This window comes from Hyla sarda, chromosome 12 (genome assembly GCF_029499605.1).
Source record: "Hyla sarda isolate aHylSar1 chromosome 12, aHylSar1.hap1, whole genome shotgun sequence".
Classification (NCBI taxonomy): domain Eukaryota; kingdom Metazoa; phylum Chordata; class Amphibia; order Anura; family Hylidae; genus Hyla; species Hyla sarda.
Window position 1 is genome coordinate 28736963 of NC_079200.1, and position 144179 is coordinate 28881141.

The 144179-nt window shown below is 47.2% G+C and overlaps 2 protein-coding genes across 2 annotated transcripts in view; one reads left to right on the top strand and one right to left on the bottom strand.

Moving 5' to 3' along the window:
* The window catches only part of KLHL11 (kelch like family member 11), an 11244-nt gene extending 9056 nt beyond the window's left edge, over positions 1-2188 (bottom strand). Inside the window, exon 1 of the mRNA XM_056548641.1 lies at positions 926-2188. Within this exon, the coding sequence (XP_056404616.1) occupies positions 926-1359 (434 nt within the window). The 5' untranslated portion in view covers positions 1360-2188. The remainder of the gene's footprint in view (positions 1-925) is intronic.
* Positions 2189-22669: 20481 nt separating this feature from the next.
* TOP2A (DNA topoisomerase II alpha) lies at positions 22670-101525 on the top strand. Its single transcript, XM_056547505.1, has 38 exons — positions 22670-22827; positions 34848-35000; positions 36406-36496; positions 36948-37011; positions 37110-37255; positions 46370-46467; positions 47440-47652; positions 47739-47912; positions 48003-48104; positions 55780-55917; positions 61901-62039; positions 62121-62278; positions 62460-62585; positions 62767-62877; positions 62966-63071; positions 63692-63801; positions 70885-70977; positions 71070-71184; positions 71261-71382; positions 71960-72108; positions 72802-73033; positions 73303-73437; positions 73525-73725; positions 73839-74034; positions 74409-74500; positions 75318-75458; positions 82160-82243; positions 82370-82567; positions 82911-83043; positions 83123-83269; positions 84112-84268; positions 84673-84749; positions 85249-85425; positions 97979-98141; positions 98496-98572; positions 99336-99512; positions 100535-100665; positions 100799-101525. Exons 1-38 carry the CDS (start codon positions 22807-22809, stop codon positions 100952-100954), a joined length of 5103 nt encoding a protein of 1700 aa, XP_056403480.1. The 5' UTR covers positions 22670-22806; the 3' UTR covers positions 100955-101525.
* The last annotated feature ends 42654 nt before the right edge of the window (positions 101526-144179 follow it).

Sequence of the window (144179 nt, forward strand, 5' to 3'; positions counted from 1 at the left end):
ACCTCTATGGACCGGGATCACACACCTCTATGGACCGGGATCACACACCTCTATGGACCGGGATCACACACCTCTATGGACCGGGATCACACACCTCTATGGACCGGGATCACACACCTCTATGGACCGGGATCACACACCTCTATGGACCGGGATCACACACCTCTATGGACCGGGATCACACACCTCTATGGACCGGGATCACACACCTCTATGGACCGGGATCACACACCTCTATGGACCGGGATCACACACCTCTATGGACCGGGATCACACACCTCTATGGACCGGGATCACACACCTCTATGGACCGGGATCACACACCTCTATGGACCGGGATCACACACCTCTATGGACCGGGATCACACACCTCTATGGACCGGGATCACACACCTCTATGGACCGGGATCACACACCTCTATGGACCGGGATCACACACCTCTATGGACCGGGATCACACACCTCTATGGACCGGGATCACACACCTCTATGGACCGGGATCACACACCTCTATGGACCGGGATCACACACCTCTATGGACCGGGATCACACACCTCTATGGACCGGGATCACACACCTCTATGGACCGGGATCACACACCTCTATGGACCGGGATCACACACACCTCTATGGACCGGGATCACACACCTCTATGGACCCGGATCACACACCTCTATGGACCCGGATCACACATCTCTATGGACCCGGATCACACACACCTCTATGGACCGGGATCACACACCACTATGGACCGGGATCACACACCACTATGGACCGGGATCATACACCTCTATGGACCGGGATCATACACCTCTATGGACCGGGATCATACACCTCTATGGACCGGGATCACACACCACTATGGACCGGGATCATACACCTCTATGGACCGGGATCACACACCTCTATGGACCGGGGGTCTCACCTGTCTGACAGCTCCAGCACCTCATGCACGTTGCCGGTGCACACTTGGATCTGCCCGGTGTACATGTACTGTATCACGGCTTCCACAGTCTCCAGGTCCGGCCCGGGCTCCGAGCTCCATTTCATGTCCACCCGGCCCGAGCGAGACTCCTCGAACTGTCCGGAGAGAAGCGGCGCGAAGTAATCTGTGGTGGCCGCCAGCACGGAGCGATGTGCGGGGAACTCGCGTCCTCCTCCCCCGAACACCAGCGTCATGTCACAGAACAGGCCCTGCTTCCGCTGCTCGTTCTGTCGCCATGCCAACTCGGAGCAGTGACTCTCAGACATGAACACCTCGGCCTCCCCGTCCTCCAGGGCCCCGTCCCGCTGCTCCGCATCCTCCTGCGGCGGGGGGGGCTGGGGCGGCAGGGACGTCATGGTTATTGCCGCAGCCATCGCCGTCTCCAGGGTGGAGAAGCCGCCGTTTATCCGGTCCGAAAACCAAACCGCTGACGTCACCTCAGCCTGTCACTCTACAGAAGGATGCGTGCGGACGAATAATGCGTACATGACGTCATCACGTAGACAAAACAGTGTAACTGTCACGTGACATTCTCAGATCATGTGACGCGGTTTCATGGGCTCCTTACAGAGAAGGCAGTGTCCCCTGGCAGGATGTGGGGCTGTATATTGGTGACATAAGGGAGAGGAATGATGATATTTACATGGGACTGTATATTGGTGACATAAGGGAGAGGAATGATGATATTTACATGGGACTGTATATTGGTGACATAAGGGAGAGGAATGATGATATCATGGGACTGTATATTGGTGACATAAGTGAGAGGAATGAGGATATTTACATGGGACTGTATGTTGGGGACAGAAAGGGGGGATTATGGTATTTACATGGGACTGTATATTGGTGACATAAGTGAGAGGAATGAGGATATTTACATGGGACTGTATGTTGGGGACATAAAGGAGGGGAAGGATATTATTTACATGGGACTGTATGCTGAGGACAGTGGGGAGGGGGATGATAGTATTTACTTGGGACTGTATGTTCAAGACAGATGGGAGGGTAGTGGTATTATTTACATGGGACTGTATGTTCAAGACAGACGGGAGGGTAGTGGTATTATTTACATGGGACTGTATGTTCAAGACAGACGGGAGGGTAGTGGTGTTATTTACATGGGACTGTATGCTCAAGACAGACGGGAGGGTAGTGGTGTTATTTACATGGGACTGTATGTTCAAGACAGATGGGAGGGTAGTGGTGTTATTTACATGGGACTGTATGTTCAAGACACGGGAGGGTAGTGGTGTTATTTACATGGGACTGTATGTTCAAGACAGATGGGAGGGTGGTGGTGTTATTTACATGGGACTGTATGTTCAAGACAGACGGGAGGGTAGTGGTGTTATTTACATGGGACTGTATGTTCAAGACAGACGGGAGGGTAGTGGTGTTATTTACATGGGACTGTATGTTCAAGACAGAAGGGAGGGTAGTGGTGTTATTTACATGGGGCTGTATGTTGGGGGACATAAAGGGGGGAATTATGGTATTTACATGGGACTGTATGTCGGGTCAGAAGTGATGGGAATGATGATATTTACATGGGACTGTATTTTGGGGGACATAAAGTAGGAGAGTGATGGTGTTTACGTAAGACTGTATGTTGAAGACAGAAGGGAGGGTAGTGATGGTATTTACATAGGACTGTATGTTGGGGACATAAAGGAGGGTAGCCATTTTATTTACATGGGACTGTATGTTAGGCAGGGGTCTAGTCCTGGAAAAAAAAGTGTGGGATCTCACCCAAGATTTTCACTCAAGGGCTGGTACTGCTAATGGGAACAGTGTTCCTGCTGTGGAAAAAGTGCAGGAGTTCCCACACGTTCCTGCAGGACTTGAGCCCTGAATTGTTAGGGGGGGGGGAAATAAGCAATGTTATTTACATGAGATTGTATGTTAAGGGAAAGAGGAGGAGAGTGATGTTTTTATTTTTACATAGTACTGTATGTTGGGGGATAGAAGGGAGGTGATAGGGCTGGGCGGTATACCGGTTCATACCGAATACCGAATTTTTTGGGCTGCACGATATGAATTTTCCCCCATACGGGGCCCCTCCCCCTCGGGAATGTGTTATCAGCCCAGCGCTGTCCCCACATCGGGGAACTAATCCTATGTGATCCGCAAGCACTGTTCTGCTCCCCCCAATTAATGATCAGCCCAGTGGGGTACTACTCACATATGTCAAGCACTGCCCTCCTCCTCTTTGTTGGGGGCCGCCGGGCGCTGAAACTCTATACTGTACACCAGTGGTCTCCAACCTGCGGACCTCCAGATGTTGCAAAACTACAACTCCCAGCATGCCCAGACAGCCAACGGCTGTCCAGGAATGCTGGCAGTTGTAGTTTTGCAACAGCTGGAGGTTCGCAGGTTTGAGACCACTGCTGTATGCTGTATACCTATGCCCAGGCTGCAAAAGATAAAGAAAATAAACTGTAACTCACCTACGTCGGCCACACGCTGGGGACGGGAACGTCAGACAGCCGTCAGCCTATCACCGGCCGCAGCGATGTCCCGCCCCGGCCAGTGATAGACTGAGCCCACTGTCATGTAAGAAGCCGGCCAGAGCGCCTTCCGGTGATAGGCTGACGGCTGTCTGACGTTCTAGTCCCCAGCGTAAGGCAGACGTAGGTAAGTTAAAGTTTATTTCCTGTATCTTTTGCAGCCCGGGCATAGGGATACAGTGTACAGCAGTGGTCTCCAACCTGTGGACCTCCAGCTGTTGCAAAACTAGAACTCCCAGCATGCTGGGAGTTGTAGTTTTACAACAACTGGAGGTCCGCAGGTTGGAGACCACTGGCGCACAGTGAGTTCCATCGCCAGCGGCCCCCAACAAAGAGGAGGAGGGCAGTGCTTGAAGGTGACATATGTGAGTAGTACCCCGCTGGGCTGATCATTAATTGGGGGGAGCAGAACAGCGCTGGCGGGTCACAGTCTTTTTTCCTACTTAGCTGAGTTGCAGAGAGGTCATGTCCAGAGAAAGTGTCTGGTGTCCTAAGGAGGCCTAAAGTCTACCACGCAACCACAGATCTACAAGTCCACTATCTCCCATAAAAGCCTGGAAAGCTACAAATGGGGTGAAGTCTGTCGTAGTAGGTCTCAGTCAAGTCAGTCCAAGTTAAGTCTGTCTCAAGTCCGCGTGGCCCTTCATCAAATTGTCCAAGTCCACTATAAGTTCCAGCAAGCCCTGTGGTCTCTGAAGTCACTGGCCACCTCCTTGGGCCTAGCCCAGCTGTATAGACTGTTACCTGTCTGACTCAGTAAAGCTGCAGTTGTTCTGTAACTTGGCGTCGGAGTCATTATTTGCCTCCATGCCTAGCCCAGAATCCAGCGGTATACCTTCAGGAGGTGTAGAGGTAAAACTACACCTTGGCATCACGAACATATGGGGTTAATGCCATCTGCCCCTAGGGTAACAACAATTGCCCTCATCACACCCTCACCACAACTTTTGGCGTCCTACGAACAGGACACGGGTGTGCACCTTATGCAAAAAGTACCCCCGCCAGTCTGAACTGTGTCCAGTATTGCCGAAAATTTGCACTCAGATGCGAACAAAAATTGCACCAGAAAGTGTACCGGACTTTGTGAGTGAAAATTGTTTATTCCGAGGCGCTTGTGAAATAGAGGGGAGGTGAAGAAAAGTCTGTAATTTGCCATTGTGAACTGTCCAAGAATTGTGCCGACCATGTGTAAAATTCGGTCCGAAGTTATGCTGAGAAACAAAGTGCTGGCTGTACCTGAAAGGGTTAAAGGTGTGGCAGAGAAGCGCGCAAAATTGTCCCACGCTGGTCAGCGTCCCGCCCCTGGGCATGGAAACCATGTTGCTGTATCGAATCCCAAGTGGAAACTGAAAGATCTGTCCCTTGTTGGGGAGCGGAAGTCAGCGCTGCACCGCTGACGCACTTCTGGCCTGCGGACATTTTCACGAAGTCCTGTATAAAGGACACAGCGCCACTGGACCTCTACAGTTTGCCGGAAATCTGTGAGGTGAGCAACATGGCAGAGCAAGCAAGCACAAGGTCGGAGAGCCCCAAGATGGCGCCAAAGGCCTGGAAAGTTGCTGCGGGGCACAAGTTTCAGGAGCTGGCGGATCGTTTGCAGAGGATCTCCATGGGGCGGAAGAAGCCTATCTCAAAGTCCCGCTGCCCGAGGATGATGGAGCATGGCCAGAAACTCCAGCAGAAGGAACATCGGCATCTTCCAGAGGATCATCGCTGGTGAGGCTGTCCCCTCATCACTGGACCTGGGGATCCTGGGCGGAGATCCATACATAGGAGTCAGAAGTGAATACCTCGGCTGAGACTGCTTTCTCTACCCCTCCTTCGACCCCCAGCCCAGAGCAAACACCCCAGGTCCAGAAGTCTACAGCACCCCCCTTGTCACCACCGCTGCCCTGGTGGCTATTTGGCGATTAGCCCAGTCTGATCCAGTATATGAGAGAGCATCTTCTACCCCTGCCAGGGAAGCCCTATCCACCGTTTCCAACGGCCCAGTCCGAGAGGGCTAAGAGAGAAGCCCAAGTGGCCGAAATAGTGGAGTAGATGAGGGCACAAAGAAGAAAAGAGTATGGGACAAAACCATTACCTTATGAAGTACACCAAGCGCGGCAACAGGACACAAAAACCCTAGAGGCCCTGTACATTAGGATGCTGCACCACCCCCGAGAGGGAGAGCCACCCCTGGAAAGGCGCAGAGCTACAGTTATAACGTTTGACAAAGTGCGGGGGTTGGGCACACTCATGGACTGTCATCATGGTGGAACCATCCTTTTGAATAGACGTGCAGTTAAAAGGGACCATCTCCCAATCCAAATGCATTCTCTGGAAAGCGAGGAGATTGTGGAATACACTCCAGTTCAAGCGTTAGAGGAGAGTGGGTGGCAGCAGTGACCCGTCCGTAGAATTCCACGCAGATTTCTTTTGCATATTTTCCATCGGATGACTGGGACGCTGATCCCTTTGGTTTATTGCCCCCATAACCAAGGAGCCTTGTCAAGAAGAAGAGGAAACTTATTTGTCCGGGGTGCCTGTCATGGCACTGAAGTACCTACACAAGTCGTCTGCGGATGTGCCCAGGCATACTCCTGTTGCTGAGGAGGTTTGGCCTAACCACCCGGCACCAACTAAAGTGCCTCAGCCTACTCCTGCTAAGGAGGAGGTTTGGCCAGCCCAACAGGCACCAAGATCTATTCCCCCAGTGGCGCAAGATGCTGCTGTGCAAATGGTGGTTACCATTAGTCCCACCATCACTGAGTCTACCCTGTCCAGGATAAATTGGAACACACGTGTTAGTCCTTTGGAGGGGGCACAGTCCCTTGGTCCTGTTTATATGTCCCAGCCTAGGAAGATCTTTGACAGGCGAGGTTGGGATGGAAAATTCCCAGGCTGAAGAATTTATGTGTGATATCTTTGCTATACAGTTGAGAGACTAACTTTGTTTTGTGGAAGTCCCTCTGTTTTTCAGGTTATGCAACGTTTAATCAAAGTGCCTGGTGGACTCACCAAGAACTCCTGTAACCATTTGCATAAGTGCGTGTGCCCTGCTTATTGCCGAGATCATTTACTTAGAAATCTAATGTACCAGAACTGTGGAGTGGTACGCCAGAATTATTTTCAGAGTAATATATTGTTTATTCTTTTTGCACAAGTGAATGCAATTATTGTCACTGTTGTCAGATTGTATTGTTAAGTGTCTAATGTCCTTTTTACTCATGGCAATTGTATAGGAGGTATCCTGACCTTGTCAGGAGAAGCGTATCCACTTACCTTACTGCCATGACAGTTACCAGCTAGGTACAGAGAATAATAGTACCTTTATACAAAAGTTATTTGTCCATAGTATATTCAGTATACTCTAGTCAGTATAGAATACATAATTCTAATGTCATTTCATGTACAAATAGTCAGTGTTGTACATAGCATTGTGTGCATCTGAACTAGTCAAATGTGATGTCTAGTCAGGACTGTAGGTAACCAATGTATATTATCCTGTCCATAATAGTCAGTAATGTCTTATGTCTAACCCTTTTCCTGTCCATCGTGTACAGGGTGCTCTTCTGGCCAGAGAGTTCTCCTGGAAGCCTAGGTAAACACGTACAGTGACAGAGCTACTATTTTTACAGGTGATATTGTCATATTTTGTCAGAAAATGTTGTATTTGCTATTTGTATAATGTTCTGGGGAGAAGTAGCTATAGCCGAAGGGCCCCAGCAGCAAAGCAGGCTGGCAGCTCTGAGTGTTTAGGACTCCAGCATGAGTCAGAAATGCTTGCTGACAGGACTGATCGGGAAAAATACAATAGAAAGAAGCATATTTTTCATTAACATACTATTGGAAAGTTATTCAACATTCATTAATCTAAAATATATCAAAAGTTTATTTGATGAGAGGTACCCTTTAATCCCAGTTATTCACAACTTCATGAATTGAGCATGTAAGGACATTACCATCAATGCCACATGGACTTTTCCCAAGTTGTTTATTCACCAGCCCTGAGAAGGACATTTTTAAAAATGCCCCAGGAACTGTTCGTTGCTATCATCAGGCCTCAGTGGCCACATCATGTCGTCCACCCTCCAGGACTGGGCGCCAAGGACGGCTGTTGTTAAGAGGGGGAGTTTGTGGTGGCCCAGTACAGGAATTGCACCCCTGTACCATAGCTGACCTGTCAAGCAGACTCCATTCCGTGACCCTTGGACCTCCCCTTCACCTATGTGCCCTGAATAGTTAAGCAATGTATAGGTTATTCAATGCAATGCAATGTACATAACAATGTATATGTTATTCAATTCAATGCAATGTACATAATTTGTTCTATACCTGTTGTTATGTGATTGTAACCCAGGAAGGTACCAGTGATCATGTGACCTACAGGGTGACCTATGGGACCCCTCCAGAGTCTCCCCCCTATAAGCCCTGGGTGGAGCTAGCTCAGTCTCTTTTCCTGCTTAGCTGAGTTACAGTGAGGTCAAGTCCGGAGAGAGTGTCTGGTGTCCTAAGGAGGCCTAAAGTCTACCACGTAGCCACAAGTCCACTACCTCCCAGATCCAAGTCAAAGCTTGGTAAGCTACAAACGGGATGAAGTCTGTCGTCAGTCTCAGTCAAGTCAGTCCAAGTCAAGTCTGTCTCAAGTTCTCGTGGCCCTGCATCAAATTGTCCAATTCCACTATAAGTCCCAGCAAGCCCTGTGGTCTCTGAAGTCACTGGTCACCTCCTTGGGCCTTGCCAATAGACTGTTACGCCTGTCTGGCTTAGTAAAGCTGCCGTTGTTCCATAACTTGGCGTTGGAGTCATTATTTGCCCCTGTGTCTAACCCAGGATCCAGCAGTATAGATTCGAGTAGAGGTAAAACCACACCCTGGCATCATAAACACAAGGGGTTAATGCCATCTGCCTCTGGGGTAACAACATCTGCCCTTATCACACCCTCACCACAAATGTACCCTAAAAGCACTACACTACACTTACCTAAACTGAGCCTCCAGTTGTTGCAAAACAACTCCCAACATTGCCGAACACCCATTGACTGTCCAGGCATGCAGGGAGTTTTGCAACAGCTGGAGGCACCCTGTTTTGGAAACTCTGCTGTAGGGTATTTTAAGTGGTGGAGGCAAGTGTAATGCTTGCATCCAGGTCCGACTATGCAAAGCCCTATTTAGGCCTTAAATGTGCAATGCTCTCTCTCACTTCAGGGCCCTGTTTATTTCAAGGCAACAGTTTAGTGCCACATATGGGGTATTAGTATACTCGGGAGAAAATTGTGCTACCAATTTTATTTTTTATTTTTTCTTCTTTTACCCCTTATGAAAAAGAAAAGTTGAGAATTACACCAACAGGTTAGTGTAAAAAAAAAAATTTTTACACTAACATGCTGGTGTTGCCCCATACTTTTCATTTTCACAAGAGATAAAAGAAGAAAAAGACCCCCCAAATTTGTAACACATATTCTCCCGAGTACGGAAATACACCATATCTGGACGTAAAGTGCTCTTCAGGCGCACAACTGGGCTCAGGAGTGAGAGCGCACCATATACATTTGAGGCCTAAACTGGTGATTTGCATTGGAATGTCCGATAGTTACAGTGGTTCTGACATAAATGCAAATAAACAACCCCCAGATGTGACCCCATTTTAAAAACTACACCCCTCAAGTATGTAACAAGGGGTGCAATGAGCATTTACACCCCACAGATGACAGATTTTTGGAACAGTGGTCCGAGAAAATAAACATTTTTATTTTTCATATGCACAGCCCACTGTTCCAAAAATCTGTCAATCACCTGTGGGGTGTAAATGCTCACTGCACCCCCTGTTACTTTCCTTGAGGAGTGTAGTTTCCAAAATAGTGTGCCATGTGTTTATTTATTTTTATTTTTGCTGTTCTGGCACTATGAGGGCTTCCTAAAGGCAACATGCCCCCCCAAAACCATTTCAGCAAAATTCACTCTCCAAAAGCTAAATTTTGTTCCTTATCTTCTGAGCCCTGTAGTGCACTCGCAGGGCACTTTTTGTCCACATATGGGGTATTTCCAAATGGTGTTACAAATTTTGGAGAGCTTTTTCCCCTATTACCACTTGTTAAAATGAAAAATTTGGGATAAAACCAGCATTTCATGTCCCACTTTAATAAAAGTTCGCCAATCACCCTCCAATAGCCCATTGTCGCTACTTCCCTTCTGAACCCTCTATTGCACCACAGAGAATTTTACAGTCACATGAGGGTTACAGATTTTAGGGGGCTTTTTCTCCTTATACCCCTTGTAAAAATGAAAAAACTGGGTCTACAAAAACATGTTAGTGTAAAAAATTGAGATTTTGACTTTTTTCCTCCACTTTGCTGCTATTCCTGTGAAACACCCAAAGGGTTAACAAACTTTCTGAATGTCATTTTGAATTCTTTGAGGGGTGCAGTTTTCCTAATGGGGTAAATTATGGGGGATTTCTAAAATAAAGACCCTCAAATTCGCTTCAAAATGTAACTGTTCCCTGAAAAATTCAGATTTTGCAATTTTAGTGGAAATTTTTTAAAATTACTGCTAAACTTTGAAGCCCTCTGATGTCTTCAAAAAGTAAAAACATGTCAACTTTATGATGTGAGCATAAAGTAGTATGAATCAAAATATAATTTATTTGCCAGGTTCATTTTCCTTAAAAGCTGAGAGTTTAAATGTAGAAAAATAAAAAAAAAAATCAAGAAATTTTGGAAATTTTCACAAAGTTTCGACGAAAATTACCACTATCATAAAGTAGAATATGTCACAAAAAGAAAAAACTCTCAGAATCAGAATGATAAGTAAAAGCATCCCAGAGTTGTTAATGCATAAAGTGACAGTGGTCAGATGTGCAAAAAAAATAATACTCTGGTCCTTAACCCCTTAAGGACCAGGCCATTTTACACCTCAGGACCAGAGCATTTTTTGCACATCTGACCACTGTCACTTTAAACATTAATAACTCTGGAATGCTTTTAGTTATCATTCTGATTCCGAGATTGTTTTTTCGTGACATATTCTACTTTAACATAGTGCTAAAATTTTATGGTAACTTGCATCCTTTCTTGGTGAAAAATCCCAAAATTTGATGAAAAAATTGAAAATTTTGTATTTTTCTAACTTTGAAGCTCTCTGCTTGTAAGGTAAATGGATATTCCAAATAAAAAAAATTTGTATTCACATTTCCAATATGTCTACTTTATGTTTGCATCATAAAATTGGCGTGTTTTTACTTTTGGAAGACACCAGAGGGCTTCAAAGTTCAGCAGCAATTTTTCAATTTTTCACAAAATTTTAAAACTCACTATTTTTCAGGGACCAGTTCAGGTTTGAAGTGGATTTGAAGGGTCTTCATATTAGAAATACCCCACAAATTACCCCATTATAAAAACTGCACCCCCCAAAGTATTTAAAATGACATTCAGTCAGCGTTTTAACCCTTTAGGTGTTTCACAGGAATAGCAGCAAAGTGAAGGAGAAAATTCACAATCTTCATTTTTTACACTCGCATGTTCTTGTAGACCCAATTTTTTAATTTTTACAAGGGGTAAAAGGAGAAAATGTATACTTATATTTGTAGCCCAATTTCTCTCGAGTAAGCACATACCTCATATGTCTATGTAAAGTGTTCGGCGGGCGCAGTAGAGGGCTCAGAAGCGAAGGAGCGACAAGGGGATTTTGGAGAGAACGTTTTTCTGAAATGGTTTTTGGGGAGCATGTCGCATTTAGGAAGCCCCTATGGGGCCAGAACAGCAAAAAAAAAAACACATGGCATACCATTTTGGAAACTAGACCCCTTGAGGAACGTAACAAGGAATAAAGTGAGCCTTAATACCCCACAGGGGTTTCACGACTTTTGCATATGTAAAAAAAAAAAAATTTCACTAAAATGTGTTTCCCCCCAAATTTCACATTTTTGCAAGGGTTAATAGCAGAAAATACCCCCAAAAATTTGTAACCCCATCTCTTATGAGTATGGAGGTACCCCATAGGTTGACCTGAAGTGCACTATGGGCGAACTACAGTGCTCAGAAGAGAAGGAGTCATATTTGGCTTTTTGAGAGCAAATTTTGCTCGGGGGGCATGTCGCATTTAGGGAGCCCCTATGGTGCCAGAAAACACATGGCATACCATTTTGGAAACTAGACCCCTTGAGGAACGTAACAAGGAATAAAGTGAGCCTTAATACCCCACAGGGGTTTCACGACTTTTGCATATGTAAAGAGAAAAAAGAATTTTTCACTAAAATGTGTGTTTCCCCCCCAAATTTCACATTTTTGCAAGGGTTAATAGCAGAAAATACCCCCCAAAATTTGCAACCCTATCTCTTCTGAATATGGAAGTACCCCATAAGTGGACGTCAAATGCACTACGGGAGCGCTACAATGCTCAGAAGAGAAGGAGTCACATTTGCAAATATTGCTGAAATGGGGGGGGGGACATGTCGCATTTAGGAAGCCCCTATGGTGCCAGGACAGCAAAAAATAAACACATGGCATACTATTTTGGAAACTGCACCCCTCAAGGAATATAACAAGGGGTACAGAGAGCCTTAACACCCCACAGGTGTTTGATAAATATTCATGAAGTGGCATGTGAAAATGAAAAATTTGATTTTTTTTACACTAAAATGCTAGGGTTACCCCAAATTTTTCATTTTCACAAGTGGTAAAAGGAGAAAATGTCATTGTAAATGTGTAAATACATTTCTTTGGAGTAAGTACATACCTCAAGTCTGGGCGTAAACAGCGTGCACACCGGTCTCAGAGGTGCCGGAGATCAGTCAGGGTCCTTGAGCTTTGGCTTTCTCCTATGGAGCCAGAACAGTGGGGGGCATTACATGGGGTAAATAACTGGGGTACACTAAGTAACTAAAATGGGGTACAGTGGGACATAAAATTATAAAACAGATTATGTTCCCAGAATGATGACCCAGAGCACAGCCAAAACAAAAAAATATGCCCGCCCCAAACCCTATACTCTGAATCATCATTCTGGAATGTGATATGTCTGGCTGTCCCTAACTTGTTGCCTCAAATGCGCACCCCGCTCTGGTGGAGAGAGCGCTGCGCATTTGAGGCAACATAAAAAGTCCCCGATGATAGTGACTCAGTGACCCATGAAAAAATACCCCCAGAGGTCCTATCAGTTTTTTTTTTTTTTTGGATTAAATATTTTTTTAGGCAATTTAGTGGTTTTATGGGGTTAAAACTTGGAATGTACTCTAGACTTGGTACATTTGGGTCAAATTGTGGAAAATTAAAATGAAGAGGGAAAATTTAGAACTCCATGGAAGTGTGATACTCCCTGAAGCAATCCTTAATGCAGAGGCCCGGATTATCTGGGCAAGTGTCACATTGAGTGGTGGTGTCCTTCCGAATCCCCCTCTTGTAACACACTCTGCATCTTTTCTGGGCTCGTCCCTTCTTTCCAGTGTGGGGGACCTCACTTGGAAAGTGTTGGCCTGGGACGATCCTGGCACCTATTACTTCAGTTCCTTGGGAAGTCCGGCCTGCTCTTTCCCGGTCGCCAAAGATCAGGACCTTTAGGACTTCTTCTTGGAACTGGAGGAATGTCCCTGTGTTGCCAGCGTACTGGGACAGTACAAAAGAGTTGTACATGGCAACCTGTACCATGTAGACCGCAACTTTCTTGTACCATACCCGTGTTTTCCGCATGGCGTTATATGGCTTGAGGACTTGATCAGAAAGATCAACTCCCCCCATATACCGATTGTAGTCCAGAATACAATCGGGCTTGAGGACCGGTGTTGTATCTCGCACAGGGACAGGTGAGCTGCCGTTGCCATGAATAGTGGTCAGCATAAGGACATCCCTCTTATCCTTATACTTGACCAGCAACAGGTTTTCATGGGCTAGGGCACGGGACTCACCCTTGGGAATAGGTGTCTTAACAAAATTTAGAGGGAGGCCTCTCTGGTTTTTCCGCACGGTCCCACAAGCGGACGTGGATCTGGCGGCAAGGGATGTGAAGAGAGGGATGCTGGTATAAAAGTTGTCCACGTACACGTGGTAACCCTTATCCAGCAATGGGTGCACAAGCTCCCAAACAATTTTCCTGCTAACACCCAGAGTGGGGGGAAAATCTGGGGTTCAATACGGGAATCTCGTCCCTCATACACTCTAAACTTAAGAGTGTACCCGGAGGTACTCTCACAAAGTTTATAGAGCTTCACGCCATACCGCGCCCGCTTCGAGGGAATATACTGGCGGAAGATGAGTCTCCCCTTAAAACTGATAAGAGACTCATCAACCGAGAGCTCCCTGAGGGGTACATAGGCCTCCAAAAATTTGGCCCCTAAGTGATCGATGACCGGCCTCAGGGTAGTGCGTGTGTGTGTGGGGGGGGGTTTATGTACTGTGTGTGTGCTTGGTGTATACTATATATAACAGTGTGTGATTAGAAATCACACACAGTTATATGGGGGGGAAAAAATGCTGCAGCCCAAAAAAAAATGGGGGGGGGGGGGCTAATGCAGCGCCCTGAACCCCTAATAGGGCCCGGGTCACACTGAAAAACTGCAGAAGACCCTTGGGGACCTATTAGGGGGTCAGGGGGGGGGAAATTTTTTTTTTACTTTATTTTTTTTACTATTTACCCTACCTTTCCCTGGGCTGTATGCTTTCCCTGATCTATGGGGGGCTTCTTTTCTTCTCTGGGGGCTCCGATCTTGGCAGAGGGGGGGGGGTCCCGGTCTTCCTCCAGCAGCTCTGACCGCTGACTGAACTCAGCCAGCGGCGGGAGCTGCGGGAAGATGCTGTTAACCCCTCCCCTGCCGGCTGCTATTGGCTGGACGATCATCCAGCCAATAGCAGCGATCCTGGGGGGGTGGCAAAATCGCCACCTCCCCATAGATACAGTGGGTGATAGGGGGTGTATCATACACCTCCGATCACCTTGTATCTCCGGGTCAGCGGGTCGCACGTGACCCGGATCGCCGGAATAGCCGCAAATCGCATGTGTGAATTCACATGCGATTTGCGGCGATCACCGACATGGGGGGGGGGGGGGTCTAATGACCCCCCTGGGCATTTGCACGGGATGCCTGCTGAATGATTGCAGCAGGCATCCCGGTCCGATCCCCGCACGGCGGGGACCAGAACTGCCCATGATGTAAATGTACGTCCTTGGTCCTTAAGACCCAGGGTGTCGGGACGTACCGTTACGTCATGGGTCCTGTAGGGGTTAAAGGAGTACTCTGCCCCCTAGACATCTCACCTAGACACGTCAAAAGGATAGGTGATAAGATATCTGATCGCAAGGGTCCTGTCGCTGGGACTCCCGCTATCTCCCTGCAGCACCAGTAGAACATGACGTCACAACCACGTCCCCCTTGTGAAGTCAATGCAAGTCCCATAGAGTTGCATTTGAGGGGGTGTGGCATGACGTCACAAGGGGGGGCATGTCCATGACATCAGGAGCCTCCGGCACCACACTCAGCGTTCTTAACGAACGGCAGGTGCTACAGGTGCTAACATCTTATCCCCAATCCTTTGGATAGGGGATAAAATGTCTATGGGCGGATTACCCCTTTAAGGTCGGGTGTCTCCGCCCCTGTGAGCTAATTAGGACCGGGGATTTTTTTATGAAAACAAATAAATCATAGGTACCTCCTCTACAATGGCTATAAAACGCCCTTCTCACATCAGGACAGTGATTTTTTTTTCTGTCCTTATGTGAGCATGGACGCTCCTGAGCTCCCCTGCTAACCTTAATTATCCTTTTTTTTTTCTTTCAGGGTCTTTCGCCAGATTCCAGTGTGAGCCGCCATTTTGTTGTAGTCCAGAAGCCGCTGGCCGGAGCTCTGAGGCCTGCGCCCACTTCTGGCAAGGCACCATCTTGCCGGAGTCCAAGGGCCCGAATAGCGGCGGCCACGTCACTTCCGGCGGTGCTGGAAGCTCTTTTTCTTGCGGTCGCGGTGGTGAAAATGACAGGGATTTCTGCAGATAGTTTCAATAAGATCATGCATTCAGAAGTTTATGTTATATTATTTGTTTATCCTGGAGGGGTTTTTTTTGTAATAAAAAATGTGTTTAGGTCCGTGACACGGAAGTGGGCGGAACAGATTTCTGGCGCGAATCGGTGACTATTTAAACCCCTCCTGTGGTTAGGCTCAGTCTCTTGGAGCCATACTGATTGGTATTCTGTATTTTCCCAGTATACTGCTTTATTGCTTAGGAGCTTATTATTCTCTATAATTGTAGTTTTTTTTTTTTCCAGGGGGGTTGACTCTGTCTTATTGTGCTTGATATTGATTTTTTTTTTCTTTATATAGATATATTTATATATTCTTAGATGTCCTCTTTGGAATCTGGAGGATTGGGAGGCCGCAGAGAGCCTCTTGGCAAGTCTTCCCATAAGCGCAGACATCTGGAATGCAATTCCTGTAAGGTCCCTCTTCCTGATTGATATGATTACCCAATCTGTGCTTCCTGTCATCCCAGGCTACCACCAAACCAGGACCCATCCATGCAGGACATGTTTGTGTGGGTCAAATAATTTGTTTTGGCTCCATCAAGGAGTTAAAAGACTCCTTAGTGGTGGCCCCTCCTCCAAGCAAGAAGCCTAGATGAGTTGATACTCCCATCATTGTGCATTCTGATGAGGAATTCAGAATTGTGGATGAGACAAAATCATCCAGCTCAGAAGATGAGGAGGTGCGAGGAAAGACGCATTTCCCTGCTGAGAAATTCCCTAGATTCATCAGGGCTGTGCAAACGGAGGGTACATCAGCAGACCAAGGAGAGGTTCCTTCTACTTCTAAGGGACCCAGGGTCTTTTCAGTGGACGACACAATTTCAGAGCTCATGAAGTCCGAATGGGTTAATCCAGAGAAGGTGCCAATTCTCAATAGGCGCTGCAAGACCCTCTATCCACTGGACCAGTCTAAATCCAAGGAATGGATTAATCCTCCGAAGGTTGATTATGTTATCGCAAAACTTTCAAAGTGAACTATCATCCCGTCAGACGACTGATCAAGTTTAAAAGGACCCTATTGACCAACGCATGGAGGTAACCCTCAGACGGTCCTACACTGCATCCTCTAGTCAGTGTGCTGTTGGCAGTGCCTTCTTTGAGGTACTCAGGGCCATGAAGTCTTGGCTTTCCAAGGTCCAGGACGACATAGATTCTGGAGTCAGTAGAGAAGACATACTTAGGGCTTTCAAGTATATCAATTTGGGAATGGATTATTTGTATTATGCCAACTGTCAGCAGGTGAAGTTGTCAGCACGTAACATGGCCTTATCATCTGCTCCCAGAAGAGCTCTCTGGTTAAGACCCTGGCCTGGAGAAATTCAAAATATATCCTCTGTAACTTGGATTTTAATCCAGCCAAGCTATTTGGTCCTGAATTAGATAACATTATGGAGGAGCTCTCCAATAAGAAGAGTAAATATCTGCAGTTATCTGCCAGGTCCTTTCGTGTTTGCTACAACCAGTCAAGATGCGACCGTTCTCCACAGAGAGCCAGACAAAATGGAAACCCTGGATGTGGCAGAGGATCCAGTTCAGCTAGAAGAGGTTCTTCTAGAGCCAGAATCTCCAAAAAGCCAGAATTCTGACTCAGACAGCATGCTAGTAGGCGGCTTTCTCCATTTTTTTCTACAATCCTGCAATATCTAATAAAAGATATGCCACTCCACAGAAGAAAAACAGAGAAAAATCCGGCACTGTTATAATTCCTTCCATAGATACATAATATTAACCCAATGTGTGCTGTTAGCTGAACACTGAAAGTCCATAGATCAATACGGGTGGTGCTTCACGCTGAGAAAAGACAGGCAAATATTGCGGAGCAGCTCACCAGTTCCAAGGGATCAGGTCTGTGACATCGCAGTCAGGCGACAGAAGGACGGGGAGGCTGAGATGTTACGGGGGGGGGGGGGGGGGGGGAAATCGGACATCAGGGCCACAGCCATATCGCACCCTTGGTGCTTCGTCAGGGCCTGACGAAGCACCAAAGGGTGCGATACGGCTGTGGCCCTGACGTCTGATTCCCCCCGTAACATCTCAGCCTCCCGGTCCTTCTGTCGCCTGACCGCTCCCAAGATCTCTCTTCAGGACCGCAGCCCTCCCAGTTGACCAGAAATAATTTTCTTCCTCTAACCACTTTGGAAGCCACAGGAGTGGGAGTGGTGATTTTAGGGGAGAAGCGGTTAAAGATGGCAGGCTTAACGAGGGAGACGTGGAACGAATTAGGGATCCTAAGGCAGGAAGGGAGATGGAGCTGATAAGCCACAGGATTTATCCTCTTCCTAATCTTGTAGGGTCCTAAGTAGCGAGGACCCAGTTTGTGGCTTGGGACCCTAAAACGAACGTACTTGGCTGAAAGCCACACTCTGTCTCCAGGGGGAAAAAAAAACGGAGGAGCTCTGCGTTTTTTATCCGCTTGGGACTTCATGCGGGCAGAGGCTTGTAGAAGGGCAGTACGAGTCTCACACCAATTAGTGGAGAAGTCCTGGATGAGCTCATCAACTGCGGGAACTGCTGTGGAGGCAGACAAGGGCAGAGGAGGTAGAGGATGAAGTCCGTAGACCACAAAGAATGGAGATTTATTGGAAGCGCTGGAATTCTTGTAATTGTAAGAGAACGCTCCCCACGGGAGGAGATCTGCCCAGTTGTCTTGGCGAGAAGAAACAAAGTGTCGGAGATAATCTCCCAGGACTTGATTCACTCGTTCTACTTGACCGTTTTGTTTGGGGGTGGTGAGAGGAAGAGAAATCTAATTTCACTTTGAGCTGACCGCAAAGAGCCCTCCAGAATTTTGATACAAACTGCACACCTAGATCAGAAACAATATGCGTGGGTAAACCATGCAGACAAAAAATGTGCTTGAAGAACTGCTTAGCCAGTAGTGGCGCAGAGGGCAGCCCAGGTAGTGGTACGAAGTGCGCCATCTTGGAAAAACGGTCCACTACCACCCAAATGCCAAGGGAAGGAGGAAGGTCGGTCACGAAATCCATGGTGATGTGGGACCATGGGGTCACAGGAAGAGGTAAGAGCAATCCAGCTGATTTCTGGCGAGGCGACTTGTCCCGTGCGCAGACCGCACAAGCTTGGACGTAGTCCGAGACATCCCTCTCCACGGAAGGCCACCAAGATCTTTGGGTGATTAGCTGGAGTGTCTTCAGGACTCCTGGGTGACCTGCAAACAAGGAAGCGTGACCCCACTTGAGGATTTGAAGGCGCTGACGAGGAGGCACATAGGACTTGCCAGGAGGAAGAGAGCGCAGGTCCACAGGAGCAACGGCAATCAGGCGCTCGGGCGGAATAATATGCTGGGGAGTAGTCTCGTCACCCATTACATCTGAAGAGCGGGAGAGGGCATCTGCCCTTATGTTCTTGCTTGCCGGACGGAAATGGATCACAAAATTGAAGCGAGCAAAGAACAGGGACCAACGAGCCTGGCGTGGATTGAACCCTCTGTGCGGACTGAAGATAGGCAAGATTTTTGTGGTCCGTGTAAATGGACACCGGATGGATCCCTCAAGAAGATGTCTCCACTCCTCAAGAGACAATTTGATGGCCAGCAACTCCCTGTCACCAATCGAGTAGTTTCTCTCGGCTGGGGTGAAGGTCTTGGAGAAAAAGCCGCAAATTAGGGTCCTGCCTCTAGATGACATCTGGGTGAGCACGGCTCCGGCACCCACGGAGGAGGCATCCACTTCCAGAGAAAAAGGCTTAGTGGGGTCCGGTCTGGAAATTACAGGTACGGTGGCAAAAGCGTCTTTCAAGGACTGGAAGGCTTCTTCTGCTTGAGGAGGCCACGATTTGGGATTAGCACCTTTTTTGGTCAAGGCCACTATGGGAGAGACCAGGGTGGAGAAATGAGGGATGAATTGCCTATAATAGTTGGCGAAACCCAAAAACCTTTGGATGGCACGAAGTCCAGAGGGGCATGGCCAGTCCAGAACTGCGGAGAGCTTAGCCGAGTCCATCTGTAAACCTTGGGCGGAAATTATGTACCCCAAAAAGTGCAGACTGGGCCGCTCCAACAGGCACTTCCCGATTTTTGCGTAGAGGCGGTTTCTTCGAAGACGTGAAAGGACTTGGCATACATGTTCCCGGTGTTGCTCAAGGTTTGAGGAGAAAATGAGAATGTCATCAAGGTAAACGACCACGCAGGTGTAAAGCAGATCTCTGAAAATGTCTGACAAATTCTCGAAACACGGCAGGCGCGTTGCAGAGGCCAAAGGGCATCACCAGGTATTCAAAATGGCCATCCCGTGTGTTAAATGCGGTCTTCCACTCGTCCCCCTCTCTAATTCGGATCAAGTTGTAAGCTCCACGGAGATCCAGCTTGGTAAAAATTCTGGCCCCACGCAGATGGTCAAAGAGCTCAGAGATCAAGGGGAGAGGGTAACGGTTCTTAACTGTGATCTTGTTAAGACCTCTATAATCTATGCATGGGCGGAGGGAGCCGTCCATTTTAGTAGCAAAGAAAAAAACCGGCTCCAGCTAGAGAAGAGGACTTCCTTATTGAACCCCTCTGCAGGTTTTCTCGGATGTACTCCGACATGGCAAGAGTATCTGGTGGAGAGAGTGGATAGATACGACCCCGAGGAGGAGTAGTCCCTGGCATCAGATCGATCGGACAATCATAGGGTCTATGAGGTGGAAGAACTTCAGCTTGCTTCTTACAAAAGACGTCAGCAAAACTGTGGTAGGGTACTGGAAGGCCTAGTGGCGGAGAAGCAACAGGGTCTTGCTTGACGGATACAGTTTTGAGATGCGGCCGAAGCAAGAGGACCCCCAACTCTGGATTTCTCCGGTGGTACAATCCCGGACAGGACAATGGCGCTGAAGCCAGGGCAAACCAAGGAGGAGTTCAGAGGAGCAAAAGGGTAGGACAAAGAACTCCAAACTTTTAGTATGCAGAAAGCCAATGTCCATCTGTAGAGGTGGAGTGCGGTACTGGACAGTAGTAGTAAGTCTCTTTCCATTGACTGTAGAGATGAAGAAAGGCTTGGACAAACGGACCACAGGAATTTGATGCTTGTCTATCAAGGAGGCATGGATGAAATTGCCGGCAGATCCAGAATCCAAGAAGGCTGTGGCAGTGAAGGAAGACTTGGCAGGCACGGAAAGCTGCACAGATACCGTCAGGCATGGAGAGGAAGAATCCACACCTAGCAACGACTCTACTACGTTTACTAGGTGCGTGCGTTTCCCAGAACGTGGAGGACGGAGAGGACAGTCTCTGAGGAAATGCTCGGTACTAGCGCAGTACAGAAATTTTCGAGTCTGCAACGACTCCGTTCTTGTGAGGTCAGACGAGACCGGTCCACTTGCATGGCTTCCACGGCGGGAGGACCAGAGAAGAGGTGCAGTGGACGCTGAAAAACCGGAGACAAGCGAGGATAGAGTCCTGTACAAGCCTTCTCTCTTTCTTGAAGGAGTTCCTCTTGTCTCTCTGAGAAACGCTTGTCAATCCTTGTGGCCAGGAGAATGAGGTCACCAAGGTTAGCAGGTATCTCACGTGCAGCTAGAATGTCCTTAATCTCACTGCTTAGTCCCTTCTTGAATGTAGCACATAGGGCTTCATTGTTCCAATTCAACTCTGAGGCGAGAGTACGGAATTGGATAGCGTAATCACCCACAGAACCGCCTCCTTGGGTCAAATTTAGCAAAGCTGTCTCTGCAGAGGATATACGGGCGGGTTCCTTGAATACACTCCGAAACTCCCGACAGAAACGCTGGACGTAGGTTGTGGCAGGATCAGAGCGGTCCCATAATGGTGTAGCCCAGGCCAGGGCCTTCCCGGTGAGCAGATAGAGTATGAATGCCACCTTAGCACGCTCAGAAGGAAATAAGTCGGCCGACATCTCGAGGTGCAGAGAACACTGGGTAAGGAAACCACGGCACTGTTTCGGATCTCCAGCATACTTCTCAGGCAGGGACAGGAGTACTCTGGAAACAGTTGCTGGCAGAGGAGCAGGAACAGGCGGTGGAGTAGGCTGCTGCTGGGTAGAGATGATCTGCTGCAACATGGCGGACATCTGCTGGAGCGGGGATAAGGATAGGGGATAAGATGCCTGATCGCAGGGGTCCCGCTGCTGGGGACCCCCGTGATCTTGCACGCCACACCCAGTTTATAATCAGTCCCCGGAGCATGTTCGCTCCGGGTCTGATTACCGGCGACCACGGGGCCGGCAGCATGTGACGTCACGCCTCAGCCCCTGTGTGACATCATGCTCCGCCCCTCAATGCAAGCTTATGGGAGGGGGCGTGACAGCTGTCACGCCCCCTCCCATAGGCTTGCATTAAGGTGGGCGGAGCATAACGTCACACAGGGCGGGGCCTTGACGTCACAACACTCCGGCCCCGTGATTGACAGAAATCAGACACGGAGCGAACACGCTCCAGGGACTGATTATAAACGGGGTGCAGCATACTAGATCACTGGGGTCCCCAGCAGTGGGACCCCCGTGATCAGGCATCTTATCCCCTATCCTTTGGATAGGGGATAAGATATCTAAGCGCCGGAGTGCCCCCTTTAACTTTCTGGTACCAGTTGAAAAGTTTTCCACTGGAGTACCCCTTTACGTGAATGGAGCAAAGTTGTAATACCTTACCACACATAATCTCAGGACAGGTGTGGTGCTGTATCTGGAAGGAATCGGCTCCGTTTTTTTATTCCCTTGATAACAATGGTCAGGTTCCTACTGAAAATTGGCCAGGGGTCGAGTCTTGGAAAAAAAAAAGTGAGGGAACTTATCCAATATTTCCACTTAAGGGCTGGTCCTGCAGGAGGACTCCTAATGGGAATGGTGTTCCTGCAGGAAAAAAAACTCAGTTCCTGAAGGACTTGAGCCCTGGATTGAGCTAAATTACCTTGAAAGAGATAAACACTTTGCTAATTCTGGACCTGACCACTAGAGGGCAGTAACTGTTCCTACAAGATAATAGTAAATCAGCGGCTACTAACACGTGCCCCCTCGCCACTGCAAACATTCATTTGATACCAGGGCAAACATTCCATTGGTCCCTTCCTACTTCAATCATATCAAAAGACCCGCCCACTACCCCGAGCACTCTTCTAATTGGCCATCTTTCCTGAGAGGATTTTTTTTTACCTGAGGAAACAAGTAGCCGTTGGTACGCTAATTGGCGCGTTCGTATAGGCCACGCCCCTTAGCACTGTGATTGGATGATTCAATCTCCAGCTGGCCGCGGATTGGTTGAGGCTTTTCGGCGGGTTAAAGTTGGTTCAGTAACGGCCAAATCTCAGTACCGGGCGGGGAAGCGACAGGTCCAGTGCCGGAATTGCTTAGCGGTCGTCGGTTTTGTGTAACGCGTCAAGATGGAGACCGAACCCCTTCATGTGAGTATCTCCTCACTAGTGTGAGTGGGAATTAGTGACGCTTCTGTCAACTTCCGGCCGCTAGTTACGACGCTGTGGAACTACAAGTCCCAGCGGATTCACTCCGCCTCAGCAGGTGGCTGTGGGACGCAATACGTGCACAGTGCAGACATGTGTTTGTTGTAGTACTACACCCCCCCAACATGTTCATTTATGGGCAGTGGGGCTACTACAACTCCCAGCATGTTTTCTCTTAGACATGAAGTTGCTTATAACCAGGTAGTTGGGGGTACTACAGATCCTATCATGTTTATTACAAGATGTAAATAGTCGGGGTGGTACTACAGCTCCCAGCATAACTTTGCATACAAGCTGCCAGTGGGTGGTACTACAACTCCCAGCATGTTCTGCCCTTGACTTGAGATTGAATATGAAGTTAGTTTTGGTGCAGCAGCTCCCTCTATATTTTATGCATGTGACTGTATATAACAGTAGTTCCCAACCTGGGTGCCTCCAGCTGTTGCAAAACTACAACTCCCAGCATGCCCAGACATCCAAAGGCTGTCTGGGCATGCTGGGAGTTGTAGTTTAGCAACAGCTGGATGCACCCTGGTTGGGAAACACTGATATATACCAGTGGTCTCTAACCAGTGGACCTGCCAGATGATGCAAAACTACAACTCCCAGCATGCTGGGAGTTGTAGTTTTCTCTGTCACTGAACAAACACAATTGGCTAACAGGCAATTGCGTAAACTGGATCCTATCATAACCTATCTACACCAAAAAAAGAGATACCAGTATACTGATTGAATACGAACATAGTGAGTAAACTTTATTAAAGTGCATTATAAAATCATACATAAAATACAGGGCACTATACAGATGAAAGCTACAGAAAAAAGGTAGTGATACTGAATCCACAATGGTAAACAATACGGACAGCAGGGATACAGTACACAGATATCAAATTGCAATTGTTGCATTGTTGCAATTTGATATCTGTGTACTGTATCCCTGCTGTCCTTATTGTTTACCATTGTGAATTCAGTATCACTACCTTTTTTCTGTAGCTTTCATCTGTATAGTGCCCTGTATTTTATGTATGATTTTATAATGCACTTTAATAAAGTTTACTCACTATTTTCGTAATCAATCAGTATACTGGTATCTCTTTTTTTGGTGTAGTTGAGTTGTAGTTTTGCAACATCTGGAGGTCTGCAGGTTGAAGACCACTGGTATATAAGTCAGGGTGGTACTACAGCTTCCAGCGTAACATTGCATACAAGCTGCCAGTGGGTGGCACTACTACTCCCAGCATGTTCTGCCCTTGGCTTGAGATTGAATATGAAGTTAGTTTTGGTGCTGCAGCTCCCTATATATATATTTTATGCATGTGACTGTATATAAAAGTAGTTCCCAACCAGGGTGCCTCCAGCTGTTGCAAAACTATAACTCCCAGCATGCCCAGACAGCCAAGGACTGTCTGGGCATGCTGGGAGGTCTAGTTTTGCAACAGCTGGTGGCACTCTGGTTGGGAAACAATGGTATATAAAAGTCGGGGTGGTACTACAGCTTCCAGCGTAACTTTGCACACAAGCTGCCAGTGGGTGGTACAACTCCCAGCATGTTCTGTCCTTGTATATATCTGTATATATCTTTTATGCCTGAGACTGTGTATGAGATAGTAGGGGTGGTACTACAGCTCTCAGCATAAAGTTACTTATATGTCAACAACAAACATAGGATAGGTAATTTAACCCTTACTCACCCCCATTTGCCAGGGGCGGGGTTTTTGTTTAAAGTCCCATACAAGTCTATGGGAAATATGTGACTGCATAACTTCTAAATGGCTTGAGATATTTCGATAATCAATCACGTTTCTTATATGTCCACTTAAAATATTGGATAGTTAATTTAACCCTTAACTCCCCCATTTGTGAGGGTCGCGGTTTTTGTTTAAAGTCCCATGCAAATCAATGGGAAATGTGTTCCCACAACTTCCATACGGCTGGAGATATTTCAATAATACCTGGTGCACATATTACTTATGTGAAATAAAATATGATAGTTAAATTAACCCTTACCTACACCTTTATATAAAAGATGGGTTTATGTTTCAAGTCCCATGCAAGTATATAGGACTTCCAGTACCTTACTCCACAAACTCAGTTCTGCATCTCCTGGTGAATGTGTCAGTCAGACTTCCAAACCACACCCCATCTCACAGACACATTTTAAGCCCCACCCTATTATCTACCCTTTTTGTGTATTGGTCTGGCTTGCAAATCACCCCAGTCCCCATTGCCCAGTCCCACAAAGCCACGTCCCCTTCTGTTTTCAGCTTACAATATCTTCATCACAAATCAGTCCCACCTGAGGTTGGGATAGGACAACAATATATGAGGACGGGATATGAAGTGAAAAGCTTCCTCCTTTGTTGATTTTCCTCACCAACAAGGATTAGGAAGGAAAAACAGGGCAACGCCGTGTTCTCAGCTAGTTATGAATAAAGTTTCACTTGTTTGATTGAAAGTTCAATAAAAAAAACTGGTCCAATGGAACTGCATGCACATACGGTTCTGTACAGTTCCCATTGACTCCCATGTTTAAAAAAAAAAAAAGTATACAATTCAATACGGTTTTTCCGAGACAGCACCAATCACCCTTTACCAGTAGTAAATTGTGTGATTGGTCGGCCGTGAAGGGCCGACCAATCACAGGGCTTTCCGGGCGGGGGATGTACTTCCCGTGACGATTGGAGGCGGCAGGTCCTGAGGAGGGCAGCATCCAAGCAGCAGGAAATGAGGCCTGTGTGCCTCCTGCTGTTGCATTAGTACAACTCCCAGCATGCACGGACAGCAAAAGGGCATGCTGGGAGTTGTAGTAGGGTGCCACCAGCTGTTGCATAGCTACAACTCCCAGCATGCCCTTCGGCAGTCAGTGCATGCTGGAAGTTGTAGTTATGCAACAGAAGGATGCACACTACTCCAATCCCAGTATGCCCTTTGGCTGGCCATGCGTGCTGGGAGTTGTAATTGTGCAACAGCTGGAGGCACAATGGTGTGAAAACACTGAGCTAGTCTGTTACCTAACTGTGTTTGCCAACAAGTGTGCCTCCAGCTGTTGCAAAACTCCCAGCATTGCTGGACAGCCACTGACTGTCCAGGCATGCTGGGAGTTTTACAACAGCTGGAGGTACCCTGTTTGGGAAACACTTCAGCAGGGTATTTTTGGGGGAGTAGGGTCTGCCCCAATGCAAAGCCTCAAATGCGCATGGCGCTCTCTCACTCTGGAGCCCTGTCGTATTTCAAGGCAACAGTTTAGTGTCAAAATATGGGGTATTACCAAATTCAGGAGAATTTGTTACAAACTTTTGGGGGCTTTTTCTCCTTTAACAACTCATGAAAAGGTAAAGTTGGGGTCTACACCAGCATGACACTAACATGCTGATGTTGCCCCGTACTTTGGTGTTGCCCCATACTTTTCATTGTCTTTTCAGTATGGAAATACCCCATATGTGGATGTAAAGTGCTCTGCGTGCACACAAAAGGGCTCAGGAGTGAGAGTGCACCATGTACATTTGAGGCCAAAATTGGTGGTTTGCACAGGGGTGGCAGGTTGCAGCGGTTCTGACATAAACACAGAAAAGTTACCCCATTTTGGAAACTACACCCCTTAAGCAACATAATAGACTACTTTTGTTGAAGTTGGACGTGAAAAATTTGATGTTTGTCACTAAAATGCTGGTGTTACCCAAATTTTTCATTTTCACAAGGGGTAATAGGAAAAAAGCCTCCCAAAATGTGCAACGCCAATTCTTCTGAGTAAGGGAATACCTCATATGTAAATATAAAGTGCTTTGCGGGCGAGCTACAGGGCTCAGAAGAGAAGTAGCAAAAGTTTTTTTTTTTTTGGGGAGAGAATTTTGCTGGAATTGAAGGCCATGTGTGTTCTGACAAAGCCCCCATGCCACCAAGAAATGATACAAGTTTAGACAAAAATTTACCACTAACATAAAGTAGAATGTCACAAAAAAAAACTGTCTCTAAATCAAATTCGTAAGTAAAAGCATCCCAGAATTATTAATGTGTAAAGTGACATTGGTCAGATTTGCAAAAAAAATGCTCTGGTCCTTAATCCACAACAATGGACGTAAATGTATGTCATGATGCCGTGGTACTTAATGCACTATGACGTACGGTTACGCTCCGCCGTGACTGCGAGCACCGGACTGGTGCTCTCTATCAGCAGCCAGGGACCCGCCAGTAATGGCAGACATCCGCGATCGCGCGGATGTCATCCATTAACCTCTCAGATGCCGTGATCAATACAGATCGCTGCAGTGCGGTACTTTAAATGGAAGATCGGGTTGCCTGCAGTGCTGCTGCAGGGATCCTATCACCCATAATGGACGGGGGTCCCTTCACCTGCCTCCATCCATCTCCAGGAGTCTTCTGCTCTTGTCTGAGATCGAGCAGGCCACTAAATCATAGACTACCAAAAAGGCAGCCCCAAAAAAAACCTTTTTTTCCATATATCAAAAAAGTGAGATTAAAAGTGCAATCTTTATTGTATTAGGTTCGCACTTAGTAGTGTTTTAAAATGTAGAGTGCCATGTCGTCCTACTTCTTGAAATAGACCATCCAGTCTGATGAATTGAATACACACTGAAGCGAAGACGAGGTGCCTGCAGAACACCTACATTCAACGCTATTATAGGACAATGGAGCTCATAGTTAAAAGCTTAACATGGCCCCCCTCGACATGTTTCACTGCCTCAGCAGCGTTATCAAGAGGTAGATGGGCACTAAGTTAAAAAACGCCATGCAGGGGTTTTTAATACCTCCCATCATGATGTCACAGGATGTCAGGGATCACACATTATCAATTCTCCACTAATGCCTCTCCTGCATTGAGGATTGGCACTCAGATCAACCAATCCACGTCTCTGCATTTAATCAGCCAATCTCCTGTTTTAGTTCCCTGCGCCCAATCACAGGTAGGTAACCCTGACTGGCATGTGTATCGGCGAATCCCTGTAGGATCGGTTGCCGATGACGTCCTGCGCTAAGTTCACATGCGTGAAGTAATAGAACGGTGGAGCCGGAGTCCGCCTCATCTGCGCGTGCTCCGTTCTCCGACGTCTTTGGTAAACTTCCGATTGCGCACCTCAACCTGCGCTAAAACTTAGAAATCCTTCGTATGCGCCGGGAGAGATGCGCGAAAACATAGACAAATTAGTGAGGACTCATGTCAATTGAAGTCAAGAGCCACTATTCCGACCCTGTGGGGGAAACGTGGCTGAGGTCTACTATTATTGGTTCCTATCCATGTGGAAATTGTTCTGTCAGTCCCCAAAACAAAGGATTTTATTAATCCTATTGATGGACGAAGATATGTGATTAGGGAATTCATCAATTGTCAAACTACCGGTATTGTCTATATAGCACAATGTGGATGTCCTATGATTTACGTAGGAAAAACTATCTAGCAGTTCAGAAGAAGGATTTCCCAGCATATAAGCACGATACAGACTAGAGCAGATACACCTCTAGCAAGACATTTTTGGTCTCAACATGGGGGAGATTGGTCCTGTTTGAGATTTTTTGGCTTGGCCAGACCACGCTTGGGACCAAGACGTGGTAATCTCGATAAGAAGCTTCTACAGGAAGAAGCGAAGTGGATTTATAGACTGAAATCTGTCTCCTTTGGGCTTGAATGAAGGGTTTACTTTCAGCCCATTTATTTAATTAAGTATACCTGCCTTGAAATATTCTTCATATGTTTCATATCCTTTACAATTTGAAATTATGGTACTTTATGTATCAATCACATTAGTGTCGTACTTAAGCCTTATATGGGTGTCACAGAGATTAAGGGCAGTTCAGGACACACAATTCTAATTATCAATCTCTCCTCTCCTAGCCTTTATGATTAGTTTGATGACTTATTTTCTAAACATTGACTCAGTCTTATTGTGTTTTTCCTCCTTCCCTTCCCCTTCTTTCTCCTTCCCCTTTCCCCCACTCCCCTACTTTCACTCCCCCCCTTTTTTCTTTTCCCCTGTCCCCCTTCCAGTTTGGGCCATTAGATTCCCATTGGTATGAATTTATTTTCATCCATATAGATGAGATAAGGAAAAGTCTTTCTATTTCATTCCTCAAATAAATAAATAATTAATTTTTTCATTATTTTCTTTAATGTTTCAAGTAGATTCATAAGAATGAGACTACAATTGATATTTTCTCTTTTATTTTTATTATGCACAACCATATATACACTATAATATAGCTCAATGCAATTGAGTCTGTAGAATTACCTTACATACTAAGTCCTTACCATTCAATTGACATGAGTCCTCACTAATTTGTCTATGTTTTCGCGCATCTCTCCCGGCGCATACAAAGGATTTCTAAGTTTTAGCGCAGGTTGAGGTGCGCAATCGGAAGTTTACCAAAGACGTCGGAGAACGGAGCACGCGCAGATGAGGCGGACTCCGGCTCCACCGTTCTATTACTTCGCGCATGTGAACTTAGCGCAGCACGTCATCGGCAACCGATCCTACAGGGATTCGCCGATACACATGCCAGTCAGGGTTACCTACCTGTGATTGGGCGCAGGGAACTAAAACAGGAGATTGGCTGATTAAATGCAGAGACGTCGATTGGTTGATCTGAGTGCCAATCCTCAATGCAGGAGAGGAATTAGTGGAGAATTGATAATGTGTGATCCCTGACATCCTGTGACATCATGATGGGAGGTATTAAAAACCCCTGCATGGCGTTTTTTAACTTAGTGCCCATCTACCTCTTGATAACACTGCTGAGGCAGTGAAACATGTCGAGGGGGGCCATGTTAAGCTTTTAACTTTGAGCTCCATTGTCCTATAATAGCGTTGAATGTAGGTGTTCTGCAGGCACCTCGTCTTCGCTTCAGTGTGTATTCAATTCATCAGACTGGATGGTCTATTTATATATATATATATATATATATATATATATATATATATATATATATATATATAATTTCAAGAAGTAGGACGACATGGCACTCTACATTTTAAAACACTACTAAGTGCGAACCTAATACAATAAAGATTGCACATTTAATCTCACTTTTTTGATATATGGAAAAAAAGTTTTTTTTTTTGGGCTGCCTTTTTGGTAGTCTATGATTTAGTGGTCAAATTCCACCCTCCATATAATGGTCTCAACTAGATATGTTCGATCGAGCAGACCAGAGCAGATGATTACCGATAACAATGATCAGTGCAGTGTCCTATGCATAGCACTGAACAGTATTAGCAATCAAAGCATTGCTATAAATAGTCCCCTATGGGGACTATTAAAGTTTTAAAAAAAAATATTAAAAAAGTAAAAGAAATGTGAAATAATGTGAAAAATCCCCATCCCCAATAAAAATGTAAATTACCTGTTTTTCCCATTTTCAGGGGTGTGGAAATTTTATTAAAAAAAACTACTTGTCCACGGGACTAAAATGGAGCAAAATCTACTTGTCCCTCATGACGATCCACATGTCCGGGCCAATTTTCGCTTTTACGCTCTCATTTTTTCCTCCTTGCCCTATAATAGTCATAACTACCTACTATAAGGATATCTTTTAATTTTTCAATAACATATTCTCCGAACCAAAAAAAAAATAAAAAAAAAAAAATATATCAAGGGAAGTGAAATTGAAATAGTAAAAGATAATTTAGCAGATTTGGTGGTTTTCTTTTTTGCGCCATTTACCTTGTGGTTGAGGTAACATGTTAGTTTTATACTTTAGGCGCCTTATTACAGCAATACCAGATTTGTATAGTTTACGTCATGTTTTACTAATTCTGAACTTTTTCAAATTTTTTTAATTGCCATTTTTTAACCTCTGTAGCTTTATTTTTTTTCTGCATACCAGGCTGTATGAGGGCTCATTTTTTGCGCCATAAATCTGTTTTTTTTATCGGTACCATTTTGGTATTGATCTGACTTTTTAATAGCTTTTAAACTTTTTTTTTTTTCTGGGATATAATAAAAATTGCAATTCTGTGGCTTGATATTTTTTTTACATTTACCGTACAGGATACATAATGTTATATTTTAATAGGTTGTACAATTACGCATGAAGCGATACCAAATATGTTTATTTTTATTATGTTTACATGTTTTTATATAGGAAAAGGGGGTGATTTGAACTTTTAACATGGAAAGGGTTAATGCAGCGGTCTTCAAACTGTGGCCCTCCAGATGTTGCAAAACTACAACTCCCAGCATGCCCGGACAGCCACCAGCTGTCCTGGCATGCTGGGAATTGTAGTTTTGTAACATCTGGAGGGCCACAGTTTGGAGACCACTGGGTTAATGTGTGTCTTTCAAACTTATATTAAAACTTATTTTTTTTTTTTTTTTTTTACATTATGAGGAATCATTAGATTCCTCAGACAGATGAATAGATTCTATTGAACTCTATTAATCTGTGTGCTCTGTGATCTATTGATAGAGCCTAGTCCAGCCAGGCTCTATCAATGATAGAGCCGGGACAGGAGGAAGCAGTGGTAAGCCCTCCGGCTACCTCTATGGTGGATATCCTCCCGCGATAGCGCTGCGGGGGGGGGGGGGGGGGGGGCGATCCACCCCACAAGGGAGCATTCACATGTCCCTTTTAGACGCCGCTGTCCGGGCATGCTGGGAGTAGTAGTTTCACAACAGCTGGAGGCACCCTGCTAGAAAAACACTGAGCTAAGGCCGCAGGGAGAAAAATAAAATAAAAACCTTCTGCTCACCTAGTCCCGGTCCCTGCAGATTCGTCTCCATGCGCTCCGGAGTTTCCTCTCTTAATACAGTAGGACCTTTCCCTTTTCAGCCAATCACTGGCCGCAGTGGTGTCACGTGTCAAGCCAGTGATTGGCTGATGGGGAAAGGTCTTGTACTGCAGCAATACACTAGGTTTCCCGGGTCCTGCGGAAGATTTTAAATCTGCCCGGAAAACCCAGTGTATTGCTGCAGTACAAGAATAGAAGAATGTGACAGAAGGGGAGAGGGGGGGGGGGGGGATGTGACAGAAGGGGAGAGGGGGGGGGGATGTGACAGAAGGGGAGAGGGGGGGGGGATGTGACAGAAGGGGAGAGGGGGGGGGGATGTGACAGAAGGGGAGAGGGGGGGGGGATGTGACAGAAGGGGAGAGGGGGGGGGGGGATGTGACAGAAGGGGAGAGGGGGGGGGGATGTGACAGGAAGGGGAGAGGGGGGGGGGGATGTGACAGGAAGGGGAGGGGGGGGGGATGTGACAGGAGGGGGAGGGGGGGGGGATGTGACAGGAGGGAGAGGGGGGGGATGTGACAGGAGGGAGAGGGGGGGGGATGTGACAGGAGGGAGAGGGGGGGGGATGTGACAGGAGGGAGAGGGGGGGGGATGTGACAGGAGGGAGAGGGGGGGGGGATGTGACAGGAGGGAGAGGGGGGGGGATGTGACAGGAGGGAGAGGGGGGGGGGGATGTGACAGGAGGGAGAGGGGGGGGGGGATGTGACAGGAGGGAGAGGGGGGGGGATGTGACAGGAGGGAGAGGGGGGGGGATGTGACAGGAGGGAGAGGGGGGGGGATGTGACAGGAGGGAGAGGGGGGGGGATGTGACAGGAGGGAGAGGGGGGGGATGTGACAGGAGGGAGAGGGGGGGGATGTGACAGGAGGGAGAGGGGGGGGGATGTGACAGGAGGGAGAGGGGGGGGATGTGACAGGAGGGAGAGGGGGGGGATGTGACAGGAGGGAGAGGGGGGGGGATGTGACAGGAGGGAGAGGGGGGGGGATGTGACAGGAGGGAGAGGGGGGGGGATGTGACAGGAGGGAGAGGGGGGGGGATGTGACAGGAGGGAGAGGGGGGGGATGTGACAGGAGGGAGAGGGGGGGGATGTGACAGGAGGGAGAGGGGGGGGATGTGACAGGAGGGAGAGGGGGGGGGATGTGACAGGAGGGAGAGGGGGGGGGATGTGACAGGAGGGAGAGGGGGGGGGATGTGACAGGAGGGAGAGGGGGGGGGATGTGACAGGAGGGAGAGGGGGGGGATGTGACAGGAGGGAGAGGGGGGGGGAGAGGAATGTGACAGGAGGGAGAGGGGGGGGGAGAGGAATGTGACAGGAGGGAGAGGAATGTGACAGGAGGGAGAGGGGGGGGGGAGAGGAATGTGACAGGAGGGAGAGGGGGGGGAGAGGAATGTGACAGGAGGGAGAGGGGGGGGGAGAGGAATGTGACAGGAGGGAGAGGGGGGGGGAGAGGAATGTGACAGGAGGGAGAGGGGGGGGGAGAGGAATGTGACAGGAGGGAGAGGGGGGGGGGAGAGGAATGTGACAGGAGGGAGAGGGGGGGGGGAGAGGAATGTGACAGGAGGGAGAGGGGGGGGGGGAGAGGAATGTGACAGGAGGGAGAGGGGGGGGGGAGAGGAATGTGACAGGAGGGAGAGGGGGGGAGAGGAATGTGACAGGAGGGAGAGGGGGGGAGAGGAATGTGACAGGAGGGAGAGGGGGGGAGAGGAATGTGACAGGAGGGAGAGGGGGGGGGGGAGAGGAATGTGACAGGAGGGAGAGGGGGGGGAGAGGAATGTGACAGGAGGGAGAGGGGGGGGAGAGGAATGTGACAGGAGGGAGAGGGGGGGGAGAGGAATGTGACAGGAGGGAGAGGGGGGGGGAGAGGAATGTGACAGGAGGGAGAGGGGGGGGGGAGAGGAATGTGACAGGAGGGAGAGGGGGGGGGGAGAGGAATGTGACAGGAGGGGGAGGGGGGGGGAGAGGAATGTGACAGGAGGGGGAGGGGGGGGGAGAGGAATGTGACAGGAGGGAGAGGGGGGGGGGAGAGGAATGTGACAGGAGGGAGAGGGGGGGAGGAATGTGACAGGAGGGAGAGGGGGGGGGAATGGGGCGGGGGTGTGACAAGGGGGGAATGTGACGGTGGAGATGTGAAATAGGCGGTGGGCATAAAATGGGTGGATAGATGTGAAATGGAGGCGATTGGACATGAAATGGGGGGGTTTCACCTTTTTTTTTTTTTTTTTTTTTTTTTTAATTATATCGCATTGCAAATCGCAATATTTAGGGCCAAAATCGCAATTGCACATTTTCCCCCATATCGTGCAGCCCTAATCTGTACTCATTAATTTCACATATTCCTGTGCTCGGGCTGCAAAAAACTTTGACTCCCCTTCCTACGTTCCCCCGTTGCTTCGGTATCGGCCTCACTGTTCTCTGCTGCGATCTTCATGCTGCTTCCTGGGGACGAGAACGTCACAGAGCCGTCAGCAGCGATGTCCCACCTCGGCCGATGATAGGCTGAACGCACTTTCATGTAAGGAGCATATATCAACATCATATTTAATCGTATTGACCCATAGAATAAAGAAAAAACATAAACATTTTTTTTACCATAAAGTGTACAATGTGAAAACAAAACAAATGTTTTTTACTGGAATACCCCTTTAAAGGTTTGAGCTGTTTCAAACTTTTACTGGGGAATGGGTTAATTCACTGATTTATTTTTACTTTTTTCACTATGCAATCTGTAGATTGAATACACTTATCAATGCTAAGCCATAGCATCGATCATTGTTATGGCACTTCTTAACTACTGCCTGCCATGGCTGGCTGCAGTTTAGAAGCAATGATCGGATGGCACGGAGCACGTTATGGGGCCTCCGGACGTCCTCTCTGCTGATCGGGACACCGCGGTGATTCTGATCAGCATACCTGAGCCAATCGGCAGTTAATTACAAGACTTTAAGACACCGCGATCAGCTTTGATTGAGAGGGAAGAGGTCTCGTGTTTCAGGTAGCATAAGTGATGACAGGTTTCCTTTTAAATGGGGGTTCTCTATAGACAACTCCTTTAAAAGTGGAATCATAGAAAAGTTTAATATAGAGCCCTAAAGTGGTTGTCCCTCAATTAAATGTTTAGATATTGCTGTTGCTTGTTATGGTTCATGTCAGAAGGTAAGATTTGGGGTGTTGGCTTCCTTTACCTGTGTCCTCTGCTTCTGATGCTCAATGCTCTGTTCTCTTTCAGCCTCTCTTTGAGAACAAGTCCGCAGTGGATAAAGTCAAGAAAGCTGATAACAAGCGCCTTTCTGTTGAGAGGATTTACCAAAAGAAAACTCAGTTGGAGCATATCTTGCTCCGTCCTGATACCTACATTGGCTCTGTAGAGCCTGTAACACAGGTGAGGATGAAATGTACTGTGACTGTCAGCATAAATGGATCGAGGTTTGACATGTGTTTAAAGGGGTACTCCACTACTAAACATCATTCCCTGTCCAAAGGATAGGGGATAAGATGTAAGATTGCAAGGGTCATGCTGCTTGGACCCCGTGCGATCTCTGGGCTTGCAGCGGTGGCGTCCAAAACGAGGACGCTTGCAGCTTCCGTATGTGAAGTCACGTCACGTGCCCTCCATTAATGTCTATGTCCTCCCATAGATGTGAATGGATACCTGATGTATTGAAGTGCGTATTTGCAGTATCTGTTATTCTACTTACTGGTGGCCATATAGATTGCACTTGACACTTTAATGTATCTATCCTCATTGATTTCTGTTCCTCGCAGCAGTCAGATTTTTCTCATTATTGTTGTCCTTATAAATGTTAACAGTCTTCAATAAAGATTAAAGGGGTATTCTGGTCAAAAACATCTTCACCCCTATCGAAAGGATAGGGGATAAGATGTCTGATTGCGGGGGGCCCGCCACAGAGACCCCCTACGATCTTCCTGCAGCAGCCCGCATTCTATGCGTCTGCAGTTTCGGAAACTTCTGAGTTTCCGAGACGGGGACATGACGTTATGCCCCCTCCATTCATTTCTATGGGAGATGGCGTAACGGCCACAACGTCCCCTCCCATAGACATGAATGGAGAGGGGCATGGCGTGATGTCACGTCCCCGTCTCGAAAGCCCAGCGGTGAGATGCTGCTGCAGGGAGATCGGGGGGGGGGGTTGAGGGTTCTAATTATGTTCTACAACTGCCACACTGTGCCCCTATTATGATACTGCCGCACACTGTGCCCCTGGTATAAGGGTATGTTCACACTATGGATTTGTAGCTGAATCTCCTCTGGCGGAAGATGCAGCCGGCGGCGGCAGTAGGACCGCGCGGTGCCTTCAGGTATTGCAAAACTACAACTCCCAGCATGCCTGTACAACCAAAGGCTGTCCAAGCATGCTGAGAGTTATAGGTTTGCAACATGTGGAGGCACCCTGGTTGGGAAACACTGTACTAGACCTTTTAAGGGGATCGACCGCTGGGTACCCCTCAATCTCTGTGCTGAGACACCGGCATTCTGAACACTGTATTCAGAAGGCTATGGTCGGGCGATCGTGGTTACGCCCCCTCCCATACAAAAAAGAGGGGGACGTGGTGTGACGTCATGACCATGGCTGTCCGAACCCAGCTTTCTGAACACTTTGTTCAGAACGCCAGGGTTCCAGCACGGAGATGGCAGGTGGTCACTGTGGCCAGACCCCCCATAATCAGACATCCTATCCTTTTGGATAGAGGATAAGATGTCTAAAGGCGAAGTAACCCTTTAAGAAACCAATTCTGTTGTGTAAAAATTTTTTTTTTTCTTGTAGCTAATGTGGGTGTATGATACAGAGGAAGGACTAAACTGCAGAGAAGTGACATTTGTCCCTGGCCTGTATAAGATTTTTGATGAAATCTTAGGTAAGTGTTTTTTTTTTTTTTTTTTTAAACATTACACATATTCTCCTATTATCTCCACTTGATTGTAGTCTGTTCTGCTGCCCAAATCACACATTCTTATGTGGAGGAGTTTGTCTGTGTTTAAATCCTAGTCATGATTTCTGTTTGTAACACAAACCACCAGGCATTGCCAGATCTGTTGCACAAAGCATGTCAGCAGTGTTTGATGAGCTCCATTGACTTATAATGGGGTTTTATTGTATCATGGCAGGAAAAAATAACACTGCATGCTTTGCTATCTTATTCCTGTTTAATGTGAAATCCGCAAATATAAATTGATGTGAGCAAAGTTTTAGATGGATTTAATTGCGTTTATGCAGAGCCTGACAAATCTACTATATTTCATAGCAGCACTTATTCTAGCTGAGCTCCACAGCTCCTTCTTTGGCTTTAATTTTTTTTTTCTTTGCAGTAAATGCGGCTGATAACAAACAGAGGGATCAAAAAATGTCATGCATTAAGGTCACAATTGACCCGTAAGTAGCTCTTAATTTGTGGCCTTTATGAGCAGTAGAAAGTATATTATGCAGAAAAAGAAACAAAATTTGTTTTGTGCAATTTTTTTCCATTGCAGAGAGAACAACATAGTCAGTGTGTGGAATAACGGGAAGGGTATCCCTGTTGTTGAGCACAAAGTGGAGAAAGTTTTTGTCCCTGCTCTTATCTTTGGACAACTGTTGACTTCCAGTAACTATGATGACGAGGAGAAAAAAGTTACAGGTCAGTGTAGCTTTATCCCCTTGATCATTGTTTGTTGTCTAAAAGTGTGGTGTATTTTAAAAGTTTACAATCTTCTACTGTGTGAATTAACTTATACACTCCTCAACATTGAAATTGCAATATTGATAAGGGAAAGTCATGGAATTATGAAAATTGTAAGATTGATAGACATGTTAATGATATGCATATGATAAAAATGGAAACAAAATATTAACCCCACCAGGACACATGGCGTACCTGGGACTTAAGGTACGCCCTGAACGTTTCCGTTCACCGTCTGGGGAGTCTGAGACTGGCAATTCTGGTTCAAACGGATCTCCAGTGACCGGGAAAAAAAGGGGTGAGTGGTGTTGTCTAAGACAGCACCAACCACCCTTTACCAGCAGGAGTGAGATGGCACTGGTGCCACCTCACGATTATCTTGATTCGTCAGCCAGATAGATTTTTTTGAACAGTGCTGTGTAGTTTCCGAAATTGAAGGGGGGTCCACTGTTCTGGCAGCACGGGGGCTTTGTAAACACACATGGCCCCTGACTTCCATTCCAACCAAATTCTCTTAAAACGCCCAATGGCACTCCTTCTCTTCTGAGCCCTGTAGTGCGCCCGCAGAGCACTTTACATCCACCTATGAGGTAGTTCCATACTTAGAAGTATTGGGGTTACAAATTTTGGGGGGTCTTTCTCCTATTACCCCTTGTGAAAATGAAACATTTTGGGTAACACCAGCATTTTAGTGAAGAACAAAATCTCATTTTTCATTTTCACATCCCACTTTAACGAAAGTTCATCAATTACCTGTAGGGTGTTAAGGCTCGCTGTACCGTTGTTACGTTCCTTGAGGGGTGTAGTTTCCCAAATAGTGTGCCATGTTGTGGTTTATATATATTTTTTTCTCTATTGCCTCCATTGGGGGGCACAGGCTAAGGGTGTATGCTGCTGTCTCTAGGAGGTGTGACACTATGGCAACCAGAAAAGTCAGCTCCTCCCAGCAGGATATACCTGCCTCCAGGCCACTGAGGTAGTCAGTTTAAGCTTAGTGTCTAAGGAGGTAGACACGGTCTGGAGTTCTCTCCAGACCAGGCCTTATGTTTTATTATTTTCCTAGTTATGGAATGTTAGTGTTTTTTTATTCCATTTTCTTTCCTGTTTTCAGGTGGGGACTCAGGAACTGCGGCTCACTGTTTCCCCATTGCGAGTGAGGGGGCACAGACATTGCGTATATGCGCTGTTCACCCCCTCTCACCAACGGTCAGCACCTGGGGTGGAACCTCATGGGTCCGGGTCCCCCTATTTCCTGTTCGCACATGGTAGCCTGGCATGATGCAGGTGACAAAGCTGGCTGAAGACTTCATGAGGTAAGTTCTTCAGGCTGAAGGTGAGTATTTTTCTCCCTTTTCTTGCATGTTCTAGGATTCTGCATCCTCTGGAGGCCCCCTACTTCAGCCCACTCCTCTTTATTATTTCCCTGACATGTGGGGAACCCATTCAGGAGGGAGGTAATGGGGATTTTTACTCAGTGGGGGACTGCACAAAAATCAGTGGTGTAGGACTGAGTTTAAGAGGGATGTTGTAGTCCCGGCGCCTTTTCACAGACGCAGTCACTGCTCGGGCATTTACTTTCGTTTCGGCAAGAACACTCAGTGAGTGCGGCCCCTATCTCCGGCCATATCGCGCCGGAACTCAGCCCTGCTCTCCTGTCGGCAGCTGCGGGCTGCCGGCAGTGTTTTTACTTTGTGTAGCGAAGACGCCATTATAGCCCGGCCATTTTCTTATCTTTGGCTGCGGGCTCTGGTCGGGTTTTAGCCCTGCCCACTCACAGCCGCGGGAATCTCTATTCTATTATGCAGCCAGTCTTTTTCTCTATCAGCGCTATGCGTGCGCAGAGGATGTTTTTTAAAGGCCAATGAGAAGCTTGATCAGAACAGCCGGGGCCCAGGTCCGGCCCCTCTCTTCTCATTGGCTAAGTGTTCTGTCTCCCTCTGTTTTTCTGTCTCTCGATGTGCAGTTCCTTTTGGATATGGCCGAGCCCGGAATTGTCTTTCCTTCTACGCAAATAGCAAGGGCCATGTCTTCTGGTAGGCACGGTCGCTCCCCTCATACGGCTAGCCGCTACTCCAACTTGTCCAAGGCGTCTCTTCTCCGGAGGACGCTTCCGTGGTCGCCGCTCTGGCTCCTCAGACCGCGTACCAGGTCAGTTGACCTCTTCCACGACAACCTCTCACGTTCTTCACCTGGAGAACTTGGGGTAAAGTTTCCGATTCGGCCTCTGATTCAGAGGACTGCACGGATATGTCAGACATGGAGCACTCATTGGTTTCGGCCATAAGAGACGCCTTCCATCTAGAGGACCCAGGCACTTTGGACATGGCTCCTTTTTATCGTGCCCAACCTCCAGGGCTACCTCACCTCGTTCCCAATCACCTGGAGAACTTGTGGATGAGGTTCTGATTCGGCCTCCGATTCAGAGGACCGCACGCATGTGCCTAATGTGGTGTACTCATTGGTTTCGGCCATAAGAGACACTTTCCATCTAAAGGACCCAGGAACTTTGGATGTGGCTCTAGAAGTCTCCTTTATTCGTGCCCGACCAGCACCCAAGACTTTCAGCTCTCGCGCTGAATTTTACGCCCTGCTGGCAACCTGACAAGAAGTTTCAGGACACAAAGAAGGTTCAAGCGCGGTATCCCTTTTCCAAGGACCTCATTGCTCGGTGGACCTACTCTCCAACTGTTGATCCGCCGGTCTCCCGCCTCTCTAAGGCGACTACCCGGCTGTTGGATGATGCGGCTGCCTTCAAGGATCCAGCGGACATGAAGGTGGAGACTTTGGCAAACTTTGCTTTTGAGATAGCAGGTTCTTCCTGCTTTTGCTTCTGCCTGGGTGTCAAAAGCCCTTTCAGTATGGTCTCCCAACCTTCTGGAGGATTTATTTAATCAAGCTCTCCGATGCTTCTCAGCTGGAGATTTTCTGTGTTCTGCTTCCATGCGCAGCCGCTGTGCTGCCTTTGCCACAAGCTACCTGGTAGCAACCATGTGGCTTAAAGCATGGAATTCCGACACCGCCGTCAGGAAGTGAGGCGACGGGTGGAAAAGAGTTCCTTATTACCTCTGGATAAGGCTCACAGAACCGCTTTCTGTCGGAAATCCTCCGCCTTCCGGTTCTGCGGACCTTTGGTACCACCAAAGGGTCCAGCCAGGTGCCTTCACAGGAAGAGGGCTTCCTCCTTCTGGACTTGTCCCTCCCGGAGGTCGGCTGTCCGTTCCGGCCGTTTGGCGGCCCCACCAGGCAACCGTAGGCCTTCCTCGGCCAGGAGGGTCGCCCCGACCCGCCGACCTTTCTCGGGTGGTTGGTCGCCTCTTACTCTTCCAGGTTGCCTGGACCACGCGCATTCAGGATCCCTGGGTCAGGGATGTGGTAGTCAATGGATACAGGATCAAATTTGCCTCCCTTCCTTGGGATTGCCTTTTTTCTTTCCTGGACTCTCCGGTTCCCATCTCTTGCGAAGGCAGTCCAGAGCACGCTATCCCGAATGGAGTCTCTGTTCGGTGCTGGTGTCCGTGGTTCTAGGGAAGTTTTCTTCGGTGGACATCAAGGATGCCTGCGTCCATACCTCATTGTTTCCCGGTCTTCACTGCCTTGCAGTTCCGGACGGTCATTTTTCATTGTGGCTCTCCATTTTGGTCTGGCCACCTCTCCGCGGACCCTTACCAAAGTCCTGGCGCCTCTGATCACCCTATTTACAGATAACAGTTGTTTCCGTAATTCCTTACTTGGACGACCTCCTGATCACAGCTTCAGCCAGGGCCCAGATCCTGGAGAGTCTTAGTTCAACCTTCAGACCTTATCTCGCTTCGGTTGGATGGTCAATCGGGACAAGTTCAACCCTCTCCTGGGGCTCCAGCCTCTGCCCGCTTTCGACTCTGCCGAGCAATTGGCTGACTCTTATCTAGAGTCCGACGGCTTCGACACCCTGCTCCAGTTTCCATTCGCTTTTGCATGGATGTTCCTGCCGTTCCTGGGCTGTGGTCTTCTCTGCTGGTCCTCAGTTGTCCAAGCCGAGTGGTCCCCACATCCGGGGGTGTTTACAGTGATCTGCAACCCCTGGGGTGCTCCTGGCGTGGACCACTGCTTGTCCTGCCACGACCGAAGCGTTCCTCTCTCCTATTCGGGCTTTGCCCTTCCTTATCTGTTTCCTCCCCTTCCTCTCTCTTTGGGGCCCTGTGGAAACTCACAGTAGGGCGTTTCCTCCTTTTTCATGACCCAGCCTGGCTCCGGCGGGCGTGGCATGTCGTCGTGGTCAGGTTCCTGCACGACTCCAGATTGCGCCTTCCTTATTTACCGTCTCTGCCTTGGATGGCGTGGCAGTTGAGACAGCGGTTCTGAGGACCCGCGGCTTCTCTTCCCAAGTGGTTTGCACCATGCTGAGGGCTCGCAGGCCTTCCTCTGCAATATTTGCCTCCATACCTGGCAGTCGTCTTTTCGTTGATGTGAAACTAAGCCCAGGTTTCTCCAGTCGTAGTTTTCCCTTCCGACCCCTTTCCAGTCGGGGCTGGCTCAAGGGTTGGCTTTTCAGCTCCCTAAAGGGTCAAAGGTTCGGCTCTTTTCCATTCTTTTTTTCAACGTTCCCTTGCATTCAATTATCATGTCCGAACCTGGTTCAGGGAGTTGCACAACTTGCCCTCCTTCTCAGTCCCCTTCTTTCCCTTGGGACTTACTCTTGGTCTTAGGTGCTCTAAAGGCGCTCCCTTTTGTACTTCTCAGGGACATTTCTCTTCGCCTCCTTCCCCGGAAGGTGGCGTTTCTTATTGCTCTTACCTCTCTTTGGAGGGCGTCAGAGCTGGCAGATCTCCTGCCGTTCTCCCTTCCTGGTTGTATACCAGGACGAGTTGTTTTCCGTCCAGGTCTGTCCTTTTTACCCAAGATAGTTTTGACTTTTTCAGCTCAATGAGGAGACAGTCTTACCGTCCTTTTGTCCGGTCCCTTTTCATCCCTGGAAGCATTTTTTTTTTTTTTTTTTTTTTCCACAACCTGGTTGTAGTGGGGGCTGTTCAGAATTATCTGTCTCTTTCCTTTCGTCAGTTTGACTCCGTTTTTGTTTCTCCGGAAGAGATTTTTTTAAGCTTACCGTAAAATCTTTCTCAAAGGATCCATTGGGGGACACAGCTCCCACCCTTTTTTTCTGGTGTTCCTATTTCCGTTATCTGTCAGGTGTGTTCAGTTGCTTTTTTTTGATTGCTCGCACAGTTTGTGGTTTTCTCTTGACCTGTCTGTCTTCTATTGCTCTGGGACTAAAACATTACCTCAGTGGCCTGGAGGCGGGTATATCCTGCTGGGAGGAGCCGACTTTTCTGGTTGCCATAGTGTCACACCTAGAGACAGCAGCATACACCCTTGGTCGGTGTCCCCCAATGGATCCTTCGAGTGAGAGAGAGATTTTACGGTAAGCATAAAACCTTTTTATTTTTTTTTATTTTTTTATTTTTTTTTTTTTTTTTTTTTGCTGTTCTGACACCATGGGGGCTTCCTAAAAGCAACATGCCCCTCAAAAACCATTTCAGCAAAATTCGCTCTCCAAAATCCCATTGTCGCTCCTCCCCTTTTGAGCCCTGTAGTGCGCTCGCAGAGCTCTTCACATCCACATATGAGGTATTTCCTTACTCGAGATATTAGGTTGCAAATTTTGGTGGGCTTTTTCTCCTTTTTTAATGGGTCTACAAGAACATGTTAGTGTAAAAAATTATTATTTTGAATTTTCTCCTCCATTTTGCTGCTATTCCTGTGAAACGCCAAAAGGAGTTAAAGGAGTACTCTAGTGCAGAGTATTCCTGCCCGGGCTGCAAAATAAATGAAAATGAACCATCACTCACCTCCCTGGGTTCCCGCGGAGCGCCACTACAGCTGATCGGTCCTCCGGTCCATCTCCTTCATACTTCCGGGTGTAACGAAGCATCACATGGCGCTCAGCCTATCGCCGGCCGCCGCGATATTCAGCCTCGGCCGGCGATAGGCTGAGCGCCATGTGATGCTTCGTTACACCCGGAAGTATGAAGGAGATTAACCGGAGGACCAATTAGCTGTAGTGACGCTCCGCGGGAACCCAGGGAGGTGAGTGATGGTTCATTTTCATTTATTTTGCTGCCCGGGCAGGACGGAGCAGGTATACTCTGCACTAGAGTACTCCTTTAACAAACTTGCTGAATGTCATTTTGAATACTTTGAGGGGTGCAGTTTTCTTAATAGGGTCCATTATGGGGTATTCGAACAGACCCTTAAATTCACTTGAAAACTGAACTGGTCCCTGAAAAATAGTTTTTGAAATTTTCTAGTAAAATTGTTCTGACAGGTACACTTTAAAGGGCTACTCCGTTGCAGAACATCTTATCCCCTAATCACAGGATAGGGCATAAGTGTCTGATCGTTGGGGGTCTGACCACTGGTACCCCCAGCGATCTCCTGCCAGACTCCCATAGAGCTAGATGGATGGCCGCATCGGCCACTGCTTAGTGCGGTGGTCGACAGTTATCAGTGCACGGAGAGAGAGACTGTGTACCGGGCAGAAGATTGTGGGGGCATCCCAGTGGTTGGACCTCCTGCAATCAGACTCTTATACCCTATCTCCTGGATCGGGTGTTAGATGTTCTGCAATGGAGTACTCTTTAACCCCTTAACGACGCAGGACGTATATTTACGTCCTGCGCCGGCTCCCGCGATATGAAGCGGGATCGTGCCGCGATCCCGCATCATATCGCGTCGGTCCCGGCGCTAATCAACGGTCGGGACCCGCGGCTAATACCACACATCGCCGCGATGTGCGGTATTAACCCTTTCTAAAGTGAAACTGAAAGTATCCCGGCTGCTCAGTCGGGCTGTTCGGAACCGCCGCAGTGAAATCGCGGCGTCCCGAACAGCTGATCGGACACCGGGAGGGCTCTTACCTGCCTCCTCGGTGTCCGATCGACGAATGACTGCTCCGTGCCTGAGATCCAGGCAGGAGCAGTCAAGCGCCGATAATGCTGATCACAGGCGTGTTAATACACGCCTGTGATCAGGATGAGAGATCAGTGTGTGCAGTGTTATAGGTCCCTATGGGACCTATAACACTGCAAAAAAAAGTGTTAATGAAGGTCATTTAACCCCTTCCCTAATAAAAGTTTGAATCACCCCCCTTTTCCCATAAAAAAAAAATAAAACAGTGTAAAAAAATAAATAAACATATGTGGTATCGCCGCGTGCGTAAATGTCCGAACTATAAAAATATATCATTAATTAAGCCGTACGGTCAATGGCGTACGCGCAAAAAAATTCCAAAGTCCAAAAAAGCGTATTTTGGTCACTTTTTATAACATTAAAAAATGAATAAAAAGTGATCAAAAAGTCTGATCAAAACAAAAATCATACCGATAAAAACTTCAGATCACGGCGCAAAAAATGACATTTTTAAACGTATAAATTTTCCTGCATGTAGTTATGATTTTTTCCAGAAGTGCGACACAATCAAACCTATATAAGTAGGGTATCATTTTAACCGTATGGACCTACAGAATAATGTGTAATTTTTACCGAAATTTGCATTGCGTAGAAACGGAAGCCCCCAAAAGTTACAAAATCGCGTTTTTTCTTTCGATTTTGTCGCACAATGATTTTTTTTTTCCGTTTCGCCGTGCATTTTTGGGTAAAATGACTAATGTCACTGCAAAGTAGAATTGGTGATGCAAAAAATAAGCCATAATATGGATTTTTAGGTGGAAAATTGAAAGGGTTATGATTTTTAAAAGGTAAGGAGGAAAAAATGAAAGTGCAAAAACGGAAAAACCCTGAGTCCTTAAGGGGTTAAATCTGTAAGGAAAAAAAACTATTCCTTTTTAAGGTGTCATTCCTTGCAGCTATGTAAGTGTCTTAGTTTAGAACATATGGTTTAAGGACAGGTACTCCCTAACTACTCCTAACACCCCTCCTGCCCTTAAAAAAAAAAAAAAAAATTCAGTGCTTTAAAAAGCTCTCTCATACCTTTCCCATTGCTCACATTGTGGGCGGAACAGAACAGACACCTAGTGGCTTTTTATTTTTTTATCACATTAAAAACATGTAAAGGATGAGAATTTTAGCAGCAAGTAAATAGCAAAGTGTCATATAATTACATAAGGATATATATATATATATATATATATATATATATATATATATATAATATATTTATTGAGTGAGTTAGGTGACAGGTACTCTTTATGCTGAAATAAGTAGTCAAGTAGGCCATCCTACTTAGGCTCTATTCACACTTTGTTTTTACACTACGGGTGCCTGATCCGGCTGGGAGAGGGGCAAACCGGGCTCTCCCGTACCCGGCTGGACCGGCGCTGAACTCAATTTACTTTAATGAGATGATCGGAGTCACAGTGACTCCGGTCGGCTCATATTTGACCTGTATGCGGTTTCCTGACCGGACCTAAAAGCGTAGTAAACTACGGTTTTAGGTCCGGTCAGGAAACCGCATACGGGTCAAAAATGAGCCAAATAGTCACCGTTTGACTCCGGCCGGCTCATTAAAGTAAATGGAGTTCAGCGCTGGTCCGGCAGGGGTACAGCAGAGCCCGGTTTGCCCCTCCTCCAGCCGGATCCCGTACCCGTAATGTAAAAACGAAGTGTGAATGCAGCCTTAGTGATTCACAGCTTTGTTTAAATTTGCATATCGAATGCTGCCAATAACTTAGTTGGACCACCCCCAAATCTATGATAAGAGATTTACCTGAATAATTGACAAGTTATCCTTGAATTTTCCCCATAAAACTATATATCAATCTTCCTTCCTTCCTCCTCGATAACATGATGCCTGCAGATTGGACTGCGTTTTTAATGTGACAGGTTCCCTTTAATTGAGCATGTTACTACTTATCTGTAATTTCATCTCACTCGGATACTATATTAAAGGGGTTGTCCAGAATTTTACTTCTTCTGAGGGTCTGACTGCTGTGATCCTCTAACGATGCATGGGGGAGGGGAGATGTTAGCCATCTTTGCATTCATACCTCCTTTCTCTCATCTATGCCATTGGTATTGTGTGCTCTTATCCTTCATTTGGAACTGATTGTTTTTTGACTAATTGTCCTTTATTTACAGGTGGTCGAAATGGATATGGTGCGAAATTATGTAACATCTTCAGTACAAAGTTTACTGTGGAAACTGCATGTAGGGAATACAAGAAAATTTTTAAACAGGTATGTGTTGAAAACACAAATGTAGCATTTAAAAAAAACTTGCATACCTCCATATGTTACACATTGATCTGTTGCTTCTATGCAAAGTTTACAAAAAGAAGCTTTATATAATCAATTTGGTCAGTGTATAAACCCACTTGTTGCTTCACAGCAACCTCTTTCAGGTGGTTCCCAACCCTAGCATGTGTAGCACTGACATCCACTACTTCTTTACATTGCACCACAGTTGCCACATGGGGAACAAACCAGCAGCCCTGCTGCCACACAAGGCCTCCGGGCCACCCACAGCAAAGTTATTTTATCCAGCCTTGTCAACCTGTACAAGTCTCTAAACTGTTCACCCGCACAAAACCCAAATCAATATACTGAGGGAGGCAGGTAAGTGCGGCGAGCCGGCTGCCTTGCGCAGAGCTGTGCAAAATAACTAGAAGAATAAAGACCTAAAATGCTGACAAATACTTTAATTAAAGGGACTCTGCATTTTAGTGCGGTTCACCTGCACTAAACACAATATACTGGGTTTGAAGTTCGGTTGAACAGCCTGTCAGGTTCACAATGTCATATTAGACATTGGTTGACTGGACTGTTCAAGCCTTAGGGTGAGTTCACACTACGGAATTCCGCGGTGTGAACTTAACATTAGTGTGAATGGGTCTCTGCGAGACCCGTTCACACTGCGGAATTTCCGCGGCGGACAATTCCGCCGCTGAAATTGTTCCGCACAAAGACAGAACATGTTCATTATTTGCGCTGATTCTGCGAGCACTGCATAGCAGTCAGTGGTGACGGCTCAGTGACCCACGGCCCTAGCGCCGAAGTACTTTCAGCGGCGGCCACCAGGCGAAATCTCTGCTCACGGAATTCAGCGAACGGAGATTCCGTAGTGTGAACGCACCCTTATGATGGTTATCACTGTATTTATTTCAATTTTCAAGTTTGGTAATTACTCATGTCTTTGTTCCCTTTTAACAGACGTGGGGCAATAACATGTCTATTGCTGGGGAGCCTAAAATCAAGCCTTTTGATGGGGAAGACTATACCTGCATCACTTTTCAACCAGATCTCAGCAAATTTAAAATGCAAAATTTGGACAAGGACATTGTGGCACTTATGTCTCGGAGAGCCTATGATGTGGCAGGAGCTGCCAAGGGGGTGAAGGTGTTCCTGAATGGCAAGAGACTGCCTGTAAGTTGTGCATTCACATATGTTCGTTATTCAAAGGCTTTTTTAGGTTGGAGCCACAAATCCTATTTATCACTGTGTTCTTTCAGGTGTCTGGCTTCCGCAGTTATGTGGAAATGTATGTTAAAGAAAAGTTAGATGAGACTGGTAACCCTTTAAAAGTCGTCCATGAATCTGTGAACGATCGATGGGAAGTTTGCTTAACTATGAGTGAAAAGGGCTTCCAGCAAGTCAGCTTTGTCAACAGTATTGCTACCACAAAGGTATGGTTTCCATATCGGAGGTTTAACCTACAAGAAAATTAATGGTTTGGCAATGGCTATAGTGATTTCTCTCTTGATTCTTCTCCTCAGGGTGGTAGACATGTTGACTATGTTGCTGATCAGATTATTGCCAAAATTATTGATGTTGTGAAGAAGAAGAATAAAGGTGGCATTTCAGTGAAGCCATTTCAGGTATGTCATTTGTGTGAGACATTCCCTATAAGGGTAGGGTCACATGTAACGGATCAGCGCATACCCCAGAGAAGCTGTTGCTTTCACAGGGCCAATGGTGTAATGTTGCCCAAGAGAGGTGTGGCATTGCATACCCCACCACATCTCTGACTGTTCATGACTCTGGATAAATGCATTTTTCTCTATCGGCTCCATTGGGGGACACAGACCATGGGTGTATGCTGCTGTCTCTAGGAGGTATGACACTATGGCAACAAAGTCTGCTCCTCCCAGCAGGATATACCCGCCTCCAGGCCCTGAGCTAATCAGTTTTAGCTTAGTGTCTAAAGGAGGTGGACATGGTCTGGAATTCTCCAGACCAGGTCTTCTGTTTTATTATTTTCCTAGTTGGGGAATGTGTTAGCTTTTTATTCCTTTTTCTTTCATCTTTTCAGGTGGGGACTCAGGAACTGCTCACTGTTTCCCCATTGCGATTGAGGGGGCACACACTGCTATAGCTCCGCCAACAGGGCACCCGGAGCTTACTGGAGGCGCGAATCGTCCTACAAAACAGCGCTGTGCGCGTGATGCAGGTGGCAGGGGCCAATCAGACTGTGCCCCTGCTCCATGCACGCCCCTCCGGCTATTGGCTAGTCTGTTCTCCTCTCTGTCTACATAGAGTGGAGTTTCATCACAGCAGCTGCCACAGGGGACATAGAACTGTTCCTCCCTCTAAACAGACAACTGAACTGTTAGTCTCCTATTTTGTATGTATGACATGTAATTCCAAAATGCCTGGTTCTGCTGAACCCACTCGCTCTGCCTGCTCCCCCAGACCCCCTAGCTCCCCTGGATCCTCTTACAATTCGGGTGGATTCGGCCACCCCTCCAGCCTGGGTTTCTTCCTATCCCAGTATATGGCTGACTTGACTAAAGAGAATTGAGAACCACAATTTTGCAAATGGTGGAGGTCAAGGGGTTGTTTACACAGTGCACTTTATGGTAAAACTAAATGTTCTCTTTATTCTTTGACTTTTTGGTCACTTTATTTTTTTATTTTTTATTGACCCAAAAACTTCAATTTTGGACGATGGTAAAATTTTTTCACATTTTACGCTGTTCAAAATACGCAATCATTAACACTATTTTAACCCCTTAACGAAGCAGGATGTATATTTACGTCCTACGCTGGCTCATGCAATATAAAGCGGGGTCACACGGTGACCCCGCATCATATCTGGTCGGTCCTGCCAAGTAAATGATAGCCAGGACCCGTGACTAATACCGAACATCATCGATCACAGTGATGCCTGGTATTAACCCTTCAGACGCGTTTAAAGTGAAAGTAAAACCTTCCCGGCATCTCAGTCGGGACCACCGCGGTGTCCCGATTAGCTGTACGGACACGGAAGGTCCCTAACTGCCTCCTCGCTGTCCGATCCCTGAATGACTTCTCCGTGGTGGAGATCCAGGCAGCAGCAGTCGAGCAGGGTAACACTGATCAATGCTATGCTATGGCTTAGCATTGATCAGTGTAAGAGATCAAAGTATTGCATGTTATAGTCCCCATGTTAACATTGCAAAAAAAAGTGAAAAAGTGTTAATATATGATTTAACCCCTTCCCTAATAAAAGTCTGAATCGCCCCCTTTTCCCATTTAAAAAAATATAAACATGTGGTATTGCCGCTTGCATGAATGTCCAAACTATAAAAGTATATCGTTAATTAAACCGCGGAGTCAATGGTGTGCGTGCTTTTGGCCACTAGGGACGACGGCCGTAGCTTCTGCAGCTGCGCTGCGATCGTGCGGTCGGTGTCTTTCTCTTACTTTTTGTTTTTGCCGGTGTGCGAGAAACCTTATTTAATAGAGACCATGGCTGCAGCCAGGTCTTCCTCTGCTGCATCCGAGAGTGTGGCGGAGCTCCTGCCCGCTCCTGCTACTAGCGAATTATTGCTGTGCGCACGCACCAGGGTGTCAATGATGTACCTATCAGCTCAGTGTGCATGCTTTGGGGGTTATTTTCCTCCAATGGGGTCTGTTCTGGGGCGGTGGCCTCCCCTGGGTCGGGCTGCTAGCTCCTCCGCTTCTTCTTTCTGCTCCGTGGACCAGCTCATTGCAGCTGCTCCTAGTCTTCTCAGCTCCGGCGTCAGGGCTCCTACAGACTGCCTTTTATGCTCCAGCTTGCTTCTCAGATCTAGCAGCGGGACACTGGGTGAGATTGGTCCATTTTATTTTTGCTTACTACGCATGAGAACTAAAAGCCTTGGGAGAGCACCAAAAAAACTTCTGGATCAGGATCCGAAGTTCTTGGGTCCTCCCAATAAAGTGTCCCTGATGGCTGACACCAATCGGTCCACCATTTTAGACACTGCGGAGTGGTCCTCATGATCCGATGTGGATTCTGACCGTCATCCGCTACTTCCCCTGGAGAGTGGGCACCTGCGGTGGTAGCCTGCGACTGAGGTGAGACCTGGAACGATCACCGAGGGAACGACCCCTGAAGAGATGACGCTGCCAGTGAGCTAGGGATGAGGAGCGAGACCAATGGGAAGAATATCCCGAATACGATACTCTGGAGAGGAACCAGATGCCATAATCTTAGAGTGCTTGAGAGCGCGGTGGAATAAGGGGGGGTTAGAAGAAACTGAACGAGACTCCCTGGGGGAAGTATGCAGGGAAGACCGCTCCAAGGCAGAAACTACTGATTTGGAGACCCTAGCCAGTTCAGAAATCGACTTGGTAAGGGAAGAAACCCACTCTGGGGGAGGGGCGGACCCCACGCATTCCAGGGGAACATCTTGAGATAGAGAAACAGACTGAATGGCACGTTTGGAGGAGCATGTGGATTCAGTGGAGCCACCGGGCATTTTGGTCTTGCAGCCCACACAAGCATAGTAGGTGACTAGGGCCGCGGATGCCTGGGAGGAGGGGGTTTGAGTCTGGGGTCGGACACAGAACAAACCTCGCCGCTCCGATCCTCGTCGGAAGGCAGCTTACTTTCAGACCTTTCTGTCCTTCGCATCGGGTCGCCCTCCCAAGCAAGCACAATCCCACTCTCGAAAAGCCCCTTTGTACAAGGCACGTCCTTCCTGGAAGTCATACAACTGGCGGGGTCACGGCCAAGTCTGATACCTGTAATCCTTCTTCCTCCTGAAGGGGCACCCCCACCCATGTAGTCTTCTCGGTTGGGAGGTAGTTTCTCTTTTCCAGGACGTTTTACTAGCGCAGGTTCAGGATTCTTGGGTAAGGGACTAGAAAACGAGAGGGGAGAAAAAAATGCAGGGGGCGCTCCCTGAGAGAATTGTATTCACTGATGTGTACCCTCCACCACACCAACAATGATATACCGACCTTGGAAGGGGCCGCACTAGGACCTGTGCAGCCCTAGTATTGGATGAGCTGCTGCTCTCCCACCGGCATCGAGCTCCTAAATAAGGAGCCGATATGCAATGTGAGGAGAAAGGGTGAAAAGAAGCCGGTACAGTGGAGGCGCTGCTCGATTGGTAAAATTACTGAGAAACTCAGGCGGTGCAGGATAACTATTTTTATTTATATAAATTGGGACAACTCGTTTCGGCATCCACTTATGCCTTCCTCAGGTCCATTTAACAATTCCCATATTTCTGTGTTCAATGTGGGAAAGCTGGAGGATGATCCTGTCTTGGCGTCTGCACCGCTGCTGGTCTGTCAGAGTTTCTCAGTAATTTTACCAATCGAGCAGCGCCACCACTGTACCGGCTTCTTTTCACCCTTTCTCCTCACATTGGGTAAGGGACGTCATTTCAGATGGTTATCAGATAGAATTTGCTTCTTTTCCCAGGGATAGTTTCTTCCGATCCCTTCCTCCTCTATCCCTTCATCTTTGATCCCCTTCCTTGGCGGCGGCCTTTCAGGTCGCTTTAAGTACACTTCTCACTCAGGGTGTGATCGTGCCAGTCCCCCAAGGGGAGCATTTTTCAGGGTTTTGCTCAAACCTCTTCATCGTTCCCAAGAAGGACTGCTCTGTTCGTCTCATTCTGGACCTCAAGTTACTACACTGCCATTTGGCAGGTCTGTCATTTTTACATGGAGTCCCTCTGCTCCATGGTGGCTTCCTTGGACCAGGGGGAGTTTCTTTCGTCTGTGGGCTTCCGGGATGCCTATCTCCACATCCCTGTTTTCTCCTACCATCAACGTTTCCTTCTCTTCGCGTTCCCTGCGGGACACTTTCATTTTGTGACTCTTCCCTTTTGGCCTAGCTAAAAGGGAGCCGGGAAATCTTGGTTCCCCTCTATCTGGACGACTTTCTAATCAAGGCCTTGTACTTGTCCCAAAACTTGGAGAGCCTTCGTCTCATTGTACAGAATCTGTCCGCCTTCGGTTGGGTGATAAACTGGGAAAAGTCCAACCTTTCTCCTTCCCAGTCTTTGGTATTTATGGGTCTTTTTCGACACGGCAGCCGCTCGTGTTAACCTACCTTCGTACCACTCGGAGATCCTCTTAGTGTCGGCTGGTCCGTGTTCAGTCGGACAACGCCACGGCTGTGGTGCATATCAATTGCCAGGGTGGCACGCCCAGTCACTCGGCAGTGGAGGAGGTCTCCAAAATTTTGATCCACATTCTGGGTGTGGATAATTGGGAAGCGGGCTTTCTCAGCTGCTCTTAGGCGGATCCTGCGGAGTGGTCTCCCCATCCGGAGGTGTTTACACAGATCTGTGATCTCTGGGGGACCCCGGACGTGGATATTTTTGCATCTCGCCACAACAGAAGTCGTGAGACGCTGTGGTCATTCCTTGGTCTTCCTTCCATCTCCTTTACCTCTTTCTGCCCCTCCCTCTTCTTCTGCCCGGGGTTCTGCAGAAACTCAAGGCGGAGGGCGTTCCCGCCATTATGGTGGCTCCAGACTGGCCCAGGCACGCTTTGTACGCTGACGTAATTAGGCTGGTTGACGCCGTCCCTCTGCATCTTCCACTTAACCCAGATCTGCTCTTCCAGGGTCCTCTCTGCCACGCCTGTTTACTGTCGCTGCATTTGACGGCGTGGTGGTTGAAACAGCGGTTTTGAGAGCTTGGGTGTTTTCATCTGGGGTAATTTGCGCAATGCTTCAGACGCAGAAGCCTTCCTCTGCTCGGATTTAACACCGCACCTGGAGAGCTTATTTCCGGTGGTGTGGGGCTCAGTCTGTTTCCCCGGTCTCGTGTTCTCCTTTTCGCGCCTTCTTGCCTTTCTGCAATCCAGTCTAGATCGTTTGAATCTCAGCTCTCTTAAAGGTAAAGTGTCTGCTCTTTCTATTCTGTTTCAGCGGCAGTTCGCTTCCCATTCTCATGTCTGCACCTTTCTGCAGGGTGTGGCCCACCTTTCAGGTCCCCCACTCCCCATTGGGACCTCAACTTGGTGCCTTGAGGGAGGCTATGTTCGCACCTCTCCGGGAAGCCTCTCTTCGCATCCTTTCGTGGAAGGTCCCTTTTCTCATTGCAATCACTTCCATTAGGAGGGTCTCTGAGCTAGCGGCTCTCTTCCCCCCCCCCCCCCCCCCCCCCCCCTTTGGTCCTTCATCAGGACAAGGTGGTTTTTCAACCGCCTCCCTCCTTCTAGCCCAAGGTAATTTCCTCCTTTTCACATAACAGGGAGATTGTTCTTCCTTAATTTTGTCCGGCTCCATCCAATGCTAAGGAGCGTTCCCTACATAGCCGGGATGATGATCGGGCTGTCCGGATCTATCTTTCAGTCACCTCTTTTTGGCAGGGTGACTCCTTCTTTGTGATTCTGGAGGGTGGTCATAAAGGTCTTCCGGCTTCAAAGGCAACCATCTCGCGGTGGATCCGTTCTGTCATCATGGAATCCTACTGTCATAAGGCAAAGGTCCCACCTTTTTGGGTGACTGCACATTCCACGCGTTCCATTGGGGCTTCTTGGGCGCTCCTCAATAGGGCTTCAGCCCTACAGGTGGTTGTCCTTGCACACCTGGTTGTCCTTGCACACCTGGTTGTCCTTGCACACTTTCCCCAAATTTTCGCGTCTTTGCACATTCCCGTCTGCCGACGCTAGCTTGGGCCGCAAGGTGTTGCAGGCGGCAGTGGCTCAGTCCCATGCCTGATTCTGTGTTGGGTATTTTTCCCACCTCGGAATTCTTTGGTACGTCCCACTTTCTGTGTCCCCCAATAAAGCCGAAAACCGTAAAATCTTTCATTCTCGGAGGATCCATAGGGGGACAGAGCACCCACCTATTGTTTGTTGCTCTGGTTCGGTTTCATTTTTGTCCAAGGGGTGGGTTTTTGGTTTCCTTTTTTGTCTGTCTGGTTTCCTCGGACTGCTGGTTTCTTTCTGTTGGTCTCCTGCTTTGGGACTAAACTGATTAGCTCAGGGTTTGTAAGCGGGGTATATCCTGCCGACTTTCTTTTGTATGCCTAGTAGCAGAAACCTATACCCACGGTCTCTGGGTCCCCCAATGGGATCCTCCAAGAAAGAGATTTTACGGTAAGCATAACTTTTTTTTTTTTATTTCACCGTAGATTTTTGGGTAAAATGACTGATGTCATTACAAAGTAGAATAGGTGGTGCAAAAAAGCCATCCTATGAGTCTGAAGGTGAAAAATTGAAAGGGTTATGATTTTTAAAAGGTGAGGAGGAAAAAAACAAAAGTGCCAAAACTGAAAAACCCTGAGACCTTAAGGGGTTAATAGTTAAGACATTTCGGCTTTTGGCAATACCAAATATGTATGTGTGTTTATTTGTAAAATGGGAAGAGGGTCATTGAATTTTTGGACGAGGGGCTTATTCACATAAAAAATAAAAATAAGTTAGGGGGACTTTTAATCACTGTACCAGGGCACAACAATGTACAGTGGTCCCTCAAGTTACAATATTAATCGGTTCCAGGGCGACCATTGTATGCTGAGACATAACTCTATGGAAACCTGGTAATTGGTTCTGAAGCCCCCAAAATGTCATAAAAAAAATAGGAAAAAGTGAGGATTAAAAAAATATATAAAAAAAGCTAAAAATTAATAACAAATAGATAAAGCAAGTCCTTACATATAAAAGTAAGAAAGAACTGTCTATGTAGAGGACAGGAGCCTCTTCAGGGGCCTGTACAGTACCTAGTGTCCTAAAAAAAAAAAGTAACATGGAGCTGCCCCCACCTGGTGTGCAGAGGAGCAGCTAACCCTGGGACAGGTAAAGAGTGCAGAACATGTAGTACCTTCCTGTACTGTAGGGAGGCGCTGCCAGAAAGGAATTCAGTGCGTACTCTTCAGTAATACAGGTTTTAAACCAGTATAATGCCCATTCTGATTGGTCAGTACTTACAGCCATTGACATGTTTCACAGATTGACATGTTTCACACGTGGTCGTCACACGGCAGATTCGGAGCTGGCAAAGTGGCGTGCAGCTCCCCTAGGTGGGTGCTGAATGCAAGATTGTGGGAGTCCCCAGTGGCGGGACCCCTGCGTTCTTATCCCCTATCCAAAGGATAAGCTGTCTGATGTCTTAAGGCCGGAGTACCCCTTTAAAGCTATGATTCTCTAAAAAGTTTTTTGTCTTTCAGAGTATATTATAGTGAACTGTAATTACGGAATCTTAGTTGGTTCATGAGGCTGAACCCACAGGCAGCATAAAACAGGCAAAGATGTTTCCTTTTAGGACTACAGAGAAAGTGTAGGGATGGTGATGTAATCTACTTGTACAAATATCAATTGTTGTTTTTTTTTCCCTAGGTAAAAAATCACATGTGGATTTTTGTGAATTCACTGATCGAGAATCCAACTTTTGACTCTCAGACAAAGGAGAACATGACGTTGCAATCGAAAAGCTTTGGATCTAAATGTTCTTTGTCAGAAAAATTCATTAAAGCAGTAAGTATGGGTGGTTGTTCCTGTTTGTTTGTTTTTTTTTCTTCAGAAAAACACAATTCTCATTTCCCATCACCAATAACACCCTACCTCCCCAACACCACCTTGACCGAAAATGAGCGTCCCAAGAATTGCCCAGACAAAAAGATTTATAAGGAGATCATACATAAAGTGGCACATAGCATAATTTCAGAGATTCAGGGCAGAAGCAACCCTAACTGACACCTAACTGATGGGTAAATGCTCTTGCCACTAGGAGTCGCTGACACTAGGAAAAAGTCGTCTCCTCCCTGGCAGGATATACCTGCCCTCCTGCAGTGAGGTTACCAGTTTTGTCACAAAGCAGTAGGAGAAGCCAACGAGGAAATACGTCCGAAGGACCCTAGAAAGCAATCCCGGAGAAACAAAAAAAAAAAATATATGAAAATGGGTGGGTGCGGTGTCCCCCAATGAATGCTACGAGAGAGATTTTATGGTGAGTACAGAAAATCTCCTTTTCTCGGTCGCTCTTCATTGGGGGAAACCTAACTGATGGGATGTACCCAAGCAGTTCCCTAGGGTGGGAAAAAACAACCAACAGCGAAAAAAGGAGACAGTCCCAAGACTGAACTCGCATGTTCGTGAGGCCTACGGATGAGCCCCCAGGTCGGAGACCCACTAGGCCCAGAAAAAGAGCTCTCGGAAAAATCTCCCGTCCAAGGAGATGGACCAGGACCAAAAGGAAAAGTCTGTAGAGACCCAGGCTCCTGGCTGAAAAAAGGGAAACGGATGTCTGTGAAAACCTCTCCAGGCGAAAAACTGCCATAAGGAAGTGAAGGAGTGCAGAACAGAAATACTGCCTGACGAAAGGGAGCGCGGGGGAGTCTGGGCCGGGTTGCTACAAATGTCCAAGACCTGAACCCTCACTAAGGCTCAAAGAACCGGAAAGCCGCCTGAAAAGAAGGCACACTGTAGCATCGTAGGACAGAGCTCCAAATAAGGGGACAAACCGTGATAAACCAGAATGGACCGAAGAGACCGGAGCAGCCTCAATAAACATCCCGTCAGAACGGGAAAGGAGGGAGAACCAACGAGAACCCAACTTGGACTCCCAGGGTCTGGACATAGGAAGGATGACTACGGTGTCAATGAAGTACGACTGGCACAAAGGGTAAGAAGGACACATCCCTTCCGGGAGAGCACTAGGCTGTGAGTGAACTGAAGGCACACAAGCCGAGGCAGTAAAAAACAAAATAGTGGTCGAGACGACAACTCAAGTGCAGACCTACGACAAGCACCCTGATCCCTGCACCCCTTGTGGAAAGGGGATTGGCAAGCGCGCTAGGCGCAGAAGGAGCAGGGAAATGCAATGACTGGGTGGATGAAGCCCCCAGGCCCCAGCGGCAACCTTCGCCGTGTGGAGGAGCCACCTTGCGACCCCAGAGGGACCGGAACCCCGTAAACTTAAGCTGGGCAACAAATACAAGACTTGTTGAGAGCCATTCCAGACAGTGACCAGTAAGCACCTAAGTCACCCTGGACAGGGACCTGGAAAGGAACACCCGGAAGTACAGGGAGAGGCTGAACTGACAGGCACCCCAGCAGGCCCCATGTGAGAACAGAGGTGCTCAACCACCTCGGAACTGCGGGGACATAACCGGGAACCCCTGGGCGCACCCCACTGGCTCAGAGGGCAGAAGGGCTTTACTCCTACAAAGCGGTTGTAGCATATGTAGGAATGCAGACATGGGGACCCCACAATAATGGTGGCGTACCAAAACTGCAGACACCAAAGAAAACGCAGTCATCTAAGGAACTAGCTGGAAAGGAGGAATGCCCCCAGCAGACCAACAGTGCAACCCTAGAAAGGAGAACAGAGCCATGCTGCTGTACCGCAAAAGGAAGAAAAGGTCCTAAGAACCCACATGCACACACTCTGCGGGACTGCATCTGGAAGAGAGACACCGGACTACAGCCGCATGGGGGAGGTGACCAGGTGGATCAGAACATCAAGCACACACAGTCTCGCCATGTGGCAAGGACACGCACATGGAACACACAGCGGAGAGAGATACCAACCTGCAGACAGAGTAGCAGGCATGTAGAGAGGGACCTGGCCAAGCAGGTAACCCTGTAAACCAGTATGTGGTGCATTGTATAAAGCTCATGGGGAAACTCTGAGAGACTCACTTGCAAACTACCATGGCAGTGGTGAACTACCGCCTACAGGGTGACAATGCATGGTAGATAACCCGAAGGTGGAAGGGCGGGGAGGCCAAGAAACCCCACCCCCTGGAGAGCATGCGAGGGAAACAGAGGGACCGTGGAATGCATCCCTGACATCCTGTATAGAGTCCGAGGGACACGCTGGGTCACTTCCAAGTATACCATAAACAGTGGAGTACTGGAACTCCAGCCGCAAAAACATCCTCCGTGTGACAGTCGGCAGAGGAAGATATGCAGACAACTGTCTGGCTTTCTGATATGGGTTCTTAGGTAACAGCGAGTGAGTCCATCGGAACCTCGTACTGTAGTGAGGTACCAGAAGTCCAGGCGCAGATACACAAACTATGTGATGTGTAACAGGTGATGCAGGAACACCTGCAGACCACTACTTGGCGTACAGGACCATGTAAGATGAGTCACGTCATTGGCACCTCACTCAGAAGTGAGGTATCGGGACGCCAGCCGCACTTACAGCAGTCATTTGATGTATGACAGGCGGCATAGGTAACCATACAGACCATTGTCTGGCTTACTGGTATGGGTCCATAGTTGATAATGGAACACTCCGACAGAGGCCTCACAGTAGTGAGGAACTGAACTGCAGAAGCAGATACACCAGCTGTTTGATGTAGGAAAGGCAGTGTAGAGAAACATGCCGACCAATGTCTGGCTTACTAGTAGCCAAAGCAGACAACGATGCATCCCATCAGTACCTCACCCAGGAGTGAGGTACCAGAACTCAAGACGCACATACATCAGCCGCTGGAAGTATGACAGACGGTGTAGGCGACCATGCCTACCACCGTCTGGCTCACAGGCATGGATCCACAGAAGACAACTATGCATACCATCGGCACCTCGCTCAGTAGTGAGGAACCGGAACCCCAGGTGCAGATAAATCAGCCATTTGATATATGACAGGCGGTGTAGGCAACCATGCAGACCACTGTCTGGCCTACTGGCATGGATGAACAGAAGACAACCATTCATCCCATCAGTGCCTTGCCCAGTAATGAGGTACTGGAACTTCAGCCGCAGGCACACCAGCCGTTTGATGTATGACAGGCGGTGTAGGCAACCATGCAGACCACTGTCTGGCTTACTGGCATGGATCCATAGAAGACAACTATTCATAACAGCGGCACTTCACTCAGTAGTGAGGAACCAGAGCTCCAGTTGCAGATACATCAGCCTTGAATTGTGTGACAGGCGATGTAGGAAACCATGCAGACTACTGTCTTGCTTACTGGAATGGGTTCGTAGGAGACAACGAGCCTTAGGGTCCTTAAGGAACAGCAGGGCAGTTCTCCACATACCGCACCCAGCAGTGGGGTATCGGAACTGCAGCCACAGATACATCAGCCGTGAAACAGGTGACAAACTGCAGAGGAAACCATGCAGACCACTGAAGAAACATCGGTCAGTTCTCCATATACTACACCCAGCAGTGAGGTATCGGAACTGCGGCAACCAACACAACCGCCGTGAGTCGTGAGGCTCCGGAGCACCAGATGTTTAGCTTGTGGAGAGGGGAGCATATAGTAAGAAATGCTAAGAACACCACTTTTGAATGGGTGGCAGACATGACGGATAAGGAACCCCCAAAGGCTACTGAAGTGGCTGTCAGGAACGCCAAGAGCGTCTGACAGGTCACCATCTGGGGCGACGGAACAAATAAAGCAGCCCCGAACACATACCCCAAGCATCAAGGACTGCAGATATCAAGTTATTGTCGGCCGGCCGGCCAAGGCTGCAATAGAAATAGCGGGTAATACAAAAATTTGGCCACAAAAAAGCGCCAATCTACATCAACCGGTCAGAGTGACCCGAACCCCCATCTCCAAGGCTGCAATTTCAATGTAATGTATAGAAAGTCATCCTGCAGAATGACTGAAGGAAACAATACAAGCATGGCCAATAAGGCTGCAGTAATTAGAGATGGCCACCAGGGGAAGCCAGAACCCAGGCAAGGGAGGGAGAAAACTTTTTTTTTTTTTTTTTAACTTAAGAGCGTGAGGGGAAAAGTGTCTCAGACACGCCACCATGCGGCAGCCCACGGAGCAGTGACGGCGGAGCAGTGCTCTGAGAAATGCCTGCAAGCCGCTGTGAGGTGAAAAATTCAAATGACACCGCCACACTGTGCAAGGGTTAAACAGGTTAGCGGCCCGAGCAGAGGGAGGGGTTTTCTGCCGGGCGGTGGCCTAGGAAAGCAGACGGGGCTGCTCTGCTACAGGAGCATTGATGACCCGTGCAGGAGAAGGGGCGGAGCTAAACTCCGCTGAAGGGAGAAATGGACGCGGGAAGTGCTCGCTCAGAAGGTATAGGGAGAGAGGGAACCCGGAGGGGTAGCGCTTACAAGGCCCCACTTGCAGCACTAATCAGAGCGTGCGCAGGCATGGGGGGAGGTGAAGGGAGGAGCCATGAGCCACCATGACCCCCGCACCCATTGCGCTTTTACAAGCCCCAGAGACACCTGTGGAAATAATCCCTGCAACACCCGCCGGAGGGAGCCGCTGCAAGGGGCCGGCAGCTGCCCTCAGTGTACCGAAACACAGCCCCAACATATAATCACACAATACAGTCCGCACACATAAGGACCCCAATAAAGGACAGAGTCCCTTAGTAGAGGATAGGAAGGGGGGGGGGGGAAGAGGGAGATACATACTTACCTGAAGACGCCAGTTTCTTATACTCCCCCTCAGGTGTCTTCAACCAGCTTATGGCCACGCTGCATCATACCAGGCTACAGATAGCGGGGCGAGCAGGGGCAGTGGGGAACCCGGACCCAGGGTGCAACCTCCAGGCGCTGGCCGTTGGCGGGAAGGGGTTGATGGTGCATCCATCAATGTCCCGTGCCCCTAAGCCGCATATGGGGAAACAGGCAGCGCCATGCTCTTGTTGCCCCACCTGAAAAAGTAAAATAAAAGGGAGTAAAGAAATCTAACTAAACAGCCCTTACTAGAAAATAATAAAAAAGACCAGGTCTGGAGAGAACCAGACCGTGTCCACCTCCTAGCTGACACTAGAAAAAACTGGTTACCTCACTGCAGGAGGGCAGGTATATGCTGCCAGGGAGGAGCAGACTTTTCTTTTTGCTAGTGTCAGCGCCTCCTAGTGGCAAGAGCATATACCTATCAGTTAGGTGTCCCCCAATGAAGAGCGACCAACAAATGGAAAACATTAGACAAAGTAACACAAAAAGGCATGGAGAAAAACGGGTGAAATGTCCATGAGCCCACAGGCTCCATACAATACAGGAGAAAGGAGGTCCTTAAAGGAGTAAGTAGTGCAGCCTTTGCAGAAAGAATATGCAACAAAACAGGAGTCCACTCTTCTGACAGAGGTTCCAGTTAGCCCTTCTATTTGCCACGGACCTACAAGGAAAATTTCTCATGATATGAGTGTAGAAGTTCTTTTTAGAGTCCGGAGATAACCTCAGCAGATTTAGAATAAGTAACTGATTGCAAAATAGTATTAGAATGGATCTCCAGCTATCTTAACCTACCTTGTGCCTCAAAAATATGACTGACTACCTGTAGAAGATGGAAATCGGCAGCTGGAGCTCAGTCTGGAGATCCACGTAAGCTTTGAATGTACTATTCACACAAAGCTGTTCCACTCGGCTAAATGTGTTCAAAGGAAAAGTTATTGGGTGGGGTCTCACCTCTGAAGCCCCCTTTGGTTCCATAGGTTGGACCCCACCTGATTAGTTATTCCCTATCCTTGAGATAAACAGATCACTACTGCTTAATGATGTCTTGTCATCCATTTTTTTTTCCAGGCAACTGGCTGTGGTATTGTGGAAAGCATTTTAAACTGGGTAAAGTTTAAAGCACAAATTCAGCTGAATAAGAAGTGTTCTGCAGTAAAGCACACAAAGATCAAGGGGATCCCCAAACTAGATGATGCTAATGATGCAGGTACTTTTATTATTTTGTGGTAGTAAATCCCTTTTGGACCTCAGCTCATAGCTCTTAATGTTTTTTTTTCCCCCTTTTCAGGCAGCAAACACTCTGGGGATTGCACACTCATTCTTACTGAAGGAGATTCAGCCAAGACATTGGCTGTTTCTGGCTTGGGTGTTGTTGGAAGAGATCGCTTTGGTGTGTTCCCGTTGAGAGGCAAACTTTTAAATGTCCGAGAAGCTTCACACAAGCAAGTAAGTTATTGAAATGTTTACTGGATGTTACTAGTTGGTGAATAAATGACTTTCAGGCCATGGAATTTGCCACATTCACAAACTATCATCTGCTGTCATCGCTGCTTATCCTTTTTAATAAGTCTGCTAGTGGTTTTCCAGCCTTTTGTACGCTACTAACTGGCACATAAACTTTGTTTAGATTATGGAGAATGCCGAGATAAACAACATTATAAAGATTGTTGGTCTGCAGTATAAGAAAAACTATGAAGATTCAGAGTCCCTGAAAAGTCTTCGCTATGGAAAGATCATGATTATGACAGATCAGGTGAGGCCTCCCTGCTAATAATGCAGTGGAGGGTAACAAGCTGCTAAAAAATATTCAGAAAGATAGATGTGGATTATTTGCATTAGGTAATTGAAAGTGTATCACAGGGTTGTGCATATAGGACTACAATTCATAGTTCTAGTAGTATAAGAACTCTATTTTGATGCCTCAATTATTATAGGATCAAGACGGCTCCCATATAAAAGGCTTGCTGATCAACTTCATACATCACAACTGGCCGTCACTGCTGAAACACCGTTTTCTGGAGGAGTTCATCACTCCTATTATTAAGGTGAAATACTTATTACCATTAGCTGCAATGCATACAGACTTCTGCTGTGTTCTGTGTTCGTCTTATCCCTTTGCCTCTCTCCATGCAGGTCACAAAAAATAAGCAGGAAATGGCTTTCTATAGTATCCCTGAATTTGAGGAGTGGAAGAACACCACTGACAGTCACAAGACCTGGAAAATAAAGTACTACAAAGGTTTGTTCTAAAACCCTGTGTGGTAGTGCTGGCAGGCAAGTAAGAACCATGTTTGTACACTTTTTTTTTTTTTTTTTTTTTTTTTTTGGTGGAAGGGTTCTCACTCTGGTGTTGCCTGGTAATTATATTATGACAGCTTGGGCTAAAGTCCCTTAATGTCCTGGAACTATATGGTAGTTTCTGTAGTTGAGAATAAGATTGTGTTTAAAGCCAGTGTTCCGGGAAAGGGTGAGATCTTTGCTTTAAATAGGGACTGTCATTTAAGTAATTTTTTTACATTATGATACAGCAGATTAAAATAAGATTTGTAATTTACTCCCTATAAAAGTCCTTTCATGTCACTTTTATAGCCTTATAAATCTGGCCACTAGGGGTCTCCCTTCTGGTCCAAAATAGCACTTGCTCTCCCTGTTTTCCTTCACAGCCAGAGAGCGAGTGCTATTCAATGCCTGTCGCCAGACAGCACTTCCTGAGTTTGGTCTCCTGCCAAGAGACAGTCTGTGCTTTTGAGCAGACAGAATGCAGTCTGGACCAGAAGGGAAAACCCCTAGTGGCCAGATTTATAAAGCCATGAAAGTTACATAAAGAATATTGCTTAACCTCTAAAATGTTTTGTATAGGTCTGGGGACCAGCACGTCTAAAGAGGCAAAAGAATATTTTGCGGATATGGAGAAACATCGCATTCCGTTCAAATACAGTGGCCCCATAGATGATGCTGCGATCACCTTGGTAAGATGTCTATCTCTTATAATTATATTTTTAGAATTTTTTTTTATACTGTGATTATAGCTAGATTTGAGACATGCATTTTAAAAAAATTTTTTTTTTTTTTTTTTTTTTTTCCCCATACATACTTTATGGGGCAGTGATCTTTTCTGAACCACTTTTTATAGCATTTAAAGATACTTTACAGCAAACTCATTCACTTGTATTGAAAAGTTTTCTAGACATGTTATGTGCTGCTCAGCTGACAATCACCTATTGTGAATGACCTGATCCATTCTAGCCAAATACTGGTATCACTGTTATCCTGTCTGTAACGAAGAGTTGGAGATTGTTAAAAAGTTTTCTATATTGGACAAGAAGTGTCAGCTTATTAAACTGATAGATTTTAGGATTATTTTATAGTTTAACATAAAAAATTGATTCAAATAAAAGGTTGCTTTCTCTTTTTTTTAAAAGGGAACCTGGCAGGTCATCTAAGCTTTATAAACCCTCCTCAGTGCCTTGTAGATATATGGCACATTGTTCATATGCTGTGCCCATAAACTTCTTGCTGCACTATGGTAACCCTTTCTAGTTACTGACCTCCCACTGCTGAGTAAAAAGACATTGGGGCAGAGCTACAGCATAAGTAGTATCTCTCAAACATCATTCTCTTTAAAAAAAAAAGTCTAGTTCGGTCTTTAACAGTCAAAGAAGGAGATTTTTTCACTTACTGTAAAATCTTTTTCTCAGAAGCTCCATTGGGGGACACAGGAACCGTGGGTATATCTTGCTGACACTAGGCATACAAAAAAGTCGTCCCCTCCCAGCAGGGTATACACCACCTACTGCCATAGAGACACTCAGTTTTAGTCCCAAAGCAATAGGAGGAACCGAAAAAATAGAGAGTCCGGAGGGAGCCCAGTCAAAACAAATGAACCAACAGACTGACAGGCGACCGACTCTCAGACCACAACTAAAAACACTGGGTGGGAGCTGTGTCCCCCAATGGAGCTTCTGAGAAAAAGATTTTACGGGAAGTGTAAAAAAATCTCCTTTTCTCATTCAGCTCCTTTGGGGGACACAGGAACCGTGGGACGTACCAAAGCAGTCCCCGGGGTGGGAAAAACAATGCAACCCGGAATCAAGCGGACGGCAGAGCCACCGCTGCCTGCAAAACCTTACACCCTAAAGAGGCGTCGGCGGATGCAGAAGTGTGCACTTGGTAAAACTTGATGAATGTGTGCACCGAAGACCAAGTAGCCGCTTTACACACCTGTAGGGCCGAAGCCCTGTTAAAGACTGCCCAAGAGGCCCCCACAGAGAGAGTGGAGTGAGCCGTAACCCGGAAGGGAGGATCCTTCCCCTTGGAATGCTATGCTTCAGAAATGGCGGACCGAATCCACCTGGAGATGGTGGCCTTAGTAGCCGGCAAACCTTTGCGTCGGCCCTCCGGCAGGACAAACAGCGACTCCGACCGTCGGAAAGAAGAGGTGGCCTTGAGGTAAACTCGTAAGGCCCGGACCACATCCAGATTGTGGAGAGAACGCTCCCTAGGATGAGACGGAGCAGGGCAGAAGGAAGGAAGAACGATATCCTCGTTCAGATGAAAGGACGAAACCACCTTCGGTTGAAAAGAAGGAACCGGCCGAAGCACCGCCTTGTCTTGATGAAGAATCAGGAAGGGAGGTTGACAAGAGAGAGCTGCCAATTCCGATACCCGTCGGATCGAGGTCACAGCTACCAAAAAGGTGACCTTCCAAGAAAGGAAACAAAGAGAAATGTTGCGGATAGGCTCGAACAGAACGGATTGCAAGGCACTCGGGACCAAATTCAAGTCCCATGGGGGAGTAGGAGGACGAAGAGATGAACACAGAGGTAAGGAAGGTCGTAGTCTCGCTGCCAGAGAAGATGACCGTGGAGTCAAGGTACGGTAACAATTAATTTTAATCACACAACGCATTTCTGGATCGGGTTGCTGTTTCCGATCGAGAAACGCGTTGTGTGATTAAAATTAAGTGTTACCGTACCGTGACTCCACGGTCATCTTCTCTGGCAGCGCGACTACGACCTTCCTTACCTCTATGTGTTAATCTCTTCGTCCTCTTGCTTCACGCCGTGCCTGGCGTGGGAAGGATTGCTGCAGCCACGTTACCTGGATCTTTACATGCTCTAAGTGTTGTGCCTGTAATGCACATCCACTGAGGCTAGCGCATATTGAGCCATTGCCTCCTGTTCCTACTTGTGCGGTATTACACATTGGAGCGCTTGTATTTTTGTTTCTTTTTCCAAGGGGGAGTAGGAGACCTGTAGGGAGGAATCTCATGAGCAACTCCCTGAAGGAAAGTGCGAACCGATGAGTCGGAAGCTAGAGGCCGCTGAAAAAGAATAGACAGCGCCGACACTTGACCCTTGAGAGAGCTAAGAGTCAAACGCGTTTCAAGACCCGACTGCAGAAATGCCAGAAGGTTCGGCAGAGAAAAAGGAACCGGAAAAAGAGAGCGAGCCTCACACCACCGAAAATAAGCCCGCCAAGTCCTATGGTAAATCCTAGCCGAGGACGGCTTACGCGCCCGGAGCATAGTGCGAATAACCCCAGATGAAAAACCGCGAGCCTTCAATACCGCGGTTTCAACCGCCACGCCGTCAAACGCAGCAGCTGTGAATTGGGGTGGCAAAGAGGACCCTGAGAAAGAAGATCGAGGCGATCTGGCAGCCGAAAGGGAACGTCCGCCACGAGCCGAACCACGTCGGCGTGCCAAGATCGGCGGGGCCAATCCGGAGCCACTAGGATGGCCGATACACCTTCCGCCTTGCGTTTCCTGAGCACTCGGGGAAGTGGCGGAAACAGGTACGGGAGAGTGAACCGAGACCGGGGAATGAGGAGGGCGTCTGCAGCCAGAGCCAGAGGATCTCTTGACTTTGCCACGAAGGTTGGAACCTGCCGGTTTAAGCGGGATGCAAAGAGGTCCACGTCCGGAACCACCCAAACGACTGCAAATGGACTCGAACACCTCCGGGTGAAGGGACCACTCCCCGGGATCGGGAGAGTAGCGACTTAGAAAGTATGCTTCCCCGTTGTCCACCCCCGGGATGTGGATCGCTGATATGGAGGGAACCATGCGCTCCACCCAAATCAAGATCTTGGACACCTCGGTCATGGCCGTGCTGCTGCGAGTGCCCCCTTGGCGGTTTACATACGCGACGGCTGTGGGTCCGACTGAATGCGAACTTTGCGACCCCGAAGAAGAGACTCCCAGTGCCGGAGACAAAGGAAGATTGCCCGGATCTCTAGAACATTGAGACCATCGGCCCTGGACCGTCCGGTCCAAGAGAACACCCCCCCCCCCCCCCCCCCCCAACCGAGGAGGCTCGCATGCGTCGTAAGAACCAGCCAGAGGTAGAAACGAGCGGCCACTCTGAAGGAGAGGACAGCGGAGCCACCAAAGAGGCTGGCCATCGGCCACGGCCGTCTGCCCACTGAAGTGGACGGCAACGGAACTGTGCAAACGGAACCGCCGTCATGGCCGCCACCATTTTGCCCAGTACTGCCATGCAGGAACGAATGGACACTGGATGCGGGCGTCTCAAGTGACGAACGTTGGACAGCAGAGTACTCCGCTTGTCTGGAGGGAGGAAAACTCGGGCACTCCCGGTATCGAACCGGAGGCCCAGAAAGACCAAAGACCGGGAGGGAGAAAGGTTGGATTTCTCCTCGTTGATCAGCCACCCAAAGCTGGTTAGGGTCAGCAGTGTGATGTGGAGACTCTCCTCATTCTGGATCCGGGACGGGGCCTTGATAAGCAGGTCGTCCAAGTAAGGAAGGACAGACACCCCCCGGGACCTGAGAATGGCCATGACAGCTGCCAGGATCTTAAACCCTGGGGGCTGTGGCCAGACCGAAGGGCAGAGCCACAAATTGAAAGTGACCCTGCGGAATGGCAAAACATAAAAAACGTTGATGAGGAGGAAAAATCGGGATGTGGAGATACGCATCCCGAATGTCCACTGAAGACAGGAATTCGCCCTGATCCATGGATGCAACGATAGACCGTAGCGACTCCATTCGGAAGTGGCGAAGTCGAAGATGTCGATTTGTGGAGTTAGATCCAAAATCGGACGGACCGAACCCTCCTTTTTGGGGACAGCGTAGAGGTTTGAATAGAAACCCTTGAAATGGTCCTGAGATGGAATGGGCACAATGACACCCTGTTGCAGCAGAGTGCGAATGGCAGAATGAAAACCTGCAGCCAGAGCAGGTGAACGATGAGGCCGGGACTGAAAAAAAAAAAACGATCCCAGGGAAAAGAAGCGAACTCGATTCGGTAACCGTCGGAGATGACGTCCCGAACCCAAGAGTCCTGGACTTGTGCCAACCAGATGTTCCGAAAAAGAAGTAAGCGACAACCCACCAGAGACGAAGTCCCGGGTGGGGGCGCCCCTTCAGGTCGAAGGTTTGCGGGTTCCCGATTTAGCGGGACATCGGTTGGAACGGCTAGCCTGCTTCCATGAGGGGCGAAGTTTGAAGGACGGGCCCTGCCTACCCTGCGAGGAGCTTGATTTCTCCTGGTGCCCAGGGAAGCAAAGAACTTTTACCACCCGTAGCCTCGGAAATGATGTAGTCTAGCCGTTTCCCTAAAAGGCGACCGCCAGTAAAGGCCATTTCCGTCAGATTTCGTGGAAGCCGAATCGGCGTTCCAAGCTTTGAGCCACATAGAGCGACGAATGGCAACCAGATTGCCAGACGCGACAGCCGCACAGCGAGCAGACTCCAATGAAACCTGGCATAAATATTCACCTGCGTTTGAAACCTGAAGAGCAATCTCAGCCAGATCACCTGGGGAGGCCCCGGACAACAGCCCTTGACAGAGCTGTGAAGCCCACACCGATAAGGCCTTCGCGACCCAGGTTGAAGAGAAGGCTGGGAGCAGGGAGGATCTCACTGCCTCAAACGCGTACTTGGCCAAATTCTCGACCCGCTTGTCCGCGGGACCCTTAAAGGAAGCGGCATCCGCCAACGGTAGAGTGGTGGATTTGGATAAACAGGGGACTGGGGGGTCCACAGGTAGTGGAACGTTCCATTTAGAGATAAGATCCTGAGGGAATGGACACAGTCTTAAACAGTTTAGCGCCTTGGAAGCGCTTCTCCGGAAGCTTCCAGGCGGTCTCCAGAAGGTCATCAAACTCCTTATGAGGATGGAAAACCTTGGGAGAGCGATGAGTACGTGTAAAGGAAACTTCAGGAGCAGGGTCTGAAGGTCCAGTGTCCTGTAGATGGAAGGTGTCCCAGACTGCAGACACCAAGCTGTCCACTAAGTCAGACATGGATGCGGAATTCAGAATCTGAATGCGGAGCCGGGTCTGAGTCCGCTAGTTCACCCAGAGATCGGGAACTGTTAGTGGAGGCTCCCGATCTAGTTTACCCTAGAAGAGCGGCCGCGTGACCGGGAAAGCTGTCTAGGAGCGGGAGACCTGGAGCGCGAGCGGCACCTGTTTTCAGGAGATGAGTCAGGATAAATGACCCATGGACGTCTGTGGGAGCGTCGACGTCAGAAGACTCCGAACTTGTCTCCCGAGGGGGATGCAAGGAAGACTGCTTTAAGGCCGTAGCTACCTCCTTGGAAACCTGTGTCAAGTCTGAGATAGTTTGGGAGAGGGAAGACACCCAAATCGGGGCAGGGTCAGGGGCCACATGCACCGAAGGGCCATCTTGGGTAGGGGGGAGTAGGGCACAAGGAAGAGCAGGCAGAACAAGTGGGTTCAGCCGAACCCCCCGAAAATGGAACCTTACACCCTTTACAAGCATAGTAAGTGACCGAAGCAGGGGCCGCCTGTCTGAAAGAAGGTTCAAAGGGGCGGACATTGCCAAGCATAGCTAACTAGTGACAGAAGAAAAATGGAACAAGCTCACCCAGGTTCCTGACTGACGTCCCTGCAGCCTCAGGAATACAGGACAGCCGGCTGGTTTAAGCAGAAATGCAGCAGCCGAAGAAGGAAAGACCCACAGGAGCAGAGTGCAGCAGCGTCTGAAGAGAGCAGTGCTGGACCCGGAGCATTGTCACATGATCCCGTAGGGGAGGAGTTCCCACGCGCGCTAGCACGGGAGAGGCTGAGAAAAGCCTGACGTGCCCACGCTGCCGCCGGATAGGCTGAACTTGCCCTCACCGTGCGAGCGCTGCGGTCATTGGACGCGCAGAGAGTGAGAAATAAGGGGGCGGAGCTACTCGCGTCCAGGACCAGGCTAAAGTAGTGGCCTGGCTCCTGGCCGAACATGCCGCCCTGATGCCTGTGAAGCCAGCAGCTGTCTCCCAATGCGGGGGTGGCTGCCGGAGATGAAGAAGCAGGTAGGTCCTGGACCGGACGGCCGCAGTCGCGGCCAGTTCCTGAAAAACAGCCGCAGGCCCCCAAAAGTGCCCCTTCCTCAGAACAAAAGGCCCCTCCAACCCTGATAATAAAGATTATCCTTATAATTAACCCCTGAAGGGCCCTAGGTTAGGTGAAGTGGGGTGGGTGAGAGGGGTGCTGGGAAACATACTCACCTGACTATGGAGGTATACTTACCTCCCTAGAAGTCCTCTCCCCAGAAGTCTTAACCAGATTAAGCCTTCTGCATCATGCAAGGCTTCTTTAAGGGGGGCGAGCAGAGGCAATAGGCGACCCGGACCCAAGGTACAAACCTGATGCTGGTCGGTGGCGAGGAAGGGTTAACGGACCATACTCTATGGAACCGTGCCCTTCAGTCACATGTGGGGAAACAGGCAGCGCCATGCTCCTGTCGCCCCTACCTAGAAAAACAAAAAAAGAGAAAATCTAAACACGAACTCTAAAAAATAACAAAATAGACCAGGCCTGGAGCAATCCAGACCCGTGTTGCCTCCTAGGACACTAAGCTAAAGCTGAGTGTCTCTAATGCAGTAGGTGGGGTATACCCTGCTGGGAGGGTCCGACTTATTTTTTTTGTATGCCTAGTGTCAGCCTCCTAGTGGCAGCAAGATATACCCATGGTTCCTGTGTGCCCCAATGGAGCTGAATGAGAAAAGACTGTTTTAGTAAATCTGGACATTTTTGTTCTCTCGAATACATTTTTTGTTCTCTAATACATTTTAGGCCTTTAGCAAAAAAAAAGTTGATGACCGTAAGGAATGGCTGACAAACTTCATGGAAGACAGGAGGCAGAGAAGGCTTCATGGTTTACCAGAGGTAAGTCCTCCACCACTACATATTATGAGATCTCTATAGCAATGCTCTAATTTGAATCAAAATGTAATTGCTGTTTAACAATTTATATTTAGGATTACCTATATGGAAAAGCCACAAACTACTTGACCTACAATGACTTTATTAACAAGGAGCTGATTCTGTTCTCCAACTCTGACAATGAACGTTCCATCCCATCCTTGGTCGATGGTGAGTAATTTTTCTAGTTATTGGGTTTTTGCTTGACATATTTTAAAGATTCTAACCAATCTTTGTTTCACAATAGGTTTGAAGCCAGGTCAGAGAAAAGTCCTGTTCACTTGCTTCAAGAGAAATGATAAGCGAGAAGTGAAGGTTGCCCAGTTGGCTGGTTCTGTAGCTGAAATGTCTGCATATCATCATGGTGAGGTAAGATCTTTGTCTAGATTATATCTCTCTTCTAAATCAGCAGAGGTCTGAATACTGGGATCTCTGCCTCATCTTTAGGTAGGGTAATCTTTGTGCTGCTTTCCCTACTTTATGGCTTTCTTTGCGCCTTTTTGTTTACATATTACTGCTGATTTTGAGTTGCAATTCACTGATTTTTGCCAATACACATGATATGGTAGGAACTGCGCCTTTTTGTAAAAAGGTGCAAAGCCACTGAAAAGTCTCTAAAACACCAGCTCAGACTTAGCTTTTTGGTGTATGTGAAGAGAGAAATTTCAGAAAATGTGACCTGCACAAAATGTATCAAATGCTCTTTGACTATTTAATAGATTTGGTGCTCCTAAAAAAAAATGCTTCACTTACACCTACAATGATAAATGCCGGCCTATATTTTTAAGTTATTAGACTTGATAGAATGTTTGAAAATAAATGTGATGCAAATTATCCTTTAGTACTGTTAATAATCTAATAATTAATATAATTAGTAGTTTGTCTTTGTCAGGAGCGCTGTAGTATTAATACCTTTGTGTTTTTATTAAAATGTCTTCCTCTATAGACTTCCCTGATGATGACTATAATAAACTTGGCCCAGAACTTTATGGGCAGCAACAATATCAACCTCTTGCAACCTATAGGTCAGTTTGGTACTAGATTGCATGGTGGTAAAGATGCTGCCAGCCCTCGATACATCTTCACAATGCTAAGGTAATAATGACCAACATTATATAAGTAAATGTTTATTTACATTTTTTGGGGGGGATTTTTATTTTATTTAATACTAGCTGAGTACCCGGCGTTGCCCGGTTTTTCCTTCCTAATCCTTCTTGGGGAGGAAAATAAACAAAGGAGGAAACTTTTACTTCATATCCTGTCCTCCTATCCCGTCCCTCCTATCCCAACCTGTAATATGTGTACCAGTTATTGAACTATCTCCAGCCGTACGGAAGTTATGTGGGAACATACATTTCCCATTGATTTGCATGGGACTTAAAACAAAAACCCCGACCCTCACAAATGGGGATAGTTAAGGGTTAAATTAGCAATCCTATATTTTAAGTGGCATATAAGTAACATGTGACCAAGTATTATCAAAATATCTTCAGTCGTTTGGAAGTTATGCAGTAACATATATTTCCCATTGACTTGTATGGGACTTTAAACATAAACCCTGCCCCTGGCAAATGGGGGTGAGTAAGGGTTAAATCACCTATCCTGTTTGTTGTTGACATATAAGTAACGTGTGCCAAGTTTCATGTTAATATCTTTAGCCGTTTGGACGTGATGCTGGAACATACACACTTACATACACAGATACATACATACATACATACATACACACACACACACGTTGAGTTTTTTTTTTTATATATATAGATGCCTACTTTATTTCTATTACAGCACACTTGCCCGTCTTCTCTTTCCCGTCATGGATGACAGTGTCCTTAAGTTCATATATGACGATAACCAGAAGGTTGAACCTGAGTGGTATATTCCCATTATACCCATGGTACTGGTAAATGGTGCGGAGGGGATTGGCACTGGTTGGTCTTGCAAAATCCCTAATTATGATGTTCGTGAGATAGTAAACAATATCCAGAAAATGTTGGCTGGTGAGGAGCCTCAACCTATGGTAAGCATAATTCTTAAATGCTCATGGGCCCAGATTTATCAAACTGTGTTTGAGAAAAAATTAAGATATTTTCCCACAGCGACCTATCACAGCTCAGCTAACGAGCTGTGGTGAAGTGAAAGCTGAGCTGTGATTGGTTGCTGTGGGAAAATCACTCCACTTTTTCTCTCACTCAGTTTGATAAATCTGGGCCATGGTGTCTGAGCGCATTTTATCTTTTAAACAACTTTCACCTGTAAATTTTTACATTAGTAACATTTTGTACACAGCTCCCAAGCTACAAGAACTTCAAAGGCGTCATCCAAGAGCTTGGTCCAAACCAGTACATAATCAATGGTGAGATTTCAGTGTTAGATTCAACCACTATTGAAATCTCTGAGCTCCCAGTCAGGACATGGACACAGGTATCTGTAATTTACATTCTTTTGAGTGAATCCTTCATAACCTGCCTTCATTTTTTTATTCTAAACTTTTTTTTTTTTTTTAAACAGAATTACAAAGAGCAAGTGCTGGAACCTATGTTGAATGGGACAGAAAAGACTCCTGCACTGATCACTGACTACAAAGAATATCACACAGACACCACAGTCAAGTTCATTATTAAGATGACAGAGGAGAAGTTGACTCAGGCCGAAGCTGCTGGCTTGCACAAAGTCTTTAAGCTTCACACCCCCCTTACCTGTAACTCTATGGTGAGTATACTGTAATCTGCGTAGTTCACAAGGCAGCAATTTTTGGGCCATTTTGTTCAACCTGTGTTGAGATAATAGTTTTGCACTTATCAGGGTCTCATTTTTTTTTTCAGGTTCTCTTTGACCACACAGGATGTCTGAAGAAATATGAAACTACTCTTGATATTTTGCGCGAGTTTTATGAACTGCGACTTCGCTTTTACGGTCTAAGGAAGGAGTGGTTGCTGGGAATGCTCACTGCTGAAGCCTCTAAGCTGACCAATCAGGCTCGCTTTATCCTGGAAAAGATCGAGGGCAAAATTGTCATTGGTATGGTGAACAAAGCCTTTGAGTATTAAGTGTGTATTTACATGATCTTCTCTCCCACCCACCCTACCCCCCTTTCATAAACCAACACCGTACTTCACTGTTTAAATGCTACTGTTAAACTTGACAAACATTTGAACTGTTAAATAGCTGGCAAATGAGATCACTCTCTGGCTATTAGCAGGGCTATCTGCTGCAGAATACAGCTGCCATGTTTGGAGCACACTTGGCTCCTGAGCCTACTCCATACATCCTTGGTGCCACCACAATGTCACGATATGTCATGGTGTGTTGAGGGAAAATCTTGAAATACTCTCCCTTGCTGTCCCTTGTATGTGGTTGTACACTCTGCTTATTTTGTGTTTAATTTTATATAGAAAACAAGCCAAAGAAAGAACTTATCCAGATGTTGCAGCAGAGGGGTTATGACTCTGATCCAGTCAAAACATGGAAACAAACTCAAGAAAAGGTACAAACTTTCACCCCCCCTTAATCAAAACATAGTGGGGGATTTAGCAAAAGCTGGCCAGAGGATAAGTTGCTGAATTGCCTATAGCAACCAATCAGATCGCTTCTTTCATTTTTGAAAAAGCCTCCATAAAATGAAAGTAATCTGATTGGTTGCTATGGACAACTCAGCAACTTTTCCTCTGGACAGATTTTGATATATCTCCCCCATTGACTTCTTGAAATAACATGCAATTATCTTGTCTGGGGTTTCCTTTTACCCAAACCACAGGCATGACAGACAAGCTCCCTTGACCTACCAGGCTTCAGTTCACCTGGGTGATACCCTCAGCTTCATTCTACCCTGATATTTTTTACATATTTTTTCTCCTTGTTTAGTGCGTTTTCTATCTTAATATTCAGGCTAGTGCAGGTGATGCTACACCCATTTTTACAATTTCTTAATACGACCTCCCGCTCCTGAGATTTGAGGGTTTAGAGTTTGACAATTGAGGAAATCGGCAAACTGTTAACCTATTTTTAAAAATGTGAGTGAATATCAGGTGATGGGTGGGATTATAGTCGGGGACTATGTATCAGGAATGCAAGCTTCTCAAAGTAAAACATTCTCGCACCCTGATTTTATAATCCCTCCTATGATTCCCATTATTACAATTACGTTCACACCCATATGACAATTATCAAGTGGAGATTTATTAAGCTGTTTTAAGATTGACTTTGGTACCCATGTAAATATTAGTTTTGAGGGTTTTATGGTCATTTACCAGTCATTTAAAACTTTTAATTTCCTTATTTGTGTTTTTTTTTTTTCTTTTCAGGAAGAAGCTGGAGAGTTGATTGAAGAAGAAGAAGCTGAAGCTACGGGCACTGGGCCAGATTACAACTATCTCCTGAATATGCCTATGTGGTATTTGACCAAAGAAAAGAAAGATGAGCTGTGCAAGCAGAGAGATACTAAGGTTGGCCTCCTAGAGATATTAAAGTTGGCCTCCTAGAGGACCTGTAGCCAACCCTCCAAAAGAATGAAATTTTACAATCATCACAGCATCCTCTTCACTAACCTGAATATACAGGTTAATAGTGTTGTATGATGCGGATTCAAATGCACAATCTGTATTTCTCTACCGGCTCCATTGGGGGACACAGACCATGGGTGTATGCTGCTGTCTCTAGGAGGTATGACACTGTGGCAACAAGAAAGGTCAGCTCCTCCCAGCAAGGATATACCCGCCTACTGGCCACTGAGCTAATCAGTTTTAGCTTAGTGTCTTAAGGAGGTCGACATGGTCTGGAGTTCTCCCCAGACCAGGTCTTATGTTTTATTATTTTCCAAGGTATAGGGATGTGTTAGATTTTTTTATTCCATTTCTTTCCTGTTTTCAGGTGAGGACTCAGGAACTGCAGCTCACTGTTTCCCCATTGCGATTGAGGGGGCACAGACATTGCGTATATGCGCTGTTCACCCCCTCTCGCCAACGGTCAGCGCCTGGGGTTGTACCTCATGGGTCCAGGTCCCTCTATTGCCTGCTCGCTCGTACATGGTAGCCCGGCATGATGCAGGGACAAAAAGCTGACTGAAGACTTAATAGGAAGACTTCATGAGGTAGGTTTCTGACTAAGGTGAGTATTTTCCCCTTTTTTCTTTGGGGAAGATTTTCAACAGCTGGAGACCCCCACTCTTTGGCCCACTCTTTTACATGGGGACTGTTGGGGCTGGCCAGGAGGGATTTTCCCTCCTTTCCTTTATGGGGGGTTCTTTATTATACTGGGGCTGAGCAGACATGTATGTGTGGTATTTTTTTCACAGTATTTCCGCAGCTGCATGAGGCAGCCGCGGTGCATATCTCTCCTTGCGGGCGCCCATTCTTACTTTCTTACTTACCGTTCTTACCTCGGCGCCCGTTCTTACTTTCATTTTGGCAGCGCGGCTGCCGACAGTATCTCGACCGGGCTACATTTTTTTACTGCGGGTGCTCGGCGCCCGTTCCTACTTTCGTTTCGGCAGTGCGGCTGCCGACAGTATCTTCCGCCCCCTCCCTCCCTTTCCCTGCAGGCGCATATGCGCTCGGGGCTGGGAGCGGGCGCCATTATGGACAGGGCTTTATTTTTATTCATTCGACAGTGCGGCTGCCAACGGTATGTTCCGCTCCCTTTCCGCGCAGGCGCATATACTCTCGCATATGCGCTCGGGAGCGGGCGCCATTAAGGTCCGGCCTGTATTTACTTCGGCGGCCCGGTGCGCGTTGACTCCGCCCACCCAGAGCCGCCGAAGCATGCATAAGGGCGCGAACTAAGCCCCAATCAGCGATGTGCACGCGCATGGTTTTTTTTTGTTGCAGGGCCAATCACAGAGCCCTTGTGTGTAGCACAGCCCCCTCTGGCTATTGGTTCAGAGGTTTTCTCATGTCAGCTGCAGTTCTCATGGGCATTGCAAAATGCTACTCACAGCTGCCTTAGGGTCTAAGGTTGTAACTTAAAAAAAAAAAAAGTCCGGTTCTGCCAAACCACTTGTTCGGCCTGCACACTGCTCCCCCAGACCCCCCTGCTATTCTACCCCGGTTGTTCTTCCAGACCCGGTGGGTTCGGCCGCCCCTCCAGCCTGGGTTCCCTCCCTCTGCCAGTCCATATCCGACTTGGCTCAGGTCTTCCCGTATGTGGTGGTTGCCTTGGAGAGGTCACTCCCTACACGGGCCCTCCGGTGGGTCCCGCTTTCCCCTATACTGCCGCTCTCGTAGCGTCATAGGGGTGTTCATCTGACTCATTCTCCGAGTCTTTGGGCAGGCACGGGCGCTCCCCTCACAGGCATTACCCCGTTGCTTCCACTTGTAGTACGAGTCGCTCCCCTAGTGGACGCTTCCATGGTCGCCGCTCTGGCTCTCCAGACCCGCTTATCAGGTCTGTCTCTCCCTCTTCCAGGGCCGCCTCACACATTCACATTCACCTGGAGAACTTGTGGATGAAGTTTCCGAGTTGCCTCTGACTCAGAGGACCGCACCGGTATGTCGTACATGGTGCACTCATTGGTTTTGGCCATAAGAGACCCCTTCCATCTAGAGGTCCCAGGAACTTCGTACGTGGCTCCAGATGTTCCCTTTCATCGTGCTCGACCCCTTCCAGGGCTGCCTCACCTCGTTCCCCTTCTCCTGAGGAACTTGGGGATGAGGTTTCCGATTTGGCCTCCGACTCTGAGGACTGCACGGATATGCCTCATGTGGTGTACTCATTGGTTTCGGCCATAAGAGACACCTCTCATCTAAAGGACCCAGGAACTTCGGACGTGGCTCCAGAAGTCTCCTTTCTTTGTGCGCCGTCCGGCACTCATGCTGAATTTGACGCCCTGCTGGCATCCGCCTGGATGCACCCTGAAAGAAGTTTCAGGAAACGAAGAAGGCAAAGGCGCAGTATCCCTTCGCCAAGGACCTCATTGCTCGGTGGGCCTCCTCTCCAACTGTGGATGCATCGGTCTCCTGCCTCTCTAAGGCGTCTACCCTGCCGTTGCGGCTGCCTTCAAGGATCCAGCGGACAAGAAGGTGGAAAACTTGGCTAAATTGGCTTTTGAGACAGCAGGTTTCTCACTAGCTCTCCATTGCTCCTTAGCTGGAGATTTTCTGTGTTCTGCTGCCACTGGCTACCTGGTAGCACTCCGTCGCTCCATGTGGCTTATTGCCTGGAAAGCGGTCTCTGCCTTCAGGAAATGAGGCAATGGACGAAAAGAGCTCCTTTTTGCCTCTGGATAAGGCGCGCAGAACCGCCTTCGGAGGTCCTTCTCCTTCCGGTCCTGTGGACCCTTGATACCAACAAGGGTCCAGCCAGGCGTCTTCATGGGCAGAGGGCTCCCTCTTTCCTAACCTGTCCCTCCTGGAGGTCGACTAACTGTACCGGCCGTTTTGCGGCCCCATCAGGCACCTGTAGGCCTACCTCGGCCTGAAGGGTCTCCCCCACCCGCCATCTTTTCCCGAGTGGTTGGTCGTCTCTTACTCTTGCGGGATGCCTGGACCACGCACATTCAGTATCTAATTTGCCTCCCTTCATGGGATTGCCTTTTCCTTCCCGGTCCTACTCTCTAGCAAAGGCAGTTCGGGGCACGCTCCAGTTCCCTTTCATCCAGGGAATAATTGTCCTGGTTCCTTCAGAGGAATGTTTTTGAGGTTTTCCTTTCCTGTGGTACCCAAGAAAGGCGTTTCTGTTCGCCCAATCTTGGTTCTCGAGCATCTCACCCAGCACATTCTGAGTGGAGTCTCTCCGTTCGGTGCTGGCGTCCATGGGTCAAGGGAGTTTTCTTCCTTGGTGGACATCAAGGATGTCGGTCATCAGCGGTACCTCCGCTTTGCAGTTCCGGACAGTCATTTTCTATTGTGGCTCTCCACTTCGGTCTGGCCACCTCTCCGCGGGCCCTTACCAAGGTTCTGGCATCTGTGATGGCCCTTTTACGGACAAGAGTGGTTTCAGTGATTCCTTACTTGGACGACCTGATCAGAGCTCCAACCAGGGCCCAGAATCTGGAGTGTCTTAATCTCCACGTCCGGACCTTGTCTCACTTCGGTTGGATGGTCAATCAGGACAAGTCCAACACCTCTCCTGGGGCTCCAATTCGACACGGCCTCTACACGCTTCGACTCCGCCGAACAATCGGCTGACTCTCTTGCAGGAGTCCGATGACTTAGGCTCCCTGCTCCAGTTTCCATTCGCTTTTGCATGGATCTCCTGGGTCGGTTGGTGGTGGCCGTACCATTCGCCCAGCTTCATCACCGACCTCTTCAACTGGTGATTCTCTTCCGGTGGGACAGGTCTCCTTTGTCTCTCGACCGCAAGTTCCTTCTCTCGGCAGTCTTGTTGGTCCCTTCTATGGTGGCTACGTTTCCCCCTGCTTTTTCAGGGGGGCTCCTTCCTACCAGTCTGTCGGACTGGGGAGGTTTTTTCAAGGACCGGCCTGTCTGGGCCTTGGTCCCCCGAGAAGTCCTTCTCCCCATCAACATGTTGGGACTAGGGCAATTCTATCTTTGCTTGCTTCGTTGGGAGGTTCCCTTCTGGGTGGGGCTCAGCTTTCCAGCCATCTCAGTGATCTTCATTCCGGACATAATCAACTGGGAGTGGTTTGTCCCAGCCGGTTCTTAGTCTTCGAGGAGAGTGGTCCCTACATCCGGAGGTGTTTGCGGTGACCTGCAGCCTCTGGGGCGCTCCATGCGTGGACCTCTGCACGTCCCGCCACAACCGAAGCGTTCCTCTCTTGGTCGGGCTTTGCCCTACCTTATGTTTCCTCCCCTTTCTCTCACAGCAGAGGGCGTTCCCGCTCAGACTGGCCCCGGCGGGCGTGGTACGTCATCACGGTCAGGCTCCTAACGACTTGCTGCGCCTTCCCTCTCATCCGGACCTTCTATCTCAGGTCCCCTATTTATTTACCGTCTCTGCTTTTGATGGAGTGCCGGTTGAGACCGCGGTTCTAAGGACCCGCGGTTTTCTCTTCCAAGTGGTTCGCACCATACCGAGGGCTCGCAAGCCTTCCTCTGCGAAGAATTACCACCATACCTGTTTTATTTTCGTTGGCGTGAAACTCAGCCTTTTTCTCCGGTCGTGGTTTTCCCTTCCCCGAACCCTTTTCCCTTCCAATAAGGGCTGGTCCTAGGCTTTGCTCTCAGCTGCCTTAAGGGTCAAAGCTAACCCTTTCTGTTCTTTTTCAACGTCCTCTGGCATTCAATTCTCATGTCCAGACTTGCTTCAGGGAGTGGCACACGCTGCCCCTCCTTATCGGTTCCCTTCTTCTCTAGGGATTTACACTTGGTCTTAGGTGCCCTACAAGGCGCTCCTCTTGAACCTCTCACGGACCGTCCTCTTCGCCTTCTTCCCTGGAAGGTGGCGTTCCTTAACGTGGCATGCTCTTACCTCTGTTAGGAGGGTGTTGGAGCTGGCAGCTCTCCTGCCGTTCTCCCTTCCTGGTTGTCTACCAGGACATGTTGTTTTCCGTCCAGGTCTGACCTTCTTACCGGATATGGTTTCAAGTTTTTCATCTCAATGAGGACATCGTCCTGCCGTCTTTTTGTCCGGCCCCTTCTCATCCCCGGGAGCGTTTGCCCCACAACCTTGTTGTGGTAAGGGCTGTTCGGACTTATCTCTGTCACCTTTTCCTTTTGACAGTGTGACTCCTTTTTTGTTTTTCCAGAAAGTTGTCGTACAGGACAACCTACTTCTACGGCCACCATTTTTAGGTGGATCCGATCTGCTATTTCGGAAGCCTACCGCTGCAAGGGGGAAGATCCCACCCTTCAGGGTTTTGGCTCATTCCAACCATTTTTCGGGGCATCCAGGGGCCTCCACTATGTGGTTTTGGCCTCTCAGTTCTGTAAAGCGACCACACGGTCATCTTTGCACACTTTCACAAGGTTCTACCAGATTCATACCTTTGCATCAGCTGATGCTACTCTGGGCTGTGGGGCGTTGCAGGCGGCGGTGGTCCAGCCGTCCACCTGACTGATCTCTTACCCACCCAAGGGACGGCTTTGGTACGTCCCATGGTCTGTGTCCCCCAATGGAGCCGATAGAGAAAAGGAGATTTTTATGCTTACCGTAAAATCTTTCTCGAAGGATCCATTGGGGGACACAGCTCCCACCCCTTTTTCTGGTATTCCTATTTCAGTTATCTGTCCGAAGGGTGTTCAGTTACCTTTTCTTCTAGTTGCTTGGACAGTTCGTGTTTTTTCTCTTGACCTGTCGGTCTTCTCCTATTGCTCTAGGACTAAAACTGATTAGCTCAGTGGCCAGTAGGCGGGTATATCCTGCTGGGAGGAGCTGACTTTTCTGGTTGCCATAGTGTCAAGCCTCCTAGAGACAGCAGCATACACCCATGGTTTGTGTCCCCCAATGGATCCTTCGAGAGAGATTTTACGGTAAGCATAAAAATCTCCTTTTTATTTTCTTCTTATATGCAAAGTTCATTTTCAGAGCAATGGAGGCATTCTCCAGCCTTTGGAGCAATACTCAAGCATTGCGGAAAAATTTGAGAAGACCGCCTCCATTGCACAGAAAGTAAAGTTTGTATCTAAGGAAAAACACACATTTCTTAGGAACGGCTGATCTTATTTTCTCCAGGTTAAGTGCATTTTATAACCTGTATATTCAGGTTAGTACAGGTGATGCTGCTGTCAGGTTCCCTTTTGAATAGTTATGGGTCTCTCCATTTTTACAATTTCTTAATATGCCCTCCTGCACCTGATATGAGGGTTAAGAGTTTCTGACAATTCAGGAAATCGGCAGACTGATGTGAACCTAGATTTCAAAATGTGAGTGAATATCAGGTGATGGGTGGGAATATAGTCTGAGTATGTATCAGGAATGCAAGCTTCTCAAAGTAAAACATTCACACACCCTGATTTTATAATCCCACCCATCACTCCCATTATTACAATTAAGTTCACACCCATGTGACAGTTCCCTGATTTGTCAAACTATTAACCCACATTGGCGCATCAAGAGACTAAACAAATGTGGAATTAGGGCACCATAAGCTAATTAATGATGATAACATCCCATTTCTTCAGGATGGCTACAGGACTCCTTTAAGCAGTGCCGATTTGTTGATCATGCTGTTGGCTAATAAATTAGCTTGTTTGATATAGAATATAATGTTTAGTATATGTATCTTATATTAAAGTGTTTTGTCTTTTAGATTGCAGAGCTTAAGGATCTCCAAAGGAAGTCTCCTCCTGATTTGTGGAAAGCAGACCTTGCTGCTTTTGCTGAAGAACTGGATGTAAGTCACGTCATCGACTCCTCTTCCTCACACTGCTTTATAGTTTGCTGTCATTAAACAAGTGAAATTGACTGTGTGATGGGTTTGTAAGAGTTTAGTAACTGTAGACTCATTTTTAAATGACAGCGTGTTGAAGAAAAGGATCGACTGGAGGAACAGCTTGGCATTCAAGGCAAGGTGGTGAAGGGCAAAAGTGGAAGACCACAGATGAAAAAGATGCAGTTACAGGAGATCTTGCCATCACCCCATGGGAGACGCATCATTCCTAGGATCACAACAGCTATGAAAGCAGAAGCTACGAAGAAGGTCCGAAAGAGAATTAAGGTTAGTTTGGTTATTGTGCATCTTTAATTTACATAGTAAAGACACCTAGGGAGGATTAAAAAAAAAAAAATAATAATAATTTTAATTTAAATCACATTTTACAAAAAATATAAATTTTGTGTCCATGTGTAAATGTCCAAAGTATTCAAAAAAAAAGTGCCTTAAATTAAAATGCCTGAGGACAGAATTGTATGTTGGTTACTTCACATCCCCCAAAAGAAAACATTGAGAAAAAAGCAAAGTGCCATCTACCCTCAGATCGTAAAAACAAAAACATTGTGCAAAAAAGGATATGGGGTCAATATATTGCAGTATAAAGCATTACACTGTACCACTCCACCAGGATGAAGACGTTGCTAAGAAGATGGACTTTGGAGATGACGAACAGCAGGAGAGCCCTGAGAACAGCCCGCAGAATAGTCCTGAAAGCATGTCTCTTACAGAAAGACTGGGCAAAAAAGTGAAAGCGGAGCCAGGTTTGTGCTTTTATATGGTTAAAGCTTTTGCTATGAAATTATTGATTTCTCATTTAACAGGCATATTTCAATTAAACAGGCACAAAAGCAATCAAAGGCAAGAAGCAGGCAACACTGCCATTTAAACCGGTGAAAAATGAGTCTAAAAGCCGCCTTATGGATTCAGACAGTGACTCTGAGCCAGAGGTGGTGGCTCCACGTGCTGTCCAGCCAAGACGGGCTGCTGGTAAGAACATATGCTTAGTACTTGAGCAGCAGGGAGTCATTGGTTACTGTTGACTTATAAACTATTAAAGGGGTATTCAGGCCAAAGACATCGTATCCCCTATCCAAAGGATAGGGGATAAGATGTCTGATCGTGGGGGGGCCCACCGCTGGGACACCCCATCACCACGATCTCCGTGCAGCACCCGGCATTCTCTGCTGGGCTGCTGCTTCAGGACTGGAGACTTGAGGTCACGCCCCCTTGTGACGTCATGCCATGCCCCTTCCATTCAAGTTTATGGGAGGGGGCGTGACTGTTTCTGAATGCCTGGTGCACAGAGATTGTGGGTGGGTCTTGGGAGAGGAGGAAAAAATATTTAAATGCAAGAATGTTATTTTCCTGGGACCTTAAAGGGATACTCTGGCGCTAAGACATCTAATCCCCTATCCAAAGGATAGGGGATAAGATGCCTGACCGCGGGGGTCTCGCCGCTGGGGACCCCCGTGAGCAGGCCACACCCCGTTAGAATCAGCCCCTGGAGCGTGCTCGCTCCGGGTCTGATTACTAGCGATCACAGGGACGGAGCATAGTGACGTTATGCTCCGCCCCCTCAATGCAAGCCTACAGAGGGGGCCTGACAGCTGTCATGGCTCCGCCCCCTCAATGCAAGCCTATCGCGGGGGCATGACAGCTGTCACGCCCCCTCCGTAGGCTTGCATTGAGGGGGTGGAGCGTGACGTCACTATGCTCCCTCCATGTGATCGCTAGTAATCAGACCAGGGGATAAGATGTCTTAGCGCCGGAGTACCCCTTTAAGGGGTTAACAAGTGTGACTGACATTCTATTTTTTTTTTTTTTTGTAGCAAATGTAAAGTATGTAATGGATTCAGATGATGACAACACGAATAAGCCTCCTGAAGATAGTGATATTGACAGTGATGCTCAGTTTGACCCCTGCGCACTTTCAGATGAGTCTTTTGAAGTTCCCAAACCAGCCAAAAAGACTAAAGTGGTTGCCAAGTATGTATTTATCAAGTCTTGTATTGTTAGTGTTCGGCAGCGTGTTAATTTTTTTTTTTTTTTTTTATTTTTTTTTATATATTACTATTGGAAATCCTAACTAATGTTAAATTCCAGTTATCCCTTATTAAAAAGCATATTGTGCGGAATACATTTTTACTAGATGCTTTTGCATGGAATAACAGTCTGCTGCACTAATTCAATGTAACAAAGTGGCAACCCCAATGTACAGTGGCTAAACCCTATAGATCCGTTTGATGTACAAGCTGGCAGAGTTTCTGGTGCATACAAAAAGCCACTTTAAGTAGTGTGAAAAGAAAAAGGTGCAAAAAATAATTTTAGATTTGTAACTGATTGCTCATTTCTACATGACCATTTACCAGCAAGATTTGTTTCCCACTTAGAAAGACTAAGAAAGATCCAAGTCCAGACAAAGTTAAAGAAGCTGTTCCCGAAAAAGCACCAACATTGTCCAAACCAGGTATTCATGAAACCCTCATGTCTCAATTGACACCTTTTGTTACAGGACCAGGTGTTACTGTGTTGCCAAGTTTTTAAAGTGTACTTGTCATTATCAAAAAAAAATTCACCCTGCAGTTATTGCCTGTGTGTGTCTGAGGAGTCCAAATACAGGAAGTGATGGTGGACAAGCGGGGCCCTGTACACTGGGGACAAGCGGGGCCCTGTACACTGGGGACAAGCGGGGCCCGGAGACACACAGGCAATAGCTGCAGGGGTAGCATTTTATCAGCCAAAAATATACACATTTTTTTTTAACCAATGTGTATTACAAATATACATATAATGGTATTATAGTATATAAAAAAAAAAAAAAAATTATGACAGGTACACTTTAATCGCTTTACCTACAGGATCTAGTGTGGTTTGCAGCTTCTGTTGCACTTACCTGACATTGTTTATGACGGTCACCCGTTACTATGGATCGGGTTCTCAGTCCTTTTTGTAAATTTTTCTTTTAGTGACATCAGTTATTGTCGACAGTGATGATGAGGCTCCAATTAAACCACCAGTAACAGAGGTCACTGCACCAGCAGCCACCAAGAAAAAACTTCATCCTGCACCAAAAAAAGCAGATGGAGAGGAAGCTGCTCCTAAAAAGCGTAGCAAGAAGGCGGCATCCACTGCTACAAAGAAGGGTGTGTACGAATATTCACAGAACCAAACATTGATTCATCCATAGGCCAGTTTCACACAGACATAATACCAGTGTATTTCAATGCTTGTATTACAACTGCAACTCTATGTAGCTGATCTGATGACCTACACCCACAGTTCAGGTTATAGGAAGCAAAGTTGTATTAAGGACATAGTAATGCACTTGTGTTGCACTCTGCCTTAAAGGGGTATTCCAGCTTTAGACATTTTATCCCCTATCAAAAGGATAGGGACTAAGATGTTTGATCGGGGTGGGGGGGCTGTTAGTTTTCTTGACTGGAGACATGATGTAACTCTATGCCCCCTCCATTCAGGTCTTTGGGAGGGGCGTAATGGGCGTGGCGTCATGTTTCAGGGGCGTGGTGTGGCATTATGTCACGTTTCCAGTCACGAAAACTTCAGGTTTCCGAGCCATGAGACGCAGCTCCGCACATAATGTGGGTGCTGCAGGGAGATCACAGGGGTCCCAGTGGCAGGCACCCCGCGATCAGACCTCTTATCCCCTATCCTTTGGATAAAATGTCTAAAGCTGGGATACCCCTTTAATAATCATCTTATATGTCAAAGATATTTACAAGAAACTAGCTTTACAATATAAAATATGACTTTAGGTTGAGGTTGTCCGTGTACTGCACCTTTCTAAAAGGTGTTCTGAGTCTTGCAAAATGTTCTATTATAGTATTAAGGGAGTGTGATGTGTTGTAATCAGATTTGCCATCTTTACTCAAGGTAACCCTTAACTGAGAAGGGTTCTGCCCATACAAGGCCAGCATCTTTTAATGCTTGCAATACATACAATGGGGGAGATTTTTCAAAACCTGTCTAGAGGAAAATTTGCCCATAGCAAACAATCAGATTCTTTCATTTTTAACAAGGCCTCTGCAAAATGAAAGAAGCGATCTGATTGGTTACTATGGGTAACTTTTCCTTTGCACAGTTTTGATAAATTTCCCCCAATATATACAAATTGCTGAAATATCTTTATAATAATCCTCTATCTCTGTCCAGCTCTCAACCATCCATGAATAGACATAATGGGAGAGATTTATTATAACGTGTAAAGGAAGTGTTATGCAGTTGCCCATATCACTAGGTCAACCAGATTGCTGCTTTCAAATGTTTTTTCTCTATCTGCTCCATTGGGGGACACAGACTCTGGGTATATGCTGCTGTCTCTAGGAGGCTTTACACTATGGTAACCAAAAAGTCGGCTCATCCCACCTTAAGGAGGTGGACACTGGTCTGGTGTTCTCCAAACCAGGTCTGATATATTTTTTTTTTTACGTTTAGGGAATGTGTTAGTGCTTTATTCCTTTTTATTTCTGTTTTCAGGTGGGGACTCAGGAATGCAATGTTAACTGTTTCCCCATTGCGAGAGGTGGCAGGCATCTTGGATGTACTGTTAACCCCCTCTCGCCAACGATCAGCGCTTGGGGTTGTACCTCATGGGTCCGGGTCCCCCTACCTCCCTGTTCGCCTCGCTATGAGTTTGGCTTACTGCAGGTGAAAATGCTGACTGAAGACTACATTGTGAAGACTTCTTTAGGTAAGTTCTTCAGCGTAGGTGAGTATTTTTCTCTCCCTAGGTCTTGCAACAGCTGGAGACTCAGTTTTTTTGGCCTATTCTACAGGAGCTGGGGCTGGCCGGGGGATGCTTTATTATTTGGGGAGCAGTGGCGCTATGGGGCAGTATTGTCTGTACGGGCACTTTGTTGAGAGATGTGTTTTACTATTCACGCTGCAGGTTTCCCTGCGGACGCGTGCGCCTTCTCCTCCTTTCGTTTTCGGCAGCTGCGGCTGCTGATGGCACTTCGCCCGCCCGGTCCCCGAGCGTGTTCGCTATAGGCAGCGTGTGCACTCGGGGTTCGGAGGAGGCGCCATTACTATGTCCTGCTGTGTTTCTTCGGCGGCCTGGCGGACGTTAGCTCCGCCCACCGGGCCGCATAAGCGCCTCAGCAGTGCGAAATAGCCGCCAGTCAGCGCAGTGCACGCGTTTGGGGCTGTGCAAGGGCCAATCCCAGTGCCCTTGCCCCTGACCTAGCTTTTTGCTCCTATTGGCCGGCGTCCTTTCTCTCCTCACAGACACGGTGTGGAGTTCTCCTCACAGCAGCTGCCTTGGGACGCAGACTTGGGTGAGACTGTTAATTTTTTGGCTATGTTCATGCCCAGAACTGTTCCTCCCTCTAAGCAGATATCGGGAACGTTAGTTTCACATTACGTTTGTAAAATTTGCTGTGCAAAAATGCTAGGTTCTGCTGAACCTACTTGTTCTGCCTGCTCCACTGCTCCCCCAGACCCCCCTGCTATTTCTAACCCAGGTGCTTCTTCAGACCCGGTGGGTTTGGCCACCCCTCCAGCCTGGGTTTCCTCCCTCTCCCAGTCTATATCAGACTTGGCACAGGTTTCCCATTCTGTGGTGACTGCCTTGGAGAGGTCTACCCTTCACCGGCCCTCAAGAAGGTCCCTTCCCTATGTTTCGTATAAGCGTAATAGGGGTGTCTCCTCTGATTCATCCCCGGAGTCTCCGGGTAGACACAGGCGTTCCTCTCGCAGGTCTCGCCCGACCGCTTCTTCAGGCCTCGCGTGTCACTCTTCCAGAGGATGTTCCCGTGGTCACCGCTCTGGCTCTCCTGAACCACGTACCAGGTCGGAGTCTCCCTCTTCTAGGGCCGCCTCCACTCGTTCACACTCTCCTGGAGATCAGGCGGACGAGGTTTCCATTTCAGCTTCCGATTCAGAGGACCGTTCGGACTCAGTGGACACGGTGAACTCATTGGTTATGGCCATAAAAGACACCTTTAACCTAGAGGACCCAGGAACTTCGGACGCAGCTCCAGAAGTATCCTTTCATCGTGCCCGACCGTCACCCAAAGTGTTCAGCTCTCACGCTTAATTTGATGCCATTCTAGAATCTGCCTGGAAGCACCCTGAAAAGAAGTTTCAGGGACTGAAGAAGGTTCAAGAGCGCTATCCTTTTGCCAAGGACCTTGCCTCCAAAGTGACTTCCTCTCCGTCGGTGGACCCTCCGGTTTCCCGCCTCTCTAAAGCTACCTCTTTACCGCTGGCGGATGCGGCTGCCTTCAATGATCCGGCAGACAAAAAGGTTGAGTCTTTAGCGAAGTATGCCTTTGAAGCAGCGGGTTCCTTCCTGCCTTCGCCTCCACCTGGGTGTCTAAGGCCCTTTCGGTTTGGCATTCCCAACTCCGTCAGGGCATTCTTTCGGGTTCTCCCCCGGAAGAATTGTCTGCTTTGGCTCTCCAATGTTCCAAAGCTGGAGATTTTCTGTGTTCTGCTTCTTTGCACTCAGCTCTTTGCCCTCCGTCGTTCCATTTGGCTTAAAACATGGAATGCGGATGCTGCTTCTAAGAACTCTCTCACTGAGCTTCTCTTTACCGGTTCTCGACTTTTCGGCAAGCGCCTGGATGAGATTATCTCTGAGGCGACAGGTGGCAAGAGCTCTTAATTACCTTAAAACAAGTCAAGAACTTCTTTCCGAAGAAACTCTTCTTCCTTTCGCTCCTTTCGGATGTCTGGCTCCTCTAAATGGTCTGGCCAGGCGCCTTCACGTGACAAGAAGACCCCCCTTTTCAAGGCACGTCCCTCTTGGAATTTGGACACCAACCGTTCTGACCGTTTTGCGGCCAAATCAGGCACCCGCAAACCCACTTCTGCTTGAAGGGACGCCCCCACCCGTAGCTTTTTCTCGGGTGGGAGGTCGCCTCTTGCTCTTTCGAGACGTTTGGACCACGCACATTCAGGACTCCTGGGTCAGGGACGTGGTATCCAACGGGTACCGGATAGAAATTGCCTCCCTTCTGAGGAATCATTTTTTTCAGTCACATGCTCCCCGATCTCCCTCACTTGCGATGGAATTTTGGGAGGCTCTTCAGTCCCTACTCGTCCAGGGTGTCATTATCCCAGTTCCTTCAAGGGAACGCTTTCAGGGTTTCTATTCCAATCTTTTCGTGGTTCCCAAGAAAAATGGTTCTGTGCGGCCAATCCTGGATCTCAAACATTTGTACCAACATCTTCTTAACCGCCATTTCCGAATGGAATCTCTCCGTTCGGTGGTGGCATCTATGGATCAAGGAGAGTTTCTTTCCTCGGTGGACATCAAGGATGCCTACATCCACGTTCCAATTTTTCCCGGTCACAAGCGGTACCTCCGCTTTGCGGTTCTGGAGGGTCATTATCAATTTGTGGCTCTCCCCTTCGGTCTGGCCACAGCGCCACGAGTCTTTACCAAGATTCTGGCGCCTGTGGTAGCTCTGTTACAGTCGAGGGGGGTTTTAGTGATACCCTACTTGGACGACCTCCTCATCAAGGCCTCCACCAGAGCCCAAGCTCTGGAGAATGTGAGCCTCACTCTTCAGTCTCTTCGGGTGGATGGTCAACCGAGACAAGTCAGTTCTCTCCCCCACCCAGTCTCTGATCTTCTTGGGGCGTCAGTTCGACTCTGCCTCGGCTCGGATTCGCCTCCCGCCGGACAAACGTCTGGCCCTCTTGTCGGGAGTCCGCTCCCTCCGGACACCATCCCCGGTCTGCATCCGTACTTGCATGGAAGTCCTGGGTCGGATGGTGGCAGCCATGGAGGCCGTACCCTTTGCCCAGTTTCATTATCGTCCTCTTTAGCTGGCGATTATTGCACGATGGGACAGGTCTCCTCTTTCTCTGGAACGCAAGATTACACTCCCTCCCTGGACCGGTCGGTCTCTGCGCTGGTGGCTCCGCTCCCCCCTTCTTCTTCGCGGGGGGGGGGGGGGGGGGGGGGGGGGGGGGGGGGGAGTAGCCCTTCTTTCCATAAATGTCCTGGAACTGAGGGCGATTTATCTTTGTCTGAAGCATTGGGAGTCCCTGCTTCAGGGCCACCCTGTTCGTGTCCAGTCGGACACCCCCACGGCTGTGGCGTACATCAACCGGCAGGGCGGCACTCGCAGCTCAGCAGCCATGTCCGAGGTGACAAAGATCCTCCTCCTGGGCGGAACAACTAGTTCCAGCCATTTCGGCAATTCACATTCCGGCAGTGCTCAACTCTGAAGCGGATTTCCTCACTCGATCCTCTGCCGACCCTGGAGAGTGGTCCCTTCTTCCGGACTTGTTCGCACAAGGCGGAAGGAGTCTCCGCCGTTCTGATGGCTCCAGACTGGCCTCGAAGGGCATGGTACGCCAACGTGGTCTGGCTTCTGGATGACGCCTTCCTCTTCGTCCAGACCTTCTGTCACAGGGTCCCCTTTGTCACCCCAATTTACAGTCTCATTCGGCGTGGTGGTTGAGACCGCGGTTCTAAGGGCCCGCGGCTTCTCTCCCCAGGTAATTCGCACCATGCTCAGGGCTCGCAAGCCCTCCTCTGCAAAAATTTACTTACTATCTTTGGTGCGAAGCTCAGTCCTTTTCTCCAGTTACCTTTTCCGTTCTCAGTTTCTCCTCCTTTTTACAGTCGGGGTTGGAACAAGGGCTGGCTCTCAGCTCCCTTAAGGGTCAGGTTTCGGCCCTTTCCATTCTCTTTCAGAGTCCTCTGGCTTCCAACTCGCATGTCCGGACCTTCCTTCAGTGCGTGGCACATGCCGTCCCTCCTTATCGGTCCCCTTCTCCCCATTGGGGCTTGAACTTAGTTCTAGGCGCTCTCCAGGGCGCACCTTTTGAGCCTCTTAGGGAGCTTCCCCTTCGCCTCCTGTCCTGGAAGGTGGCTTTTCTTATAGCTATTACCTCCATTAGGAGAGTATCTGAACTGGCAGCTCTGTCCTGCCGTTCTGCTTTCCTGATAATTCATCAGGACAAGGTTGTTTTCCGTCCAGATCAGTCTTTCTTGCCTAAGGTCGTTTCGGCTTTTCATCTCAACGAGGACAACGTCCTTTTGTCCCGCTCCTTCTCATCCCAGGGAGTGCCTGCTCCACAAATTGGATGTGGTGCGAGCTGTTCGGACTTATCTTTCCGTAACCTCTTCCTTTCCTCAGTGCGATTCTTTTTTTCGTCCTCACAGAAGGCCGTCGGAATGGACAGCCTGCTTCTAAGGCCACCATTTCTCGGTGGATCCGATGTGCTATTTCGGAAGCTTACCGCTACAAGGGGAGGACCCCACCCTTCAGGGTTTTGGCTCATTCCACCTGCTCTGTGGGAGCATCCTGGGCTTTCCGAAACAAGGCCTCGGCCTCGCAGATCTGTAAAGCTTCCACCTGGTCGTCTTTGCACCCTTTTTCGAGATTCTACCAGGTTCATACTTTCACATTGGCCGATGCTAGTCTGGGCCATAAGGTGTTGCAGGCGGCGGTGGTACAGCCGACTGCCTGACCTTTTTTCTCTGCCCACCCAAGGAACGGCTTTGGTATGTAAGTCTTTTCTCTAAGGATCCATTGGGGGGACACAGCTCCCGCCCTTCTCTGGGGTTCCTTTTCGGTTATCTGTCCGAGGGAGTGTTCAGTCAGTTTTTCCTCTGGTTCTCGGACAGTTCATGTTTTTTTTCCTTTGACCTGTCGGTCTCCTCCTATTGCTCTGGGACTAAAACTGAATTGTTAGTTTTTTATTCCTTTTTCTTTCCTGTTTTCAGGTGGGGACTCAGGGACTCCGGTTCCCTGTTTCCCGATTACGAGTAAGGGGGCACAGACATTGCGTATATGCGCTGTTCACCCCCCCTCGCCAACGGTCAGCGCCTGGGTTGGTACCTCATGGGTTCGGGTCCCCCTATTTCCCTGCTCGCCTCGCTCGCGCATAGCAGCCAGGCGTGATGCAGGTAACTAAAGCTGACTGAAGACTCCATTAGGTAAGTTCTTCTGACTGAGGTAAGTACTTTTCCCTTTTTTCTCCTAGGTGCGGACTTGCAACCTCTGGAGACCCCCATTTTTTGGCCCACCTTTTCAGGTTATGGGGCTGGCTCATACAGGGGCTGGACTTTTATTCTGGGGGAGCAGTGGCATCTTAGGGGGCATGTACTCTATGCTTTACATAGTGTACTTCACTGTGTGTATATGTGTGGTTACTTTTGACTACGACCGTTACGCCTTATATGCGGCTGACAGCCGCGGCACTGGTACTGGCCGGACACTCTCTGTGCCGGCTAACTTTCACTTTCTCCTGCAGTCTCTGCCGGCGTATTGGCCGCCCGCTCTATTCCCTCGAGCGCATATGCGGCTGACATGTGCGCTCGGGACAAGGAGTGGGCACCATTACAGCTTCTTCTCGGCCTGCCTATAGCTCCACCCACAGGGCTGTCGGAGCTCTTCAGAGGCGCGAAGTAGCCTCCAATCTGCGCCGTGGGTGCGTTTCCAGTTAGAAGGGGCCATTTAGTTAGTGCCTCTGTGTCAGGCACGCCCCCCTCTACTATTGGCTGGCCTGTTTCTCACACTAGCTGCACGGAGCAGAGTTCTCCTCACTGCAGCTGCCAGGGGACACAGACTAGGGTGAGAAAGTTCCTGTCTGTTTTTTTCTCATAATGTCCGTACCCAGAGCTGTTCCTCCCTCTAAACAGAAACCTGTAACGTCAGTGACTTATTTTGTCTGTAAGCGCTGTAGTACCAAGATGCTTGGCTCTACTGAGCCCACTTGCCCTGCCTGCTCCCCCAGACCCCCTGGTACCCCCTGATGCCCTTTTGGTTCCAGTGGATTCAGCTGCTCCACCGGCCTGGGTTTCTTCCCTGACCCAGTATATGGCTGACTTGACCCAAGTCTCCCGTTCGGTGGCTGAGGCCTCCCGTGAAATGGTGTCCGCCTTGAAGGGGTCTTCCCTGCGCAGGGCCTCTGAGAGGGCCCGCTCCTCGTCTCCACATACTTCACGCTCTCACAAGCGTACTAGGGGTGCCTCGTCTGACTTTCATTGAGTCTTCAGATAGACATGAGCGTTCCCCTCATGGGTCCCGCCCCCCCCTGTCATCTGGGCTCAAACGTCGCTCCTCTAGAGGACGTTCTCTGAGTCGCTGCTCTGCCACGCCAGAGCCGCGTACCCCGGTCAGGGTCGCCCCCCCTCCAGGACTGCCTCTACTCGTTCACATTCTCCTGGTGAACTGGTGGACGAGGCTTCCTAGCCGGCATCTGACTCGGAGGACCGCTCGGACTCAGTTGAAATGGTGAACTCATTGGTGACAGCCATAAGAGACACCTTTCACTTAGAAGATCCAGGATCTTCGGATGTCACTCCAGGAGTATCCTTTCATCGTGCTAAGCCAGCACCTCAAAGGTTCAGCTCTCACACTGACTTTGACGACATTCTGGAATCTGCATGGAAACATCGGGACAAGAGGTTCTCGGGAATCAAGATGATTCAAGAACGTTATCCATTTGACAAAGATGTTATCCATTTGTCACTAAGGTGGTTTCCCCTCCCTCAGTGGATCCACGAATCTCCCGGATCTCTAAGGTGACTACACTGCATTTGGCATTTCCCGCTGCCTTCAAGGATTCCACGGACAAGAAGGTAGAATCCTTAGCGAAGTTTGCCTCTGAAGCAGCTGGCTCTTCTCTTCTTCCCATCTTCGCCTCGACATGGGTGTCCAAGGCCCTGTCGGAGTGGTGCCAAAAGCTCCATCAGGGTATCTTAGCGGGATCCCCCCCAGAGGATCTAGCTGCTCTGGCTCTCCAATGCTCTAAAGCTGGGGACTTCCTGTGCGCAGCTTCCATGCAGTCAGCCCATTGTTCTGCCTTTGCTGTGTGTCACCTATCGGCTCTCCGCTGCTCTATGTGGCTTAAAGCTTGGAATGCGGATACCGCTTCCAAAAGGTCTCTAACTGAGCTTCCTTTTACTGGTGGCCATCTTTTCGGCAAGCGCCTTGATGAGATTATCTCTGAGGCGACGGGAGGTAGGAGTTCCTTGTTGCCTCAAAATAAGGCTCGCTCTACTTCCCAAAGGAAGTCCTTTTCCTTTCGGACCTCTGGCTCCAGCAAAGGGTCCGGGCAGGCGCCCTCGCGGGACAAGAAGGCTCCCTCGTTCTGGGCTCGCCCGTCTTGGAAGTCGGACTCCAACCAGTCCGGCCGTTTTGCGCCCAAATCGGGCAACCGCAAACCCACTTCTGCAGGCAGTGAGGCCCCCACCCGCGTTTTTTTTCTCGGGTGGGAGGTCGTCTCTTACTTTTTCGAGACATCTGGACCTCACACATTCAGGACTCTTGGGTCAGGGACGTGGTGTCCAACGGTTACCGAATCGAATTCGCCTCCCTTCCGAGGGATTGCTTTTTTCGATCCCGGGCCCCCCGGTCTCCTTCTCTGGCGAAGCAATTTTGAGAGTCTCTCCAGTCTCTGCTTCTACAGGGGGTTATCGTTGCCGTTCCTCCATGGGAACGGTTTCGGGTTTTCTATTCCAATCTTTTTGAGGTTCCCAAGGAGGACGGTTCTGTGCGACCAATCCTACACCTCAAGTGTCTCAACCGTTCTCTTCTTATCCGCCACTTCCGAATGGAATCTCTCCGTTCGGTGGTGGCGTCCCTGGAACAAGGGGAGTTCCTTTCATCGGTGGACGTCAAGGATGCCTACCTCCCATGTGCCAATATTTCCAGGCAATCATCGGTACCTCCGCTTTGCGGTTCCGGAGGGGCATTTTCAATTCGTAGCCCTCCCCTTTGGTCTGGCCATGGCTCCTCTGGTCTTTACAAAGATCCTTGCGCCAGTGATGGGCCTGTTACGGTCGAGGGGAATCTCGGTGATTCCCTACCTGGACGACCTTCTCATCAAGGCTCCAACCAGAGCCCAGACTCTGGAGAATGTGGACGTCACTCTCCACACTCTGGATCACTTCGGGTGGAAGGTCAACCGGAACAAGTCTGTCCTCCGTCCTACCCAGTCTCTAACCTTCTTGGGACTTGGCTTCAACGCGGCCTCTGCCCGAATTCGCCTCCCGCCATTCGCACTTCTGTCGGGGGTCCGCTCCCTTCGGACCCAGGTCTCAGTCCCCATCCGCACTTGTATGGAAGTCCTGGGTCGGATGGTGGCAACTATGGAGGCCGTACCCTTTGCCCAGTTTCATTACCACCCCCTTCAACTGGCGATTCTCTCTCTCGATGGGACAGGTCTCCTCTGTCCCTCGATCGTTAGATTGTTCTCCCTCGCAGGGTCCGTCAGTCTCTGCTCTGGTGGCTCCGCTCCCCCCTTCTTCTCCAAGGGCGGTCATTTCTTCCGGCAGGTAGTTACAACGGATGCCAGCCTGTTGGGCTGGGGCGGCGTGTTCAGGGATTGGACGGTTCAGGGACTCTGGTCTCCCCGAGAGACCCTTCTTCCGATAAACATATTGGAATTACGGGCGATTCTTCTTTGTCTTCTTCATTGGGAGTCCCGTCTTCAGTCCCGTCCTGTCCGCGTCCAGTCGGATAACGCCACGGCCGTGGCGTACATAAATCGACAAGGCGGCACTCGCAGCTCGGCAGCCATGGCCGAGGTGACCAAGATTCTCACCTGGGCGGAAAGCAAGGTTCCAGGCATTTCAGCGATTCACATTCCGGGAGTGCTCAACTGGGAAGCTGACTTCCTCAGTCGGTCCTTACCCGACGAGTGGTCTGTACATCCAGAGGTCTTCGCGCAACTCTGCGATCTCTGGGGTATTCCAGACGTGGACCTCTTCGCGTCCTGGCACAATCGGAAGATCCTTCCTTTTGTGTCCGTGCCGGGACCCTCAGGCTCTGGCCGTGGATGCCCTAGTGATTCCTTGGGCGGGGTTTGCCCTACCCTATCTGTTCCCTCCCCTTCCGCTCCTTCCCAGGGTTCTGAGGAAGCTCAAAACAGAGGACGTCCCCGCCATTCTGGCAGCTCTAGATTGGCCCCGAAGGTCGTGGTACGCCGACGTAGTCAGGCTCCTGGACGACTCTCCACTGCGCCTTCTGCTCCGTCTAGACCTGCTCTCTCAGGGTCCTCTTTGCCACCCTAATTTACAGTTGCTGCATTTCACGGCGTGGCGGTTGAGACCGCAGTTGTGAGGGCCCGCGGGTTCTCTTCCCAAGTCATTCACACCATGCTCAGGGCTCGTAAGCCCTCCTCCGCAAGAATTTTCCACCGTACTTGGCGGTCTTATTTTTGTTGGTGTGAAGCTCAGGACTTATCCCCTGTAACTTTTTCGGTTCCCCGTCTTCTCTGCTTTTTGCAGTCGGGTCTGGAACTGGGGTTATCTCTCAGTTCCCTTAAAGGTCAGGTTTCGGCCCTTGCTATTCTTTTCCAGCGGCCTCTGGCTTCTAATTCTCATGTGTGGACCTTCCTTCAAGGAGTGGCGCATGCTGTTCCTCATCGGTCACCCTCTCCCCCTTGGGAATCTGGTTCTGAGTGCCCTCCAGGGTGAACCCTTTGAGCCCCTTAGAGCTTTCTTGGAAAGTGGCGTTTCTTGTTGCTATCACCTCCATCCGGAGCGTGTCTGAATTGGCAGCTCTCTCCTGCCGTTTCTGGTGATCCACCAGGACAAGGCTGTTTTCCGGCCAGATCCTTCCTTTTTGCCTAAGGTGGTTTCAGTCTATCATCTCAATGAGGACATTGTCCTCCTGTCTTTTTGTCCTTCTCATCCTAAGGAGCGCTTACTACACAAGCTGTTGTTCGGGCCGTTCGGTATTATCTCTCCATCACTTCTTCGCTTCGTCAGTGTGATTCCTTTTTCGTCCTTACAGAAGGTCGTCGTAAGGGACAGTCTGCTTCCAAGGCCACCATTTCTCGGTGGATTCGATCCGCCATTTCGGAAGCCTATCGCTGTAAGGGGAAGATTCCTCCTTTCAGGGTTGTGGCTCATTCTACCCGTTCTGTTGGGGCATCCTGGGCTCTCCAGGATAGAGCCTTGGCCTCGCAGATTTGCAAGTTGGCTACCTGGTCGTCTTTGCACACTTTCTCGAGGTTCTACCGAGTTCATACCTTCGTATCGGCTGATGCTAGTTTGTTTACTTACCGTTTAATCTTTCTCGGAGGATCCATTGGGGGACACAGCTCCCGCCCTTTTTGGGGTTTCCTTTAGTTCTCTGTCCGAGGGTGTGTTCAGTTATGTTTTTTCTTCTGGTTCTCGGACAGTTTGGGTTTTCTTTGACCTGTTGGTCCTCTCCTATTGCTCTGGAACTTAAACTGATTACCTCTGGGCCTGAAGGCGGGTATATGCTGCTGGGAGGAGCCGACTTTTTTTTATTTTTTATTACCATAGTGTCACACCTCCACAGCAGCATACACCCACGTTTTGTGTCCCCCAATGGATCCTCCGAGAGAGATTTTACGGTAAGTAAACAAAAATCTCATTTTTTTTTAATATAAATCTCAGAAAAGTAAAAACAGCAATCTAGTTGGTTGCTATGGGCAACTGCACCACTCATCCTCTACACAGCTTTTGATAATCTCCCTCATGTGAATTTTAAGGAGTGGCATCAAAAACTTATTTCAAATATTAATTATTGATTTATGTTTAATTTTTACTTTGCATTTTATGGCTGTTACAAAGTAGAATTGGTTCAGCGAAAAAACAAGCAATCGTATGGCTCTGTAGAGGAAACAATTTGTTATGGCTCTTGGGAGAGGAGGAAAAAAATATATAAATGCAAGAATGTTATTTTCCTGGGTCCTTAAGGGGTTAACTAGTGTGACTGACTTTTTTTTTTGTAGCAAATGTAAAGTATCTAATGGATTCAGATGACGACAACACGAATAAGTCTCCTGAAGACAGTGATATTGACAGTGATGCTCAGTTTGACCCCTGCGCGCTTTCAGATGATGATGAGTCTTTTGAAGTTCCCAAACCAGCCAAAAAGACTAAAGTGGTTGCCAAGTATGTATTTATCAAGTCTTGTATTGTTAGTGTTAGTCAGCGTGCATGTTTCTTTTAGTTTTCTTTACAATAAATAGAATTTACTATTTGGAAATCCTAACTTATGTTAAATTCCAGTTATCATCCCTTTTTAAAAAGCATATTGTATAGAATACATTTTTACTGTATGCTTTTGCATGGAATAGCAGTCTGCTGCACCAATTCAATGTAACAAAGCGGCAACCCCAATGTACAGCGGCTAAACCCTATAGATCCATTTGATGTACAAGTTGGCAGAGTTTCTGGTGCATACAAAAAGCCACTTAAAGTTTCTACATGACCACTTACCAGCAAGATGTTTTTTACCCCACTTAGGAAGACTAAGAAAGATCCAAGTCCAGACAAAGTTAAAGAAGCTGTTCCAGAAAAAGCACCAACATTGTCCAAACCAGGTATTCATGAAACCCTCATTTGATACATTTTTTACAGGACCAGGTGTTACTGTGTTGCCCAGTTTTTAAAGTGTACCTTTCATTATCAAAAAATTTGTATTTTTCACCCTGCAGCTATTGCCTGTGTGTCTGAGGAGTCCAAATACAGGAAGTGATGGTGGACGAGCGGGGCTCTGTGCACTGGGGACGAGCGGGGCTCTGTGCACTGGGGACGAGCGGGGCTCTGTGCACTGGGGACGAGCGGGGCTCTGTGCACTGGGGACGAGCGGGGCTCTGTGCACTGGGGACGAGCGGGGCTCTGTGCACTGGGGACGGGCGGGGCTCTGTGCACTGGGGACGGGCGGGGCTCTGTGCACTGGGGACGGGCGGGGCTCTGTGCACTGGGGACGGGCGGGGCTCCCTATTCATATAGGATGATACAGTCCAGGAGCCTGCACAGATCCCTGCTTGTCCTGCCCTCACTTCCTGTATTTGGACTCTTCAGAGACATACAGGCAATAGCTGCAGGGGTAGCATTTTATCAGCCAAAAATATACTTTTTTTTTTTTTTTATCAATGTGTATTAAAGATATGCACATAATGGTATTTAAAATATATTAAAAAAAAATAAAAAAATTGACAGATACACTTTAATAAATCGCTGCTTTAACTACAGGATCTAGTGTGGTTTGCAGCTTCTGTTGCACTTACCTGACATTGTTTATGACGGTCACCCGTTACTATGGATCGGGTTCTCAGTCCTTTTTGTAAATTTTTCTTTTAGTGACATCAGTTATGGTCGACAGTGATGATGAGGCTCCAATTAAACCACCAGTAACCGAGGTCACTGCACCAGCAGCCACCAAGAAAAAACTTCATCCTGCACCAAAAAAAGCAGATGGAGTGGAAGCTGCTCCTAAAAAGCGTAGCAAGAAGGCGGCATCCACTGCTACAAAGAAGGGTGTGTACGAATATTCACAGAACCAAACATTGATTCATCCATAGGCCAGTTTCACACAGACATAATACCAGTGTATTTCAATTCTTGTATTACAACTGCAACTCTATGTAGCTGGTCTGATGACCTACACCCACAGTTACAAAGTTGTACTAAGGACATAGTAATGCACTTGTGGTAGCACTCTGCCTTAAAAGGGGTATTCCGGTTTTAGACATTTTATTCTCTATCCAAAGGATAGGGGATAAGATGTCTGATCGCGGGGGGCCCGCCGCTGGGACCCCCACTATATCGCATTATGTGCGGAACTGCATCTCCAGCTTGGAAACTGTTCATTTTCGTGACTGTCTCTCATGATGTCACGTCACACACCTCCATGTCTTTGGGAGGGGCATAACTGCCGTTACACCCCCTCCCATAGACATGAAAGGAGGGGGATGTGGCGTTGTCACGTCTCCAGTCACGAAAATGAACGGTTTCTGAGCCTGGAGACGCAGCTCCACACATAGTGTGTGCTGCAGGGAGATCCCTTTGGGGATACCCCTTTAATAGTCTTCATTTCACATGTCAAAGATATCTACAGGAAACTAGCTTTACAATATTAAATATAACTTTAGGTTGAGGTTGTCCGTGTACTGCACCTTTCTAAAAGGTGTTCTGAGTCTTGCAGAATGTTCTATTATAGTATAAGGAGAGTGTGATGTGTTGTAATCAGATTTGCCATCTTTACTCAAGGTAACCCTTAACTGAGAAGGGTTCTGCCCATACAAGGCCAGCATCTTTTAATGCTTGCAATACATACAATGGGGGAGATTTATCAAAACCTGTCTAGAGGAAAATTTGCCCATAGCAAACAATCAGATTCCCTCTTTCATTTTTAACAATGCCTCTGCGAAATGAAAGAAGCGATCTGGTTGGTTGCTATGGGCAACTGGGTAACTTTTCCTTTGCACATGTTTTGATAAATTTCCCCCAATATATACAAATTGCTGAAAGATTTATATAATAATCCTCTATCTGTCCAGATCAACCATCCATCTTGGAAGCGCTGACCAAGCCAAAGCCACCTGCCAAGACAACAAAACCACGCAAGAGGAAGAACTCAGATTCTGACTCTGATTCAGATTTTGGTATTAAGAAAACTAAACCATCAAAGGTAAGAATCGGTTGGACAATAACCCAAATTGAATGTAGTTCCCTAGCAGAGTATTGTGTGTTCTATATAGCAGTATTTTTCATGCTTTGTATAGGTCAATGTAAATATTTCCTTTTTTTTTTTCCCCCTTTAGAAATCAAAGGCAGTGGATGACGATGACTTTGAATTGAGCAAAGACCTTTCGGATTCAGAGGCCGGTGCCAGCATTGCACCAGCTCGATCCAGAACTGCTCGTGCAAAGAAGCCTATGACTTATATAGAGGATTCTGATGATGATGACATGTTCTAATCCCTTTCCACACCGCTATGTTTCTTGCTAACAGATGAAGGCAGCTAGTAACTTTTCAATAGCACTGCACAAAGGAAGATCTTATCAGTATCTCACAAGATGTTCTGCTGAAAAGTGACATTTGTTTATTCTAAAATCTAAGAATAGTTTTAAGCTTGTTGGGTTTTAGGCACTGCCAAGTTATTTATTACCACCCGCATATTTATAACGACTCCAAAGTCTCTGTGGGTGTTCGGGCTGTTGGCAGTTTTTGACATTTGTTCTGTTGGTACCCGCTCTTGAGAATTTACATAGATTTTAATCTTCTTTATATTCTCCAGCTGTAGCTCTGTACAGTAGTGAGTCTTTTGAGAATCAGTCTGACTTTTTGACCTACAGGGGGGTATTTTTAGAGTTTAGTCAGCCAGTTGGTATATGTCATGTTTGCTGATAAGTATCTCATTGATACAGATTTTATTCGTCAACTGCACATGGTCTCTTGAGAGGCACTTGCATATATTTTTATGTTGTCTGTACTGTCATTCTATTTGTCCGTTTTTCTTAACACTTTGTAATAAAGACCCAAAAAGAACTTGTGGTAGTCATTCATTTTTTTTTTTTTTTTAAGTCCACTTTTTAATGGCCACTTTTTTTAATACTTTTATAATTAAAAACATTGTCAAGATGGATAGGTCGGCTTAGGCCATGCCCCTTTTTACATGTCACACCCTTTATGTATATGCCACACCATGGTTATTTCTCAATAATTGCTCAGCCCTATTTATCGCCCTCTTATGTTCCACACACACTACCTTATTTTCCCATTTAACATAAATAAACATTTGCTATCGCTGCGTGTGTAAATGTCCAAACTATTAAAATGTTTGATCTCTACGGTGAACAGCTTAACCGTTAAAAAACGAACATCAAAAATACAAATTTTTAGTCACATTAATAAAACGATCAAAAAGTCCCATTAAAACAAACAGATCACAACGCAAATAAATGAGCCCCTCATATGGAAAAATAATTTATAGGGATCAGTAAAGGACAATTTTATAAATTCCAAATTTTGTTAAAAAGTACAGAAGAATAAACATAAGGTATCATTTCTCATTCAGCTCCATTGGGGGACACAGGAACCGTGGGTATATCTTTCTGCCACTAGGAGGCTGACACTAGGCATACAAAAAAGAAGTCTGCCCCTCCCAGCAGGGTATACCCCACCTGCCTTAGAGACACTCAGGTTTTTTTTATCCTGATTCATCTCCTGAAAACAGGTGCTGCTCGCGCTCCAGATCTCCCACTCCTAGGCAGCGTTCCCGGTCACGCGACCGCTCTCCTAGGGACCGTTCCCTGAACCGCCATTCTAGATCCCGGTCACCTAGATCGGGAGCCTCCACTAACCGTTCCCAATCTCCGGGACTCTGGCGGACTCTGACCCTCATTCGGATTCTGAAGAGCTGTCCTCCATGTCTGACTTGGTGGACGGCTTGGTGTCTGCAGTCAGGGGCACTTTCCATCTACAGGACCCTGGACCTTCGGACCCTGCTCCTGAAGTTTCCTTTGCCCGTATTCCCCGTTCGCCAAAGTTTTTCCATCCTCATAAGTAGTTTGATGTACTTCTGGAGACCGCCTGGAAGCTTCCGGAGAAGCGCTTCCAAGGCACTAAAGGGTTAAAGACTTTGTGTCCATTCCCTCAGGACCTTAACTCTAAATGGACTGTTCCACCATCTGTGGACCCCCCAGTCTCCCGTTTATCCAAATCCACCACTCTACCGTTGGCAGATGCCGCTTCCTTTAAAGGGGTAGTCCAGTGGTGAAAAACGTATCCCCTATCCTAAGGATAAGGGGATAAGTTTGAGATCACGGGGGGTCCGACCGCTGGGGCCCCCTGCGATCTCTCTGTACAGGGGCCAGGCTCTCCGGCCAGATAGCGGGTGTCGACCCCCGCACGAAGTGGTGGCCGACACGCCCCCTCAATACATCTCTATGGCAGAGCCGGAGATTGCCGAAGGCAGCGCTTCGGCTCTGCCATAGTTGTATTGAGGGGGCGTGTCGGCCGCCACTTTGTGCGGAGGTCGACACGCCCCCTTCCCGCGGGCTGTCGGGGCTCCGTATAGGAGATTGCAGGGGGCCCCAGCGGTCGGACCCCCCGCGATCTGCAACTTATCCCCTATCCTTAGGATAGGGGATAAGTTGGTCACCACTGGACTACTCCTTTAAGGATCCCGCGGACAAGCGGGTCGAGAATTTGGCCAAATACGCATTTGAAGCAGTGGAATCCTCCCTGCTCCCAGCCTTCTCTTCAACCTGGGTTGCAAAGGCTTTAGCGGTGTGGGCTTCTCAGTTTCGTCAAGGGCTGTTGTCCGGGGCCTCCCCAAATGATCTGGCTGAGATTGCTCGTCAGGTGTCGGACGCAGGCGAATATTTATGCCAGGTTTCGTTGGAGTCTGATAGTTGTGCGGCTGTCGCGTCTGGCAATCTAGTCGCCATTCGTCGTTTTTATGTGGCTAAAAGCTTGGAACGCCGATTCGGCTTGCAAGAAATCTGACGGCAATGGCCTTTACTGGCGGACGCCTTTTTGGGAAATGGCTAGACGACATCATTTCAGAGGCTATGGGCGGTAAAAGTTCTTTGCTTCCCCAGAACAAAGTTCGCCGCACTGGGGGGTTTCGTAAGTCAACCTCCTTTCGTTCCCTGGGTCAATTGTGCCAGGAGAAATCGAGCCCCTCGCAAGGGAAAAGGGCCCGTCCTTCAAACTCCGCTCCTCCTTGATGCAGGATAATCGTTCCAACCGATTTCCTACTAAATCGGGAACCAGCAAAGCGTCCTCGCCCTGAAGGGGCGCCCCCACCTGGGACTCCGTCTCGGGTGGGCGGTCGCTTACTACTTTTTCGGAACGTCTGGTTGGCACAAGCACCGTATCGAGTTTGCTGCTTTTCCCGGGATCGTTTTTTTCGGTTCTGTCCTCCTCGGTCACCTACTCTGGCCGCAGGTTTTCATTCTGCCATTCGCACTCTGCTGTAACAGGGTGTTATTGTGCCCGTTCCACATCAAGACCGTTTCAGGGGTTTCTATTCCAACCTCTTCGTTGTGTCCAAGAAGGAGGATTCAGTCCGTCCGATTTTGGACCTGAAACTCCTCAACCAACATCTTCGGCTTCGCCACTTCCGTATGGAGTTGCTACGGTCGATCGTGGCATCCATGGATCAGGGCGAATTCCTGTCTTCAGTGGACATTCGGGATGCGTATCTACACATTCCGATTTTTCATCCTCATCGTTTCCTTTGCTTTGCCGTTCCTCAGGGTCACTTTCAATTTGTGGCTCTGCCCTTCGGTCTGGCCACAGCCCTCCGGGTTTTTTTTACCAAAGTCCTGGCGGCTGTCATGGCCATTCTCATGTCCCAGGGGTTGTCTGTCCTTCCTTACCTGGACGACCTGCTTATCGAGGCCCCGTCCCGGATCCATAATGAGGAGAGTCTGTCTCCACATCACCCTGCTGACTCTGACCAGCTTCGGGTGGCTGATCGAGGAGAAATCCAACCTTTCTCCCTCCCGGTCTCTAGTCTTTCTGGGCCTCCGGTTCGATACCGGGAGTGCCCGAATCTTCCTCCCTCCGGACAAGCGGAGTGCTCTGCTGTCCGGCGTTCGTCACTTTAGACGCCCACATCCAGTGTCCATTCATACATGCATGGCAGTGCTAGGCAGGATGGTGGCGGCCATAACGGCGGTTAAGTTTGCACAGTTCTGTTGCCGTCCGCTTCAGTGGGCTGTTCTGTCCCTGTGTGACGGATCTCCCCTGTCCTTGGATCACCGGATCAGTTTGCCCACCTCGGCTCGCCAGTCTCTTCTTTGGTGGCTCCACTCTCTCCCCTCCTTCAGAGCGGCCGCTCGTTTCTACTGTTGCACTGGCTGGTTCTTACGACGGATGCGAGCCTCCTCGGTTGGGGGTGGGGGGTTTCTCCTGGACAGGACGGTCCAGGGCCGATGGTCACCTCGGGAAGCCAGGCTTCCTATCAATGTCCTGGAGATCCGGGCGATATTCCTTTGTCTCCGGCATTGGGGGTCTCTTCTTCGGGATCGCCCGGTTCGCATTCAGTCGGACAACGCCACGGCCATGGCGTATATCAACTGCCAAGGGGGCACTTGCAGCAGTGCTGCCATGACCGAGGTGTCAAAAATCTTGACCTGGGCGGAACGCATGGTTCCCTCCATATCCCTCCATCCCGGGGGTGGAAAACTGGGAAGCGGACTTTCTAAGTCACTCCTCTCCTGATCCCGGGGAGTGGTCCCTTCACCCTGAGGTATTTGGGTCCATTTGCCGTCGTTGGGGGGGGGGGGGGTTCCGGACGTGGACCTCTTTGCGTCCCGCTTAAACCGGCAGGTTCCAAGCTTCGTGGCAAAGTCCAGAGAGCCTCTGGCGCTGGCCGCGGACGCCCTCGTCATTCCCTGGTCTCTGTTCACTCTTCCGTACCTGTTTCTACAAATTCCCCTCCTTTCCCGAGTGCTCAGGAAACTCAAGGCGGAAGGCGTATCGGCCATCCTAGTGGCTCTGGATTGGCCCCGCCGATCTTGGTACGCCGACGTGGTTCGGCTCGTGGCGGACGTTCCCTTTCGGCTGCCAGATCACCTCGATCTTCTTTCTCAGGGTCCTCTTTGCCACCCCAATTCACAGCTGCTGCGTTTAACGGCGTGGCGGTTGAAACCGCGGTATTGAAGGCTCGTGGTTTCTCATCTGGGGTTATTCGCACTTTGCTCGGTGCGTAAGCCATCCTCGGCGAGGATCTACCATAGGACTTGGCGGGCTTATTTTCGGTGGTGTGAGGCCCGCTCTCTTTCTCCGGTTCGTTTTTCTCTGCCGAACCTTCTGGCGTTTCTGTAGTCGGGTCTTGAAACGTGCCTGGCTCTTAGTTCTCTCAAGGGTCAAGTGTCGGCGCTGTCTATTCTTTTTCAGTGGCCTCTTGCTTCTGACTCATCGGTTCACACTTTCCTCCAGGGAGTAGCTCACAAGATTCCTCTCTACAGGTCTCCTACTCCCCCTTGGGACTTGAATTTGGTCCTGAGTGCCTTGCAATCTGTTCCGTTCGAGCCTATCCGCGATATTTCTCTTTGTTTCCTTTCTTGGAAGGTCGCCTTTTTTATAGCGGTGACCTCGATCCGTCGGGTATCGGAATTGGCAGCTCTTTCTTGTCAACCTCCCTTCCTGATTCTTCATCAAGACAAGGATGTACTTCGGCCGGTTCCTTCTTTTCAACCAAAGGTGGTTTCGTCCTTTCATCTGAATGAAGATATTGTTCTTCCTTCCGCCCTGCTCCGTCTCATCCTAAGGAGCGTTCTCTCCACAATCTAGATGTGGTCCGAGCCTTACGAGTTTACCTCAAGGCCACCTCTTCTTTCCGGCGGTCGGAGTCGCTGTTTGTCCTTCCGGAGGGCCGACGCAAAGGTTTGCCGGCTTCTAAGGCCACCATCTCCAGGTGGATCCGGTCCGCCATTTCTGAAGCATATCGTTCCAAGGGGAAGGATCCTCCCTTTCGGGTTACGGCTCACTCCACTCGCTCTGTGGGGGCCTCTTGGGCGGTCTCTAACAGGGCTTCGGCCCTACAGGTGTGCAAGGCGGCTACTTGGTCTTCGGTGCACTGTTCACTAAGTTTTACCAAGTGCACACTTCTGCATCTGCCGACTCCTCTTTGGGGCGTAAGGTTTTGCAGGCAGTGGAGGCTCTGCCATCCGCTTGATTCTGGGTTACATGGTTCCCACCCCGGAGACTGTTTTGGTATGTCCTACGGTTCCCCCAATGGAGCTCAATGAGAAAAGGAGATTTTTTACACTTACCGTAAAATCTTTTTCTCAGAGGGTCCATTGGGGGACACAGCTCCCAACCTGTATTGTTAGTTGTGGTCGCCTGTCAGTCTGTTGGTTCGTTGTTTTGACTGGGCTCCCTCAGGACTCTGTATATTTTCGGTTCCTCCTATTGCTTTGGGACTAAAACTGAGTGTCTCTAAGGCAGTGGGTGGGGTATACCCTGCTGGGAGGGGCCAACTTCTTTTTTGTATGCCTAGTGTCAGCCAGATATACCTACGGTTCCTTTGTCCCCAATGGAGCCTCTGAGAAAAAGATTTTACGCTAAGTGTAAAAAAAAAAATCTCCTTTTTTCACCATAAAGTGCACTGTGTAAAAGCCAACCACCATAAACTTTTTGCTCACAAATATATATTTTTTGGTTTTGCTGTACATTTTATGGTAAAATGAAAGGTGTCATTACAAAGTAAGATTGGTTATGCAAAAAAACAAGCCCTCATGGGTCTGTAGGGAGAAAAAAATAAGTTATGGATTTTAGGGAATGACCGATATCGATTTTTGAGGCCGATATACCAATATTCAGGTATAAGTTATCTGCTATTTCTCCACCCCCCGGCCCCGAAGAAGCCACTGCAGATCATTGATTTAAAGCAGGCGCTTTAAATCAATGAACTGCAGCTGCTTTTGCTGGGCCAGAGACCGCCGTCACCACCCGCTTCTCTCCCCCTGCCTGTCCGGGGGTCCTCCCAAACACTGCCGCTGACCACCACCCCGCACGCTGCCCCCATTGCCTCCCCCAACACGGTTTAATAATTACCTGTTCCCGGGGCCTGCGATGCTTCTGGCTCCCATCCTGTGCTGTCACTGTGCGCACTGACTGAGGTCGCGTGAGGACGTCACTCGTTATTGTGCAGCTCACAGCGTAACGCAGGACGCAGCAGGAGCCAGAAGTATCGCAGGCCCCGGGAACAGGTAATTATAAAACCGGGGATGGGGGAGGCAATGGGGCGGCAGCGGGCGATTATCGGCAAGGTAATTGTTGATACCGATAATGTCCAAAATCGTGAATATCGGTCGATTCCTAATAGATTTGAAAAGGAGGAAAAATGTAAAATTTCCTTTAAAGGAGTATTCCAAGAATAACTTTCTGGAGCCAATTGATATATAAAAAAAAAAAAAAGTTAAACAGATATGTAAATTACTTCTATTAAAAAAAATCTTAATCCTTCCAATAATTATCAGCTGCTGAAGTTGAGTTGTTCTTTCCTGTCTGACAACAGTGCTCTCTGCAGACATCTCTGCTTGTCTCGGGAACTGCACAGAGTAGAAGAGGTTTGTTATGGGGATTTGCTTCTAATCTGGACAGTTCCCGAGACAGATGACATCAGAGAGCAATTAGACAGAAAAGAACAACTCATATTAAAAAATCTTTCAGTACTTATAAGTTATCTACAAAATAAGGTCAAAATGGGTCCTTAGGGGGTTAAAGGATATAGCGGCATAATAAAAAAAAAATAATAATTCAATAAATTGTGTGCAGGTAGCAAAATATCAAATAGCAAACTGTAACTAACCTTCCAATGCTCACCTGATTTTATTTAACAAGCCTGAGCCACGCCTTCTCCCTGGTGCCCGGGCCTGTTACATGACCCTGCGCTGAACCTGCCACCGGGAAATTACTGCAGTCGGCAATAAACTAATCGCAGTAGGACTCCTCAGGCCCCAAGATGTGGAGGAAGACCGATATCTGCACATCAGGGGAGTGACGGAAGGGGCGTTTTTTTTTTCCACCTGGGCAATCACCCAGGGATGATTAGCAATCGTCTGCCCCATATAAAACCCCTAGAGCAGCTACCTGTACTTTTAGAGTAGCAGCCTTTAACCCTTTCTCAAAACCTTTAAAAAAAAAAAAAAATCAAGGTTAATGGCCAAAATTGGCTTATCCAATTCTAACTTGATAGAATCTGAAAATGACAAAAATGTCTTCCAAATTCTAAAATATATCACTGGTTTTCTACTGTATTGTAAGGTAGATATGACTGTATCTGAAAGTCCCTTGGACCTCAAAATTATCCTTTCAAGAGCCAAACCGGCATATGAAGGTTGCGGGCATCTGGATGAAGGTTTTCCGGGAGAACCCAGGGGTCTGTTAGAGACCTAGTCCTTAGACAGGAGAACCAGGCTCTCTGTGGCCAGAATTGGGCGATTAAGGTAACTGTTGCTCTGTCCTCTCTGATCTTCCTTATAACTCTGGGAACAAGAGCCAGGGGAATAAAAGTGTAAGCTGAGTCCCATTCCCAAGTCTGGGATAATGCATCCACCGCCAAAGGTCTGTCTGCTGGGTTCAGGGAGAGAAAGTTTCTGACCTGTCTGTTGTGCCTGGTAGCAAACAGATCCACTTGAGGGGTTCCCAATAAGGCTGTAATCTCGTGAAATATTTTTGGATTCAGCCACCATTCCTCCAGATTAATTAATTGGCAGCTTAGAAAGTCTGCCCTGGTATTGAGTTCCCCCTTTATATGCCCTGCAGAGATTGGTCTTAGATGGGATTCTGCAAAGGACAGGACCTGAAAAGAAAAATTCATAAGGGAAGGACTCACTGCCTATTGATGACAGATACAGTAGTGATATTATCTGAGAAGATTTTAACATGAGTACCTGATAAAATCTCTAGCTGATTTAAGAGCTCTGAACACCGCTAACAACGCCTTAAAATTTGTGGACCTATCAATCACCTTTTCCCACAGGCCCTGAAAATTAAGGTTACCCAAATGAGCACTCCATCCCCAATGGCTGGCATCAGTAGTGATGACAAAAAGGTCCTGAAAAACCCAATCTACACCCTTTGAAAGGTTATCACTCACTAACCACCAGTCTAAAGAAGCCAGCGCTTGAGGGGGCAACACAAGAAGTCTATCCAAGTCTAGCTGGGAACCGTCCCAAGGAGTTCTAATTGTAACATTCGAGAGTGGGCCCAGGATATTTTTTGGATGGCTGCTGTGAACAAACCCAAAACTGACATCCCTCTCCGAATAGAATACAGGGATATCTAATAATTTCACTGACTGAAGAGAGAATCTTTTCTATCTTAGCAGGAGGAAGAAAAGATTTTTGCATAGACGAGTCAAACAAGATACCCAAAAAAAACTTTTGTTGTGTACGGGTAACGGAGGATTTATCCCATCAACCACCGCAGTTTATGAAGAATATCAATAGTACGGGTCAAAAATTTTTTTACTTTTACCTCTAAATCTGTGACAAGCAGAAAGTCGTCTATACAGGGAATAAAAATCCCTTCTCCCTCTCGAATATGGGCCGCCATTTCTGCAACTATTTTCGTAAATACCCTTGGAGCAATGGCGATACCAAACGGCAGAGTGCAGAACTGTAGATGGAGTTGAGAATTTACAATCCTTAAATATTTTTGATATTATATGTGAATAGGACATATGAAGGTAGGCATCTTTCAAATCTAAAGACGACATAAAACAATCCTTTTGTTTCCATCTTGCAACTATTATAAACTAAGTAACGATTCAAAGGTTTGAGATTTATGACGACCCTGAAAGCTCAATTTGGTTTTTAAAATAGAATCCTAAACCCTTTTCTTGCGGAGGTACTGGGACCAAAACACCTTTCTCTATAAGGGATAACACTCCCCCCCCCCCACCCCACCCCTGTAAAGAAGAATTAACTGAAGGACCCGAGGGACATTTAGTGATCAGGAAACGAGTAGGTGGCACACTGACAAAATTCAGACGGAGACAATCACGGATGGTTTGAATTATCCAAGAACTACCAGAAATTTTTTCCCATTCTGGAAAAAACTCCTCTGCCACCTACTCGAGGATCCAATCATTGGGAGTCAGGCTTTTTGGTGGAAGTACTAGACTGATTAAACATAAGGCCACTCCCCTTAAGGGAAAACTTCCACTTGTTAGAGTGATACTTATTTTTATTTTGACTACCTGTCTTCCCTTTAAACTGGAAAAGCCTATTTTGTCTAGGAGGTTGGGAAGCTGGGAACCCCTTCTCCCTATCCCCTGCCTTTTCTAATACATCTGAGAGGACCGAACAAAACAAGTCTCTCCCCCCCCCCCCCCCCCACAAAGGATAGCACATAACTTACTATTTGAGCCCCTATCCCCTGACCAATTTTTAAGCCAGAGCACCCTTCTGGCAGAGCAGCAGCAAGGTTTCCCTTTTTGAATCTGCCGCTCCGGAAGGCCCGGACTGCAGCGCCTGACGTCACATCTACCGTCACCTGCGCCCCTCTCCTCCCCAGCCGTCACAGTACGTGACCACATAGCCCCACCTCCAATAAGGCCTAAGTCGCAGAGCTCCCTGCATGACTCCGCAGGAGCTCCGGACCCCATCAGATACTGTCGCAAAAGATTTAAGGTAACTCCGCCACCTGACCCGCAACTACAGGCCGGCCGCGTGGCAGATAGAAGGGGCGGAGGGAGGCGGGTGGCAGCGCCGGAATGCTGTTGCTGGGGGCACAACAAGGAAACCCCCCAACCAAGGGGTGTTGGAGGCCCAGATAACTCTCCCAACTAGGAGAGAAAGACCTCACCACCATCATGACATCCATACCACCAGAGGCATGGACTACTCCAGGATTCCTGCAGGAACTGGAGATTACTGAGGCAGAGAGGGATGTGCATCCTTTTTGTACTCTAGCTTTCCTGTTCCTGGAGGAGGAGTCCATCTCTCTGTTTGTGCTGTCGTGATGGGGTGGAAAAAAGTTAAAGGATATCTGCAGCCTAAATACATTGGGAACCCCCGCAATCTCCTGAACGGGGCCCCGGCATTGCTGCACTGTGCTTTTACTAATGCACATTTTTTAAATTCTAATCGCCCAGTCTTAGTTCAGATCCTTTACATTTGACTTTAAAGCCCAACTGTCATGGATATTGTACTCCCCAGACTAATAACATGATAGTAAAGATGATGATACTTGTAATTTACATTTTATGTGCACCTTTATGATATACAGTGCCCGTACTCCTCTACTTTCTTCTCCTGGTGCCAGAGACGCGCTGCTTCTGCTTTCACTAGAGACACAGAGCTCGCTCCCTGCCTCTAGCTCTGCGCATGCGCACTGAGCTGGTGACAGACAACGGGAGTGAGCGCTTTCCCTCTGCCTCTAGTGAAAGCAGAAGAAGCGCCTCTCCGGCACCAAAAGAAGAAAGGAGTACGGGCACTGTATATCATAAAGGTGCACATAATATGTATAGGCTAAGTGGAGTTACGCCGGACCGCACATGATGGACATCGGGGGTGGGGACCTGTGTGCCAATCACACAGTGATCCCAGCGCTCACTTACAGGGGATAGGCGTGGCGGAGGTGGGACATTGCGAACCCCTGCCATGCCTACCGACAGTTGCTGACCGCACGATAAAACTATTTTCCTGCTGATAAAGAGCAGCCAAAGTTATTGCATTACAAGTGTCATCATCTATACTATCATGGTATTAGTCTGGGGGGTACAATATCCATGACCGTTGTGCTTTAAGATGGTTTACCAACCAGTCTAGTGAACACACTTTTGACCTGAATGAATTTGCTTCTTCATTAAAGGGGTACTCCGGCGCTAAGACATCGTATCCCCTATCCAAAGGATAGGGGATAAGATGCCTGATCGCGGGAGTCCCGCCACTGGGGACCCCCGTGATCTTCCACGCCACACCCCGTTAGAATCAGTCACCGGAGCGTGTTCGCCCCGGGTCTGATTACTGGGGATCACGGGGCCGGAGCATTGTGACGTCACGCTCCGCCCCCTCAATGCAAGCCTATGGGAGGGGGCGTGGCAGCTGCCACGCCCCCTCCCATAGGCTTGCATTGAGGGGGCGGAGCGTGACGTCACAATGCTCCGGCCCCGTGATCGCCAGTAATCAGACCCGGAGCGAACACGCTCCTGGGACTGATTCTAGTGGGGTGCAAGATCACGGGGGTCCCCAGCGGCGGGACCCCCTGCGATCAGGCATCTTATCCCCTATCCTTTGGATAGGGGATACGATGTCTTAGCGCCGGAGTACCCCTTTAAGGTCTGACCAAGTGCATAAAGAATGTCCATCATTGTGTGAGGGTCTCCGAATAGGATTGTGGATTTCAACAAGGCTGATGTATTGTTCTGAAATCAGGTAAATGGTGCCTTTTAAGGGTCTGTTCACACAGCGGAATTTTTGCAATTCTGCAAAAATTCCGTGTCCGCATTCATTGTGCAGAATTTCACGGTTATCCACATTTGCAGAATCCGTGCAGAGTTTTCCTTAGAATTCTGCAGGATTCCTCAGTACACTTATAAAGGTGCAAATTCTGCACTTTCCATAGAAATAGAGACAATTTTTTATATATATATATATATTTTTTTTTGCAGAATTTCCCATGCAGAAAATTTGCTATGTGTACGTGACAGCGCAATTCCCTTAAAGTGGATGGGCAATTCATTTGCTGCAGAATTTTCATGCGGAGTTCCGCATCGAAATTGTGGCATGTGAACATACCCTTAGAGTCTGTGTGGGGTGGGGTAAAAGACTACTGTTGGCTGAAATAGTAGATTGACACTTCTTGAGACTGAGTTCAAATATTGAATTTTTTGCTGCATTTTTAATGTGTGTGCCTTCATTTTCCCCCCCAAAAAGGTGCAAATTATAGTAAAAACTTAGCCTGAGTAATTAAACACCTGATCCTCAGCCACAGGATTCATGGGAAATGTAAGCTGCATTACAGAATCTAGATCATTGTGCATTTGTAAACCTAAATGGAGTCTATTCCATGCCTGCCACATCAGGCAAAAGAGGTAAACACAAGGTATATACACAAACCGCTATAATATTATAAAAAAGAAAAAAAATATGCTTCACTTTGAAATATATTTTTTGAATTACTTTTTAATGTGGTCAATTATGTTTTTTAATTCCTCGGGAAGATAAGGTAATACCAGATGTGTCTGGCTGTAGCTGTTCCTTTTAGAGATGAGCGAATTTACAGTAATTCGATTCGTCACGAACTTCTCGGCTCGGCGGTTGCTGACTTTAGCCTGCATAAATTAGTTCAGCTATTACGTGCTCCGGTGGGCTGGAAAAGGTGGATACAGTCCTAGGAGAGTCTCCTAGGACTGTATCCACCTTTTCCATCCCACCGGAGGACCTGAAAGCTGAACTAATTTATGCAGGATAAGTCATCAACTGCCGAGCCGAGAAGTTCGTGACGAATCGAATCACTGTAAATTAGCTCATCTCTAGTTCCTTTCTTACTTATTGAAATATTTATGGGTTGTGAGAGTGAACTTTTGACTGACAATGTCCCTGTTAACTCTTTAGTACCTGTCTGTCATGACCCGACACAAATCCACCCTTCTCCAGGGAGACTTCTCCACTTTCAGTCTCACTGGAATACTTCACGTTCCATCTGTCCTTATCATTCCTAGAACTTTCTCATTTCCTTTCTGGTTATGTCCTCTGCAAAGATAGATCCCCAGGAACGTGACACTAAGGATTTCACTGTAAATACTTACAATTTTAAGTGCCGATGACTATACACTCTGGATAGAGCAGCAGTAGGCATATTGTGATAAGAAATTGTGTTTTAAAGGGGTACTCCGGCACGAAGACATCTTATCCCCTATCCAAAGGATAGGGGATAAGATGCCTGATCGCGGTGGTCCCGCCGCTGGGAACCCCCGTAATCTTGCATGCAGCACCCGTTAGCATCAGTCCCCGGAGCGTGTTCGCTCCGGGTCTGATTACTGGATATCACGGGGACGGAGCATTGTGACGTCACGGCTCCGCCCCCGTGTGATGTCACACTCCGCCCCTTCAATGCAAGCCTATGAGAGGGGGCATGACAGCTGTCACGCCCCCTCCCATAGGCTTGCATTGAGGGGGCTGTCACGTCCTCTCCCATAGGCTTGCATTGAGGGGGCGGAGCCGTGACATCACAATGCTCCGTCCCCGTGATCGCCAGTAATCAGACCCGGAGCGAACACGCTCCGGGGACTGATTCTATCAGGGAGCTACGTGCAAGATCACGGGGGGTCCCCCCAGTGGCTGGACCCACGCGATCAGGCATCTTATCCCCGATCCTTTGGATAGGAGATAAGATGTCTTAGCGCCAGAGTACCCCTTTAAAGTTACAAAATTTAGTTTTATGTCAAGGATGCATTAAAAGTGCTTACCCAGCATTAGAAAAACTGATTTCTTTAAAAAAATGCATGACATGAAATCAGAATAAACCTTACCCTTTTTTCAGTTAATTAGGATTACCAAAATTATTTATATCTGCCAGATGCCAGAATAATGAGAGAGGGAATTAAGGCATTTTTATTACTTTCTGCAAAGTCTAAAGTTTACATACATTTTGTTAGTATTTGGTAGCATTGCCTTTAAACTATATGACTTGGGTCAGTCGTTTTGGAAATCCTTCCACAAGCTTTCTCACAATAGATGGTAGGAATTTTGGCCCATTCCTCCTGATAGAACTGGTGTAGCTGAGCCATGTTTGTAGGGTGCCTTGCTCGCACCTGCCTTTGCAGCTTTGCCTGTAAATTTTCAATAGGATTGAGATCAGGGCTTTGTGATGGCCAAACATTGACTTTGTTTTCCTTAAGCCACTTTGAAGGCTGGGTTCACATATGTCCGGCATCCGGCATAGGTGAACTCAGCCTAAATCTCGACGCAACTGATGACAACTGGAGTACCCCTTTAAAGCTTTGGCGGAAATGAGTCTTCCAAATGGACAATGACCCGAAGCATACTGCCAAACTGGTTAGGCTGGGTTCACATATATCAGTCGTCCAGCACAGTTTCCTTCCGGCGTGCACCGGAGGGAAACTGATGCTAGAACTGATCCCATTCATTTGAATGGGACAGTTCCCAACCATCCGGCGTCAAAATTGAGATGCTGGATGATTGTGAACTGTCCCATTGAAATGAATGGGATCAGTTCTAGCATCAGTTTCCTTCCGGTGCACGCCGGAAGGAAACTGTGCCGGACGACTGATATATGTGAACCCAGCCTAACCAGTTTGGCAGTATGCTTCGGGTCATTGTCCATTTGGAAGACTCATTTCTGTCCAAGCTTTAAAGGGGTACTCCAGTGGAAAACATTTTTTTTTTTTAAATCAACTGGTGCCAGAAAGTTAAACAGATTTGTAAATGACTTCTATTAAAAAATATTTACCCTTCCAGTACTTTTTAGCAGCTATATTCTACAGAGGAAATTCTTTTCTTTTTGAATTTCTTTTTTTGTCTTGTCCACAGTGCTCTCTGCTGACAGAGCAGCATAGGTTTGCAATGGGGATTTCCTCCTGCTCTGGACAGTTCCTAACATGGACAGAGGTGTCAGCAGAGAGCACTGTGGACAAGACAAAGAAAAAATTAAAAAAGAAAATAATTTCCTCTGTAGCATACAGCTGCTAAAAAGTACTGGAAGGGTAAAGATTTTTTAATAGAAGTAATTTACAAATCTGTTTAACTTTCTGGCTCCTGTTTATTTAAAAAAAAAAAAAAAAGTTTTCCACCGGAGTACCCCTTTAACTTCATGTTGCTTCAGTATTGACACATGCTCTTCTTTTCTCATGATGCCATCTATTTTGTGAAGTGCACCAGTCCCTCCTGCAGCAAAACAACCCCACAACATAATGCTGCCCCCCGTGTTTCACAGTTGGCATGGTTTTCTTAGACTCCCAAGCTTCTCCCTTTTTAGTTTCAAACATAAAGACGGTTATTATGGCCAAACTGTTCAATTTTAGTTTTGTCAGACCACAGGACATGGATGTATGACTTTGTTCCTATGTGAATTTGCAAACATTATTCTTGCTTTTATATGTTTCTTTTGGAGTAATGGCTTCTTCCTGGCAGAGTGGCCTTTCAGCCCATGTTGATTACAGTACTCGTTTTACTAAATAAAACCACTGTACACAGACCAGTATTTTTCACATACAGTGACCATATAAAGGAATATGGGAGCTGTATACAGGATCTGCCGACCATATAAGTGATTATATACAGGACAATACAATACATGCATCAACCCAAGAACAAAAGCAAAAGACCTTGTGAAGATGCTGGCAGAAGCTGGTAAGATTGTGTCATTGTCCACTTATATGGTCGGCAGATCCTGTATACAGCTCGCATATTCCTTTATATGGTCACTGTATGTGAAAAATACTGGTCTGTGTACAGTGGTTTTATTTATTAAAACTATCGTTCACTAGTCAGTCACTATGTGATATATAGTGTGTTCCTGGTACGCCGGTATTATTTGGCCTTGGTATTATTTTTATTCTGCTATTTTTGATATGGTTGACCTGTGTATGATGCTTTTTTATTCAGTGTTATTATTCAGTCTTTATCTAGTGGTATTTGTTCCATGTATACTGGTATTATTGGTCTCAGTATACAGAATTTGGTCAGTAACAGTATGAAGGTAATATGTATGGTGATAATATTCTTCCTTGTATACTTGTATCATTGGTGATATTGGTCTCATATTGGTAATATTGGTCTCAGTATACAGGATTTGGTCAGTAGCAGTATCATGGTAATATGTATGGTTATAATTGGGGAAAATTATTATTACCTGTGTAGAGGAAGAGTGGTGCTGTTGCCTCTAGCAAGAAATCCGATTGCTTCTTTATTTTTTAAAAGGCCTCTAAAAATGAAAGAAGCAATCTGATTGGTTGCGTTGAGAAAGTGTGTCACTCTTCCTCCACACAGGTTTTGATTAATCTCCCCAAATAATCCTCCTTGTAGACTGTTATTATTATTGGTAATATTTGTCTCAGGATTTGGTCAGTAACAATATGATGGTAATATGTATGTTGATGATATTTCTCCTTGTATACTGGTAATAAAGGTCATAGAAAATTCTTACCTTTGCTAAAGTTTGGGGGGAGGGTGAAGGGGTGGAGTGTTGCTTAGGGGGGGGGGGGGGGCTTGCTTTATCTGCTCTGGAGGCCCTGAGTGTTGTAATCCTCTAAAATAATGGATGTTGGGGTATTTTGGTTGGTGTTATCATGGGTGTTGGGAGGGGTCTGGAGGGAGGACAGCATTTCATTCTTGCCTTGGGCTGGCCCTGGCATCAAGGGATGGAAATATGGGTATCTTTTATTCTGGGATGAAATGCCCTTTTTTTTTTTCTTTTTTTATCAGTTTCCACTTTTAGCCTCTAGATGTCACTGTTTCATTTGTCTTATTTTGCCTTTTTAGCACCTGTGTATATCATCCAACCTTATCTTACTCCTGTAGACTTTCCCGGTATTGAAGGACATAACATGAAGAGATGGAGATAAAGGGTCATTTGTGGCCGTTACCTTTACCTCCATCTCTCTTTGCACTTTACTTTTGGATATGCATGTGCTTAGCGACCGCCGCTTCTTTTTCGGGCTCGCGTTTACATTTTGCGACATCCATCTCTGCTTTATAGCAAACCATTGGCACTTTTATGCTCATTAAGCCTGATGTTTATGAACCTAGACATCTGGCCAATATAAGCGTGCCACACGCACAACCTTACTGTGGATTACATTCTTTAAGTCGCACGTTGCCAGAGTCTTTCAAGGCTTTTCATATCCATTAGCATTATACGTCTCATTTTCCTGTAAAGGAAAATATAAATAAAGTTGATCTACAAGGCACTTGATACCATTCAAAATATGAGTAAAAGTTTCCATACGAGACATAAAAAGTAACCTATTTTAAGAAGTGATTAATTTCCCGCAAAGGGACTAAACAATCTTTTATTTTATTTTTTCCAAATATTGAACCCAAGGACCAACCAGAGGGACATCAACAAGGGGATGCCAGGTACATAGTCATATATTAAAACAACGACCTTATCAATGTCATCGAAGACGCTTGTGATTTATGTGATGTCATCATATAGAAATAACAGTTCACCAAAATCTTCCAATATAACAGAAGAGGTAGGTGGTATTATCCAGGCCTACATCATAAATGAGTAAAGATGGGGAAGCAGTTCTATCTGTGCCTACATCATTTACAGAAAGAGACAGGGAGCTGCACTATCTGTGCATAAATTGTTTTTGGTCAAATAGAGACATTACTATTTGCCCTCATCATTTACATTAATGGGGGGGGGGGGATGTCTGTGTTTAAACCATAAACTCATAAGCACAGGCACATAGTACAGTGACACCCCCCCCTGGACCTATGATGGCCCCGACATACAATAATTTCAACATGCGATGCCTTTGTATGTCGGGGCCATCACATAAACGGCTATCCGACATCGCTGACTCCTTCAGTTGCCGCCGGATAACCGTTAACGGTGCCCCGTGTGCTCCGGTGATGGTCTCCTACCTGTCCTCTGGGCTCCGGAGCGTCCTCTTCATGATCCCCTCCATGGCCGGCGCTCTCCTTCGTCATCATCACGTCGCGCGCACGCTGTCCCGTCATCCAATAGGAACGGCGTGCGCGCATAGTGATGTGATGACGGCGATGGAGAGCGGAGAGCAAGGATCCCGGGGAAGCAGAGACGTCCGGAGCGTCAGGGACACCACGGGGACACGGCGACAGTGATGGAGGGCGAAATGCAGGGCAGCGGTGATGGTCCGGAGTGGCGTGGACAGGTGAGTACAGCTTCCTACACTTAACATTGCACGGATCCCTCAACATACGATGGTTTCAACAAATGATGGTTCATTTGGAACGGATTACCATCATATGTTGAGGGATCACTGTACTATGTTCCAACACCATGTCTGCACCATTTACTGCAAAACATGGATACTGTCTGTGGCAGTGCTATCTATGCTTACATCATTTACTGATAGAGAGAGGGCGGCAGTACTTTCTCTGCTTACATCATTTACTGATAGAGAGAGGGCGGCAGTACTATCTGTGCTTACATCATTTACTGATAGAGACAGGGCGGCAGTACTATCTGTGCTTACATCATTTACTGATAGAGACAGGGCGGCAGTACTATCTGTGCTTACATCATTTACAGAAAGTCAATACTATCTGTGCTTGCATCATTTACGGGGCGCATTACTAGCCTTGTATGCAAAAAGTTGAAAAGCCTTGGTATACGCCAAACTAAAACCTGGTTCCTTTTTTTTTTAGTTTATCTATGGAGGTGGTGACAATACTAGACATTGTGCTGACTGTACACATATGTTTCTCCCTACTTTAACACCTTAAGGACCAAGGGCGTACAGGTACGCCTTTTCTCCCTGGTACTTAAGGACCAAGGGCGTACCTGTACGGGTCTATGGTGACCCGGAAAATAAGGGGGATTGCGGTTGTCCAAGACACCCACGATCCCCCTGAAGGCATAGGAATGAGGTGGCAGGGGTGCCACCCCTCGTATCCCTGCTATTGGTGGTCTAGACGCGACCACCAATAGCAGATCGGGGTGGGGGGCTTTACTTTCGGTTTCCCTGTCCTGCCCACCCACAATAGGCGGGGCAGGACGGGGATATGACAGAGGACCGGCGCCAAAGATCCACTTACCCCGCGTGCGACGATCGGTGGAGGAGATTGGAGTCCGGCGTTGTCGTGCGGCAGGCTTCCTGGATCCTACGGAAGCCGATGAGTTGCCTAGCAACATCTGGAGGGCACAGTTCGAGACCACTATACAGTGGTCTCTAAACTGCAACCCTCAAGATGTTTCAAAACTACAACTCCCACCATGCCAAGACAGCTGTTATGGCATGCAGGGATTTGTAGTTTTGCAACAGCTTGAGGGCCACAGTTTGGATATCACTGGCAGTGGTCTCTAACTGTAGCCCTCCAGATGTTGCAAAACTGCAACTCCTAGCATGCCCAAACAGCAGTTTGCTGTCTGGGCATGCTGGGATTTGTAGTTTTGCAACAGCTGGAGGTCCACAGTTTGGAGATTTCTAAATTGTAGCCCTACAGATGTTGCAAAACTGCAACTCCCAGCATGCCCAAACAGCTGTCTCTGCATGCTGGGAGTTGTTGTTGCGTACCTCCAGCTGTTGCATAACTACATCTCCCAGCATGCCCTTCGGCTATCAGTACATGCTGGGAGTACAGCAGGAGGCACACTGGTTGGAAAATACTGAGTTGGGTAACAGAACCTAACTGAAGGTTTTCCAACCAGTGTGCATCCAGCTGTTGCAAAACTACAACTCCCAGCATGCACGGTCTGTCAGTACATGCTGGGAGTTGTAGTTTTGAAACAGCTGGAGGTTTGCCCCCCATGTGAACGTACAGGGTACATTCACACGGGCAGGTTAAATGTTTCGCCGCAGCGCATACTCCTAGCGGTAAGCTCACTGTAAACCTCCGCCAGTGCGAATGTACCCTAAAAACAGTACACCACACTACTCTAACACAAAATGAAGGGTAAAACACAACATATACACCCCCTTACACTGTCCCCCCCAATAAAAATGAAAAATGTATTGTACGGCAGTGTTTCCAAAACGGAGCCTCCAGCTGTTGCAAAACAACAACTCCCAGCATTTCCGGACAGCCACTGACTGTCCAGGCATGCTGGGAGTTTAGCAACAGCTGGAGGCACCCTGTTTGGGAATCACTGGCGTAGAATACCGTTATGTCCACCCCTATGCAATCCCTAATTTAGCCCTCAAATGCACATGGCGCTCTCTTACTTTGGAGCCCTGTAGTATTTCAAGGAAACAGTTTAGTGCCACATGTGGGGTATCTCTACACTCGGGAGAAATTGCACTACAAATTTTGGGGGCTTTTTCTCCTTTTATCCCTTATGAAAAAGAAAAGTTGGGGGCTACACCAGCCTGTTAGTGTAAAAAAATAAATAAAATTACACTGACATGCTGGTGTTGCTCCATACTTTTTATTTTCACAAGAGGTAAAAGGAAAAAAAGACCCCCAAAATTTGTTACGCAATTTCTCCTGAGTACGGATATACCCCATATGTGAGTGTAAAATGCTTGGGGGGCGCACAACAAGGCTCAGGAGTGAGAGTGCACCATGTACATTTGAGGCCTAAATTGGTGATTTGCACAGGGGTGGCTGATTTACAGCGGTTCTGACATAAACGCAAAAAAATAAATACCCACATATGACCCCATTTTGGAAACTACACCCCTCACGGAACGTAACAAGGGGTATAGTGAGCCTTAACACCCCACATGTGTTTGACAAATTTTCATTAAAGTTGGATGGGAAAATGAAAAAAAAAAAAATGTCACTAAAATGCTGGTGTTACCCTAAATTTTTCATTTTCACAAGAGAAAATAGGAAAAAAGCCCCCCAAAATTTGTAGCCCCATTTCTTCTGAGTAAGAACATACCCCATATGTGGATGTAAAGTCCTCTGCCGGCAAACTACAATGCTCAGAAGAGAAGGAGCGCCATTGGGATTTTGAAGAGATTGTCTGGAATTGAAGGCCACATGTGTTTACAAAGCCCCCATGGTACCAGAAGAGTGGACCCCACATGTGACCCCATTTTGGAAACTACACCCCTCACGTAATGTAATAAGGGGTACAGTGAGCATTTACGCCCCACAGGGGTCTGACAGATTTTTGGAACAGTGGTCTGTGAAAATGAAAAATGTTATTTTTCATTTGCTCAGCCCACTGTTCCAAAGATCTGTCAAATGCCAGTGGGGTGTAAATGCTCACTGCACCCCTTATTAAATTCTGTGAGGGGTGTAGTTTCCAAAATGGGGTCACATGTGGGGGGTCCACTGTTCTAGCACCACGGGGGGCTTTGTAAACGCACATGGCCCCTGACTTCCATTCCAAAAAATTCACTCTTCAAAAGCTCAATGGCGCTCCTCCTCTTCTGAGCATTGTAGTTCGACCGCAGAGCACTTGACGTCCACACATGGGGTATGTCCATACTCAGAAGAAATGGGGTTACAAATTTTGGGGGCAATTTTCTCCTATTACTTCTTGTAAAAATGTAAAATTTGGGGAAAAAACAGCATTGTAAAAAGTCGTGAAATACCTGTGTGGTTTTAAGGCTCACTGGACCCCTTGTTACGTTCCTTGAGGGGTGTAGTTTCCAAAATAGTATGCCATGTGGGTATTTTTGCTGTTCTGGCACCATAGGGGCTTCCTAAATGCGACATGCCCCCCCAAAACCATTTTAGCTAAATTTGCTTTCCAAAAGCCAAATGTGACTCCTTCTCTTCTGAGCATTGTAGTTCGCCCGCAGAGCATTTTACGTCCTAACATGGGGTATTTCCATACTCAGAAGAGATGGGGTTACAAATTTTGTTGGGCATTTTCTCACATTACCCTTTATAAAAATGGTAAATTTGGGGAAAAAACTGCACTTTAGTGAAAAAAAATTTCTTTTCTTTTACACATCCGACTTTAATGAAAAGTCGTCAAACACCTGTGGGGTTTAAAGGCTCATTGGAACCCTTGTTACGTGCCTTGAGGGATGTAGTTTCCAAAATGGTATGCCATGTGGGGGGTTTTCTGCTGTTCTAGCACCATAGGGGCTTCCTAAATGTGACATGCCCCCCAAAAACCATTTCAGCAAAATTCACTTTCCAAAATCCCATTGTCGCTCCTTCCCTTCTGAGCCCTCTACTGCGCCCCCCCCCGAACACTTGACATACACATATGAGGTATTTACTTACTCGAGAGAAATTGGGTTACAGATTTTGAGAGGATTTTTCTCCTTTTGGGTCTACAAGAACATGCGAGTGTAAAAAATGAAGATTTTGAATTTTCTCCTTCACTTTGCTGCTATTCCTGTGAAACACCTAAAGGGTTAACACACTTACTGAATGTCATTTTGAATACTTTGAGGGGTGCAGTTTTCATAATGGGGTCATTTGTGGGGTATTTCTAATATGAAGACCCTTCAAATCCACTTCAAACCTGAACTGGTCCATGAAAAATTCAGATTTTGAAAATTTTGTGAAAAATTGGAAAATTGCTGCTGAACTTTGAAGCCCTCTGATGTCTTCCAAAAGTAAAAACACGTCAACTTTATGATGCAAACATAAAGTAGACATATTGTATTTGTGAATCAAAATATAATTTATTTGAAATGTCTATTTTCCTTACGAGCAGAGAGCTTCAAACTTAGAAAAATGCTACATTTTGAATTTTTTCATAAATTTTTTAGAATTTTTCACTAAGAAACGATGCAAGTATCGACAACATTTTACCAATAACATAAAGTAGAATATGTCACGAAAAAACAATCTCGGAATCAGAATGATAGGTAAAAGCATCCCAGAGTTATTAATGCTTAAAGTGAAAGTGAATTAATTTTTACAGTATTGAGTAATGGGTTCTGTATGGACCCCTGCTAAGCAGTCGAAATCACCCAGCATTAAGAGATCAATTTATGAGACAATTTAAATAATATTGTGCTCAGGGTGTGCTAAAATATAACCTTTAATGATAATTATCATAAAAATCACCAAAATTGTAATGTGCCTGTGCACCCCAAAAACAAAAAAAGATCAAACTAATGATACAATTTGCGGCATAAATGCTAGTCCATTAGACAGTCGGGTAATGTAATACCCCTATCGTCACAGGTACTAGTCTTATCAATCAGCAACACCGGCCCATTGTCCCAGCAGGGACAGATTATGGGTCCGTATGCTCAGGATTTAACCACCAACGCGTTTCTGCCTCACTGTATAGCCAGGCGTCATCAGGGGGATTATTCACGTTTTAAACCACAAGTAGATAAATAGCCGTTCAAGGGCAAAACAATATTTGTAAATTAATTAGCTACGACCTGTTGAGAGAAACATGGCAACACTTCATAAATAGTAATCATGTATTTTGGCATAAGGGGATTTCCTTCCCCAACCTGTAAAGAAAATATGCACAAATAACAGACACTAGTGTGTTGTGGCCAGTTCTCTATTTTTCCAGGAGTGCCGTCATTGGACCTGCAAAGACAAAAGCGGGACAGGCACAAGCCCGTTCAGTGCTCGCCCTGTGGATAAAAGAGGAGGATGTATGTATACATTCCCCTATTATTACTCACGGTTCTGTAGCATGGACAGCGGGCGATGCACCAACCTGCATGTAGCGCAGGGAGCCGCTAACTGTGGCTCTTACCGCCTAGTATGGCGGGGTGCCGGTGTCTGACGCAGCTTCCGGTCATGAGCAGAAGTATATGTGCGTAGCTCCACCCACTCTCGCAACGCCGTCACGGAGGTGGGGGCATGTCAGCAACTACGCTACATATTCCTTTTTACTGCCGCTCATTGATTATAACCGGAGCTAGAGTTAATAGGTGGATCATATAGACAAGTAGACTAGTTTACACCACAATAATAGTTTATAGACTGCCAAGTCAAAGCGTTTGATAGTCAGCGAGCCCGAATTGGGACCAGAAGCAGGGGACCACCCAGTAGGGATAGTATAGTGTCCAATTCAGTGAATAACATGTCATAAATAATTTCAGTAGAGGAGGCATATGTGAAAGTGGTCAGATGTGCAAAAAACGCTCTGGTCCTACAGTGAAAATTGGCCTGGTCCTTAAGGGGTTAATATTTTGTATGCAGAAGTTATTTGAAACTGTCATACAACTGCACTTCTGAATGCCACATGTCTCCTATACATTGTATCCTGACTGTAGCTTACTATATTCATGTTAGATAACATATTTGTGCTCCTCGTTGTTACATAGCACCAGCAACAGTTTCAATCATGACACCAGTTTCTTATCATAGAACAGTAAAATAGGGCTCAGAAATAGGAAGATGTAGAATGTTGACCTTTGTGAAACTTTTTTTTTTAGGCTCCAAGGTCACTGATTCTGATATGGACCTTGTGCGGTGAGAGGGAGGAATTTCGGCAAAAATTCACACCTTTGCATTATCCCTCTAACAGTTTAACAGCGAGGCCTTACACGTACTGCGATGACAGCAACACGTTCTTGTCAGGGCTGAGAGGCACTTGGGACTTTGAAGGCCATCTAACTGGGTACTGAGAATCCCATCACAGCCGGAGGCGCAGCCATCGTCATGGGAATCACAACTTCAAGTGTTAAAGGGGTTTTCCAGGAAAAAACTTTTTTTTACATATCAACTGGCTCCAGAAAGTTAAACAGATTTGTAAATGACTTATATTAAAAAATCTTAATCTTTTCAGTACTTATGAGCTGCTGAAGTTGAGTTGTTCTTTTCTGTCTAAGTGCTCTCTGATGACACGTGTCTCAGGAACCGCCCAGTTTAGAAGCAAATCCCCATAGCAAACCTCTTCTACTCTGTGCAGTTCCCGAAACAAGCAGAGATGTCAGCAGAGAGCACTGTTGCCAGACAGAAAAGAACAACTCCACTTCAGCAGCTGATAATTATTGAAAGGATTAAGATTTTTCAATAGAAGTAATTTACAAATCTGTTTAACTTTCTGGAGCCAGTTGATATATAAAAAAAAAAAGGTTTTTCTTGGAATACCCCTTTAGGGTGCGTTCACACACTCTTTGTTTTTGCGGGTTTTCCGCTGCGTGTTTGAAAGAGTGCAGGCTCTTCACGGCTATCCGCAGCAGATTTTCCACGGAGGAATTTACGCTGCGGAAAATCTGCCGCAAGCCCCATTGAAGTCAGTAGGGACTGCGGCGGATTTTCCGCAGCATAAATTCTGCCGCTGACAATCTGCTATGGACAGCCGAGAAGAGCCCGCCCCTTTCAAATTCGCAGCAGAAAACCCACAAAAACAAAGAGCATGTGAACGCACCCTTAAAGTCAATGGGCAGAGAATATGTGCATTAATTTGGAGCGGAGAATTCAAGAGGAATTACTCAGGTAAATTCCTCTTGAATTACTCGGTGTGAATGCACCCTTAAGAAGAAACATTTATTTATACATACACTGATCATCTATAACAGTGGTCTTCAACCTGCAAACCTCCAGATGTTGCAAAACTACAACTCCCAGCCTGCCCGGACAGCCAACGGGCATGTTCTGCCAACGGGCATGAAACTGGGCGGTTCCGCTGGTTGAAGACCACTGATCTATAACATCGATATCATCCACATTCCACAACATTAAAGGGGTATTCCACCCCCAGACATCTTATCCCCTATCCAAAGGGACCCCCGCGATCTCCATGCAGCACCTGCGCCTCAGTCGGCATTCTAAACAGTATGATTAAGGGCTCATCTGCAGCCCGAAACGCGTCGGCGCAATGTTTTTATTCATTATCTAGTTATTTTTGTCCTCATGGATTTTAACCGTCCACAGTAAAGGTTACATTTTATTTTTCTGGTCAGCGAGCTGAACTTCTCACCTTCTTTCAGTATGTATAGAATGCTTGGTTTGGGGGGCCAGAGACATGACGTCATGCTCCGCCCCCTCCATTCATGCATATGGGAGAGCGTGAATGGGGGGCGTGGCGTGGCGTGGCGTGATGTCTCCGGCCGCCCAACATACTGTTTAGAATGCCGGGTGCTGCACGGATATCAAGGAGCTCCCAGCAGCGGGACCCCCACGATCAGACATCTTATTTTTTTGGATAGGGGATAATATGTCTGTGGGTGGAATACCCCTTTAGCCCCTTAAGGCCACAGGGATTTTTTTTTTTTTTTTTTTTGCACTTCCCCGTCTCCTTCTAATAGCCGTGAAGCTTTACATTTTTCACTTCCAGACATATGAGGGCTTGTTTTTTGCGCCACCTATTGTACTTTATCACAGATTTTGCCACTAAGTCTATGGTGAAACAAACATTTTTTAGTTTTTTAAAGGTTTTTATTATTTTAGTTTTTATAGGTAATAAGTTTTATTTTGTTTTATTGCTTTTTAAAAAATAACTTTTTGTAAAAAAAAATAGTATGCTTAAAATATCCCCCTTCTGACCCCTATAACACTTACATTTTTTCCGTATACAGTCAGGGCCGGATTAACGTAGGGGCTGATGGAGCTGCAGCTCCAGGCCCCTACAGTAAAATAGGCCCAGCCAGCCGACAAAAAGGCCGCCGAGGAGCGGCCCCCCTTCCTGCCACTACACTATGCTACATGCAGCAACAGGCAGGGACCTCGGGCGCAGCCCGGGCCCGCCACTGCCAGCACTATTACCTGCAAACGGCGCAGGCTCTTTAAAAATCATTTCAGGGTTGGATTGACAGGCTGCTCTTGTCACTCTCGCATTGCAGGGGTCAGAGGCTGTGACACGTCATACAGAGGCTTGGCGCAGACGTGCGTGCCTACGCGGTGCACGTCTACTCCCATGAGCCCCTGGCCTGTCAATCCAACCCGGAAATTATTTTTAAAGAGCCCGTGCCGTTTGCAGGTAATAGTGCTGGTAGCGGCGGGCCCTTTAAAAATAATTTCCGGGTTGGATTGTCAGGCCAGGGGCACCGCGTAGGCACGCACGTCTGCGCCAAGCCTCTGTCTGACGTGTCACAGCCTCTGACCCCTGCAACGCGAGAGTGACACGAACAGCAGCCTTCCCCGCATCCTCACACTGCAGCACCGCCGACCTCCAGGAATGTAAGGAGATCGAGGATCGGGTGCTGGGGAGATGTAATATTAATGAGCAGGACAATGAGGACAGGGAACGGGAGGGGGGGGGATTGCATTGATGATGAGGTGGAGGGGTGTGCTGGGGGGGCAGTTGCAATGATGAGGAGACTGAGGATGGGGCTTTGGGGCGGTTGCAATGATGAGGAGACTGAGGATGGGGTGGGGAGGGGGGAAATGCGATGATGAGGAGGAGGGGATGCTGGGGGGTGCAATGATGAGGAAGAGGGTGGAATGATGAGGAGACTGAGGATGGTGTGTGTGTGGGGGGTGCAATGATGATCATGAGGTGGAAGAGGAGGGTGGAATGATGAGGAGACTGAGGATGGGGTGTTGGGGGGATGGAATGATAATGAGGAGGAGGAGGGGAAGCTGGGGGGCGTGCAATGATGAGAAGACTGAGGATGGGGTGTGGGGGGGGGGGGTGCAATGATGATGAGGGTGGAATGATGAGGAGACTGAGGATGGGGTGTGTGTGGGGGGGGTGCAATGATGATGAGGAGGGTGGAATGATGAGGAGACTGAGGATGGGGTGTGTGTGGGGGGGTTCAATGATGATCATGAGGAGGAGGAAGAGGGTGGAATGATGAGGAGACTGAGGATGGGGTGTTGGGGGGGGATGGAATGATAATGAGGAGGAGGAGGGGAAGCTAGGGGGTGTGCAATGATGAGGAGACTGAGGATGGGGTGTGTGGGGGGGTGCAAAGATGATGAGGAGGAGGAGGGTGGAATGATGAGGAGACTGAGGATGGGGTGTGGGGGGGTGCAATGATGATGATAATGAGGGTGGAATGATGAGGAGACTGAGGATGGGGTGGGTGGGGTTCAATGATGATGAGGAGGAGTCTGAGGATGAGGTGCGGGGGGGGGGGGTTGCAATGATGAGACTGAGGATGGGGGGGTTTGCAATGATGAGACTGAGGATGGGGGGGAATAATATGGAGTGCGGGAGTGAAGAGCCAAGGGTGGGGTGTATGGAGTTATGAGAATAGCGAGGATGTGGCGGAGTGGAGGGGGCATTGGGGTGATAAGCTAATCAAGCATGGGGTGGGGGTGTTGATAAGACAGAGGATGGGATGAAGGGTATGCAGTGTATGGCAGTATTATATTCGGGGGTAAAGTGTGTGGCAGTATTATATTCAGAGGGTACAGTGTGTGGCAGTATTATATTCAGAGGGTACAATGTGTGGCAGTATTATGTTCAGACGTACAGTGTGTGGTAGTATTATATTCAGGGGTACAGTGTGTGGCAGTATTATATTCAGGGGTACAGTGTGTGGCAGTATTATATTCAGAGGTACAGTGTGTGGCATTAATATATTTAGAGGGTACAGTGTGTGGCAGTATTCTATTCAGGAGGTACAGTGCGTGGCAGTATTATATTCAGGGGGTACAGTGTGTGGCAATAATATATTTAGAGGGTACAGTGTATGGCAGTATTATATTCAGGGGGTACAGTGTGTTGCAATAATATATTTAGAGGGTACAGTGCGTGGCAGTATTATATTCAGGTGGTACAGTATTTGGCAGAATTATAATGTGTTATTATGAATATTGTCTTTATATAGAGGATGAGGATCTGCTGACAATGTGAGGAGCCTATGATGTCCGGGCATCAGACTCTGCAGAGAAGATGGAGCTGGAAGAAGTCCAGTTGATTTAAAAGAAAAAAGGTTTTCACCGGAGTAACCCTTTAAGGGACTTTTTGATCACTTTTTATAATTTTTTTTTTCTGGTACATGAAGTGATCAAAATGGACTTCGGACATTTGTGCATGCGGCGATATCACGTATGTTTGTGTTTATTTTGGTTTACATTATTTTATTTTAAAACAATAGGAAAAGTTCATCAGTGTTATTGGCGCTCCATTAGTGCAGTCTGCTGAGGCCTCTATGAGCAGGATAATGTTCCGGCCACACTGCAAAAAATATTGGTGAACAAAACCAAGAGAACAAGGTGGTGGTTCTTCTTCCTCTAATACGACCGACCATCTGAGGAATGTGCTGGACAAAGTAGTCTGTTCCATTTATACGGCGCCCATTATAGGACATCGTCAGTCGTCAGACGAAACTTCGTCCCGCGTCAGGCGAAACAGCGTCCCGCCTCCTCCCTCGGGCCAATTGCGGTCAGATGTCAGCCGCAACTCCGTGCAGTTAATAAGAAGGATTTCCAGTGTTTCATAGACATCAACTGTGACAAATAAAAAAGTTTCTATATTCTGACAAACATCAAAGTCACTTTCCCCATGGTTAGGGAGTTATTTTTGGAGTGTTTCTGTAGCAGAGAAAAGAAAACTTAATCTGTTGGTGTTATCAGTTCCTCTAGGCCACTTACCAAGGCTCCAGACCTGCACGGCCTGCCTTGTCTATAGATACCCATTCTAGTAGCAGCTCTTCTTCCATACTCCTTACAGATATTGTGTGTTATCCTGCCATGATGGAAAATGTATCAACAAGGAATGGGCCGGAGAAGAGAACTCTTGTGTTAAAGTCAGTGCGAGCGCTCTCATGTTTGTAGGGTTTTCAGTCAGATATGTAATGGTGTTAACCAAATAAACATATCCGAGTATGGACCGAGTCTGATCAGCTGCTTTACTAAAATGGAGAAGAAGAGGGAGGGGGAGAAATATGACTGACACAACAAGGCATAATAATCAATAGCAGCAGCAGAGGGAAACATGGATCGGGAATCCTAATCACTGCACTAATATTTACAATGGCACTATATAGACTCACTATATAGACTTTATTAAGCACACTTTGCGAGTTAGACCCCCTTTGGCCTTCACTCTTTGTGAAATACTTTCTACAAGTTGCTGAACACTTTCCATTACACAGTTACTGCATATTTGTTGGCTGCACATCCATGATGGAAATCTCCTGTTCCACCACATCCCAAAGGTCCTCTATGTGATTAAAGGGGTACCCCGCCCCTAAATATCTTATCCCCTATCCAAAGGATTGGGAAAAGATTTCTGATCGCGGGAGGGGGGGATCTCCGGCACGGCACCTGGCGTTCTGAACAATTATATTCAGAATGCTGGTTTCGGGCGACCGCGGACGTGATGTCACGCCCCCTTCCTAGACATAAATATTGGGGGCATAATGTCACAACCATGGGTGCCCGAAATGGGCATTCTGAACATAAATGTTCAGGGTGCCAGGCTGGAGATCACGCAATCAGACATCTTTTTTCCATATTCTTTGGATAGGTGATAAGATGTTTAGGGTCGGAGTGCCCCTTTAAGATCTACTGACTGGTGGTCTCTCAAGTTACAATTCTAATTGGTTCCAGGACATCATTTGAAAAAGAGTACCTCTCATGATCTTGTTAAATTTTATAATCCTCCCAGTTCACTGCCCCCATCATGATAAACCACCCCCTGCCTTTATTTTTATTATTTTTTTATTTTCTACCCCAATATTGCTCTGTATTTTCTGCTCAGTCTCAGTCAGATTCACAGACTAGGAAGGGGCGTTCCCCAGCAGGCGTGACATCATCTGAAGCCATACAGGGGGGAACTTTCTCCCTCACTCTACACACAGACCAGAGCAGTTCAATGTGTGAGATGAGCCATGATTGGCTAAGGCCGCACCCCCCCCACCCCCCAGAACTCCAGACTGCATTTCCTGATACAGTGGTCCCTCAACATACGATGGTAATCGGTTCCAAATGAACCATCGTTTGTTGAAACCATCGTATGTTGAGGGATCCGTGCGATGTAAAGAATAGGAAGTTGTACTCACCTGTCCCCGCCGCTCCGGACCCGTCAACGCTCGTCACCGCTGCCCTGAATGTCGCCCTCCATCACTGTCGCCGCGTCCCCGGGGTGTCCCCGACGCTCCGGACGTCTCCATCACCGCCATGATGGGACAGCGTGCGAGGCGATGTGATGTCACGCCCCCTCCCATAGACTTGCATTGAGGGGTCGGGGCGTGACATCACACGGGGGCGGAGTTGTGACGTCACGATCTTCCGTTCCCGTGGTCGGGAGCCAGACCCTCCAGTGCTTCCGGAGCAGTAACAGGTGGGTGCTGCGTGCTATATTGCGGGGGTCCCCAGCGGCGGGACCCCCGCGATCCGATATCTTATCCCCTATCCTTTTGATAGGGGATAAGATGTCTAGGGGTGGAGTACCCCTTTAAAGCCTCTAGAAATAAATGCCTGATGAGTCAGTGTAAATATTAGTAAGTTGTTGGGCAGATGGCCAGTCTTTTCATTGGAGAAAATGCTGGGCCCTATCTTTCCACACACGGGCCAGGCTACCAAAAGCTCTTTCCCCCCCCCCCCCCCCCAATACTCTGTTGGAAAAATGGATCGCTATAATTGGATACAGAGAGTAAGAAGAGGGTGAAATATCCAACCTTGGGAAAGTCGCGGCAACTACTTTGAGAGTGGGTGTTATGGTTGGGTGGAGACACGCCTCCGATGGGGTTTGGGCAGATATGTTTATACCCCTTTAAGCCCCTGGGTCGTAGACCACTCAAGAGCAGACAATCAAAGGAGACAGAGCTGCAGGGGGAGGTAAAGAGCAGCATCCTGAACCAATGAGGAGGCAGAAGATGTGTCTCAGACTATTCCAGATTCCCCTCTAGGCTAAACTGTAGTCACAAGCTAAACTGTAGTCACAAATCACAGATCTGTATTAATGCAGTTGAGGCAAAAAACTGTCCAGATGAAAGCACTGAGAAACATAAAGGAAAACAAGCTACTGACCTACATATTACACTCAAGAAAAACATTCTAACAGAAGAGAAGGGATGATTAAAAATGGGCGCAAATCTGAGGTTCACTGGCAGCTTGTATCTTAGCCCTTCCATGTACGCCTGCATCTTTTCCCCGCACATCGAGTGGTCTGTGGATCCTCAACTCTCTGAAACCTGTTTAAACTTTTCTTTTATTATATTATAAATTCTCACGACTGGTGTCATTCATGGCTTTATAGTAATCTGTCATCGTGCGGAAGTCTGGATTGGTGACTTTATCATCTATTTAAGCTAAAACTACAGTCTATTTAGCTAAAAATAAAAGTCTGTTTAAACAGACTGGATACTGTTTTTCATACTGATATTTAACATTTGTCTCTTATTAGCCAGAATGTCCAAAAAGAGAACATAGGGGCAGAGATTGCTTTATCAATTCATTGGTCGATTATATCTTCGGCATGTGTTTTATCTTCACCTCTTTATCAGATTTGAGTATTGGATGATAAGTTTACCGATAAATGATAACCTAGGCAAAAAACCAACAAAACCCAACCAATTCACTAAATTTCCCACGATCAAAATGATGATATCAATTCCAGCACCGACCGAATGCATACAAGGATAAATCCAACGTGCGTGGAATATTGTATCAGCTGATTAAGAAATGCTCCACCAATCTGGAGACGTACAGTGCAATCGGGTCCAGTATGTATGGTAACTAAAGGAAAGATTAGGGGATAGGTATTTAGGGGAGGGAGGGAGAGCCTAGGGGAACAATAGTTGGCCTATGGATGTGTGGCCGCTACCTGCTAGCTATTATCACACTACTCCCTATCTGTACCCCTATGCCTAGGCGGAGTTGAACGTCCTGAAAAGGACGGCCCCGCTCTGGAACCTACCCCTCACTTGTCTATACTCTCCCTTGCTATGTCACAAAGAGGAGACCCTCTATCTCACTAAAGGCTACTATCTGCCTATATTTGGGTAGGAGAAGGAGAGAAAGACCAATGGTCCAATACTGTCAGTTAGTATAGTCTCCTGTGGTGAAGGCTTGAGGAGAGTATTGTGGTCACATCAAACAAAAAGGAGGGGTGTTCAAATGAATTTACATACTGAGCATCTCATTATAGGAGCAAATGTGACAAGAACTATGTGAATATATACATTGCCTTATTGATCCACTGTGCAGGCAATGAAGCTGGTACACACACACACACAAGTCAAATAACAATAGCATATAATCAATAAAAGTAACTGTAAATGCAAGCAATAAAACTGATATATTTATATATGCATAAACATGGATATTTATCAGACAGTAGTTGCCTATATTCAGTGAGGATGATAGATGAAAAATCATCCTTCTAAGTAAACCATAAGTACTTATCTGGACCCAAGACACAGTTAGCAGGTAAGTAAAAAAAACATCCCAGTAAACCATAAGTACTTATCTGGACCCAAGGCACAGTTAGCTGGTATGTAAAAAAAAAAACGTCCCAACGCGTTTCCTGCCCAAAATCATCAGGGGACGATGAAGGGGCAAATGATGGTATGAAGGCATAGATTGCAACACAGATGGCTGGTGAGGATATGGATGATACAGCCAGATGGTGCCGCCGCCATGTCTCAAAAGTGGACTGACCTCCCTTAAATACAAGTCCTAGATTGGTATCAGCCTATCCAACTAGGGAATGCCTGTGGAGTGGCACCGGACTCGACCAATCATGATGAGAGACACTTTCCAGCACCCATATGGCTCACCTGATGCGTCACACATCAGGTGAGCCATATTGGTGCTGGAAAGTGTCTCTCATCATGATTGGTCGAGACCGGTGAGTAATAAGGTCCGAGATCCCCGCCTTATCCACTGGAGCGACCATAATGCGAGCCATGGCTCACATGACCCTTTTTCATCTATCATCCTCACTGAATATAGGCCACTACTGTCTGATAAATATCCATGTTTTATGCATATATATATATCTGCTTGCATTTACAGTTACTTTTATCGATTATATGCCATTATTATTTGACTTGTGTGTGTATGCACAGGGGTTCAGGGTCTGGTGATATTAACCCCGGGGGCAAGATGTTGTTAACCCCTTTATGTTCGTGACGCCAGGATGTGGTTGTTTTGGTATAGGGCACCGCCGACAACCAGCCCAAAAACGGCATGCAATGAATGAATGTCCATAGCAAGGACTTGAAGTAACTGGAACTTTTACTTGTAATATGCAGGAAGCAGTCTTTACAGTTATGCAGTTTCCACCGAGGTAACCGGGACACAGGGAACCTCACAGGCTTGCTTGGACTTGTAGTTATTGTATTAATTATGCAGGCCAATGTACTACTGATATAACTTGAGCTTGACGGTAGGTACTTGATTTGTAGAAGTAGCTTTGAATTACAGTTTAGAAGTGGCTGCTGGTCTTTAGGCTTTGGCCTAGATGAGATGAATTTGGATAGTACAGGACTTTGTGCTTTCTTCAATACCCGAAAGTAAAAGAGAGAACTAAGAGACTACAGCCCCTTATATACTAGGGGGCTGGACTAAATCCCATTGGTGGCTAGTTGCCTGGGGTACCTGTGTCTTGGAACTCTGGGTATGTCATGTGACTGCAGGTCACATGACCAACACCCTATACACTTTGTTCATTTTTATAAAGTTGTACAATCACATTAATTGGACGTAATAAATACACATGGCATTTATACAATACACGTAATATAACATAACCTGGGGGAAAGCCCTGCAGGAGAGCCCTGTGGACCTAAGGGGCTCTTCCTGAGAGGACTTAAAGGGGTTATCCAGGAAAAAAAAAACTTTTTTTTTATATATATATCAACTGGCTCCAGAAAGTTAAACAGATTTGTAAATTACTTCTATTAAAAAATCTTAATCCTTTCAGTACTTATGAGCTTCTGAAGTTGAGTTATTCTTTTCTGTCTAAGTGCTCTCTGATGACACGTGTCTCAGGAAACGCCCAGTTTAGAAGCAAATCCCCATAGCAAACATCTTCTAAACTGCGCAGTTCCTGAGACATGTGTCATCAGAGAGCAGAAAAGAACAACTCAACTTCAGAAGCTCATAAGTACTGAAAGGATTAAGATTTTTTAATAGAAGTGATTTACAAATCTGTTTAACTTTCTGGAGCCAGTTGATATATATATATATATATATAAAAAAAAAAGTTTTTTTCCTTGATAACCCCTTTAACCCCTTAAGGACATAGGGCGTATCCATACGCCCCCGTTTCCAAGTCCTTAAGGACCGAGGGCGTATGGATACGCCCTGAGCATTTCCGGCCCCCACCGCTAGCCGGAGGGGAGCCGGAGCCGGATGCCTGCTGAAATCGTTCAGCAGGCATCCCGGCATATCGCCCAGGGGGGTCATTATGTCCCCCCATGTCGGCGATTGCCGCAGATCGCTGGACAATTCAGTCCAGCGATCTGCGGCAGATTCCGGGTCAATCGGGTCTCCAGTGACCCGATGACCCGGAATTACTGGCTGATCGGGGCCGTCAGAGACGGCCCCGAACAGCCATTGCCAGCAGGGGTGAGGTGGCACTGGTGCCACCTCACGATCGCCCTGATTCGTCGGCCGGATTACCGGCCGACCAATCAGGGCGCCTGCTGCGGGTGTCACTCCCGCAACCCGCTCCGCCCCTCTTCCGGAGGACGTGAGCGGGTGCGGGAAGACGACCCCCGGTGCTGGGGACCCCGATTCCCGGCGTCCCTGTTGGGATCGGGGCCCCAGGAGCATCGGCGGCGGCGGAGACGACGAGGGACTGACCTGTGCGGCGAGGATCGTTGGAGGTGAGTGACAGCCTCCTGCTGTTGCTTAGCAACAGCTCCCAGCATGCAACAAGGGCATGCTGGGAGCTGTAGTTATGCAACAGCAGGAGGCAGACCACCACAACTCCCAGCATGCCCTTATGGGCATGCTGGGACTTGTAGTTTTGCAACAGCTGAAGGCACATTCTTTCTATGTAACAGTGTACCTTCAGCTGTTGTGTAACTACAACTCCCAGCTTGCACAATCAGCTAAAGTGCATGCTGGGAGTTGTAGTGGTGCATCTGGTGGTTGCATAACTACAACTCCCAGCATGCCCGTTGGCTGTCGGTGACTGCTGAGAGTTGTAGTTTTGCAACAGCTGAAGGCACACTGAGTTAAGTAGTAAACCAGTGTGTCTCCAGCTGTTGCATAACTACAATCCCCAGCATCCCCAGCCAATGTAGTATGCCTCCGGCTGTTGCATAACTACAAGACCCAGCATGCCCTTCCGCTGTCCGTACATGCTGGGGTTGTAGCTTTTGCAACAGCTGAAGGCACACTGGTTGCAAATCACTGAGTTTGTTACCAAACTCGGTGTTTCACAACCTGTGTGTCTCCAGCTGTTGCAAAACTACAACTCCCAGCATGCACTGATAGACCGTACATGCTGGGAGTTGTAGTTTTGCAACAGCTGGATGTTTCCCCCCCCAATGTGAATGTACAGGGTACACTCACATGGGCGGAGGATTACAGTAAGTATCCGGCTGCAAGTTTGAGCTGTGGCAAATTTTCTGTCGCAGCTCAAACTGCCAGCGAGAAACTACTGTGAACCCCCGCCTGTGCGACTGTACCCTAAAAACACTACACTACACTAACACAAAATAAAATAAAAAGTAAAAAAACACTACATATATACATACCCCTACACAGCCCCCCTCCCCTCCCCAATAAAAATGAAAAACGTCTGGTAGGCCACTGTTTCCAGAACGGAGCCTCCAGCTGTTGCAAAACAACTACTCCCAGTATTGCCAGATAGCCACTGACTGTCCAGGCATGCTGGGAGTTTTACAACAGCTGGAGGCCCCCTGTTTGGGAATCACTGGTGTAGAATACCCCTATGTCCACCCCTATGCAATCCCTAATTTAGGCCTCAAATGCGCATGGCGCTCTCACTTTGGAGCCCTGTCGTATTTCAAGGCAACAGTTTAGGGCCACATATGGGGTATCGCCGTACTCGGGAGAAATTGGGCTTCAAATTTTGTGGGGTATTTTTTGCTATTACCCTTTTTAAAAATGTAAAATTTTTGGGAAAACAAGCATTTTAGGTAAAAAAAAAAAATTTTTTTTTACATATACAAAAGTCATAAAACACCTGTGGGGTATAAAGGTTCACTTAACCCCTTGTTACGTTCCCCGAGGGGTCTAGTTTCCAAAATGGTATGCCATGTGTTTTTTTTTTTGCTGTCCTGGCACCATAGGGGCTTCCTAAATGCGGCATGCCCCCAGAGCAAAATTTGCTTTCAAAAAGCCAAACGTGACTCCTTCTCTTCTGAGACCTGTAGTGCGCCAGCAGAGCACTTTTCACCCCCATATGGGGTGTTTTCTGAATCGGGAGAAATTGGGCTTCAAATTTTGGGGGGTGTTTTCTGCTATTACCCTTTTTAAAAATGTAAAAATTTTGGGAAACCAAGCATTTTAGGTAAAAAAAAATAAAAAATGTTCACATATGCAAAAGTCGTGAAACACCTGTAGGGTATTAAGGTTCACATTACCCCTTGTTACGTTCCCCGAGGGGTCTAGTTTCCAAAATGGTATGCCATGTGTTTTTTTTTTTGCTGTTCTGGCACCATAGGGGCTTCCTAAATGCGACATGCCCCCAGAGCAAAATTTGCTTTCAAAAAGCCAAATGTGACTCCTTCTCTTCTGAGACCTGTAGTGCGCCAGCAGAGCAATTTTCACCCCCATATGGAGTGTTTTCTGAATCGGGAGAAATTGGGTTTCAAATTTTGGGGGGTATTTTCTGCTATTACACTTTTTAAAAATGTAAAATTTTTGGGAAACCAAGCATTTTAGGTAAAAAAAATATAATTTTTTTTACATATGCTAAAGTCGTGAAACACCTGTGGGGTATTTAGGTTCACTATACCCCTTGTTACGTTCCCTGAGGAGTCTAGTTTCCAAAATGGTATGCCATGTGTGTTTTTTTGCTGTTCTGGCACCATAGGGGCTTCCTAAAGGTGACATGCCCCCCAAAAACCATTTGACGCTCCTTCCCTTCTGAGCCCTCTACTGCGCCCGCTGAACACTTTACATAGACATATGAGGTATGTGCTTACTCGAGAGAAATTGGGCTACAAATACAAGTAAAAATTTTCTCCTTTTACCCCTTGTAAAAATTAAAAAAATTGGGTCTACAAGAAAATGCGAGTGTAAAAAATGAAGATTTTGAATTTTCTCCTTCACTTTGCTGCTATTCCTGTGAAACACCTAAAGGGTTAATACACTTACTGAATGTCATTTTGAATACTTTGGGGGTGTAGTTTTTATAATGGGGTCATTTATGGGGTATTTCTAATATGAAGACCCTTCAAATCCACTTCAAACGTGAACTGGTCCATGAAAAATAGCGAGTTTGAAAATTTTGTGAAAAATGTCAAAATTGCTGCTGAACTTTGAAGCCCTCTGGTGTCTTCCAAAAGTAAAAACTCATAAATTTTATGATGCAAACATAAAGTAGACATATTGTATATGTGAACCCAAAAAAAATATATTTTGAATATCCATTTTCCTTACAAGCAGAGAGCTTCAAAGTTAGAAAAATGCAAAATTTTCATTTTTTTCATCAAATTTGGTGATTTTTCACCAAGAAAGGATGCAAGTTACCATAAAATTTTACCACTAAGTTAAAGTAGAATATGTCACGAAAAAACAATCTCGGAATCAGAATGATAACTAAAAGCATTCCAGAGTTATTAATGTTTAAAGTGACAGTGGTCAGAATTGCAAAAAACGCTCCGGTCCTTAAGGGGAAAAAGGGCTCGGTCCTTAAGGGGTTAAGGATGGTACAGAACTAAATTGTGTGTGTATGTACCAGCTTCATTGCCTGCACAGTGGATCAATAAGGCAATGTATATATTCACATAGTTCTTGTCACATTTGCTCCTATAATGAGATGCTCAGTATGTAAATTCATTTGAACACCCCTCCTTTTTGTTTGATGTGACCAAAATACTCTCCTCAAGCCTTCACCACAGGAGACTATACTAACTGACAGTATTCGACCATTAGTCTTTCTCTCCTTCTCCTACCCAAATATTGGCAGATAGTAGCCTTTAGTGAGATAGAGAGTCTCCTCTTTGTGACATAGCAAGGGAGAGTATAGACAAGTGAGGGGTAGGTTCCAGAGCGGGGCCGTCCTTTTCAGGAGGTTCAACTCCGCCTAGGCATAGGGGTACAGATAGGGAGTAGTGTGATAATGGCTAGCAGGTAGCGGCCACACATCCATAGGCCAACTATTGCTCCCCTAGACCCTCCCTCCCCTAAATACCTATCCCCTCATCTTTCCTTTAGTTACCATACATACTGGACCCGATTGCACTGTACAGTGGGGATCAAAAGTTTGGACACCCCAGGTAAAAAATGTTATTAATGTGCATAAAGAAGCCAAGGAAAGATGGAAAAATACCCAAAAGGCATCAAATTACAGATTAGACATTCTTATAATATGTCAACAAAAGTTAGATTTTATTTCCATCATTTACACTTTCAAAATAACATAAAACAGAAAAATGGCATCTGCAAAAGTTTGGACACCCTGCAGAATTTATAGCATGCACTGCCCCCTTTGCAAAGCTGAGTGCTGCCAGTGTCATGGATTGTTTTCAATCATCATCTGGGAAGACCCGGTGATGTCAATCTCAAAGGTTTTAAATGCCCAGACTCATCTGACCTTTCCCAACAATCAGCACCATGGGTTCTTCTAAGCAGTTGTCTAGAAATCTGAAACTGAAAATAGTTGACGCTCACAAAGCTGGAGAAGGCTATAAGAAGATAGCAAAATGTTTTCAGATGTCAATGTCCTCAGTTCGGAATGTAATTAAGAAATGGCAGTCATCAGGAACAGTGGAAGTTAAAGCAAGATCTGGAAGACAAAGAAAAATATCAGACAGAACAGCTTGCAGGATTGTGAGAAAAACTATTCAAAACCCACGTTTGACTGCACAATCCCTCCAGAAAGATCTGGCAGACACTGGAGCTGTGGTACACTATTCCACTATAAAGAGATACTTGTACAAATATGGTCTTCATGGAAGAGTCATCAGAAGAAAACCTCTTCTACGTCCTCACCACAAAAATCAGCATTTGAACTTAGTAAATGAACATATAGACAAGCCTGATGCATTTTGGAAACAAGTTCTTTGGATCGATGAGGTTAAAATTGAACTTTTTGGCTGGAATGAGCAAAGGTTCGTTTGGAGAAGAAGGGGAACAGAATTTAATGAAAAGAACCTCTGTCCAACTGTTAAGCATGGGGGTGGATCAATCATGCTTTGGGGTTGTATTGCAGCCAGTGGCACAGGGAACATCTCAAATTTTGGATGCTAACTTGATGCCATCTGTGAAAAAGCTGAAGTTAAAGAGAGGATGGCTTCTACAAATGGATAATGATCCTAAACACACCTCGAAATCCTCAGGGGATTACATCAAGAGGCGTAAACTGAAGGTTTTGCCATGGCCTTCACAATCTCCTGACCTCAACATAATTGAAAATTTATGGATAGATGTTACGCCGAGCGCTCCGGGTCCCCGTTCCTCCCCGGAGCGCTCGCCTCATCCTCGTTGCTGCAGCGCCCCGGTCAGATCCACTGACCGGGTGCGCTGCGGTACCGCCTCCAGCCGGGATGCGATTCGCAATGCGGGTGGCGCCCGCTCGCGATGCGCACCCCGGTCCCCGTACCTGACTCGCTCTCTGTCGGTCCTGTCCCGGTGCGCGCGGCCCCGCTCCCTAGGGCGCGCGCGCGCCGGGTCTCTGCGATTTAAAGGGCCACTGCGCCGCTGATTGGCGCAGTGGTTCTAATTAGTGTGTTCACCTGTGCACTCCTTATATATACCTCACTTCCCCTTCACTCCCTCGCCGGATCTTGTTGCCCTTGTGCCTAGTGAAACCGTTCCCTTGTTTGTTCCTAGCCCGTGTTCCAGACCTCCTGCCGTTGCCCCTGACTACGATCCTTGCTGCCTGCCCCGACCTTCTGCTACGTCCGACCTTGCCTTTGTCTACTCCCTTGTACCGCGCCTATCTTCAGCAGTCAGAGAGGTTGAGCCGTTGCTAGTGAATACGACCTGGTCACTACCGCCGCAGCAAGACCATCCCGCTTTGCGGCGGGCTCTGGTGAAAACCTATAGTGACTTAGAACCGGTCCACTAGCACGGTCCTCGCCAATCCCTCTCTGGCACAGAGGATCCACCTCCTACCAGCCGGGATCGTGACAATAGACCTTAAAAGAGCAGTGCATGACAGACAGCCCAGAAATTTCAAAGAACTGGAAGACTTTTGTAAGGAAGAATGGGCACAGATACCTCAAACAAGAATTGAAAGACTATTTGCTGGCTACAAAAAGCGTTTACAAGCTGTAATACTTGCCCAAGGGGGCAGTACAAGATATTAACTCTGAATGGTGCTCAAACTTTTGTAGACGCCATTTTTTTTTTTTTTTGTTATTTTGAAAGTGTAAATGATGGAAATAAAATCTGAGTTTGTTGACATATTATAAGAATGTCTAATCTGTAATTTGATGCCTTTTGGAGATTTTTCCATCTTTCCTTGGCTTCTTTATGCACATTAATACAAATTTGTTACCTGGGGTGCCCAAACTTTTGAGCCCCACTGTAAGTCTCCAGATTGGTGGAGCATTTTTTTTATCAGCTGATAACAATATTCCATGCACGTTGAATGTATCCTTGTATGAATTTGGTCGATGCTGGAATTGATATAATCATTTTGATTGTGTAAATTTTGTGAATTGGTTGGTTTTGTTGTTTTTTTTTTCTAGGTTTTTAGTGAATATTTTATAAAAGTTATATTTTTGTGTCTTTCAGTGATTCTGTTTTTTGGCTGACACTACAGCAATATAGTAACTCTGTGAATTGATACCAATAAATGACACTTATATGTAGCAATTCTCTATTGTTTTATTATTTTAGAAGTAAGCACTGATGACTTAGGATGCATCACAGCTGACCTGTCAGCAGGATTTCAGGGTATAACGTAAGGACATGGCTGGATAAGGCTTGACTTTGAATCCATACTTCTCATTAGTCAATTGACCCCTCCAGTGCTAAGATATGAGAGTTTAAATAAATATGTAAAATTGGCCTTTGGAACCCTCTGGGCTTTTCCCTCATCCACTAGAACCCAGCTCAGTTTGGCCCCTCAAAACTTAGTCACTCCCCTCTGTGCTGGTCCCCTCCTCTACCCCCCCCTCCCCCCCATTGACAGCCACTAGGCTGAACTTTAATCCCTGTCTCTCCCTTGTAATCCTGCATAAGCACTGTAAAGGGGTATTTCAGTGTTCATAAAAACTACATATAATGCTGGGGCTGTAGAAAAAAAACAACAATACTCACCTACTCGGTCTCCTGTAGGTCCTATTCTGGTCCTTCTTATTCCACAATGCTAGTCTTTCCAGTTTGCTTTCAAGATAAAGAACCTACTCACTCAGCCAGTTTCATGCTAAGATGGGAAACTGCTGTTGCCAGTCATTGGCTAAGCTGGTTCTGACTTCTTGTCTCTGAAGCCATCAGAAAAGAGTAGCATCAGGGGACTGAATGGAGTCGAACAGGAGCTGATAAGAACCAGGGGTAGGTAAGTATTGCTTTAGTTTCTCCCCTATTTTTAGGACACTGAAATATCCCTTTTACCTTTTTGGGGGGTTTAATAGATCACACAGGACCAGAAACTTATTGGGATCTACCAACCTGAAGCTAATATGTCATGCCTTAGACAGATGGCCGAAAAGACATCTACCTAGTCTTAGATAGGGAATGCCTTTTTGTTAGATTTTCCTATACAAGTAGAAGGATTGATGTTTGACACAAGGAAAACCTTCATAATGACCTCTTTAGTTCAATCAGCTTAAAAAACTGGGCCATATATGGCAGCTCTACTGTATCGTCATATATTAGGTAGACTATGTTTATGGGTTGGCTCGTCTGCCCTGTAAGTGCAGATACATGAGTCACTATGTAAACTACAGCTGAACACTAGTGCAATTACATAGGATAGACATCACGGTTTACTACTGGTAAGAAGTAATTTTCCAGTAGTCATTAACACTGCAATCACATGTCGTCATTAACCCTGTACACAGGCCGGGGACGTGCAGAAGATAACATGGGAGGACAGGAAACCACCAAAAATGCTCCTGGGAAAGAAGAGCTTCTGCACAAATGAACCCAAAACATCTAGTGATATTAAGTGCTTAAAGGGGTAGTCCAGTGGTGAAAGGGGGATAAGTTTGAGATCGCGGGGGTC

Bases quoted from the DNA above. Each gene is read 5' to 3' on its own strand.
- TOP2A (XM_056547505.1), top strand. From the start codon at position 22,807: ATGGAGACCGAACCCCTTCAT. The intron at 37,012-37,109 runs GTAAGTAGCTCT...TTTCCATTGCAG, and splicing joins ATTAAGGTCACAATTGACCC to AGAGAACAACATAGTCAGTG. The intron at 70,978-71,069 runs GTAAGTCCTCCA...ATTTATATTTAG, and splicing joins GGCTTCATGGTTTACCAGAG to GATTACCTATATGGAAAAGC.